This window comes from Castor canadensis, chromosome 18 (assembly GCF_047511655.1).
Source record: "Castor canadensis chromosome 18, mCasCan1.hap1v2, whole genome shotgun sequence".
Taxonomy (NCBI): Eukaryota; Metazoa; Chordata; class Mammalia; order Rodentia; family Castoridae; genus Castor; species Castor canadensis.
In genome coordinates, this window is record NC_133403.1 from 27,256,790 (window position 1) to 27,358,546 (window position 101,757).

The 101,757-nt window shown below is 39.4% G+C and overlaps 2 protein-coding genes across 2 annotated transcripts; one reads left to right on the top strand and one right to left on the bottom strand.

The window, feature by feature from the left end:
* Positions 1-24,702: 24,702 nt before the first annotated feature.
* Positions 24,703-92,216, bottom strand: LOC141418868 (zinc finger protein 717-like). The gene is made up of 3 exons (XM_074061073.1): positions 92,020-92,216; positions 29,541-29,725; positions 24,703-27,079 (listed from the first exon to the last, which is right to left on the bottom strand). Exons 2-3 carry the CDS (start codon positions 29,572-29,574, stop codon positions 26,544-26,546), a joined length of 570 nt encoding a protein of 189 aa, XP_073917174.1. The 5' UTR covers positions 29,575-29,725; positions 92,020-92,216; the 3' UTR covers positions 24,703-26,543.
* Positions 92,217-92,240: 24 nt separating this feature from the next.
* Positions 92,241-100,739, top strand: C18H12orf76 (chromosome 18 C12orf76 homolog). The gene is made up of 2 exons (XM_074061074.1): positions 92,241-92,446; positions 99,501-100,739. Exons 1-2 carry the CDS (start codon positions 92,311-92,313, stop codon positions 99,584-99,586), a joined length of 222 nt encoding a protein of 73 aa, XP_073917175.1. The 5' UTR covers positions 92,241-92,310; the 3' UTR covers positions 99,587-100,739.
* The last annotated feature ends 1,018 nt before the right edge of the window (positions 100,740-101,757 follow it).

Sequence of the window (101,757 nt, forward strand, 5' to 3'; positions counted from 1 at the left end):
TGTTCTTATCCTGCCAAGATACCCTGATACTTGACAGCTGTCTGAATTATCCACCAGCTGATCAGCATTCTGACACCGCCTCCAAGGAAACTCAGCACATCACTATCTGGGTCCTCATTCTATACCTCCAACTCTGTATAATCCCAAACTCATTATCCATCCCTGGTTAGTTCCATCTCAGGCAAAGAAATTTTAAGCAAAAACTAATACCAAGCCACTAATCTAATTCAAATTTGTGTCTGTCTGCATTAGCAGAAAATGACATGTACTTTGTAAGCTGATTATTTATATGTAAATAAACATTTTACGGTTCTTGAAAGTAACTTGTTCTCAGAATTAAGTTAAATAGGCCCTTAAAAGCTCATTTATGCTAATATTTTGTTTAGTAATCTCTTACTTCATAGACAAAGCATGAACTTTCCAAGCCTCCACATGGTGTGCTGTGGATCAACAGTGTCTCATCCAGTTTACATGGCAATGCCAGTCCTCATTCTGTTATGCTGTTGCCTCCAAAGTCATAAAAAGGTATTCCTGTCCCCATATATTGTTGTACAATACAAATTTTAGACATTGTAAATAAAAGAAAAAGGGAACAAACACAAAGAAAGAGCAAATTCACATATATTCCCCATGGGCAAAGATCAAACACAAGCCTGTTGAAAGTCTGGCATATCTAACAAGGCAGTAATTTTAAGTATGTGAAGAAATTTAGGGAGGTATTGTAAGATGTGCTAGGCTCTAGCAAGTAGGGAGCTGAGGCTGGAAATAACACCCAACAGAGAGTTGAACAAGCCATTTGCTTCAGAAGGTATCAGAGTCTTACAGAACAAAAAGAAAAAAAGCATAAAAGAAGTTTTTATTCTCGCAATCACATTTTGAGCAGTGAAAACTTGGTTATTCGATTTTATTCTCTCTTGAACCTCAGATGCATGCTCTTTGTATGCTAAAAATCCTCTGCATTAGAGTAGATATAGCTCTGTTTTTTAGAGCACATTAAATTATACCAGTATTATTAAAATGGACACCGGGAAGAAATGTGATCTATGGTTAAAATTTAAATCATTTAAAAAATATTTATTTGTGTCTTTGAAGTGACTAAGGTGGAAATTTGAGAAGAGGCTCAAAATCAAACAGTGCTTTTATGTGACCCAATTTCCATTTATCTTCTGCTTTAGTGTATCCATAGCATATACATATCCTCTCAGTCCTCCTGACACCTTAGGCATGTACATGGCATGCTCATTTTGTGAATGAAAGGTTTCCTGACATCTACCTGTTAGAGAGGTGCATAAATTTAACCCAGGATCTTTAAAAACTTCAGTGTTCTTGGAAACTTACCTGTGCTGTCCCGGTTTGACACACTATAGATCTTATCTGCAATTTGCATATTCCCAGTTCTAGAATGTAAATTACACAGAGGCAGGGGTTTCTTTCTATATTGATAATTTATGTAGTTAACGAAGATGAAATATCATCTGGAAATCTTAGTTGCACAATAGGTAATTGTTGGGTGAATGGACAAATTGGCAAACACCACCTCTGTCCACAGGAGTGAAAAATCAGAGTGGATCTCCTTCTCCTGCATGCCATTTGCATACAGAATTTTCAATTTTCCAGACCAGGGTGAGAAACTCAGTGGTCTCAGCTTCTTATTTAGCTTATTAGGGTTCTGCTTCTGATGCTTAGCTGCTGGTTTTGCAGGTGACTTGTGGGGCCTGGAGCTTCCAGTTCCATACTTCACGGACATTCTTTCCTAATCATGAAAGGATTCTGTCTGTGAACACAATAGGGACATCTCAAGCAGGAAAAAAGGCATGTGGCTTTTGTCAGGTTTTCTGTCCCCCTTTCAAATACAGCTGTGACTTAGAAGTGGCATAGTATGACCTGTCTCATGGTAGGGAGTGACTGGGATGCAGTCAAGGTACTGATAGAAGATACAGTGTTAATAAATCAAGGCATGTTGTAAGAAAAGTTTTAGGAATTCAGTACCACTGAAAAGTACTCCCTGCAGCCCACAAATAGCCTCCACTAAGAATCCAATGGGTCAAACTTGCAAACAGACAAATGAAACTACAGTAGAGAAGCCCAGGGACAAAAAAATAAGAAAATGATACTAGAAATAATATGGTGTTGCTATCAACTTGACAATCTAGAAAAAAACAGTAGAGCCCAAAGGGATAGCTGCAAACCTGATGTGAATTCCTTGCCTAGGATCTGCAGATAAGTGTGGGTTCAGACATATACCTAGATATCAACACAAATAACATCATTATCACTTGACTAGTGAAAACACAACTTTCTCCCAACTACCTAACTATCCAGATAGGTAACACAGGTGACCACATGACTTACACTGCCAAAGAAACAGAGGAAGGCATGAAACTCCGAAGAAGCACTGCAGAATCATCTGTGTAGCAACATTGCCTGATGACTCAGACTTCCCAGACAGTCCTCTCATATAGAAAGTCAGTGACACCTGGTAGCTACTTGCTTAGACAGGTAACAAACAACAAACAGCTGTGCCCAAACCAAAGCATATCACAAGACATTGAAGGTAAAAGGAACCAGGAAAGCCAGTTAATCTGAAGCTTCTCTTAAAACAGTCCTAGTTAGCTGCTTAAATTAATTCAGTCACTGCTCCATTCCTTTGTTACTTGTTCCTGTAACTGCGGATTTCAACCCCAAACTCACCACTATTTCTATGTAAGGCTGCCCATGAGCTCAGTAGAAGAAATGCCACCACTGCTCTCTGGTCTCCCACTTCCACCTTCATCCCCCAAATCTCCAATTATATCTGGGGCTTAATAAGCTGAATTTGATATTTTTATTGAAAAGCAGATACTATGTGTTTTACTAGAAGGAACTTGATGATACTGAGATGGGACAGATCAGGGAAAATGAGGCAAGGGGAAACAGCAGCCAGGAATTCAGAGATAAATACTGAATTAATGAATGGCTTCATTAAAAGTACACAGGCACTATTTTATTTGCTCACCTACTTACACCCCCTCAATAGCTGGAACATAGTAAAATGAACAAAAGGAAAAAAGAGAGTTCTCTCTCTCTGACTCTGACTACTTGTCCAAATAATTATTGTGTTCTAGGAACTGAGCAAGGATATCTTAAAGAAAGATATTTATCCTGGGGAACACACCTGGGAAAATGACTTATCTGGACACAAACAGTGTCTATAAGGGAAAATATTTATCATAAAGATGGACATCTGTCTTAAAGGGACCATTGGCAGGACACATTCTTTGTTTAATTGACTGTTCAAATGTCTATATCATAGTGACCCAAATTTAGTAGGCAGGCCAACCTTGAAATCTTTGGGCCCAATGGATAAAAACGGTATAACAGCAAGAATGATTAAACACACCAGGCATCAGAACAAAGAGAGCACTTTTCCTAAGATGAATTTAACGCAAACCCCCAGCATACTTTTTCACTGTAAATACCTTTGATGCTAAAACACTCATTACAGCTGTTACCAGATGTGACCACATCCACATCTGGGCTTTGTACTGTAGTTCTGTTTTGCCTTTCCTTTGCTTAACTAATGAACTTTCTTGGTCTCTACCTCAGGGTGCCCTAAAATTATTTTTTTTTTTTGTGACAACACAAATTTGGTACCCAAGGGGCAGCCAGAGGCCTCCTCCCTTTTGGAGACCTCCTCATTAGACAATAGCCACATTCAATAACAATACCATAAACTAAATTTTAGATTCCTAGTTTGTCATCTATTTCTTTCTTAATTTGGATTAATTCTTAATAAATCTATCTACCAAGCTTGCATATTTAGCCCCAATTATTCAGAACTGATATGAAATTGTATATTAAGAACCAATTGGTTGGCAGTTGGAAGTTCACTTGTTAGATAATTTCCTAGTTGTCTGTACAGGAGGGGAAACCTTCACTTCAGATGCTGAAAGTCTGTCCCAGGAAAGCACCTTCTATGGTGCTGTGGTGTACATGAAATTTACCTGCCCCATCTCCCATGATAAATCACCTCAATGACAGTCAGCTGTTATGTGTTGCTCGTCCTTTGACTTGTTGGAGTTGCTCTTTAATAGTTTTATCCCCTTTCTCACCTGCCTTACCCAGCACCTCTCAATCCTCTTGGAGATGGTATTTGTCATCACTCATCTGCTTCACAAGTCACTAGGGTGGCTTTCTGCTTATAAAGGAGACTTTCAGATATTTTTAGCTATTGTTTTTATTTTGTTTTGGGATGTTTTTGAGTTTTCTAACACGTGTGTAACCAAGACCAAGCAGAGTCCCCCTAGGGTATAATGCATCAGGGTTGGGAAGGACTGGAATAAATATTGACAGCATTTTTATCTTTTAACCTCAAATAAAGGCAATATTATGAAATTAAAGACACCAAGTTTTGCATTAGACACAGACATATTTTGCTTCTTTGTTGTTCTCTCACTTCCCCTCTGCTTTCAGTTCTATCATTTGCAAAGCAACCTATTCTCTAGCCATGGAAGGGGAAGGAGGAGGAAAAGAATTGTGCCATGCCTGCAGCTTCAGGCTGAAGCACACAAGAAACAACAGTGTACCTGTGAGTGGGAAACATTTGCTTCTAAAATGTTATGGATGGTTTCACCTGAGATGTGGGTGGAAGATTGGAGCTCTTTGGTTAACTTGGTGAGGTTCTTCATTACATCTTTTACTTTTACCCTGAAAATTAGCAAAAGGAAGGAAATTTTATAATAAATGCTTAGACTTTCATTAACTGTGAAAATAAAATTTGATGTCACCCCCTGACAGAAGTAGTTTCCTTCACAATGTTCAGCTTATAACAGACCCTAAATAGTTATCTCTTACTCCTCTAGAGATAACTGAGCTCATTTATGCCATAAGAAAATCACAACCTCAGGGTGTGTTCTGTTGGCTGGTCACTTATTTGGTCTCTCTCTAAGTCCTGTATATATTAAGATTTACTTTACAAAGAGCCTTTTCTTTTTCTTTTTTTTTTTTGTTTATTGTTTTATTGTTCATATGTGCATACAAGGCTTGTGTCATTTCTCCCCCCTGCCCCCACCCCCACCCTTACCACCCACTCCACCCCCTCCTTTTCCCCCCACCCCCTCAATACCCGGCAGAAACTATTTTGCCCTTATCTCTAATTTTGTTGAAGAGAAGTATAAGCAATAATAGGAAGGAACAAGTGTTCCTGGTTGAGATAAGGATAGCTATACAGGTAGTTGACTCACATTAATTTCCTGTGCATGTGTGTTACCTTCTTGGTTAATTCTTTTTGATCTAACCTTTTCTGTAGTTCCTGGTCCCCTTTTCCTATTGGCCTCTGTTGCTTTTAAGGTATCTGCTTTAGTTTCTCTGTGTTAAGGGCAACAAATGCTAGCTAATTTTTTAGGTGTCTTACCTATCCTCACACCTCCCTTGTGTGCTCTCGCTTTTATCATGTGCTCAAAGTCCAATCCCCTTGTTGTGTTTGCCCTTGATCTAATGTCCACATATGAGGGAGAACATACAATTTTTGGTCTTTTGGGCCAGGCTAATCTCACTCAGAATGATGTTCTCCAATTCCATCCATTTACCAGAGAATGATAACATTTCGTTCTTCTTCATGGCTGCATAAAATTCCATTGTGTATAGATACCACATTTTCTTAATCCATTCATCGGTGGTGGGGCATCTTGGCTGTTTCCATAACTTGGCTATTGTGAATAGTGACACAATAAACATGCATGTGCAGGTGCCTCTGGAGTAACCTGTGTCACAGTCTTTTGGGCATATCCCCAAGAGTGGTATTGCTGGATCAAATGGTAGATCAATGTTTAGCTTTTTAAGTAGCCTCCAGATTTTTTTCCAGAGTGGTTGTACTAGTTTACATTCCCACCAACAGTGTATGAGGGTTCCTTTTTCCCCCACATCCTCACCATCACCTGTTGTTACTGGTGTTGCTAATGATGGCTATTCTAACAGGGGTGAGGTGGAATCTTAGTGTGGTTTTAATTTGCATTTCCTTTATTGCTAGAGATGGTGAGCATTTTTTCATGTGTTTTTTTGCCATTTGAATTTCTTCTTTTGAGAAAGTTCTGTTTAGTTCACTTGCCCATTTCTTTATTGGTTCATTAGTTTTGGGAGAATTTAGTTTTTTAAGTTCCCTATATATTCTGGTTATCAGTCCTTTGTCTGATGTGTAGCTGGCAAATATTTTCTCCCACTCTGTGTTGTGGGTGTTCTCTTCAGTTTAGAGACCATTTCTTTTGTTTTGTTTTGTTCTGTTTTGTTTTCCTTTTTATTATTCATATGTGCATACAAGGCTTGGTTCATTTCTCCCCCCTGCCCCCACCCGCTCCCTTACCACCCACTCCGCCCCCTCCCTCTCCCCCCCTCAATACCCAGCAGAAACTATTTTGCCCTTATTTCTAATTTTGTTGTAGCGAGAGTATAAGCAATAATAGGAAGGAACAAGGGGTTTTGCTTGTTGAGATAAGGATAGCTATACAGGACATTGACTCACATTGATTTCCTGTGCATGGGTGTTACCTTCTAGGTTAATTCTTTTTGATCTAACCTTTTCTCTAGTACCTGTTCCCCTTTTTCTATTGGCCTCAGTTGCTTTTAAGGTATCTGCTTTAGTTTCTCTGCATTAAGGGCAACAAATGCTAGCTAGTTTTTTAGGTGTCTTACCTATCCTCACCCCTTCCTTGTGTGCTCTCGCTTTTATCATGTGCTCATAGTCCAATCCCATTGTTGTGTTTGCCCTTGATCTAATGTCCACATATGAGGGAGAACATATGATTTTTGGTCTTTTGGGCCAGGCTAACCTCACTCAGAATGATGTTCTCCAATTCCATCCATTTACCAGAGAATGATAACATTTCATTCTTCTTCATGGCTGCATAAAATTCCATTGTGTATAGATACCACATTTTCTTAATTCATTCATCGGTGGTGGGGCATCTTGGCTGTTTCCATAACTTGGCTATTGTGAATAGTGCCGCAATAAACATGGTTGTGCAGGTGCCTCTGGAGTAACCTGTGTCACAGCCTTTTGGGTATATCCCCAAGAGTTAGAGACCATTTCTTTTGATGAACACAAGCTTTTTAGTTTTATGAGGTCCCATTTATCTATGCTATCTCTTAGTTGCTGTGCTGCTGGGGTTTCGTTGAGAAAGTTCTTACCTATACCTACTAACTCCAGAGTATTTCCTACTCTTTCCTGTATCAACTTTAGAGTTTGGGGTCTGATATTAAGATCCTTGATCCATTTTGAGTTAATATTGGTATAGGGTGATAAACATGGATCTAGTTTCAGTTTTTTGCAGACTACTAACCAGTTTTCCCAGCAGTTTTTGTTGAAGAGGCTGCTATTTCTCCATCGTATATTTTTAGCTCCTTTGTCAAATTACAAAGAGCCTTTTCTTAGGGAATAAGTGTTATAGGAAACTCACTATTTTCACATGCATCTGCTTATCTTACTTTTTTTAAACAAGAAGAGTGCCATTTAAGGATTAGCCAAAATTCTTCAGACTTGGCATATTGATCTTACAGAAGTTTTATAAATTTTGTAGATGGAGTAGACAAGGAACGAGAGTCATAGGTTGTCGATGGGGACAGAGCCAGAGTAAAACCCAGAGCACAGAATTTCTCTTCCTCTGCTTGATTTCTCTACTCTAGGATTTTAGGACTTTTCTTACAAACCTCCAGTATGCCAGACCAGCCAAGTTCTAAATTGTTATTTATCACATATGGCATAACCTTTACTTTTATGTTTCACTTTGATAATATATTTGAGTAAGAAACTAAGTGTTGTTTTGGTTTGGTTTGGGTGTTTTTGGGTGGGTGGGATGGGATTGGAGTTTGAACTCAGGGCCCTGTGCTTACAAAGCAGGTGCTCTGCCACTTGAACCATTCCTCCATTCCATTTTTTTCTGGTTATTTTTGAAGATGGGGTCTTGCAAACTATTTGCCCAGGATGGCCTTGAACTGTGATCTTCGTGATCTCAGCCTCCTGAGGAGCTCAGATAACTGTCATGAGCCACCAACAGTACCTGTGTCTAAGTTTAAATTTTAATCAAGAAAACTTGGAAAGTCACATACTTACCCTCAGTGACTGTGAAATTGGTAAGAAAAGTCATAATGGGATTGCTTGACAACCAAGTCTCCTTGAAGCTTTTTGTCAACCTAAAATGTAGAAAATTAAAACAAAATTAGGCAAGAAAAAACACTGGAAACCATCAATAATACTGACTGGGTTCCCAGTCGATGATTTGGACAACATCATCGCATTTCCCCAGAATTCCTTTCATAATTAGACACACAATGTCCATCCCCTGACAGCATCTGTATATGAGCATCCATCAATACCAACACGCCAACATTTCCTCCTCAGAGCCAGGTAACATGAATTTGAGGAGTAAGGATGCACAATAACTGGCTTTTCACAAATGTGGAAATAATAGATGGACTAGATCGTGGGCTATCTGAGAAATTCCACATATAGCAAGAGTTAGGTGACCATCATTCTGTGAATAAGTCATCTACAGAACATAAAGTTCCTGCTTTCCTCTTCCTGTGGCTTACACTTCAGATCACTGTGAAAAATTAATAAGCTATGCGGTAAAATATATGCAGTGTGTGAAAATGTATGACTGCTCATGTATTCATAGTTAATGCTACATTGTGATAGCATTATGGCTAATGCTGCTGTTATAATTAAATATTTAAAAACTTAAATCACAGGCTCTGCAACAAATGTTGCTGGGCAAACTGAAACTAGATCCATGTCTTTCACCCTGTACAAGTATTGCACAAAGTAGATTAAGGGCTTTAATATAAGACCTGAATCTTTGAAGCTAGTGCAGGAAAGAGTAGGGAATACACTGGAACTAATAGGTATAGTCAATAACTTCCTAAACAGAACACAAATGGCTCAGCAACTAAGAGAAAGAATTGACAAATGGGACTAAAAACTTCTACACAACAAAAGAAATGGTCACCAGATTGAAGAGGCAGCCCACAGAATGGGAGAAAATTTTTGCCAGCTACACATCTCATAAGGGATTAGTAGCCAGAATCTATGAAACCAGGTAATGTTTTAGCCTTACATGAAATTTTTATGTCCAATGAGAAATTAGCACGCTCTGTTCTCAGGTAGCTATCAAATCATGTAACAAATGTGTCTTCCTCTTGTCATGGCATCAGGAAAGACAAGAGATAGGGCCAGGCATGGTGGCACACACTTATAACCCTATTCACTCTGGAGTCAGAGATAGGAAGATTGTGGGTCAAAGCAAGGAGGATCAAAAAAGTTAGCAAGACCTTATCTCAAAAACCAAGCTGGGTGTGTTGAAGCACACCTATAATCCCAGAAACAAAGGAGGTTTTTGTTGGAGGATTATGGTGCCCTAGGCAAAAACACAAGACCCTGCCTAAAAATAACTAAAGGGAAAAGGGGTGGAGGCATGGCTCAAGTGGTAGAGGACATGACCAATAAGCACAAGGTGTTCAAACCTCAATACTGTACTCCCCACCAAAAAAACTGCAAAGACAAATTGGTACTCAGCACAGATGTTTTTAGCATCTTAAAACCTGCCTATGGCTGGGGAAGTGGCTTGACTGGTACAGTGCCTGTCTAGTAAGTGTGCGGCCCTGAGTTCAAACCCCAGTACTTACCAAAAAAAAAAAAGTGAAGCACCTGCCTATGTCTACATGTCATCTATCTTATTTATGTGCATTACCCCGAAGCTGTTTTACTCATTTCTACAATTCTACTTTTATTTACAGACTTCACAAAATATTATGTAAAACAAAACAAAGAACTCACTGTAAATGGAGTCATTTTTTCTTTCTCTTAGAGGATCCTTCTGGAGGTGTCACTGAGAGAAAAGCAGACTATTGAGTCAACAGGCATTGTTTGGTCCTGATTATCCTGTTCAAAACCCTACAAGTTAGCTGGAAATATAAACCAAAAAGACAACAACAAAAAACCCTCTCTGTAGAATAGTCCCTTATACAAGAAAAGGTAACAAAGACCCTGGTGTAGTAGAGCACCTGCCTAGCAAGCTTAAGGTCCTGAGTTCAAACCCCAGTGCCAGCCAAAAAATAAATAAATACATAAAAATAAAGAAGCCAATGTAGACCTACCCACAAGTCCATTAATTGTAGAAATTAAACATAAAATTTATTATTGGGCCAGGCATCCGTGGCTCATGCCTGTAATCCTTGCTACCCAGAAGGCGGAAAGTCAGGATGATAGGTACAAGTTAGACCTAAGTGGTGGCTGGTAGAACAATAATGTCCCCATTTTGTGAATTGGCCAAAATGGCAGCCCCGCCCTTAAACAAATTCCCTCGCTCTAAGACAGCCCCACCCCTACCAGAGACTACTGCACATGCGCTAACTTCCTTACCTTCCCCCTTCAATAAGAGCCACTGCTCGCCCAGACTCGGGCCTGCGCCATCTTCTTCACCCCCCACCCCCAGACTGGCAGTTTGGGCCTGCCATTAAACTTTGCTCTATGGACGTGAGACTTTCCTTGTGAGCTTTCTTTGTGAGCCCATTTTTCCTAACAGTGGCCATAACAGGAGATATGGAAATTATATTATTTTAATAAATATTTAAAGGGACAGACTCTGACACTGGAACCAGGGGAGCCACAACACTGGCCCTCTCCCATCTCCTTTTAGATGCTAAGTTACAGGAACGGGGAGACAAAGAGGAGCTACCTGCTTCTGCTTTCCTCTTTGAGATGTTAAGGAGCTACAAGAATATTTGGATGGGTAGAGAATAAGGTTTTAATCCAAGGGTAACAACTGATATATATGTATAACCTCTAAAGAACTGTGATGCTGTTGTTGGCTTCTATATATTAAATATATTTGCATTTTCCAGGCCTTCTAAAATACAAAATTTAGATAAACTGTGATCAAGTGTTGATGGTACTGACATACTGTTCTGTTAGTTGCTAAATTGTCTATCAGAATTTTAACCATGGCTCTTTTGAGTTTTTGTCATTACAATTCTGATCCTTCTTGACATTTACAGTGAAGTCCATAAAAAATGGTTCTAACAAGTCTGTCAACCAAGTTAACTTTAGATTTTGTCTTGTATTGTCCTTGTCTATAAGCCCACTGTCTAAAAAGAAACTCCTTCTAAGCCTCTTTGTTGCTTAAATTTGACCAAAAGTGTCTAGTTGGCACTGATTCCTACCAGACCTCCTTATTGCTCCCCACCCCCAAAGTGTGACACTTAAAGAAAAAGTTAATCCTCACATGGAAGGATTAAAATGACCAATAAAAAACTCTTCAGATAAGACTGCTTAGAGACAAATGGTTTGGAGACAAGGGGGAGAAATGTTTAAATGGGATCATTTGTGCCAGACCTCTCAAAAAATTAATCAAAGCTGAGAGGGTTAAGAGATGGTTCTTAGGCATGTGTAGCTATCTAACATTAAAGCCCTTCTAGGCACAAACTTGTATTTTTGACCAGGGCCTTCTCCTTTCATAGGGACAAAGTGACTATTTGTTCTGGCTCCATACATATCCTGTGGTATTTAAACGTGATGTTTTTAGTTTTGGACTTAAACAATGATTGTTTTCTCCTTAAACTCATGGACCACGGCTTTGGATTTTCTTTTGGCTAAACAGGAAAGTGTTTGTACAATTGCCAGTATTTCCTGCTACACATATAAATACTTCAGACATTGTAGAGAAACATACAAACTACATTCTCCAACAGTCTAAGTGGCTCTGGAAACAGTCCCTCGAAACTCAGGTATCCACACAAGTATGGGATCAAATAAAATCCTGGCCCCCCTTTATGACATGGTTCCTACCTTTTCTCGATCCCGTAGTTGCCATTATCCTCTTGTGTTTGACCTTACATTCTAAACTTACTTGTCAAGTTTGTTTCCTCTCAGCTAGAACCCATCAAACTATAGATGCTGATAAAAATAAAAACAACCTATTATCAGGGTCCCTTCAATAACCCCTCTCACGGCCAGCCCTGATGCCTCAGGCTCCTTCCTCACCCACTTTCAGTAGGAAGTAGTCATGGACTAGACCTCATCATCCCTGTTCCTAAGGGCAGTCAGGGCGATCATTGACAGGGTGAACTTGAAGGGTAGACTGTGGAGATCCATGTGTTCCCCAAAGATAGCAATTAGCCAGGGAAAAATACCCCCTCCTCTTGTTCCCAAGAAACACCTGTTCATGCCAAAATCTTCATGCCAAAACATACTCTTCCCACTAGCAATTAAAAAACTATAAAACCCAGTGTCCAACCCAACTCGGGGGAGTAGTACAGGCTTCCAGGTCCTGCTAAATGCCCCTCTCCCCCATGCAGCCTTTCCTTTCTCTTCCCTACAAATAAAACTTCTCTGATTTTTGCTGCTCAAGTTTCTGCCTTTGATATCTATCTATGCACAAAAGGACCCTCACCACCTGAGAATCCCAGCATATCACATTTCCTGCATGAGAGCAGGAAATATTTCTTTCTCTCCACCCCACCTCTTTGTCTTTACTGTACCATGATACTAACATAAATCCTTGCTAAAACTTTCACTTTGTAAGACTACTTGCTATGAGACACCTTGAAATGCTTTTCAATGTTTGTGGATTTCAAGGACCTGAGATTTTGCATGGAAACTGGGAAGCTGTGGGAGCCCATTCATCTGTCCTCCAGTGACATAAATTGGTGAGCCAGAGCCAGGAGTTGAAACCTCACAAGGTATGGAAGGTGTTAGCATTGGAACTTTTCTCTCTAATATGTGTTAGCCATGGTGGAAGTTTTTTTTACATCTCTTGCTCCAGTGCTGCTTCTATCTCCCCTCCTGGACTGGTCACCTGGGAGAGGACAAGAGAAGCAAAGATGGATGAAGAGCAAGGGGAAGGGAGAGAAGTCCTGCTCAAGTCCCACTGTTCATTTTCTCAGCCTCCTGAGTGATTCACGGGTCTTAGGGTTAAAAAACATAAAATTCATAAAAATTATGAATCTAAATGGTACATGGCTGAGGATTGGAACTGCTTCTCTCCTGGATTTGTTCCACCTAAATCTAAGTCCTTTCAGTCCTGGTTTTGAGACAGGATGTTTGTTCAATCACAGACATGTCAAGACCTGTAGATACAACAGGTATCATGTCCAAGTCACTGCAGGTGTCAACCATGTCATTTCATGAAAAGTTTCTATTTGGGTGATGAAAGTTTCACTGGTGCTTCTCTTTGGGGTGTTGAAGAACTGCTCCATGGCTGCAGAACATGCTGGAAACTCTCCTGGTTGAAACCTTTAAATATATTCCCCAGTCCTGTATTTTATTTTATTCCCAAAATACTCTGCCAGAGCTGTCCAGAGTGGATCTTTGTACTTCCTGCCTCCACAAGTTCCTCTAAGCTAGTGCTTTACTTGCTACAGACACAGTTAATTCTCAGATTGATAGAAAATAAATTTCTATCGAGATTTATTTTTCAATAGAAACACAGTATGATTTAGAAGTATATCAGAGTGCAGCCCAAGTTGACTTCCACTATTGTGTGGAATTGACTACTCCTTTGGGTTCACTCTGTATATACTAAGCATGTGATGTAAGGTGCACACAGACTTAGAATTGTCATAGCAAGCTGAGATGTGGACACTTTTACCAATCCTTTTTAGATTTGGGACATATTCTATAAAAACTTTTTGCTTTGAAGCCAACTGTGTCTGGAATAAATTTCAGCATTCTAATTTATTTATTAGTTTTTCTGTCCATAAGATACACCTAAGCATTTATTTCCCCTCTTTGTGTACTCAAGCTGATATTTAAAGTCTGTGTTTATAGTCAGCAATTTGGAGGTATCAGGGAATGTGACCAGAACATGGGATGTCCCCAGTGAACAGTGGTGGAGGTGGCAAAAGCATGACTTTCACATCTGTCCTAGGATGAGAAATGGGGCCTGAGCAGTTGTAGCCAGCACCCCCATTACTGTTTGTAGTCTGTCTCCCACAAATGGCTATGATACCTGGGTGAAGTGATCCAGTCCAAGTGGGTACACACTGAGATCTAAGATCAATGCAAATGCAATCAAAATTCAGAAAAGGATTGTGGATGGGGAAAGAAAGTCAACATAGAAATGGTGGATAAATATCAGTGGTCATAAAGAAAAACATACTCACTCTACAACATACTAAAGAGAAGGTAAACCCACTGCAATTTGAAGACATTAAAAAAAAAAAAAAAGAGGTCAGACACAGGGAAAATTCAAGGCAGGACTCAATTGCAAACAGAAGTGACCCACCTCAGCAGAATGGGATCCAAAGGAAAAAAAACACACACTAGAAAAATAAAATAAAATGGGCTCCTATCAATTACATGGGCCGGACCTCAGGGATTTCCACACTATCTGGACCTTTAAGCCTTCAGGACACCTTGCTCACACTTTTTCTGTACCCTATAAACACAGACTCCCGATAGTATGGGAAGCTCCAGGATCACACACAAAGTCAGTGATTACTAAGATGACAGGGTCAATGGACACTTACTCCCCACTCTGGTCACAAGACTTGCTATGAATACTTCACATGCAGCATTACATTATGGCTGGCACATCAGGGTCGGGTAACATCCCTGTTGTTGCCCTGGTGGCTTGTTACTAAAATACTGTGGGGAAGAAATGTCAGGTAGATGAGCAAATCACCCACCATAAATAATCCCCTAAAACAGGATGGAGAAGGAATTTCAAATCAGGGCAAGTTATGGACAGAATGTATTTATCTTCCCCAAATTTCCATGTGGAAGCCCTAATCCCCAGTGAGACTGCATTGCACACAGGGGATTTAAGGAGATGATTTAGGTTAAATGAGGTCACAGTACAGGGGTCCAGCAGACAGCACAGCTCTTCTTATAAAAGGAAGTGACACTCGAGCTTTCTCTCTCATCAGGAGAATAGTGGAAAGCTACACGAGCAGAAAACAAAAAAAACTGGTGGCTGCCTGCAATCCAGAGAGGCTTTTCTATTTTTCTTTTTTATTTTTATTTTTATTTTATTCATATGTGCATACAATGTTTGGGTCATTTCTCCCCCCTTCCCCCTGCCCCCTCTCTTACCCCCCTCCTCCCCTTACCCCTCCTTACCCCCCCCTTACCCAGCAGAAACTATTTTGCCCTTATTTCTAATTTTGTTGAAGGGAGAGTATAAGCAATAATAGGAAGGACCAATGGTTTTTGCTAGTTGAGATAAGGATAGCTATACAGGGAGTAGACATGCATTGATTTCCTGTACATGTGTGTTACCTTCTAAATTAATTCTTCTTAAACTAACCTTTTCTCTAATTCCTGGTCCCCTTCTCCTATTGGCCTCTGTCACATTAAAGTATTTGCTTTAGTTTCTCTGCGTTGAGGGCAACAAATGCTTTCTAGTTTTTTAGGTGTCTTACCTATCCTCATACCTCCCTTGTGTGCTCTGGCTTTATCATGTGATCAAAGTCTAATCCTCTTGTTGTGTTTACTCTTGATCTAATGTCCACATATGAGGGAGGACATATGAGTTTTGGTCTTTTGGGCCAGGCTAACCTCATTCAGAATAATGTTCTCCAATTCCATCCATTTACCAGCAAATGATAACATTTCATTCTTCTTCATGGCTGCATAAAATTCCATCGTGTATAGATACCACATTTTCTTAATCCATTTGTCAGTAGTGGGCCATCTTGGCTGTTTCCATAACTTGGCTATTGTGAATAGTTCCACAGGAAACATGGGTGTGCAGGTGCCTCTGGAGTAACCTGTGCCACATTTTTTGGGTATATCCCCAAGAGTGGTATTGCTGGATCATATAGTAGATCAATGTTTAGATTTTTATGTATCCTCCAAACTTTTTTCCAGTGTGGTTGTACTAGTTTACATTCCCACCAGCAGTGTAAGAGGGTTCCTTTTTCCCCCCATCCTTGCCAACACCTGTTGTTGGTGGTGTTGCTAATGATGGCTAGTCTAACAGGGGTGAGGTGGAATCTTAGTGTGGTTTTAATTTGCATTTCCTTTATTGCTAGAGATGTTGAGCATTTTTTCATTTTTTTTTTTTGGCCATTTGAATTTGTTCTTTTGAGAAAGTTCTGTTTAGTTCACTTGCCCATTTCTTTATTGGTTCATTAGTTTTGGGAGAATTAAGTTTTTTAAGTTCCCTATATATTCTGGTTATCAGTCCTTTGTCTGATGTGTAGCTGGCAAATATTTTCTCCCACTCTGTGGGTGGTCTCTTCAGTTTAGAGACCATTTTTTTGTTGTTGTTGTTGTTGAGCAGAAGCTTTTTAGTTTTATGAAGTCCCATTTATCTAAGCTATCTCTTAGTTGCTGTGCTGCTGGGGTTCCATTGAGAAAGTTCTTCCCTATACCTATTAATTACAGAGTATTTCCTACTTCAGAAAGGCTTTTCAAGTACCAAATCTGTCAGTCTATGGATCTTGCATTTTCAGCATCTGAACTGTGAGAAAACACACATCTCATTTGGGCTAGGGAGTTGTAGCTCAGTGTTAAAACACTTGCCTGTCATATAGTAGGTCCTGGGCTCCATTTGTACCTACAGTTTAAATAGTCCAGATTGTGTGCAAAAGGGCATTCATTTGTTCATCACATACACATTGCCACAAAATGGATAAAAAATAACGAGGTTTATTTTGGCCCACAGTTGTGTTGGTGCAAGGTGGAGGGGGGGCATGTGGCAGTGGCCTCCTTGTGATCAGCCTGAGGCAGGGCAACTTGTGACAAGAGACACGGAACAGGTATGTGTATGTGTGTCTCCTCTGGTCGTGCTCCTCCCTATAAATCCATTAGGATTCAATCATGGAGGCTCTTCCTTAGCGACTTTATCTAATCCCGAATCACTTTCCAAAGGTCCCATCTCTAAGCACCACAGTTGGGTTAAGTTTCTATTATCTTAATAAGTCACAATGATGATTAAATAACAACACACAAAATCTTAGGGGACTACAGAACTGTGATATTTTGTTATTGCAGTCTGAGCAGAAAATCACAATGGGTGAGGAGTAAGATGTAGTATACGGAAGTAAGATTAGAAGTAAAGCTAGGTACTTACCTTACATCAAATCTTGACAAGTAACTCCAGACAGAAATATCAGTGACCATTTCAATTTCAACAATATCCACGGAAACTGCTTAATACTTGATATCTATGTTCCTAGAAGAATGTGCTCTGAATACAAAATATACCAATATACAAACAAATTCAGGGTTGGAGGCATGGCTTAAGTGGTAGTCACCTGCTTGGCAGGACTGAGGTCCTGAGTTTGAACCACACTATCAATGACAACAAAAAAAGTGTTCATATACAAACACATTTTTTTCAAACAATGGAATAACTAGCCAATGCTTAAAGTGATACTGGATACTTGAACATGTTCTGAAAAGTAGCATTCCTGCCATGGAAATTCAATCTATTTCCAAAGTGAATAAATGTTATAAAATTGACCTGACATGGAGATTTTAAAGACGTAGAAACCCACAACTTCACTGGTTTAAAGACAAAGAACTATTCTCCATAATCTCTAATGCAAACTCTAATGAATCACACCCTCAAATATAAATCCTCTCTTCCAGAGTGTGGAAGGGACCTGATATATGGCTCTCACAAACAATATGAGAAAAGTGCAGAAATGTGACTTGCATGATCAAGTGAAGTTCAAGCTGATCCTAGCACACTGGACTGAAACCCTGCCCATGGGTCATGAGGAAGCAAGCAGTCCATGTGCTCTGCCTACAGAGAAAGAACTGTGGGCAGCTTCCAATCACAACCAGTAAGGAATCAGGTCCTTGGACTATGTCCTACTTGAGGAAATGATTTCTGGAAAAATCTGAATGGGGCTGGAGGTCCTATTCCTAGGTTAATCTCCAGGTGGAATGCAGCCCAGCTGACACCTTGATTGCCCACTTCTGAGATGTGAGGAAACAATTAATTTCTAGACATTGCTGATCACTGAATACAATGAAACCAGTACCGCTGATCACAGCTGTGTAAGCTGATCTGAGTTTAAGCTGTTAACAATAATGTGCCTGACTTGTTTAATTATATGAAACTATGCTTCTTTTAGACCCACTGATTGGTACTATATTAGTTGCAGAATTTAGGGGAAAATTATATTGTTAAAAACTTGGAGCCAGGTGCACTGGTACATGCCTGTAATCCCAGGACTTGGGAGGCTGAGGCAGGAGGAGGTTTGAGGCCAACTTGGGCCTCAACCTATCTCAAAAAGGATTTAAAAAGGTAATAATGCAATATAAATTTATATACACTAGTAGAAAAAAGTATATAAGACAATACTTTCTACTTATATACTAAAAAGCTAGAGTGACATTTAATCAGAAAAATCGTAACTGCCATGGATGGAGTATGCTTCGTCCCCTCAAAGGCTCCAAAGCAGCATGGAATCTAGGTTCTCAGTGTGGTGCTGAACTTTTAAGAGGTGTGGCCTAGTGGAGGAACTTAGGTCATGGAAGAGAGGGCCCCCAAAAGGAATCAATGCTTTCTTGCCGTTCCCATGAGAATGGGTCATAAGAAAGTCATACCATGCATGTGGCATGGGACAGACAAACCAGGAGGCTGAAATGAAGGGACAACCTCATAAGGGAATTTCAGCCTCTAGAACTGTGAGAAAAATCATGATGGCAAATCTTGTCAACTGATTGGATTGAGAAGCAGCCAGTTTAGTAAAGTGCCCTTGTAAGTGTGTCTGCAAAAGTTAGGGTTCTGTCCACCCATGAGCTGCTATTGTCCACCATATGCTCCCTGCCATGATGCTCTGCCTCACCATGGGGCCAGAAGCAACAGAGCCAAGGACTGACACAGTGAGACAAATCATTCCTCCCATAAGTTGTTTTCTCAGTTATTTTGTCATAGAAACTGAAAAGTGGCTAACATGAAAATAAACCTGATTTCATAAAATTGTCTTGACAGAAAATGCAGTGCACAATAACCTAGCCACAATATTATGCTACGGATATGTATTTTGTTCCCTTAGTCATTCTGGGCCCCATTAAGGAAAATTCCTACCATAAAATACTTGTAAGAATAACCTTATATGCTTGAGGGATTGCTCTATGTTCTGTAGCCTGTGTCCCCATCCCTGAACTCTGAGGTCTAGATGCCAGCAGCACCTCCCAAACTCCAGTAGTGACAATAAAAATGTGTCCAAACACAGTCAAATGTACCTTAGCAGTCAGTATTGCAACTCATATATCATTACTGTTATATAATCAAATATTTTATAATTTTGAGACTACATCTAACATTTCTATCTGAAAATCTAGGTCCATTGATACATTTCCCTTCACTACAAACTCTGTGATACATACCAAAAAATTTGGTAATAGTGGCGTTTAAACTCAGGGTCACTGTCCGATTTTCTGTGTGAGGCAAGTGCTCTACCACTTGAGCCACATCTCCAGCCCAAACATGAAGTTTTATAGAAAGCTTCAACTCATTAAAAATACAGGTTTTCTTTACTCTCAGTGTTCAGTAAGTTGGCCCTCCCAGGTAAAGTCATTTTGAAATTTGTTTTGGCATTTCCCATTTTGGGGATGTGTGGTATGGTAGTACTGAGGTTCGAACTCAAGACCTCAAGGCTTGTAGGTTGACCTTTACTACTTGAGCCATGTCCTAAGCCTTTTTTTTTTCCTTTTGATATTTTTCACATAGGGTGTGAGTTTTTGCCCAGGAAGGCCTGGACCACAATCTCCTACCTGTACCAATCACAAAACAAGGGTTACAGTTGGGTGCAGCTATGGCGATACCTGGCTTACTAATTGAGATTGGGTCTTGATAACTCTTTGCCCAGGATGGCATCAAACCACAATCCTCCAACCGCCACCTCCCAAATAGCTGGGATTATAGGCAAGAACCACTACTCCTGGGCCCCCACAGTTTTTTTTTTTTTTTTTGAATTTTTTTTTTCATTTTTCTTTTATTATTCATATGTGCATACAAGGCTTGGTTCATTTCTCCCCCCTGCCCCCACCCCCTCCCTTACCACCCACTCCGCCCCCCTCCCTCTCCCCCCCTCAATACCCAGCAGAAACTATTTTGCCCTTATCTCTAATTTTGTTGTAGAGAGAGTATAAGCAATAATAGGAAGGAACAAGGGTTTTTGCTGGTTGAGATAAGGATAGCTATACAGGGCATTGACTCACATTGAGTTCCTGTGCGTGGGTGTTACCTTCTAGGTTAATTCTTTTTGATCTAACCTTTTCTCTAGTACCTGTTCCCCTTTTTCTATTGGCCTCAGTTGCTTTAAGGTATCTGCTTTAGTTTCTCTGCGTTAAGGGCAACAAATGCTAGCTAGTTTTTTAGGTGTCTTACCTATCCTCACCCCTTCCTTGTGTGCTCTCGCTTTTATCATGTGCTCAAAGTCCAATCCCCTTGTTGTGTTTGCCCTTGATCTAATGTCCACATATGAGGGAGAACATACAATTTTTGGTTTTTTGAGCCAGGCTAACCTCACTCAGAATGATGTTCTCCAATTCCATCCATTTACCAGAGAATGATAACATTTCGTTCTTCTTCATGCTGTTTTTATTGTTATTGCTTTGTAATAGAGTTTGAAGTCAGGTATTGTGGTACCTCCTGCATTGTTCTTTTGACTGAGTATTGCCTTGGCTATTCGTGGCTTCCTGTGTTTCCGTATAAATTTCACAGTAGATTTTTCAATCTGTTTAATGAATGTCATTGGAATTTTGATGGGAATTGCATTAAACATGTAGATTACTTTGGGGAGTATCGACATTTTTACTATGTTGATTCTACCAATCCATAAGCATGGGAGATCTCTCCACTTTCTATAGTCTTCCTCAATCTCTTTCTTCAGAAGTGTATAGTTTTCCTTGCAGAGGTTTTTCACATCTTTTGTTAGGTTTACACCTAGGTATTTGATTTTGTTTGAGGCTATTGTAAATGGAATTGTTTTCATGTATTCTTTTTCCGTTTGCTCATTGTTAGTGTATAGAAATGCTAATGATTTTTCTATGTTGATTTTATATCCTGCTACCTTGCTATAGCTATTGATGATGTCTAGAAGCTTCTGAGTAGAGTTTTTTGGGTCTTTAAGCTATAGGATCATGTCATCTGCAAATAGGGATATTTTGACAGTTTCTTTACCTATTTGTATTCCTTTTATTCCTTCTTCTTGCCTAATTGCTCTGGCTAGGAATTCCAGTACTATGTTGAATAGGAGTGGAGATAGTGGGCATCCTTGTCTGGTTCCTGATTTTAGAGGGAATGGTTTTAATTTTTCTCCGTTAAGTATAATGCTGGCTGTAGGTTTGTCATATATAGCTTTTATAATGTTGAGGAACTTTCCTTCTATTCCTAGTTTTCTTAGAGCTTTTATCATGAAATGATGTTGGATCTTATCAAAGGCTTTTTCTGCATCTATTGAGATGATCAAGTGGTTTTTGTCTTTGCTTCTGTTAATGTGGTTTATTACGTTTATTGATTTTCGTATGTTGAACCACCCCTGCATCCCCGGGATGAAGCCTACTTGGTCGTGGTGAATAATCTTTTTGATGTGTTGCTGAATTCGGTTTGCCATTATTTTGTTGAGGATTTTTGCATCAATGTTCATTAAGGAGATTGGCCTATAGTTCTCCTTTTTGGAGGTTTCTTTGCCTGGTTTTGGGATAAGTGTAATACTGGCTTCATAAAATGTGTTTGGCAGTTTTCCTTCCCTTTCTATTTCGTGGAACAGTTTAAGGAGGGTTGGTATCAGTTCTTCTTTAAAGGTCTGATAGAATTCAGCAGAGAATCCATCAGGTCCTGGACTTTTCTTTTTGGGGCGACTCTTGATTGCTGCTTCAATTTCATTTTGTGTTATAGGTCTATTCAGGTGATTAATTTCCTCTTGGTTCAGTTTTGGATGATCATATGTATCTAGAAATCTGTCCATTTCTTTTAGATTTTCAAATTTATTTGAATATAGGTTCTCAAAGTAGTCTCTGATGATTTCCTGGACTTCCATGGTGTTTGTTGTTATCTCCCCTTTTGCATTCCTAATTCTACTAATTTGGGTTTTTTCTCTCCTCATTTTAGTCAAGTTTCCCAGGGGTCTATCGATCTTGTTTATTTTTTCAAAGAACCAACTTTTGTTTCATTAATTCTTTGTATGGTTTTTTTGGTTTCTATTTCGTTGATTTCAGCTCTTATTTTTATGATTTCTCTCCTTATATTTGTTTTGGGATTTGCTTGTTCTTTTTTTTCTAGGAGTTTGAGATGTATCATTAGGTCATTGATTTGGGATCTTTCAATCTTTTTAATATATGCACTCATAGCTATAAACTTTCCTCTCAAGACTGCCTTAGCTGTGTCCCATAGGTTCCGGTAGGTTGTGTTTTCATTTTCATTGACTTCCAGGAACTTTTTAATTTCCTCTTTTATTGCATCAATGATCCATTCTTCATTAAGTAATGAGTTATTTAGTTTCCAGCTGTTTGCATGTTTTTTGTCTTTACTTTTGTTGTTGAGTTCTACTTTTACTGCATTGTGGTCAGATAGTATGCACGGTATTATTTCTATTTTCTTATATTTGCTGAGGCTTGCTTTGTGCCCTAGGATATGATCTATTTTGGAGAAGGTTCCATGGGCTGCTGAGAAGAATGTATATTGTGTAGAGGTTGGATGAAATGTTCTGTAGACATCTACTAGGTCCACTTGATCTATTGCATATTTTAGATCTTGGATTTCTTTATTGAGTTTTTGTTTGGATGACCTATCTATTGATGATAATGGAGTGTTAAAGTCTCCCACAACCACTGTGTTAGTGTTTATATATGCTTTTAGGTCTTTCAGGGTATGTTTGATGAAATTGGGTGCGTTGACATTGGGTGCATACAGATTGATGATTATTATTTCCTTTTGGTCTATTTCCCCTTTTATTAGTATGGAATGTCCTTCTTTATCTCGTTTGATCAATGTAGGTTTGAAGTCTACTTTGTCAGAGATAAGTATTGCTACTCCTGCTTGTTTTCGGGGGCCATGGCTTGGTAAATCTTCTTCCAGCCTTTCATCCTAAGCATATGCTTATTTCTGTCGGTGAGATGAGTCTCCTGTAAGCAACAAATTGTTGGATCTTCTTTTTTAATCCATTTTGTCAAACGGTGTCTTTTGATGGGTGAATTAAGTCCGTTAACATTAAGCATTAGTACTGATAGGTATGTGGTGATTCCTGCCATTTAGTTGTCTTAGTTGTTTGAAGGTTTGATTGTGTGTACCTAACTTGATGTTACTCTCTACTGTCTTGCTTTTTCTTATCCTGTGGTTTGGTGCTGCCTGCCTTTTCATGGATAAGTTGGGTGTCACTTTCTGTGTGCAGGATCCCTTGCAGAATCTTTTGTAATGGTGGTTTTGTGGTCACATATTGTTTTAGTTTCTGCTTATCATGGAAGACTTTTATTGCTCCATCTATTTTGAATGATAGCTTTGCTGGGTAGAGTATCCTGGGGTTGAAGTTATTTTCATTCAGTGCTCGGAAGATCTCACCCCACGCTCTTCTTGCTTTTAATGTTTCTGTTGAGAAGTCTGCTGTGATTTTGATGGGTTTACCTTTGTATGTTACTTGTTTTTTCTCTCTTACAGCCTTTAATATTCTTTCCTTAGTTTCTGAACTTGTTGTTTTAATGATGATATGTCGTGGAGTAGTTCTATTTTGATCTGGTCTGTTTGGTGTCCTGGAGGCCTCTTGCATCTGTATGGGAATATCTTTCTCTAGGTTTGGGAAATTTTCCGTTATTATTTTGTTGAATATATTACGCATTCCCTTCGCTTGCACCTCTTCTCCTTCTTCAATGCCCATGATTCTCAAGTTTGGTCTTTTGATGGAGTCGGTGAGTTCTTGCATTTTCTTTTCACAGGTCTTGAGTTGTTTAATTAATAGTTCTTCGGTTTTTCCTTTAATTACCATTTCATCTTCAAGTTCTGAGATTCTGTCTTCTGTTTGTTCTATTCTGCTGGATTGGCCTTCCATTTTGTATTGCGGTTCTGTTTCGTTCTTTTTTCTGAGGTTTTCCATATCCTGGCAGTTTTCTTCTTTATTGTTGTCTATTTTTGTCCTGAGTTCATTTATCCATTTATTCATTGTGTTCTCTCTTTCACTTTGGTGTTTATACAGTGCTTCTATGGTTTCCTTTATTTCTTCTTTTGCTTTTTCAAATTCTCTATTTTTATTGTCTTGGAATTTCTTGAGTGTCTCCTGTACATTTTGGTTGACCCTATCCAGTATCATCTCTATAAAATTCTCATTGAGTACTTGTAGTATGTCTTCTTTTAAATTATTCTTGTGGGCTTCATTGGGTCCTTTGGCATAGTTTATCTTCATTTTGTTGGAGTCTGGATCTGAGTTTCTGTTCTCTTCATTCCCCTCTGGTTCCTGTACTAATTTTTTGCTGTGGGGAAACTGGTTTCCCTGTTTTTTCTGTCTTCCCGTCATTGTCCTTGGTGTTATTACTGTCTCTGTACTGCGTGTAATTAAGTATTTTCTAGCTTGTAATAATAACAATAAAAAAAATAAAAAATATGTAAATGAAAGTAATATCTATATATAAAAATGAATTAAAGTAAAATGGAAAATAGAAAATTAAAAAAAAAACCAAAAAACTTCCAAGTTTATATGCAATGCAGTTTCAGTCTTAATAATTTGGATGTCCATCTCAATCTCCAGTCCTGGAGTTGGTGCCTCAGATGTTGTTCTGTAGTTGTCTCATCAAAGGGGATGCATAAAGTAGAACAAAATTACACACTCACTCACACACACACACACACACACACACAAAAAAGCCCCACCAAGTGTCCCCAGTTCAAATGCAGTACAGTTTCAGTAAGTTTTTCGGCTTGCAGGTGTAATTCGGTTGTTCTCTCATCAAAGGTAGGGAGAAAAAGAAAAAAAAGCGTCTGGAGACAGTTCTGAGAGTGGTATCTGCACCTGTGGCTTGCCTGCCTGCTGCTCTCAGCCTGTAGCTGGTGGCGTTATTTATGCAGATCTCTGGGGTGAGCTAGCACTCACCTGGTCCCACAGGCTTTGTTTGCTCAGAGTTCTCCTGTGCGGGAGCCTCTGCTACAGGCTTTCCCCTTTCCAAGCACTGGGAAAGGTGACACTGCCCCCGCGTTGTCAGGCCTGCGTGTTTATTTACAGTTCATGTGGGAGGTGGGTCTTCCCCCCTCTCCTCTGAAGTTTTCCTCCCACTGCCACTTTCACAAGCTTTCCTGCTCCTGCTTACTGGGTGGTGCTGCTGCTCCTGCCGGCTGCCATGTTTGTTTACAGTTCACGTGGGAAGTGGGTCTTCCCTCCTCCACTCTCACAAGCTTCCCTGCTCCTGGTTGCTGGGTGCGCATCCCTGCTCCAGCCAGAGGCTCTCCGCCCACCCGGCTTGTTTATTTACAGTCCCGGGAAGGATTCCCTTCCCCCAATCTTCAGCGCTCAGGGCACCCCACCCTCTTTCCAGCGTGTCTTAACTGTTCTTATTGCTTAGTACTCAGTTTCTCTTTTTTTTTTTCCCGGGTGGAGATCAGTCTGTCCAGGGGGCTATGCTGCTCTGGCCCAGGCTTGTCTGTGGGGGAACCGCGGTACCGTGAAGCTCACCTGGTCTGTGTCTTCCCAAGCCATATGGGCGCTGGCCACTGGTGGCCCTGGGGGGGCCCTCCTCGTTTCTCCGTTTAACGTGAAGTGGAGATTCTCTGCACCGGCTGGAGATGTGGAGGGGTCAAAGTTATGCCTTTTCTCAGTGATTATGCCTGCAAAGTGTGTCTCCAGCGTCTCTCCAAGATTTCACTACAAGAGGGTCACTTTCTGCTTCCTACCTCTAGCCGCCATCTTGGAATTTGAAAGACCCCCCACAGTTTTTTGATTCTCCCAAAACCTGACTTGAAAATGAAAGATGACAACACAGGTTTCTGTATGAATTTTTTGACAAACATAAACAGGGTGAGTCTTTCAGGAACACCAGCCATATTCATAAAGTGAGTAAGCAACAGTGGTTGTGGGGTTGAAATGCACAGAGCACACATTAAATGACTGAACAGAGTAGGTGCTTATTTCTCTTATGTAACAAATGTTGGGTGCTGAGCCAGGAGTGGAACAGCCTCTGTTCTCTTCATTTCTGTCTTAAATTACAGTGGTTGAAGACACCTATGGCTCCCATCCTAAGCGCAGGAGGACTGCAAGGTCATTGTTACAATACAGGCCTCGAAGGAATGTTCATCATTTGTGTCTGTATCTCCACACAGAGCTGTGAACTGTTGGCCACAATAAGTAGAGGCAGAGAAAAGCTTGCCATATCTGACAGAAAATTAAATGACTTTTGGAGGACACACAGATAAACTCTGCACAGAATATTTTTCCCACTGCATGCATTCTCTGATGTTTCCTGAGGTTTGATTTCTGAGAAAGTTCTTCTACCTCCAAAGACTCCTCTCTTGTGAGAGGTCTGTTGCCTGCTGAGGTGTGCTATCCAGCCAATGATTTTTCTACATTGCTCATACTGATAGGGCTTCTCCCCAGTGTGAATTTCCTGGTGCTGGGTGAGGTATGATTTCTGCTCAAAGGTTTTTCCACATGGAATACACTGATAGTGCTTTTTTCCCAATGTAAATTATCTCATGTGTTGTGAGGTTTGACTTCTGGCAAAAGGATTTTACACACTGACTACACTGATAGGGCTTCTCCCCAGTGTGAATCATCTCCTGCTGGATGAGTCTTGACATCCAGAGAAAGGTTTTGCCACAATAACTACACTTATAGGGCTTCTCCCCAGTGTGAGTTTTCTCATGATTGGTAAGGTGTGACTTTTGGACAAAGCATTTTCCATATTGATTATACTGATAGGGTTTCTCACCAGCATATACTCCTTCAGGCATACTAGAGAGGTAAGTGTTCTGATATACATTCAACTCCTTGGGCTTCACTCCTAAAGAGACTGCATTATTTGCAATCAGATTTGATACATGGCTTGAACTCAAACAAAAGGTATGTCCTAATATAACTCTCTCATAAGTTGGTGTGTTATTTGTGGTACTTTCATCTTGCCACAAATGTCTGTCTTGACTTTCTTCACTGACATCCACTTTCTGAATATCTAAAATGAGAAAAAAATAACTTTACACATAAAACAGAACTAAGCATTTATATGGAATGTTCCTGTGTATATAAAAGAAGTTCTTCTTCTACTGTCATAAGATTTCATAAAAATCACAACAGGTATTGGCTGGTAAGTAAATAGTTTTCTTTGTATTGACTTAATATATTAAATGACACTGACAGATTTTATAATGTTGAACTGTTTTTCCTTGCTTCTTTAATGTTATTTCCATGACGAAATAGTCACCTACAACCTAGTCATGGTTTTCCATGGTGCTGCTTCTCCCCTCCCATTTCATTCCCTTATTCTTTTTCTCTATTGTTTTGACAATGCTGGGGTCTCCTGCTACTGCTCTTTTCATTACTCTACTTTGAAGGTTCAAGAATTTTCAGGACCAGCTTATTGCAGAATACGAGTGAGGTCCAACTGACTGCCACCTCTAAACAGGGACATGCCTTTGGACTGCTTTTTGCATCTATGTTTATTTAGTTTTCATTCTTACCTGAGGAATAATTATAGACATCTAGGGAGTTTTTCAAATATAAAACCTCTTCCTTCCCACTATACACATAAATAGCCTCTACAGTCCTAATTTAACCTCAATTAGTCTGCTTCTAAGAAACATAAGCTTTTTCTTCATCCAACCACCCTGGACACTCACCTTTAAAGCCCACCAGCTTTATAAAGCACTTTTCTGGTACTTTCTGAGATCAACCAGCCCCAGCATTCTCTCCCTAATTCCTGGTACAGGCACCCATGCTTGATAATCAACTTCTCCAGAATGATGCTATCTTGCACACTGGACTGTCAGCTTTTTCCTACTTTCATAGAAAATGGAGTCTTCTCAACATTTCTCCTCCTCTTTCTTGTTTATAATTATATCCACTAAGAGAAGATGGATATGCTAACTTCAAACTGTACTGTCAAACAGAAATCTGAGCTCTTGAACATGAAACCTTTGGTTCACTTGGGCTTGGGACCAAGAATGCCTTTGCTCTTCCCCAAATGCAGACCCATATGTTGGATCCTCCATTTTCATGGAGTCTGACACCATGGTTCACAAGACTAACTCTGGATTTTTGTCATCTTCTTATCAACACCCTAGGTGAACTGCTCTATAAGTTTAAATACCAGCTTCAAGCTACCAATTTCCAAATTTGTGCTTCCAAGGGTGATGTAGACTCTCAAATGTAGATCTTTGGATTCACCTACTATGTGTAAAATTTTGAGAGCAGGAACTACAACTCAAGCTATGCCAAGGCAAACACTTAATAACCTCATTACAAATGTAGCACAGTGGAACACTGGAGGGGGAGGTAACTGAGAACACTGAGGAAGAGCAAAGAAAAATATCTAAGAAGAACAGGGTTTAGATTTGGGATAAAGGTAACAATATATGTGTGAGAGCCCTCCTTAGAGACTCTAATGCACAGGTTTGATGTGTGCAAGCTGTCGTTGGTTTGCAATCTGGAAGATAACCTGGTGAAATTAGCACAACATAGCCAACATCTGCTGAGCTCCATGCTCATGACTCCCCACAGAGTATGCACTGATTGACCTGGTGGGCTCTGATTAGGAGTTCATTTCCCATCCATAGCTCTGATCCGTGCTCCAGTTTGAAGATCAGCTCAGGTTTGGTGATGCCTTGTCCTATTCATGAGATCAATGTAGGATTTTGTCAAAAGATTAAGTCAGGATTTTTCCTCCACTAATCCTTTCTGCAACAATCAACATGTTCTGTACCTGTGCTGCCAGCTAGGGAGCTAGTAGTGACAGGGGTTATCAAACACTTGAAATAGGACTAGAATGACTGTGGAGCTACATTTAAATTTTATTTAATTTCTTTGCTTTCTTTTTTGTCTTATTGATGCATTAGCATATTATAGTTGTATAGCACCAGGTGCCAGTTGTATGGTGGGTACATTATAACATTTACAAAGTGCTTACAATAAATCATCCACTCCATCATTCTCCTTTATTCTTAGAATAGTTTTAACAGGTCTCATTGTTCCATTTTCATACATGAATACATTAATACTTCTGCCATATTCCTTCACCCTTTCCTTATGCCATACCAACCCCTGGACTTGTTTTACCTCCTTCTTCACTTTCAAAAAGACATTCTTGTTTGTTTATAATGGTTATATAAGGAGTTTCACTGCGACATTTCCATATACATACATATACACTATGTATATATAATATTAAATATGTATATATTGGTATTATTACAATGTCCTGAATTGGTTCATTTCTACCTTTATAAGTCAGGTTCTTTGAAGCAAGACAAACCCCACCTTTGGAACTGTGCAATAAAGGAGTACATGTGAACTTTCCATGAGAGAAGGTGAACAATTGAGTTTTTATGGGCTGGAACTGTGTACCTAAATAGTTTTCATATATTTACTAAGAAGAAGACAGAACTTGCTCCTGAGGCCTTTAGAGCACTTTCACTCACCCAAGGACACCAGGCTGCTGTAGGTCTCCAGCATCACCTCCCTGTACAGGGTCTTTTGAGCATCATCCAGGTCCTTCCATTCCTCTCAAATAAAGTCCACAACCACATCCTCAAGTGACACCAACTCCAGGAATGCCATATTTCTTCTCAATTCACCAGCCCTTGAAATATGAAAGTTCTGGATTCTATATGTGGGGATGGGAGGATGGGTGATTCTCATATGTATTTGGAAAAACATGCAGCTTGTTTTCTACTTTATATGGTAAAGGAAAGCCACTGATATGTACTGCCATTGTAAAAATTTATTAAGTACTAAAAGCACTGTAGAAGGGAGGAGGGCAAAAAAAAAATGAAATAAGCAAGTTTTTGTTCTAATAACGCAGCAGGGGGAGGGGATGGCATAGCAGGGAGATAAAACTTAAAAAATCTATACATGAAGAAGGTCGTGTAGCATTGAGGGGAAGTAGCCAATAGAGTTACATGCAACTGTATATGGGTTAAACCTTGCTTTTTTCTTCTGTAACCTGCTTGCAAAGGTATACAAGTTAAGACCCCTTTGTACTTGGGGCTCAGTCTTTGGATGTTACTCTGCTGAGCCACTGCTGGAATGCTAATAAATATTGTTTCCTGAAAAGCCTTGGTGTCCCATGTCTCAGTTTGAGATTCCCATAACATTTCTGGGAGTTCCTCCAGGACTCAGAGACAGTGTTTTCACCTCTTCAGCAGGACTTGACATCCCCGGCTCATCGGTCCCAGCAGATCTGTTGATCTGATGGAGGGACTTGCCTTGGAAAGCAAGTCTCAGTTGCACAAAGGAACCCAGAGAAGGCTCAGGAACCAATTTGGAGCCCCGCCCATCAGACTGGTAAGAACCCAGGTTTGAATAATAGGCCTGCCTTTAGGAGGCAGAAAGGAAACTGACCACCTCCCAGAGACCCCCTGATAACCCTGTCCGGGGTGAAACTGGGTCTCTCAGGTTTAGGGAGTGGGGCAAAAGTGTGTGAGACACCTCCTGAAATTAGGGAAGTTGAGCACCTACTGGGTTTTTTCACCAGAAAGATAGACCAGGATGGGCAAAAACACAAGTAAAAAGAAAGCACTTTGAGTAAAATGCAAAAAAACTCCAGTACTAGGGGTGGGGGTTGAACTTTTCCTTGGAAATAGCCACAACCAAGGTTAAGGGTGGGTAATAAAAATTCAGTTTCAAAGAGGAAAATTCACAAGAGACCAGATGCATCATCCACCATTCCACCAAATAGCTCTCTGGGTATAATTTAAGGATTTTTTTTTGAGAGTACACTTTAATTTTGTGTGTGTCAACTTGTTTAAAGCATTGGGCAAGATTTAATTTGCTTCTGGAATTCCAGCTAATCTTATGCATGCTCAAGGTGGCATTTTTTTCTGGCATGCTTAATTTATAAAATGTGTGTGTGTGTGTGTGTAACCATCTTCAAAATGGCTTCTAAACTGCTGTTATAAGGTTAATGAGATACTCAAGGTAACAAAAAACCAGGGTGTTTGTTTTCAAGATCTCTGCTATAAAGTGCTTAAGCTTTTTACATATGAATATGTAAACATATTGAGGATGGTTCTTATTATACAGTCAATATAAAAAAATTGTTACTCTGTTCTACTGTCACTTTTAAGAAAACCAGTTTTCAAACTTATTTCAATCAGGTCCCACTAGGATGCAGGTATTCAGGGTTTAACACTCTGGCTCAGACCAGAGAGGAAAAATTTTAAAAAAAGAATGAAAGAAAGAAAAGGGGGCCATAGCCTGCAGGAGGAATCTTAAAATTTGGGTAGTTAAAAATGACCTTAGCCTGTTTCATTCTGTCATAAATAAAATCTGGGATTTAATTCTCTCTTATAATACATGGGTAAATTAACAAATGGTCTTTCTATAAATTGTTTTTATACAATAAATAATTTTGAGGTTGCTTTCTGTTTTTTTTTTTCATGCAAATATAGGGCTCTAAGTTAAAAGGGCTTATGAGTTATTTTCAGCAGGTAACAACTATATATATGGTATTAAGGATATGGTTTTTAAAAATAAAAGGTTAAAAAATACTTTAAATAAATAAAAAAAGGATAAAGACAAGTTCCCTCAGAGGATAGAAAATAAATTGTCATAAAGGTACAGAGTAAGTTCTCATAAAAAGATGGAGCTTTTAAATGCTTATGTAAGCAATTAAGTTGACTATAATCCAGTTACATTAAAGGTTTTATAGGTCAAAATTTAATGTACTGATGTTAAACTAAAACTTCATTCTCTAAACTCATAAGAACAAGACTATCTTAAAATAGTACATTGTTCTTGATAACATTTACAAAAAAAATCTGTCTTAAAATAGTTTGTGTTTTGTCAAGATAACTGTCAGGAAATTTTGGTGCTACAGGTCAATCCACAAATTTATCAAGACAAGAAGAGTTTATAAAACACAGAGAGGCAAGAGGCAGCTGAGCATGGGGAATGCTGCTGCAATGATATGAGGGTTGAGACAGAATTACTTATATAAAGCAAAGTAAAAAAAAAAAAAAGCCAAAGTACATCCTCCAGATAGAATAAAAAAAAAAAAAAACTCAGAAAGGAGCACTGTACTGGAGGTCAGGACCTTTGGTTTTTATTGGAGCCAACAGAGTGGAGATGTTAGTCCTACTCCTTCCACATGTCAGGCAGAGGGAATTTTTGGCCTGGGATGGATTTTAGGGGAGCTCCATTGACTACAGGTTGGTGGGATCCTGCTGTATGTCATGAACCATCTGTTAATGCCAACAATCTGGAATATGGTCCCTTATCAATATCTGAGCCATGATTCCTAACCGTTATGTTTCCCTACTCAACACTTGGTCCCCATAAATATTTATCTGTGTTATCTGGTGATTTTTGTCAGGTTTTTGACTACTAAGGTAACTGAGTCATAACTAAATAAAAGTTAATATAAGAGCTGGCTTATGTAAAATTTTCTAGATGACCTCATGGTTAACAGTTTTCTTGGATGACTCTAATGCAGTTGATACCCTATATGTCTGGGACTGGGATATTTGGGGTCACTGACACTGTTCCCCAACACTGATGAGAAAATCTAAGGTTTTACTTCAAGAGCAACAACTAAACTAATATGTATATATAACCTCTATAGAGCTGTGATGCTATTGTTGGTTCCTGTATACTAAATATATTTATGTTTTTCAAGTATATCAAGCCTTCTAAAATACGAAATTAAGATAAACACAATAACAAAAAGTTAATGGTACTGATATAGTGTTCTGTTATTTGCTAAATTGTCCATCAGAATTTTAACCACAGCTTTTTCAAGTTTTTGTCATTACAGTTCTGATCCTTCTGAGGCATTTATAATCAAGTCCATAAAAATGACTCTAATAAGTACTTATGTGTCAACCAGATTAGCTTTTTAGATGTCTGCTTTTGTTGGATTTTTTTTTTTTGTATCTTACTTGTCTAGAAGCCCACTGCCTAAGAGTCACTACTTCTAAGCCTCTTTGTTGCTTAAATTTGGCAAAATGGGTCTATTTGGCACTGACTCCCACCTGACCTACTCATTACTTCCCACATTACTTCCCAAACAAACAAACAAAATCTAGGAAAGAGCAAATTGTCACAATTAGGAAAGAAAAAGACCAATTGAGAAAGATCTTCAGTCTATAGTCATACCACCCTGACAAGACCCAATCTCATCTGGTCTTGGAAGCTAAGCAGGATCAGGCATGGTTAGTACTTGGATGGGAGAAAGAGCTTCAGAGGAGACTGCTCAGAGACAAGCAGTTTGGAGAAAGGGGGTGAATGCCATCAAAGTTCAAATAGGGTCACTCACGCCATACCTCTAAAAAATAACCAAGGCCAAAAGGATTGAAAAAATGGTACTTATATATGTGTGGCCATCTGGCATTAAAGCCCTTCCAAACACAAACTCATATATTTTAGACATGGTCTTCTCCTTAAATAAGAGACAAAAAGACAATTTTTACTGGCTCTAAACATGTCCTTTGTTACTTAAAGATGGTGGCTTTAATTTTTTAAACAATGCATTTTCTCTGACATATAAACTAATAATATATTGTTGCCATGATAGTTCTACTCAGTATTTAAAAAAAAAAAAAAAAGGAGGGATCCAAGATGGTGACTAGGGTGCAGAACCATGAATCAAAAACCTTGCTGAGATGCTGGAGCCACACACTTGGCAGAAATAAAGCACCAAAGAGAATCAAAACTTCAACACCCTTGAACCCCTAGCCTGTAGAAAGCTTCTCCACACCAAGCTACACTGAGAAAACAGGTGGGCTGCCACTGCTGCCAGTCGCCAGCTCCAAACCTGCTTGGGAGACATTTAGCAGACCAAACATGTGAGTGCCAAGCATCACATGGTATTCCCCGTGCCACACATGGGATAAACCAGCATAGCCCACTCAGCAGACTGAACCCCAACACACAAAAAAAAACTGAATAAACAATGAACTGAAAACTAGCACACAGCAGAGGGGACAGGAAGCTGAAAGCACACCAGAGAAGGGGGGAGGGGCAATGAGCTAATCTCCATGAGAACTTTCAGTAAACAAAGGCTGGAAAGGCAGAAGGGCCAACAGCGAGTGGGTGATAAGCTGCTGCCTGAAATAGGGCAGGTAGCTCATCTGTCCACAAAGCTCAAATCCTGAGCCAGTGATCAACATCCGAAGTCAAACAGAGCTGCAAAATTGAAAACAAACATCAAACCATGACAGCAGGTCATGGATGGATCACGGAACTTGCCTCCAGAGAAAAGGGGTGAGGCAAAAAAACAAGCCCCCAGTAAACAAGCACAGTGAAAACCCAGCTCCATAACAGGACAGCTGGTGGACTACAAAGCTGATTCTGGAATCTGAGGACAATATACAAACTTAAACTGCCACACCTCACTGAGGGAAGAGCTAACCAAGCAGCTGCCTCTGAAGGACAGAAGAAAAAAGAAAAACACTACCCAACCACCTGACAAGACTAGGACAGAGCTTTGGCTTAAATATCAACACCACAACTGGATGCTGGCGGAGTAACACCAGAACTTAAACTAAGACTGAAATTCTATTGTTCCTGAAACTGGAATTTTTGTTTGTTTGTCTGTTTGTTTGTTTTGTTTCTTGCTTGTTTTTTGTTTGTTTGTTCATCACTCCCCATTGACTTCTTTGTGGGTTCTTTTGTTTGTTTGTTTCCTGTTTTTTTGTTAGTTTTGCTATTGTGAATTAGCTAATACTAAATTACACCCAAACGAGGGACAGAAATAGCACACACACAGTTAGCTAAAAGCCCTACATAGGACAAAACAAAATTAAACCAAGGGAAAGAAAACAGGTGACTGAAACCACCAACTAGCCTTTCAAGAACATAGTTGCACAGTACCAAGTGGAGTGATGGGAAGATGAAAAAGAGATGGAAACCATTCTCTCCCCCAAAATAATTTAATACAGGATTCAGGGGGAAATGAAGAAAATGGATAGCCAGTTCCAGACTCCAACAAACAAAATAAAATAAATGACACCAAGGAACCCAACAATGCCCATAAGAACAACCTCAAAGAAGAAATCCTGCAAGTAATCACTGAGAATTTCATGGAGATGTTACCAGACCTGGTTAACCAAAATGTACAAGAGGCACTCAAGAAATTTCTAGATACCAAAAATAAGGAATATGAAAAGACACAGAAACAAATAAATGAACTCATATGACCCCTAAATAAATAACAAAGTGAAACAGAGAACACTATAAATAGAGAGATAAATGAATTAAAGACAAAAATAGAAAATACTAAAGAGGAAGTGACCCATGATATGGAAAACCTAAGAAAAAAGAATGAAACAGAAATACAAAACACAATGGAAGGCCACTCCAGCAGACTAGAATAAGTGGAAGACGGACTCTCAGAACTTGAAGACAAAATGGAAATTAAAGGAAAAACTGAAGAGCTATTAGTCAAACAACTCAAGACCTGTGAAAGGAATATGCAAGAACTCATCAACTCCATCAAAAGACCAAACCTGAGAATCAAGGGCATTGAAGAAGAAGAAGTGCAAGCAAAAGGGATTTGTAATATATTCAACAAAATAATAACAGAAAATTTCTGAAATCTAGAGAAAGCTATGCTCACTCAGGTACAGGAAGCCTCCAGGACATCAAACAGACTTGACCAAAATAGAACTATTTCACAACATATTATCAGTAAAACAACAAGCACAGAGAATAGAGAAAGAATACTGAAAGCTGTAAGAGAGAAAAAACAAATAACATACAAAGGTAAACCCATCAAAATCACAGCAGATTTCTCAACAGAAACCTTAAAAGCAAGAGGACATGGAATGAGGTATTCTGGGCACTGAATGAAAACAACTTCAACCCTAGGATACTCTACCCAGCAAAACTATCATTCAAAATAGATGAAGCAATGAAAGTCTTCCACGATAAGCAGAAACTAAAACAATAAATGACCACCAAGCCACCACTACAAAAGATTCTTCAGGGAATTCTGCACACAGAAAATGAAAGCAAACAAAATCATGACATGACAGGCAGCACCAAACCACAGAAGGAAAAAACAAGGAATCAGAGAGTAACATTCATACAGCTGCACACAATCTAACCCTTAAACAACAAAAACAACTAAATGACAGGAATCACCACATACCTATCAATATTAACACTGAATGTTAATGGACTTAACTCCCCCCATCAAAAGACACCATTTGGCAAACTGGATTAAAAAGGAAGATCCAATAATCTGTTGTTTATAGGAGACCCATCTCATTGACAGAAACAAGCACTGGCTTAGGGTAAAAGGCTAAAAGAAGATTTACTAAGCCAATGGCCCCCCCAAAACAGGCAGGAGTAGCAATACTTATCTCAGACAAAGTAGAATTCAAACTTACATTGATTAAAGAAGGACACTCCACACTAATAAAAGGAGAAATACACTAAAACGAAGTAACAATTATCAACCTATATGCACCCAATGTCCGTGCACTCATTTTCATCAAACACACTCTAAAGGACTTAAAGCATATATAGACTCCAACACAGTGGTAGTGGGACAATTTAATACCTCCTACCACCAATAGATAAGTCATCCAAACAAAAAATCAATAAAGAAATTATAGAACTAAATCACACCATAGATCAAATGGACCTAGCTGATGTCTACAGAATATTTCATCCAAATTCTGCACAATATACATTCTTCTCAGAAGCCCATGGAACTTTCTCTAAAATTGATCATATCTTAGGGCACAAAGCAAGCCTCAGCAAATATAAGAATAATCCCTTGCATTCTATCTGATCACAATGCATTAAAACTAGAACTCAACAACAAAAACAACAGTAGAAAACATGCAAACAATTGGAAGCTGAACAACCCATTGCTCAATGATCAGTGGGTCATTGATGAAATAAAAGAGGAAATTAAAAGGTTCCTGGAAGTTAATGAAAATAAAAACATGACCTACCAGACCTATGGGGCACAGCAAAGGCAGTCCTAAGAGGAAAGTTTATAGCCATGAGTGCATATATTAAAAGGACAGAAAGATCTCAAATCAATGACCTAATGCTATATCTCAAACTCCAAGAAAAACAAGAACGAGCAGAAGGAGAGAAATAATGAAAATAAGGGCCTAAATTAATGAAATAGAAACAAAAAAACTGTACAAAGAATCAACAAAACAAAAAGTTGGTTCTTTGAAAGAAATAAACAAGATTGACAGACCCCTGGCAAACTGACTAAAATGAGGAGAGAAAAAAACCCAAATCAGTAAAATCAGAAAGGCAAAAGGGGAGATAACAACAAACACCATGGAAATTGTAGGGAATCATCAGAGACTACTTTGAGAGACTATATTCCAATAAATTTTAAAATCTTGAAGAAATGGACAAATTTCTAGATTCTTATGACCATCCAAAATTGAACCGAGGATATTAATCACACAAAATGAAATTGAAGCAGAAATAAAGTCTCCTAAAAAAAAGAAAAGTCCAGGACCTGATGGATTCTCTGCTGAATTCTATCAGACCTTTAAAGAAAAACTAATACAAATTCTCCTTAAACTTTTACATGAAATAGAAAGGGAACACTGTCTAACTCATTTTATGAAGCCAGTATTACACTCATCCTAAAACCAGACAAAAACCTCCAGGAAGGAGAACTATAGGCCAATCTCCTTAATGAACATTGATGCAAAAATCCTCAATATAATAATGGCAAACTGAATCCAATAACATATCAGAAAGATCATTCACCACGACCAAGTTGGTTTCATCCCAGGGATGCAGGGGTGGTTCAACATATGATTATCTGTAAAAAATCTGTATTCCATTTCTATCTACTGAGCCTGATGTGACTAATGGTGTATTAATAATTGCTAAAATTCTACACTTGTGAAACACATCTTTTTCTGAAGGAGCAAAAGGGCCTCACAGAACTGTTCAGAACCGGAAACATTTTTCTCTTTAATAAATGGATGTGAGTTTTGCCGGAGTCCTAGGCCAGGGTCTCAAAAGGTCAGGTCTGACACTTGCCCCAAAAGGAAGCTAAATGGCAAAGGGAATGGTGTAGAAGAAAATGACTTTGATATTCAGTGCTAAGAATCTTTAATTCTGGGAAGACTGATTCTTGGGGACTGATGTTCTCAGCCATGTGTTTGGTGGCTACTAATATGAGTTGCAGGTTTAAATAGGGAAAGAATTGGGCAAGGGGCAAGAGATATGCAGCATTAAACAGTCTTGGTCAGATTGTGGTAAGTCATTAGAACATGTTTGGTTCTGTGGGGTCCTAGAGAACTTTGTATTGTTTGAGGACACAGTTCTTTCACCATATGAGAAGACTCTTCCTGTTTGGGAGTGCAGCCTCATCATGGAGTGATTGCCTGCAAGTCTCTGCTTTTCCTGGAACCAGGAGAGAATGACTCAGAGAAAAGGACAAGTCAGAAAGGCAAGACAGAGTTACTTCCATCAGGATTGGGGCAATAATGAGTCACGTCATATAGGTTCCATTCCGGTGGTCTGGAACTAGCCTAATATAAATATTTTGAAAACTTAGGAGTATTAAAAATTTCTCTGTAGTGCTGTAAACCACTATTTCAAAGCTTCTCACTGAATTGTAAGCTCCACAAATCAAAATTTTTTATCTATTTTCTTTACTGTTACATATAAAATATTAATGACAGATACTCAAAAATGTTTTTGAGTGAATTTATTGCTTATTAAAAATACTGACCACAGAGCCTCATATCAGGATTTCTAAATAAGAACCTGTGTGCATAGGATTGGAAAATCTGAAATTTTAACAAGTTTAAAAACTTGAAAGTGACTCTCTTGCTGGGGTTCATTCAAGAAATTTTATCTAAGGAAAACAATGAATTTAACAGTAAAGTAATTAGGCTTTTTGCATTCAGCAGATCACCCATAGCTATACCACCATCAATACAATATTTTACTAAAAAGGGAATTATTTTGATACAAATTAAGTGTGTGGAAGTTCCCAGCTAGTGAAAACTCCAAATGTCATTGTCCTAGGCTTGAAGAAAGAAAATCATGGAGCAAAGAAGTGACTTTGTTTCTTCCTCAGAGCTGAAGGCATTCTTTTTTCTCCTCATTTATTCTCTTCAAGAATAAATGTGCTCACCTGGCACAGACTGTGTCAATGAAAACAGATTCTAGTATTAGCAGCAGGAGTTATAGGAAGAAATGAGATAATAAATAGAAAATACTGCAGTGTATAACCAAACAAATTAAAATTGGAAATGTGAACTCCCAGGGAAATTTTCTCATGAAGAGGACAGCAAGATAGAACATTTTCTATTAACAGAAAGTTCAAATAAAGGAAAGTAAAATTGAGTTTTAAGTATATTTTGAAGATGGAGAAAGAAAATACCTGAAGAAGGAGAGATACATGACACCATTTAGTAAAGTAAATAAGCTAGAAAGGGCAAGTGAAGGCACCAGTTTTGAGTGGAATTTAAAGAGGAAATAATAATATTATCTACTGTAGTTTGAATCACTGGAAACTTTATTTTAAAATCCAAATGGAAAACAAGCTTTCAGTTTTCCAAAATTGTTAAGCATTTGGTCTAACACAATTTTTGAATATTGTATTTATCTCCATTTACTTGAAATTCCAGTTTGTATTGTATATGAATGTTATATAAGAAAGTTGCTCTATTGATAGATTCTGCAATAATTTATTTTGAAAATGACATTACAATTTAAACTTTGAGGTCAAACAAATTATACTTGCTAACTGTAGGGGAGAAAAGCAGTGCCTTTCTCTAAACATTACAAGAGTCATGGCTCATAGCCCATAAAAAAATACAATTAGCAAGAGAAAACACAATAAAGTTATTGCATAATATGGGGACAGTTCTGGAATGAAGAGCCAAAGGCTCAGGGAAATCTCTGTGATAAAAGAAGGGGACAGTTGTGGAGAAACATGACTCCACAGAAGGTATTTACTGATAATAATAAACTGGGGGAACTTAGTCATATTTGTTCATATTCTTTTCTGTGTCTCTAGAAATTCCATCCCCTACCTTCAGGTTACATGAAGTCCTTTAGAGGGAAGAGAGGAGATCAGAGAGTGACCTTCCCACCTTTTCTGCCTTGCTTTGTGAGTGGGGGGGGGTTGGGAAAAAAGGAGGAGGGATTCAAAAAGATCTTGTTTCTGATGCCCTTCAAATTTTCTTTAGTTCAAACTATTCAGCAGACCAAGGCACCATACTTTGAGGTATTGTGTTCTGAGCCCCAACTTAAATGATTTTCTTGATCTCGCTTTTCATGATTATTTTCCTTTTAACTTTTACAGATAAATTTAAATTATTTTCAAATATCTTTTTTTAGACATAAATCCTTTAATGATAATTAACCTTACAAAAGTATGAATACATTGTTTACATATTTATATAAATGCATACTATATTTGAGAGAAAATAATGGAACATTTATTCATGAGGTTATTTTATTATTATTATTCATTTATTCACATGTGCATACATTTTTTGGGTCATTTCTCCCCCCTGTCCCCCTCCGCCATCCTCTCCTCCCCTGTTCTGCCCTGATCTCTAATTTTGTTGAAGAGAAGACATAAGCGTAATAAAAAAGACAAAGCGTTTTTGCTAGTTAAGGATAGCTATTCAGAGAGATTCCTTACATTGCTTTCATGTACCCATGTGTTACAACCCATGTTGATTCATCTCTAACTGATCTTTACACTGATTCCTGATCCCCTTCTCATGTTGACCTCTGTTGCTTTAAGGTTTCCTTATTAGTTCCTCTGGAGTGGGGACATCAAACACTTTCATATTTTGGGTTTTCTACCTATTCCCATATCTCCGTATGTGCTCTCCCCTTGTCATGTGACCCAAGTCCAACAACATTGCTGCATTTGTCCTAGATCTAAAGTTCACATATGAGGGAGAACATATGATTTTTGGTCTTCTGAGCTTGGCTAACCTCGCTCAGAATGATGTTCTCCAGTTCCATCCATTTACTTGCAAATGATAAGATTTCATTCTTCTTCATGGCTGAGTAAAATTCCATTGTGTATAAATACCACATTTTCTTGATCCATTCATCAGTAGTGGGGCATCTTGGTTGTTTCCATGATTTGGCTATTGTGAATAGCGCTGCAATAAACATGGGTGTGCAGATGCCTTTGGTGTGTTGCATTCCTTTGGGTATATCCCCAGGAGTGGGATTACTGGCTCATATGGCAGATCTGTATTTAGATTTTTAAGAAGCCTCCAAATTTTTTTCCAGAGTGGTTGCACCAGCTTGCATTCCCTTCAAATATCTTTATGACACTAATTGGGTAACTCGAACTTATTTATTGAACATACATTCATTGAATAAACTTACTTTTTTAGGGGAGGAAAAAATTATTTTTCCTCTATTGGTCTCAGATTCATTGGCTGGAACCTTGCAAAGTAGACTGACACAAGCAGATTACAAGTTAAAAACCCCATAAATTTATTAATATGTCTTGTGTATATATGACACTTTTATGAGTAACACAAAGGAGCAATTGGAAACTAAGGTGATAAAGCATTTTAATAAAAGAACAAGAAGTTTTGTAAACAAGTGCGGAGCCAAAGGCAAAGGAGTTTCACTTTCTAGGGGAGACAAATTGTGGGGAGTTATGTAAATATATGGAGGAAAATAAGGGAAGGAGTGGTTAGTGAGGTTCATTACGTAGATCACTCTGCTTTCTTCTCTGGGTTGATAAGTATCTAGAGTTGAGGAGTGACTAGCATGTGTCCTTCCAGGTAGAGAGGGAAGGGAACACCAGTACAAATTTACATCCTGATTTTAGTCAAATACAGTGATGGTAGAGAGCCTGAGATTTATCTGCTTCTTCTCAATTATCTTCAGCTCAAAGTAATCATTATGCTGGAGTGGCATATTTTGCTACCCCTAACTCCTTAATTACTTGTGAATGCCATACAAAGTGTATTACTCTATCATATAATTTTTTTCATCTAACAATAAGAAAACTGCATTTCTTCAGGTATTTTAAATTCCATCCCTGGGGAATAATGTTCATGGATGGATCATTAATATCTTTGGTATATCTATTACTGATATTGTATATTTTATTGCTATTCAGAATCTATTCCAATTTTGTTTTTCTGAGCAGTGTGTGAAAATGTGTTGGCTTGGAAATTAATTTATATGTCACTTCATAGCTGAGAATTTGTCTTTTGTTCACCATTATGTCTTTGAGACTCACCCCATGACATTACAAGTAGTTGTGGCATATTAACTTTCTTTGCAGTGTGGAAATTCATTAAAAGGCTTTAACAATGTATTGATGAATTCTACAGGTGGCAAGCTTTTCTTGCTTTCTGTGTTTGGGCTTTTATAAATAATGCTTCTACAAGCATTCTTATGCAAGTATCTCAATACACAAGTGTCTTTCAGAGGGTATAATACCTAGGGTATATATTTGCTGGATAGTAAGGAATTGCAATTTTTCAGTTAAGTAAATAAAGCCAAATAGTCTTATAATTAAATTTACATTTCAATCAGCAGTATGTCTGAATTTCCCGTGATGCACATTCTTACCAATCTTTTAAATTTCTGCTATTTGGTGCCTGAAAACCCGTCAGGATATTCTACTTAAACAACTACTTCATCTTCAGATAATGGCAGTTTTTTATGCTTTTCTTATTTTTATGTTACTTATAAATTATCTTATATTTCTGTTACAAATATTCAATAGTGGCTTCCTTTTTTTATTTCTAACACCAAAACATTTTCTTACATTTACATTATATTTATCAAATTTTTATTAATATGTTCTTGAATGTATAGTTTAATTGACAATAATCTTTTATACTTATTTTTGTCTTTGTGAATACAAACTTTTAATGTGAATTTAACACAATGTCCTTTTCTCTTTTTTAAAGTTTAAGCGAGCTAGTTAACTATCTCTTTTATTGATATTCTCTAGGAACCAGTTCTTAGATTTTTCTGATTTAGAAAAATTGAATTGCTTTAGTTTTCATATTTTTATAGTTCATGAGCTTTTCACTTTAATATGTTCCTTCTGCTTTCTGTGATTTGGTTTTGTTATTTGATAGCTTGGGATAAGAGATATGCTATTTTATACAATTGTGTAGACTATGCTTAATTTAGTTAACTTCATTTATTTTAGTATACTAATTAAATTATAAAGATTCATCTTATTTCAGTAATCCCTATACCTCATTAGTTATTATATGAAATATGCTCGTGGGTTTATGCCCTAAATATTATGAAAATATCAACCTCACTGTTCTTTATCCAAGAATGACCCTTGTTGTCATGTAAGTTCTTTTGACAGTGAAGTTATAAAATGTGTCAACAGTATTTTTTCTAATTTTTAAAATTTGTGGTGGGCCTATATTAACTCATTTTATTTAGTTATTCTATTTAACTTAAAAATTAAAATTTGCATTGAGATATAAAATTCATATTGTACTGTGCACAAATCTTGAATGTATATCTTCTGAAAATTTTAATTACATCTGCAACCATTCACCCATTTGCCATTTCCGTCACTACTACCTCTCCTGCACAGAAGCAGGCCTACTGTGATTCTACCAATATGGATTAATTTAGCCTACTTTTCAGCCTTTTGTGATCTGAGTGTACACTGCATATTCTACAGTATATATTATCTGTTCTTTTTTATAGTTTAATATATACCATATACATATATATTAAACTTTCTTCTTTTGGCCAACATTTACACATATTGTTTCCAGGAATACCATGGTACTTTGTTGTGTTTTATAAATATGCAGATTCCTATTATTTGAAACTGCTACAACTTGTCCATTCAGTAGTTATGAGTTGCTATTATGAATAGAGCTGCAGGGAATGATCCTATGCATCTTTTGGGGGGGCTATGTATAATCACATCTCTTAGTTCTATACCTACAGTAGAACTTCTGTTGCAGGATGGAAGTGTGTTTAGCTTTATAGATATTGTCAAACTGTTTCCCAAATTGGTTATACCAGTGTATGCTCTCAGCAGAAGTATAACAGATTTTCAGTTATTGCACATTATTGACAAAACTTGGGATTATCCATCTTTACTTTTTTCCTTTGACATCAAATACTTATGTGCCACCATATAATAAGTACAAATATACTTCTATAAAATAATTCATCCATTTCATTCAGCCCCGAAAACAGTCCAATAGGACTAGGGTAATTGCTATTATTCATCTATACTTACTTTTCATTGTTCTTGTCTTTTGTAATCACTGGAGTATAACTTAATAAAGTTACATTAAATACTGTTTGTTTATATCAATATAGAAAATACATGTCCTCACCTGGGAAGGTTTTCTTATGTCATGCCCCCAACCAGGCAGTACCCAGTAAACCCGGCAAGCATGAGGACAATTCTCATGTTATCACTAAAGAATTTTGCCTAGTTTTCAGTTTTCTGTAATTTAATTATGTAGTGTCTACTCTTTATTGCTTTCATTTCTGGTGCATCTCACTAAACTTTGTCTTTGAAATTCAACTGTGTTGCTAAGCTCATTCATTTGTAGCACTGGCACAATATTCATTCATTTTTATTGCTGTGTTACATTGCACTATGTGAATATTATTTGTTATTTGCCTGTTGTATATTGGACAAGACATTGGTTTATTTCATTTGGAGGACACTACAAGCAAAGTTTCTCAGAAAATTATTGACTTTTCTTTTAGTCGACATAATCACATTGGAGAGAATATTCTTGAGAGGGAAACTGCTGAGTAGAGGGGTTATGTAGATTGAGTTGTACAATACCAAAAAGTTTTCAAAATTAGTTGAAACAATTTGCATTGAGAACGACTTCAATTGCTTCAGCTCTGCTGACATTCAATAATTATCAGTCTACTTAAGTGTAGTTATTCTGATAGGTATGCTGTGGTGTCTCATTGTGGCTTAATTTCTGGTTATTGTGACTAATGTTGAGCATCTACATAGTGAGTGGTTATGGTTTCTCATGAAATGTCTGGTCAACTTTTTTGGCAAATTTTAATTGAGTTGGTTTGTCTTGTGAATTTTATTGCTTATATTTTACTATCTTAATTTTTATAAACTGTAGTTCACCAGTTTTTCTATTTATGGTTAGTGCTTTTCATATCCTATTTCTGAAAACTTGGACAGCACCAAAGATCTGTCCCTGTTTTCTTCTAGAAGCTTTAATATTTTGTCATCTGTATTTAATTCCATTATACCTCAAAGGAATTTTTGTGTACACTATGAAAGGAATTCAAGGGTTAGTTCTCCATGGGATTATCCAACTGTCCTTGCATTATTTATTATAAACTAACCTTCCCTCACTGAATTATAGTGGCCTCTTCTTCTAAGTCAGGAAAATGTATGTGTATATAGCATCAGCATTTTTCTCTTTTATTAGTTTGAAATAATAATGCTACACCAACACCACACTGGCTTAATTACTGCAGATTTGAATTTTGGTATTTGGTGGCATGATTTTGCAAGTTGCTTTTCAAGATTTGCTGAACTATTTTTGACATTTCCTTAAATTTTTACTGGCATTGCAATTTCCAAAATAATTAATTAATTTAAAAACTAAATAAGATAGTAAAATGAAATCAAACTTGTATTCTGAGTGGAATTTATTAGGTGCATAGGTCAACTTGGGGAGAACTGAAACTACAACATGATTGAATCTTCTATGTACATAATCTATTTCTCAATTTATTAGTCTTTTAAAATTATTTTCTCATGTTCAGAGTGTGGATCAGTAGTACAGCAATTGCCTAGCATGTGAGAGTCTCTGGGTTCAATCTCCATTACCCATCCCCATCAATTATCTGTTCAATATTTTTTAGCTATAAAAGTAATACACCTGTGTTAAATTTATTCTTAGCTATATGACTTTTTATACTATCACAAATCTTTATAATTTTCAGTATAATCATCAAAAGTCAAACATTAATTATAAATGTTTGTATTTTATTTTCCTTTTCTGGTACATTTTTTCTCTGTGATCTTGATATAGTTATGAATCCTGATGGCATGTCTAAAGATTCATTTTGATTTTTTAAATGCAAGATCATGTCATCTTCCTTTTCAGTGTTCACAATTACCTCCTCCTTCTCCACTTTTTCTTCCTTATATTATTGCACTGTTTAGAACTTCTAATACAATATTAAATAATGTGGTGATGGTGGACAGCTTTGGTAAATGTACTGCATGTACCTGCAAAGGTACATGTTCTGTAGTCATCGGTATAAATTATGTTAAATTGGAATCTTTATATTTTTACTGATTTTTATGTGTACTTACTTGTATCTGAGCGAGCTAAAATAAAGACTCCGCCTGTAAGTAAGAATTTGTCTGTCTCTTTATTTCTGTCAACATTTTCTCCATCAGTTGAAAAGTAAATATATAATAATACCTATGTCAGGCTGAGATGAAGCCCTTTCCCCTCTTCTCTGTAGCTTTAGTGGCCTATTGACTGAACATAGAAACAGGGGCATGAGATACAAAACTCTTCATTTGGCAGTGTGCTCAGAGAGCAGCCTGTTGAAGATCAGCGCAATGCCTCAAAACTAGGGAATTTTAGCACCATTTTTGGAATATTTCCAAAATAAATACAGTAAGAATACTGAAGGTCAAAATATATTGACTATAGAAAAAACTATATAATCATGAAGTATTAAAGTTAAATCTTAGAGAGTGACTGCCAGTAGGCAAGTCAAAAACTGATAGTGACTCAGTCTATGATGGTGGCCTTGGAGAAAGAAATAGGAAAGTCTTACTTATATATTGGAGATGTCATGGGAGGCATTTGATTGAGAAGTAGAGGACAGGTGGAAGAGGAATTTGGAAATAATGAATCCAAATTTGGGCTTGAGCTTTAAGAATTTAGGTTCATTTGTTTCCTTCTTTTATTTTTTCTTGGTGGCATTAGGGTTTGAACTCAAGGCCTTACACTTGCTAGGCAGGTGCTCTACCACTTGAGCTACTCTACCAGCCCTAAGAATTTAGGTTCATTTGAAGTTCAGTCTGCTATTCTCTTATGAGCCCCACTGAAAGAACTGTAAAAGATTACAAGGACACCTACAGTGACAATTCAAAGTTAATTCAAAATTTCAACTTAATTATATCCCAGATTCTTTAATGTCTATTTGTATAAGGGCTATGTGTACATCATCATTTTTGACAGTATAAGCCACTAAAATTTGTTTTTAGTACAGTAGTAAGTGAAAGCTCAGTTATTTATCCATAGGACATCATAACAGATATCAGTAACTGCTGTTAAATGCTGGCTGTGGTTAAATACAAAGGCTGAAATGGTTGCTTTTACTACTTCTCTAAATATCAGTTTTTAAAGTCTTTTTATCAATGACAAACAGTTTTCAAATTCTTTTTATCAATGACAAACATTCTTAACTTATGCTATTTTTATCTGGATCCAGGATATATCACTCCAATAAATAGCTTGAAATGCCAAATGCAAATGACTGCCTGACAAATCACAATAAGCCCTTTCCCATACATGTTCTGATAAATGATCTTAATAGTAGGAGCATCATATATTTTAAAAATACTCCCTGTTCAAAATGTACAATCTTGCCAACTTTAGTGATGAGTAACTTCTGTTTTATATAGAATATTTTGATTTGAGATAGTTTTAAAATAAGTTATTTTTTAATGATCTATTCAAAGCTTCTAGTTAACATAACACACTCTACCTTGACATATATTTACACAAGGAAACATCATGCTAGTTATTTCACAACCACTTGTTGAAGGCCTACCATGTGGGACCTGAGGAACAGTCATGGCCATGACTCTTAAGCAACTCTGGTCAAGTAGAGAATGAGAATAAAAGAACTATACACATAAAAGTCATGAAAAATGAAATGTGTACGAATAAAGATAACTGTGAAATGTCAAGAAAGCCCAGAAGAAGTTTTCAGGCTTGGTAGGCAAAAACCTAGAACAGAAGGCATTTTAAGTCTGTCTTAAAGGAAAAGAATGCATTTCACAAGCTGAAAGATTAAAAAAGGGCATTCAGAAGATTAATTCCTTAATAATAAATATAGTTTGAATGCTCCATCTGCCACATTGGATAAAAGTGCTCTTTTATCCCTCATGAAAATCCTATAATTCCCTTATTCCTCCACTACAGGTTAAAGACTGAGGTCTCAGAAATATGCTGTAGTTAATAAGGAATACCATTGGGATTCAAACTCAGCTTGGCTCCATGCTGTTAACTTCTGTACTATGGAGAAGGCACAGGATGCAGAGGGTATAAGGATGAAATGATCTGGCATGCTTGGCAAAGAAGCTTTAACCCTCCCAAAGCCAACTTTAATCCCCAGAGAGATCAATTCCAATTAAGCCTTATTACAAGCCTTTTTGTGTAAGCATATTTTTAAGTAACCAAGTAGTTCAGGACTTTGCCTAAGAATTTGTTTAACTCATTAAAAAAAAAACTGTAGCACCTAGACAAAAATTGATAGCTATGAAAATTTTTCAGTTATCTTCTTCCTTTTTATAATGCTACAATTGCTGTGCAAATAGTTATAAATAGGCATAAATGTGCCTCTGCTGGTTTTTTTTACTTAAAACATGTGAAACTTTTTTTTTCTCTGTTTGGAATTCTTATCTCCTCTTCCCCAACTTTACTATCATATATTTAACTTGTGGTTGATTATAAGCAATCCTACTTTTCTTCTTTTTGTCCCTTAAGTGAGTCTTTGGAAGTAAGTCCTGAACAACCAACAATGGTCCTGAGGCAGGACAATGAGCACAATATAATGTTTCATCTGGTTTGATTTTTGTTTGTTTTAAAGGAATATTCTGATTCAGAAATGCCCCTATGTAATCCTTAATTTGAACATATATTTAGGGATATCATTGGTTTTGTAATATAATAATTGACTACAAGCTTTACTCACAAAGAGGTGTTATTATACCAAACATGAAAAGTGGCAAGGGGTGGAGGTAAAACTAAATTCAAAGCAGAAGTACAAGGGCAACTGGTGACATTCACCTAATTAAAACTGCTTTCTACCTTCTTGCTCATAAGAAAAGATAGTAAGTGTAGTGGTGACACAGAAAGCAAAATTGGAATTAAGCCTCATAGCAAACATGATGGTTACTGGACATCCTATACATGTTTTCTATGTAATGCCATGTGATGAAAATTTGTTGCATTTGTCCTGTGTTCAAAATTTGTCCTCAATTGTAAAGCCCATTCAGACGCTCATATAAGTTGTTTATCCCAGATTCTATGTATTATTACTCATTACATCATGCTCTGTTTTCTTATTTCTTTTCACTACTTACAGTACCTAAATTATTACAGATGTTTTGTTGGTGTCTGAGGTGGGCAGCCTCTGAGATGGCCCTAATGAACTCTTTTCATGGTCTTCATGCCTTCATCCTGTTCTATCCCTCTGAGTTTGAGCAGGACTTCCTCACTCTTTTCCAGTGAAGAGATTACAGTGGGAGGACTTCAATATTGCTGCTGAGATGAAGCTAAAAAAAGACTGTGACTTTCATTTGGGACTCTCTTGCTCTCTCATTGTGAGGGAAGCCAGCTGCCATTTTGTGAGTTGTTTTATGTTGTTTTTTAGCACTACCATAACAAAGTACCACTGACTGTGTGACTTAAGCTACAGAAATTTATTTCTCACAAATAACTGATCAAAGTGCAAGCAGGTTTGTTGTCCCCTGAGTCCACTCTCTTTGGCTTGCAGATAAGGCACCTCACCTCTCCTCACAGTGTCTTCCTCGGTGGATGAATATCATTTGGTGTCTCTTTTTGTGTCTAAATTCCTTCTTCTTAAAAGGACACACATCAGATTAGATTGGGACTCCCCCAAAGAATCTTATTTTAACATGATCACATCTTCAAAGGCACTATTTCCAAATGCAGTTATGTTTTGAGGTACTGGGTAAGACATCAACATATGAATTTGGAAGAGACATACTCAAGCCCATAACAAGGCCCATGTGGTAAGGAACCAAGAGGCTTAAGTCAGCAAGGAATTGAAGTCATTAGTCCAATAGTCTGTAAGGAACCAAATCCAGTGAACAGCCATGTGAATGAGACTGGAAGTGATGCTCCCCAGGAGAGCAAAACCTTGCCCAACAGCTTGGCTATAATCTCATGAGTGAACTTGAGCTAGAGGCACCAGTCTAAGTCACAGCTAGTAGGATGAATGACATATTGTGTGTGTGAACTGATGAATTTTTATGCTAAGTTTTGGGCAATTTGTTATACAGCAAGCAGTAGTTAAGACGGTGTCTTTAAACTAAGTTTCTGCTTGTGTGGTGGGTCTGTATTTTTTGAAGTATGGGAAGGGAGTTTTAAAGAAGTTTTAATGAGTATTTTGGGTACTGTGTTGCAGATTCCCCATATCAGGCCTTATGTGCTCATACTCTGCTACAGAGTGTTGTGCTAACAGCAGAAGACTACATAGATGACAAGGTTATCTAAATCCTATTTGTCTTCATATTGGGGAGTTAAACCGTAGTAAGAAATGATGTAACTTCATAGAAATTCTGGCTTTTCAGAGTTTCCAAAATAGTCCTCCATAAATTGGACCTAACCTAAGGGAAATCTTGTCATAAATTGCATCACTCTTTCTTTTGTTGCTCTACATTCCCTCAGGAACCAGTCCTTATCTTTCAGCAAGATGTATGAGACTTGCAGATGAAAAGGCAGGAGCATTGCCTCCTGGACAGATGCATTTTATTGTTTGCTCCTTTCAGGGTAAAAGACCTGGCCTTTGCTATTTACAATAAACTGTAGAATTACTCTGCTGGGACTGCTCAGCATGTTACACCTGTCTCACTGAGGCTCATAGGCAGCAGGAAGGTGACAGCACTGCCTTTCTTGATTATTATTTGCAACTTGATTTCCCAAAACATTATTCACAGCTGGTAAAAGTGATTGAAAGTGGATCCTCACAACATAACCATCAATTTCAATGATGACCTCCCTAATTTTCATTCTCCCTCCTTACATTCAAATGGCAAAACAGAATGAAGATATTTTTTGAAGATGAGTTGATTCCCTTTCTTTGAACTGGACAAAAAGAAACCTTTTCAAAGTGCCATAAAAAATTGAGAGCTGAAGTCATGTTATCTGTGCTGTGAGAAAAGCTGAATCCTCTGAAATTCACAATCAACTTTATTCATCAGCTCTATGTTCAATGACTGTCAGTACTCTACGATATCCCTTTTGGAAATGTCAAAATAAAGTGTTCCCACATTATGGCTGACCTGTAAACACTTTGCTAACTTTGTGACAATTTAACTGGGAAAACTGATTTTTAAATGATTACCAAAGACTGTACTTGTTGGTATAATCTGAGAAAATCACTATTTAGTGCTAAAATAATCTGTGCTGTATCAGGGAAGCTGTTGGTATGTGCAAAAAAGCACCCAAAACAGTTCTGGACATCAGATAAGAGACAGGTATATTTTTAAGTGTGCTTAGCACAATAAAAACTGTTAGGACCCGGAATCCTATTCCCCCGAGAGACAGAGAGCCAGGCGTGAATGCAATCTACAAAGCAGAGTTTATTGGGCTGGCTAGCCAGGGTCGAGCTCCCACACGGACACGCAGGACCGGTTAGGAAAAACACGACCCTGAGCCTCTTTAGGGGAAATCTTATATAGACCGTGGTGGCGTGCATATTTTCGTTATCAACATTGGGCAAGCAGGCAGAGCACATCTTGCGCGTACCTCACATCTTGCACGTACCTCACATCTTGCATGTACCTCCCGCTCACATTCCCCACATTCTATATGCCCTAACCGAGCCCTGCCGCATTGCTTATCTTATCTACACGGGGTGTTTGGTACTGGTTTCTCCAACAAGGGGGTTGGGGCCCGCTGAGACCTCCTATTCCTTTCATTCCCCCCTTTTCTTATGGCCTAAATTGAGGAATCATTCTCAAGGGGATGAAGAGCCTGATATTGTTGGCGGAGGACCAGAAGTTGGATAGTATTAATTCGACTTTTGACAAAAGTCATAAGTTGGTTTAGAATCCAGGGTCCTATGGTAACAAGTAATAGGATGATTATTATTGGCCCTGTCAGTGCAGATAAAAGGGTAGCCAACCATGGGGACTGGATAAACCAAGACTCGAACCAGCTTTCCCCGGCCTCTTTTTCTCGTTTTTTTTGTTTCAGGCTCTTTTGAAGTTTAGACATGGAGTCACGAACAACTCCGGTATGGTCAGCGTAAAAACAACATTCTTTCCCTAGAGAAAGAATAGTCCCCCCTTTTGGAGGAACAACAAGTCCAGACCTCGTCGGTTTTGAAGTACTACCTCAGACAGAGAAGTGAGGGATTTTTCTAGGTGGCTAATGGAGGTTTGTATTCTCTCTATATCTTTGTCTATGGCTGCGCGCAGCGAAGACATCCCTTTCTGCTGGGTGGCCAAAGAAGCTATGCCGGTTCCTGCTCCCGCTAACCCTAGGCTGAGTAGGGTAGTAATAGTTACTGCGGATATAGGTTTTCTCTTTTTTTTTTTTTTAACCATTTTTGTATTCCAGTATGAACATAGACTCTCTTCTGAATGATAGAGGATGCGGGGCAGCACAGTCACTATAACACAGAATTCTTTAGAGCTGTTAAACACCTTAGTTGATAGGCATGGGGTGAGTCCAGACCGTGAGCATAGCCACCACCCATTGTCCTTTGGAATTACCCATTTAATAGCATTTTCCCAGGTAGAACTGGCGTTAATAACAGTACATAAGTCCCGTCTGTTTTTTGGCACTTTTCCTAAGCAGGTTTCTTGGCCGCTTACCTGCTTTATGGTCAGACCTCTCTTATGGTCTCCCCAGGAACATTGAGTAGGGTTTTCCTCAGATGAGGTATCGTGAGTGGTGTTTAGCCCTATTGCCTCATAGAATGGGGGCCTCACATCATAACATAACCAACAGGAGTTAGTCATGTTAGGGTTGGTGTGGTTTAACGTCAGGAAGGCAGCACCCACTAGTTCCCAGAGGGGGTCTTTAGATCCGGTCATGAGACTGGGCCTCACCAGGGGAGGGCTGGTTTCTGATGGTCTTGGAGTTGTAACATTAGCCCGGGCTATGGTTGAGGGAAGGTGATGAGCTGTGGAAGGTCGAGGAGGTGGCATTACATAGGGTGGCCTAAGTACCTTATTAGGGCCTATTGTTAGAGACTGGTTGTCGCACACGCCGCAAGGTAAAAAGGGCTCCTGGATGATTTGTTTTGTAGAGTCTGACTCCCCAGGATTTACCCAATTCCCAATTTGTTGCCTTTTTTCCTAAATCAGTGAAATTTATCATAATGGGATTACAATTGGGGGGAGTTGGGCATCCCTTATTTATAGGTCTAGGTTGGTGGTATGTAATGCCAGATTGAGAGACTCTACTTAATTGAATAAGGTCCCCCTGTTTGGGGGGTGTCCACCATATATCCCCTGAGCTCTCACAACCCCATGACTTACAATAATAGTCTGCGATTCCTCCACATTTTTTTTCTGTGGTTGGGTTGGGGAGCGGGACAGACATAGAAGTAACTTTGGCGCAAATCCCATTGTCCCCTGCCAGTGAATAAGGCCCTTAAGTCAAAGTATAATTCTGGGAACCAGGTGCTGGGAGGGGTCACCTTGGAGGTCTGGTTAAGAATGTCTCCTGTGGATACATCTACAATCATCCAGGTCAGGTTAAAATGTTGATGTGGATTTGTATGCCCCCAGCAAGTGGTGGACAGGGTTAGAAAAAGGAATAAAGTTACCGAGGTCCAGTATGAAGTTGAGTTTGAAAGAATTTTCCTTGTGGTGGGACACCCTTCTTGTTGGCAGGAAGCCTTTCTTTATAGCTACCGGATCTGCCGGTCTGATGTGGGTGTAGTGGACCCAGGTGATAATCCCATTCTAGGAGGGCTGCGGAGCATCTGGAGTGTTCTCGTTTTTTGGAGCATCCCGTATCAGCCGGAGCTTGAGTGGGTTTGTTGGATGCTTTCGTGTAGACCAATTTTCCTGTTTTTTTTCCAGAGGGTGAGCCCGTCTTACATGGGAATGGTGTACCCATGCTGCAATCCCGTCGACCTTGAGGGCGGTAGGGGTAGTAAACAGTACAACATAAGGTCCTTTCCATCTAGGCTCTAGGGTTTTGGACTGATGTCTTTTAACCCATACCATATCCCCTGGGACTATGCCATGCTCCGTGTTCGGGGTCCTCTGGGCAGTATGGTACGCTTGAATTAGGGGCCATATTTGTTGTTGTACTTTAGCTAAAGCCTGTAGAGTAACACTATAATTTGGGGCCAGATCACCTAGTCCCAGGCTTAAGGTCCTCTGAATGATGGGGGGTGGAGCCCCATACAGGATCTCAAAGGGAGTTAGCCCGTGGACATATGGAGAGTTCCGGACCCGGAAGATGGCCAAGGGAAGGAGCATCACCCAATCACCGCCAGTCTCCAGGGCCAATTTGGCTAAGGTCTCCTTTAGTGTCCTATTTATCCTTTTTACTTGCCCTGAGCTCTGGGGGTTATATTCACAATGTAGCTTCCAATTGGCCCCCATAGTCTGGGCTAGTCCCTGCAGGACTTTACTAACAAAAGCCGGACCGTTATCTGACCCAATTGCCTCGGGCACCCCATATCTGGGTATGATTTCCTCTAGCAAAGCCTTTGCCACTACCTGACTCGTCTCCTTTTTTGTAGGAAAAGCCTCCACCCAACCCGAAAAGGTATCTATGAATACCAGCAAATATTTGTACCCAAACTTTTTCAGTTTTACCTCAGTAAAATCCACTTCTCAACTTTTTTCCGGAGCCCTCCCCCATTTTCGAGTACCTGTATGATGCCCCTCCCTTCGTCCTGGTTTTATGACTGTGCAGCTGGCACAATCTTCTACAATTTGGCGGACTGCTATGGTCTGGTTCGGAAATCGGAGCTGTGCAGATGTCAACAAGTCTAGTAATTTTCTCCGCCCCAAATGGGTGGACTTATGTAAGTTAGCCAACAGGAATCGTCCGAGTTTTTTAGGCAGAATTAACTTGCCTTCCAAGTCGCTTTTCCATCCGTCTTTCCCTTTTCTAAAGGGGGAGTGGGCTCTCATCCAAGTGAAATCCTCTGTGGAGTATTCTGGTCGGGGGGGTAGCGGAGGGAGCTCTGGGACCGGCACGTCTATCGCCGCAACCGTGGAAGGTTGCCCTGTCTCCATGGGAGAACTCACCATTGCTACTCTCTTTGCTTTTTGATCTGCTCTGTTGTTACCGACAGCTTCCGGCGTCTTGGCAGACTGGTGGCCTGGGACATACATCACTGCCACTGCCTTCGGTTTTTCTACTGCCATTAATAGACGCTGGACTTCGGCTAGGTTCTTTAGATGTTTTCCTTCTGCTGTGCGGAATCCTCTTTCACGATAGATGGCCCCGTGGACATGGATGGTACCGAAAGCATAGCTGCTATCGGTGTAGATATTGACTCGCTTTTCTTTTGCCCTCTCCAGGGCCTCTGCCAAGGCAATTAATTCCGCTTTTTGGGCTGATGTTCCGGGTGGGAGGGCGCTGTTCCATACCGTATTTTTTTCTTGGTCGACTACAGCTGCCCCTGCCCTTCGGGCTCCATCTTGGAAAAAACTGCTTCCATCCGTGTACCAGTTTAATTTGCAGCCGGACAGGGGGGTATCCTTTAGGTCAGCTCGTACCTGTGTAACTTCGGAGAGGAATTCTTTGCAGTTATGGACAGGTGTCTGCAGTTCCGGGTTAGGCAACAAGGTGCCAGGGTTTAGGATTACGGGATCTGTGAATGTGATCCGAGGGGAATCCAACAAGAGCCCCTGGTAGTGGGTGAGCCTGGCATTCGTCATCCATTTCCCAGGGGGTTGTTTAAGGATTCCCTCCACCGGGTGAGGGGCCGTTACCCAGAGGGCCTGTCCAAAGGTTAGTTTATCAGCTTCTCTCACCAGCACGGCAATGGCCGTTATGATGCGGAGGCAGGGGGGCCATCCTGCCGCTACTGCGTCTAATTTCTTGGAAAAGTATGCCACTGGTCTCTTCCAGGGACCTAGCTATTGGTTCAAGACTCCTTTGGTTACCCTCTTTTTCTCATCTATAAACAGAGTGAATGGTCTTGTAGGATCTGGCAAGGCTAAGGCAGGGGCCTGCAAAAGAGCGTCTTTTAGCTGATCAAAGGCCTGTTGTTCTCTCTCTCCCCAACTCCAATCTGGAGCTTCTTTGGTGGCCTCATATAGGGGTCTGGCTATTTCCGCAAATCCTGGAATCCAGAGTCTACAGAACCCCGCGGAGCCCAGGAATTCTCTCACCCCCCTAGTGGATGTCGGGGATGGGATAGTCAGAATAGTCTGTTTCATGGCATCAGTCAGCCATCTTGCCCCATCTGCAATCTGATAACCCAAATATGTCACTGACCTTTTACAGATGTGAGTTTTCTTGGCACTTGCCCAATACCCCAGCTCACCTAATTCCGTTAGCAGGTGTTCAGTAGCCTTGATGCACTCCTCTCGGGTTTCTGCCGCTAACAGTAAGTCATCAACATACTGTAATAGAGTGACTCGTGGGTGGCTCTGGCGAAAAGGTTCCAGGTCCTGGCTCAGGGCCTCATTAAACAGGGTGGGAGAGTTTTTAAGTCCTTGCGGCAGTCTGGTCCAAGTGAGCTGTCCGGATTGGCCCCCATCTTTTTGCCATTCGAAAGCAAATAGCGGATGACTAATTTCTGACAATGGAATGCTGAAGAAAGCATCTTTCAAATCAAGGGTTGTATACCATACTTGCGAGGGGGGTAGGTGGCTGAGCAAAGTATAGGGATTCGGAATGGTGGGATGAATGTCCTCCGTCCGCTCGTTTACCTTTCATAGGTCTTGCACAGGCCTATAGTCCCCGCTTCCCGGCTTTCGGACGGGGAGCAGAGGAGTATTCCAGGCAGACTGACAAGGCCGCAGTACTCCTTCCTTTATTAGCCTGTGGATATGAGGGGCTATGCCTCTTTGGGCCTCCTCAGGCATAGGATACTGTTTCACCCGAATGGGGAGAGCAGAAGCCTTCAATTGTATAACTACGGGCGGGAGGTGTTTGGCGAGGCCGGTTCCCGCAGTCTCCGCCCAGGCCGTGGGAAATCTTTTTACCCAATGAGTCATGTCCCCTCCTGGTTCCTGTTGACTCTCAAACAGACGATGCTCGTCTGCCAATGATAGGGACAAGACATGAATCGGGCTCCCTTCTCGATCAGTCACAATTATTCCATCTGGTTCAAAATGGATATGGGCCCCTATTTTGGTGAGTAGGTCCCGTCCGAGCAGGGGAGCGGGGCTCTCAGGGACGACCAAGAAGGAGTGTGTGACCTGGTGTTTTCCTAAGTTTACCTTTCTTTTGGTAGTCCATGTACATAACTGCGTACCGGTGGCCCCCTGAACAACACTTGTTCATGTCTTGTTCAAAGATCCATGTGCCTTGTTTAAAACCGAATACTGGGTGCCGGTATCCACCATGAACCCCATCGGCTTCCCCTCCACATGTATTGTTACCCAGGACTCGGGGAGGGGGTCCGAGCCCCGTCTCCTTCAGTCCTCTTCTCCGGCTAGGAGGACTCTGGCCTGCTCTACTGCTCGTTCCCTTTCCCTGTTTTCCCCCGGTCTCTTTTTAAACCCTCTTCTTCCCTTTAACTTAGGACATTCTCTCTTCCAATGCCCAGTTTCCTTACAGTAAAAACAGTGTTCCTTATCCAGGGTCCTGGCGTGGCCCCCTCCCCTGGGTTGGTCCCGGACACCCGCTAGGAAAATACGGGCCATTTCTCTCTGTTGCTTTCGGTTTTCCTTAGCCTGGAACTCCCGGTCCTCCTTTCTCAATTTTTCCTGGGCCTCTCTGTCTTTCTTTTTCCGTCTTTCCTCCCTTTCTTTTGGAGTTTCCCTAGCGGTAAAGACCTTTTCCGCTACCTGTAGTATTTCCCTTATAGTCATCTCCCCTAAGTTTTCCTGTTTATTGAGTTTTCTCCTAATATCTGGAGCTGCCTGATTAATGAATGAGAGTACCACAGCAGACCGGTGGAGGTCCGCCTCAGGGTCAATAGGGGTGTACTGACGGTATGCCTCATAGAGGCGCTCTAAGAAACCGGCCGGGCTTTCATTTTCCCTTTGAACGACTGCTTTCACTTTTGCAAAATTGGTGGGCCTTCTAGTGGCCGCTCGGAGACCGGCCATAAGAGTCTGGCGGTAGATCCGAAGACGCTCCCTACCTTCTGCAGTCCTGAAATCCCAATCAGGGCGGCGTAGGGGAAAAGCCTCGTCTATGGCCGGTTGGAGAGTTGTGGGTCTCCCATTATCCCCCAAGACATTCTTCCCCGCTTTGTTGAGGATGCGCTCTCGTTCCTCCGTCATAAAAAAAGTATTGAGCAGCTGATGACAGTCATCCCAAGTGGGACGGTGTGTATGCATGATGGACTCCAAGAGATCTATGAGACACTTGGGGTCTTCAGAAAAGGGCGGGTTCTGCGTCCTCCAGTTATATAGATCACTGGAGGAGAAGGGCCAGTACTGAAACTGTTGCCCTCCTCCCGGTCCCCCTTGGCCCACCAACCAGACTGGAAGTGTAGGGACAGTTTCCTCCCCCTGTGTTGATGAGGAGAGCCCGTCTTCCCCTTCCCTTTCCCGGATCCCTCGGGGGCGAAGTCTTCAACTCATTCCTCCTCCAGCTGCCAGTCCTATTGAGGTGGATGAGGAAATTTCCTCCTCCGGGGCACTGGCTTGGCTAGGGGGAGTCATATATGGAGGCGGCCGATCTTCCTCTGCCCCTGCGAGGGATGGGTAAAGGGGGGAACTCTCTGGTAAGACCAGAGATGGTGAAGGACATGCCCTAATTTGAGGACCGGTCAGGGTGGGAAGAGGAAGTTTTTCCTCCTCCTTTATGACCAAGGCGGGCGTGACTGGGGTTTTAGCCCTGGGGGCCGAACTGGAGGGGTGGGTCAGAAAAATTGTTAACCAAGGGGGAGGGTTCCTCACCAGATCCTCCCAAACCAAAATGTAAGGAACTTGGTCTGGATGGCCTCGATTGTCTGGCTGAAAAATGACTGCTTTAACCTTAGTGATCATGTCTAGGGAGAGGGAACCTTGAATGGGCCACCCGACTCCAAAGGTGGGCCACTCTGTAGAACAAAAGGTGTCAAACTTACCTTTCTTGATGACCAGACCCGCATTTAAGGCCCTTTCTTTAACTTCTGAAAAGTGAGAAAGGATCAAAGACTTTGGGGTTGTCTGCCCCTGTCCCATTGTGGAAGGAGAATCAAACACCAGGAGAGAGAGAACAAAAAGGGTGAAGACAACAATAATTCCACACACACAAAACACTCTCCAGCACTCGCTCGGACCGGTCCTTCTCTCACACTGGTGCGCACCCCATTCAACCTCCTCACCGTCCAACTGGGATATCAGGCCGAAAGGCGTCCACTTGACGGGTGGTCGGTCGACTAGTTCAATTAGTTCTTCACCTGGCGCCAGGGTTCCTAAAATGCTCCAGCCCAAATGAGAGGAAAGCCTCTCCCAATAGGACCCTGTGGTCCTCTTTGCGAGATTCCCAAAATGAATCTCCCTGGGGATTGGCCGAATCCCCGCCGCGGCCCAAATGGAACACTCAAGTTCCTCCAAATGAGGGTCTGGGATCCCCTCCCAACGCCTAGGACTTGGGATCGCCCCTGCTTTCTCGCAGGCAGGTTCTGTCTCTCGAGAAAATGAAATCTCGGTGGAACCTCCAAATGTTAGGACCTGGAATCCTATTCCCCCGAGAGACAGAGAGCCAGGCGTGAATGCAATCTACAAAGCAGAGTTTATTGGGCTGGCTAGCCAGGGTCGAGCTCCCACACGGACACGCAGGACCGGTTAGGAAAAACACGACCCTGAGCCTCTTTAGGGGAAATCTTACATAGACCGTGGTGGCATGCATATTTTCGTTATCAACATTGGGCAAGCAGGCAGAGCGCATCTTGCGCGTACCTCACATCTTGCACGTACCTCACATCTTGCATGTACCTCCCGCTCACATTCCCCACATTCTATATGCCCTAACCGAGCCCTGCCGCATTGCTTATCTTATCTACACAGGGTGTTTGGTACTGGTTTCTCCAACAAGGGGGTTGGGGCCCGCTGAGACCTCCTATTCCTTTCAAAACAAAGTGAAATGCAATTCTGAAATTCTCATCTTTTACTCCTATTTTAGATGTTTGTGACTGAAATTTATTTTACCAATCTACAAATCTGTCTTAAATGCCTTGTTGGAACTAACACTCAGTACAATTTTTGTTAATCAAGTATAAATCCTAAGCAATCAGAAAGCCTTCTCTATTCCATACTAGGAAGTTGTTTACTGGGTTCTCAGGTAATTCAGGCCAAACTTAGCTGAATATATTGTTTAGGTTAAGCCTGAAGCAATGTGTGTGTGTGTGTGAGTGTTGTATTGTTTGGTTGATTTGGCAGCAAGGACAAAATTATTTTTTATTGTAAAAAATCAGTGAGTTCAAACTCTAAAGTTGACACAGGAAAGAGTAGGAAATACTCTGGAGTTAGTAGGTATAGGTAAGAACTTTCTCAATGAAACCCCAGCAGCACAGCAACTAAGAGATAGCATAGATAAATGGGACCTCATAAAACTAAAAAGCTTGTGTTCATCAAAAGAAATGGTTTCTAAACTGAAGAGAACACCCACAGAGTGGGAGAAAATGTTTGCCAGCTACACATCAGACAAAGGACTGATAACCAGAATATATAGGGAGCTTAAAAAACTAAATTCTCCCAAAACTAATGAACCAATAAAGAAATGGGCAAGTGAACTAAACAGAACTTTCTCAAAAGAAGAAATTCAAATGGCCAAAAAACACATGAAAAAAATGCTCACCATCTCTAGCAATAAAGGAAATGCAAATTAAAACCACACTAAGATTCCACCTCACCCCTGTTAGAATAGCCATCATCAGCAACACCACCAATAACAGGTGTTGGTGAGGATGCGGGGGAAAAGGAACCCTCTTACACTGTTGGTGGGAATGTAGACTAGTACAACCACTCTGGAAAAAAATTTGGAGGCTACTTAAAAAGCTAAACATTGACCTACCATTTGATCCAGCAATACCACTCTTGGGGATATACCCAAAAGACTGTGACACAGGTTACTCCAGAGGCACCTGCACACCCATGTTTATTGTGGCACTATTCACAATAGCCAAGTTATGGAAACAGCCAAGATGCCCACCACTGACTAATGGATTAAGAAAATGTGGTATCTATACACAATGGAATTTTATGCAGCCATGAAGAAGAATGAAATGTTATCATTCGCTGGTAAATGGATGGAACTGGAGAACATCATTCTGAGTGAGGTTAGCCTGGCCCAAAAGACCAAAAATTGTATGTTCTCCCTCATATGTGGACATTAGATGAAGGGCAAACACAACAATGGGATTGGACTTTGAGCACATGATAAAAGCGAGAGCACACAAGGGAGGTTTGAGGATAGGTAAGACACCTAAAAAACTAGATAGCATTTGTTGCCCTTAATGCAGAGAAACTAAAGCAGATACCTTAAAAGCAACAGAGGCCAATAGGAAAAGGGGACCAGGAACTACAGAAAAGGTTAGATCAAAAAGAATTAACCTAGAAGGTAACACACACACACAGGAAATTAATATGAGTCAACTCCCTGTATAGCTATCCTTATCTCAACCAGCAAAAACCCTTGTTGCTTATACTCTCTCTTCAACAAAACTAGAGATAAGGGAGGAGAATTCCAAGATGGCGGCTAGAGGTAGGAAGCAGAAAGCGACCCTCCTATAGTGAAATCTTGGAGAGACGCTGGAGACACACTTTGCAGGCATAGTCACTGAGAAAAGGCATAACTTTGACTCCTCCACATCTCCAGCCGGTGCAGAGAATCTCCACTTCACGTTAAACGGAGAACCGAGGAGGGCCCCCGGGGCCGCCAGTGGCCGGCGCCCATACGGCTTGGGAAGACGCGGACCAGGTGAGCTTTGCGGTACCGCGGTAGCCCCACAGACAAGCCTGGGCCAGAGCAGCATAGCCCCCTGGACAGACTGACCTTCACCCGGGTTAAAAAGAGAAACTGAGTAATAAGCAGTAAGAACAGTTAAGACACGCTGGAAAGAGGGTGGGGCGCCCTGAGCGCTGAAGACTGGGGGAAGGGAATCCTTCCCGGGACTGCAAATAAACAAGCCGGGCGGGCCGGAGAGGCTCTGGCGGGAGCGGGGCGCGCCCAGCAACCAGGAGCGGGGACGCTTGTGAGAGGAGGGAAGACCCACTTCCCACGTGAACTGTAAATAAACACGCAGGCCTGACAACGCGGGGCAGTGTCACCTTTCCCAGTGCTTGGAAAGGGGAAAGCCTGTAGCAGAGGCCCCCGCACAGGAGAACTCTGAGCAAACAAAGCCTGTGGGACCAGGTGAGTGCTAGCTCACCCCAGAGATCTGCATAAATAACGCCGCCAGCTACAGCAGGCTGAGAGCAGCAGGCAGGCAAGCCACAGTTGCAGATACCACTCTCAGAACTGCCTCCAGACGCTTTTTTTTCTTTTTCTCCCTACCTTTGATGAGAGAACAACCGAATTACACCTGCAAGCTGAAAAACCTACTGAAACTGTATTGCATTTGAACTGGGGACACTTGGTGGGGCTTTTTTTTTTTTTCTTCTGTGTGTGTGTGAGTGTAGTTTTGTTCTACTTTATGCATCCCCTTTGATGAGACAACTACAGAACAACATCTGAGGCACCAACTCCAGGACTGGAGATTGAGATGGACATCCAAATTATTAAGACTGAAACTGCATTGCATATAAACTTGGAAGTTTTTTGGTTTTTTTTTTTTAATTTTTCTATTCTCCATTTTATTTTAATTCATTTTTATATATAGATATTACTTTCATATACTTATTTTTTATTTTTTTTATCTTTGATTTTCAATCCTCTCTCTGTCTCTCTATTGTCTGTTCAGCTTACTGTCGATTAGTACACTAACACTCCCTGTTTATACCTTTGAAACTCTCTTGTCTGATACCTTGTTCTGCTTTCTCCCTCTTGTCTGTATATTTGTTTTCCCCTTTTCTTTAACTTCTTGCTTTCCATCTCAGCTCACTCTTCCATTCTCAATATTACCATTGTTATTATTACAAGCTAGAAAATACTTAATTACACGCAGTACAGGGACAGTAACAACACCAAGGACAATGACGGGAAGACAGAAAAAACAGGGAAACCAGTTTCCCCACAGCAAAAAATTAGTACAGGAACCAGAGGGGAATGAAGAGAACAGAAACTCAGATCCAGACTCCAACAAAATGAAGATAAACTATGCCAAAGGACCCAATGAAGCCCACAAGAATAATTTAAAAGAAGACATACTACAAGTACTCAATGAGAATTTTATAGAGATGATACTGGATAGGGTCAACCAAAATGTACAGGAGACACTCAAGAAATTCCAAGACAATAAAAATAGAGAATTTGAAAAAGCAAAAGAAGAAATAAAGGAAACCATAGAAGCACTGTATAAACACCAAAGTGAAAGAGAGAACACAATGAATAAATGGATAAATGAACTCAGGACAAAAAAAATAGAGATAAGGGAAAAATAGTTTCTGCTGGGTATTGAGGGGGTGGGCGGGAGAGGGAAGGGGCAGAGTGGGTGGTAAGGGAGGGGGTGGGGGAAGTGGGGAGAAATGACCCAAGCCTTGTATGCACATATGAATAATAAAATAATTTTAAAAAATCAGTGAGTTAAAGGGTAATGTACCTCTGATTGTCATTATCTAGCTATTACCCTCTTTGTATCTTAGATTGTTCCTCTTCCACTTTCTCCTCTTCCTATTATTCCTATTCCTTGCCCTCTGCCTTGTAAATTAACAATTGGAAAGTTTTTTGTTATATGTGTTTTAATCTTCTATATTTTTTTATTTTCGGTTAAATAAGGATAAATTCACTAAATTTCTATACATTTAACTGGAGTATGGGCTTATGTAGACAAAGCTTAGGTAAATTGATAAATTTTAAAAATCTCATAGTTCTTAAATACATTTCACTGTACATGCTAGGAAAACAGATTTTAAAATTGAATCTTCTGATGGCTCAATTTGTGTTTCAAAAAATGAGGCTATGTGACACAATGTATTGGGAAAGTTTCCCTTAGCTGTTTAATTGTAATGTTCTCAAGTGATGCCTGAGCTTCCATAATCTCTTAACATAAGGATAATAAATATATCCAAGAATTATCCTAGAAGATAGCAGACATCTATTGGATTTTTTTGGCTCTTGTAACTATGCAAACCCTTGTAGAGAGGGAAGGACTGAGGCACATTTTCACCTAGGTAAGAATATAGATTTCATTTTTGCATAGAAATTGGAAAAAAGCTTCTGGTGCACAGGAAAGGGCAGAAAGGGAATCAGGTTGAAAGTAGGGAAATTATTTGCTGCATTAAATGAGTGCTAAAGGCAGACTCTGAAGTTATACTCTCCTCCCTCCCCTGAAACAATGCATGCCCAATGAGTGAGACAGCCTGGCAGCTACAGTGATGTTAAGTCTGGCATAAGGAGCCTCTGAAACAAAGTTTTTAGGCAAAAGCTTGTAGCCCAAAGTAATACACTAAAAACTCAGAGAAAAAAGTAATAGACAATACAGCTCTCATCTGATTCTGTGAGAAAAATAAACTTCTTAAAACATTAAAGTTGATTCATCTTAAAATATTTAGTGCACTTTTAGATATTCAATTTATTTCAAGAAAATTTTGAGCAATGTAACTGTCCTGTTCAAGATACTACACTGCAGGAAACAAAGAAGAATGAAATGTCATTCTCGTGATTTACTTACAATTATGTGAATAAGAACCACAAGGGAAAGCATGGTCTCAAAGCTCTACCCAAGGCAAAACCCATAAACCTCACATAATCGATATTATTTCAGTTCTGGGAAAAACATTTACAACTTTTACTTGAAAACATGGAATGAAGTAACATTCACTCTGACCTCTTGGCTATTGAGAAATTGCTGAGCTGAGGAAAAAAAGCATGGGTTCCAGCCCAGAGGTGCTAGCATAGTATCCAGTTTTCAGAGATTAAGTGGGTAGATTTGAGCTGAAACCTTCACTGCAAGAACTGCATGAAGAAGGTCAGTGCCCCAAACCAACAAACATGCCTAGTGGGCAACCTGCTGAGGAAAGCTGTTGGGACCTGGTATACACAAGTTGAACCACACTGCAATGTGAGCCCCTAAACAAAAACTCTCTCTGAAGCCTGCCAAGATCTTCCCTGGAGCCTGTGCAACCCCCACTGGAGTCTATATGTTCACCAGCAGTGTCACCAAAGGCCAGGGAGGAAAACTACCTGCCAGGGAAAATTTACTGGGACCCAGCGGCAGCCCACAGAGGTCACAGAGAACACAGTCAGTGTTGTGGAGCTACCAACAACAAGCACCTGCAATCACACCAGAGACCTTACCAGTGAGGACACCTGGACAAAACTCTGCACTTGTGCATAACTAAAGACTGTAAGTTCTGGGGACACTGAGAGAGGGGAACATTACAAGTGTGGATGGGGTGATGCTGGCAAGCTGTCAGTACAAACTCCAGAGTTCCTACTTAGATCTACAAACACCATCCACTCTCTAGCATCAGGCACTAATCCAGAGGCCAGTATCCCATTTAGCCTGCCATCTAGTGGACTGAAAGAATCAGACACAGAAGGGCGGGGGGAAATTGACTGCTCACAAGAGCAATAGAAAATTCACAATTTTTACATAAAATTTATGTTTGTTGGTGCTAAATTTGTGACATAGATCTTTTGCTCACTTATTTGCAGTTCTTTTTCTGTACATTCCAATAGCAGTTTTGCATTCTTGCTCCTCAATTCTTTAGCCCTAATTTCCACCCTTTCCTCTCACTATAGTTATCATACACCTTTAAGTTTGCAACCCTAAACTAATTTTTCTCCTCCCTTTTTTGTATCACCCTCTCCAATTTACACTTTCCAATTGTCAACCACTAGAATGACCTACCTCTCAATGTCCTTTCTCTCTGTCTACCCACCCACTATCCTTCTTCATTACCCATAGTTTCAACAGATAAAGGGATTTCCAGATTTTCTTTTTCAGTTCTGTTTGTCTGTTCAATTTCCTCCATTGTTCTCTCCCCTTTTCCCCCTATATTATTACCTATCTAATCTTTTCTACCTATCCCAGTCTGCCTTTTAATTAAACCCCTTGTAATAGCTCAGCCACCACCCCTTTCTGCTCCATGAACATTTCACTTCATATTACCACTAAAGCATTCCCCTGTCTTCCTCCCATTGCAACCCTTACAACCTTTAGCCTTCCATGACCATGAAGATTCATCTTTGCTTCAATAGATAATCAAAGATACTGGAACACTAGCAGTAACTGATCTTCATTAGAGATCACTGTAATTTCAAAGCTACAGTTTAATAACTGTGACAGCTTTAGTAGCTAAGTCTCCTTGCCCTATGTGGAACAGGAGGTAAAATTCAGCAATTTGAGAATAAGAAGCTGAAGGGATTACTATTGAGCTACTAACCCTTCTACTAGAGGCAAAAAAAAACACACCAGAGCTCAATGAGCACCCAGCCCTCCATAATCTTCCACAAAACCCCAACTAAAGGAGCACAGGGGATTGGAATCACAAACCAAAAACCTTAGATGTGTAAATCTCAATGCAGAAACATGAAGCAGCAAGGCAACAGCTCTCCCCTGAAAGCCAACTCCACCACTGAGGATATAAATAGCAAAGAGGAGAAAATACCAAATACTGAATTCCAAAAAATAATAGTAAGAATGATTAATGAGCACAAAGAAGAAATACATAAGCTAGTGTCTGAACTCAAAAAGGATATGAATAAACAACAAAAAGAGCTCAAAGAGAATTTAAACAAACATGAATTACATTAAGAAGACCATGCAGGATATGAAAGAGGAAATCAATAAAGATACAGAAATCCTGAAAAATAACCAATTTGAAATGAACACCTCAATATCCCAAATAAAAACTGAAAGCTTGGCAAAGAGAGTGGAGTAAGTTGAAAGTAGAGTATCAGGAACAGAAGACAAAATAGAGGAATGAGATCAAACAGTCAAAGACCATGAAAAATGCTAAGAAAATATGAATGCAAGATGTTCAGGACACCATTAAAAGACCAAATCTATGAATCATGGGTATAGAAGAAGGAGAAGAGCTACAAACTAAAGGCATAGATAACTTATTCAATAACATAGTATCTGAAAACTTCCCCAATGTTGAGAAAGAGAGGGACATCCAGGTACAGGAGGTTTACAGAATGCCAAACCAACAGAATAGGCAAAAAACAACAACAAAAAAAACACCCCCAGAGATACTCATAATCAAAACACTCAATATGCAGAACAAAGAAAGAATACTGAAAGCTGAAAAAGAGAAAAGACAGGTCACACATAAAGGTAAACCCATTAAAATTACAGATTTCTCAACACAAATCCTAAATGCAAGAAAGTAATAGAAAGATATATTTCAGGCCCTGAAATAAAACAACTGTCAATCTAGATTAATCTGTTCAGCAAAACTACCCTTCCTAATTGAAGTAGCAATAAAAAACTTCCACAACAAACAAAAACTAAAGGAATTCATGACCACCAAAACAAACACTGCAGAAAATACTTAAAGGACTCTTAAACTCAGAAGAACAAATTAGAGTCAGCCAGGAAAATGCAAGAAAGAATAAACCCTTTTTGGCCAAGCAGACTAGTAAATGAGGAATAGGGGAAAAGTAAACATCAGGGCAATAAAAATGACTGGAAACACCACACACATCTCAATACTATTAGTGAATGTTAATAGCCTCAGTGCCCAAATCAAAATACACAGAATAGCAAATTTGATTAAAAAACAAGACTCAACCATATGTTGCTTACAAGAAACGTATCTCACAGAGAAAAACAAACACTGGCTTAGAGTAAAAGAGTGGAAAAAGTTTTTCCAAGCAAATGGACCCTATAAACAGGCAGGAGTAGCTACTTCTGACAAAGTAGGCTTCAGACTAAAATCAGAAGAGTAATGAAGGTGACTACATATTAATCAAAGGAACAATTCATCAATAAGAAATAACATGGGTGTGCATGTGCCTTTGTTGTAAGCCAACTCACATTCCTTTGGGTATATCCCTAGAAGTGGTATTGCTGGATCACATGGCAGATCTATTTTTAGTTTTTTAAGGAGTCTCCAAGGGGATAGGAGGGTGAAGATGGTGCAAAAAATGTGTACACATGTATGTAAATGAAAAAATGATACCTGTTGAAACTACTCCAGGAATAGGGGTAGGGGGAGATAGAGGAAAGCAGTGGAGATGGTGAATATAAGTATGATATGTTTGATACATTGTAAGAACCTTTGTAAATGCCACAATGTACCCCCATCCATCATAACAATAAAGGGAAAAAAGGTAGAAATAACAATTTTAGCATATATGCACCAAACATCAGGGCACCCAACTACATTAAAAAACAGTAATGGACTTTAAAGCACAGATAGACCCCAACACAGTGATAGTGGGAGGCCTAAATATCCCACTGTCACCAACAGACAGATCATCCAGGCAAAAAAATCAGCCAAGAGACCTCAGAACTAATAGGTATATTAAACCAAATGGACATAATAGTCATTTACAGATTGCTTCATCCAACCATCATGCAATTCACATTCTTTTCAGCAACTCATGAAACTTTCTCCAAAATAGATCATATTTTGGGACACAAAAAAAGTCTTAACACATCTAATAAAATAGAAATTACCCCCTGTATTATATCAAACTACAACATAATAAAATTAGAAATCAACAACAAAAGAAAGAACAGAAAGTATTCAAACACATTGAGACTAAACAACATCTTTAAAGAAATAAGGGAAGAAATTAAAAAGTTCCTAGAAACTAATAAAAATGAAAATACAACCTACCAGAAGCTGTGGGACACAGCAAAGCCTGTGCTAACAGGAAAGTTTAAAGCTACAAATGCTACATTTAAAAAACAGATATCTCAAATAAACAAGCTAATGATGCACCTTATGCTTCAATAATAACAAGGAAAAAAACCCAAAACTAGCAGACAAAGAGAAATAATAAAGATGAGGACCGAAATCAGTGAGATCAAGACCAAAATAAACTATACAAAGAATCAACAAAATAAAGTCAGTTCTTCAAAAAGATTAATAAGATTGATAAGCCCTTAACCAATGTGAGAAGACGGAGAAGAGAAAGGACCCAAATTAATAAAATCAAAGATGAAAAGGGAAACATAGCCACAAAGACTAGTGAAATCCAGAGATCATTAGCAAATACTTTAAAAACTTATATTCAAGTAAACTGGAAAATCTAGAAAAAATGGATAATATATGCATTTAACCATCCAAAACTGGACCAAGAAAATATTAACTGCCTAAACAGATCTATAACTAGCAATGAGACTAAAGCAGTAATAAAGAGTCTCCCTACAAAGAAGAGCCCAGAACCTGATGATTCATGGCAGAATTATACCAGAATGTAAAAGAAGAACTAATACCAGTATTCCTCAGATTTTTCCAGGAAATAGAAAGGGAAGGAACATTAATGAACTCATTCTATAAAGCCAGTATTTCACTCATTACAAAACCCAATAAAGATGCAGCCAAAAAAAAGAGAATTACACCCCAATATCTTTATGAATATAGACACAAAAATTCTCAACAAAATCCTGGCAAACTGAATTCAATAACACATCAAAAAGATCATACACTATGACAAAGTCATTTTCATTCCAGGAATGCTAGGATGCAAATCTACAATTGTAATACTACATATAAACAGAAGCATGAACAAAAATCACATGACCCTCTCAGTAGATGCAGAAAAAGCCTTTAACAAAATTTAGCACCTTATCATACTAAAAGCACTGAAAAAATTAGAAACAGAAGGAATATTCCTCAACATAATAAAGGCTATATTTGACAAACCTATAGCCAACATTAGACTAAATAGAGAACAACTGAAACCATTCCTACTAAAGTCAGGAACAAGTCAAGGATAGTCACTTTCCCTATTCTTATTCAAAATAGTTTTGGAATTCCTAGCCAGAACAATAATACAAGAGCAAGAAATAAAGGGATTCAAATAGGGAAAGAAGAAGTCAAACTATCCCTATTGGTAGATGATATGATTCTGTGCCTAAAAGACCCTAACAACTCCACCACAAAACTCTTAGAAATCATAAACACTTTTGGCAAAGTAGTAGGATACAAAATTAATATACAGAAATCAATAGACTTTTTATATACCAACAATAAGCAGACTAAGAAAGAAATCAGGAAAGAATCCCATTTACAATGGCCTCAAAAAATATCTAGAAATAAATTTAACAAAGGAAACTAAAGACCTTTTCAATGAAAACTATAAATCACTGAAGAGAGAAATCAAAGAAGACATCAGAAGATGGGAAATCTCCCATGCTCATGGATTAGCAGAATCAACATTGTGAAAGTGGCCATACTACCAAAAGAATCTACATGTTCAATGCAATCCCTATCAAAATTCCAATGCCATTCTTCACAGAGATAGAAAAATCAATCCTAAAATTCATATGGAAACACAAAAGACCTTGAATAGCCAGAGCTATTCTGAACAAAAAGTCCAATGTTGGAGTTATCACAATTCCTGACTCCAAACTATACTACAGAGTCATAACAATAAATACAGCATGGTACTAACACAAAAATAGACATGAAAACCAATGGAATATAATAGAAGACCCAGACATAAACCCACACAACTACAGTCAACTGATTCTCCACAAAAAAAAAGTCCAGAGCACACAATGGAGAAAGGACAGCCTCTTCAACAAATGTTGCTGGGAAGGATATCTATATGTAGAAGACTGAAACTAGATCCCTGTCTCTCACCCTGTACCAATATCAACTCAAAGTGGACCAAAGATCTTACTATAAGGGCTGAAACTTTGAAACAACTACAGGATAGTAAGAAATACACTGGCACATACAGGCATAAGGAAATGACTTCCTAAATAGGATTCCAATGGCTCAGCATCTAAGAGAAAGAATGAAGAAATGGGACTGCATCAACATTAATTCATCTATTGGTAAATAGATTAACTCAGTTTGTATTATAGGAGGTCATGTTGGTTTTTGCAATTTAGGAGTTGGTGTGGTTGAGCTTGAACGCTTTCTTAATTGGTGGCTGCTTTTAGGCCAACTATGGCTGTGCGGGTTATTTTACTCTCTATATAAGGTTGTATCTGTATCTAAAGGGCTGTCCCTCTTTAGACTAACATTAAAATTTACATGTTGGAGTATTGTTTCTTGTGGTAAATTTTAAGTGGAACTGAAATTTGGTTCTGAGTAACCAGCTATCATCAGGCTCGGTAGGCTTTTCACCTCTACCTAGAGATCTTCTCACTATTTTGCCACATAGATGAGTGTGTTCATAAATAACTGTCTTTAGGTAGCTCGTCTGATTTCGGGGTGCTTAGCAAAGTTCTCTGTGTTAAGCTTTTTCTAGTTAAATCATTATGCAAAAGGTACAAGGTGTAATCTTTGCTTTTTAGTGCTTTGAATTAATCTTTCATCTTTCCCTTGCGGTACTGGCTCTATAGCTCCTGGTATGTATTTCTATCACCTATACTTTACGAACTGGTGAATGTTTTATTTTACGGGTCTTATGTAGTTGTGGTTGTTGGTTTTTGGGCTAGAATTAGCTCAAAATGTTCATTGTGTGAAGTCTTCTGTGTGTAGGCCAGATGCTTTGTGGTTAAGCTACATTTTGATGTTCCAAGCACACCTTCCAGTATGCTTACCTTGTTACGACTTATCTCCTTTTAATTTTTGTGGTAGCAGTTTATGTAAGCTTTGTAATAAAAATGTTGAGGAGGGTGATGGGCGGTGTGTGCGTGCTTCATTGCTCGGTTCAATTGAGCTTTCTAAATTCAATTTACTGCTAAATCCTCCTTGTCCTCTTCAGTTTCTTAAGAGTTTCCGTTAATTTTCTTAGGGTAAGAAAATGTAGCCCATTTCTTCCCATCTCATTGGCTACACCTTGACCTAACGTTTTTATGTTGTATGTTTTGGCTTACTTAGAGTGCCTTAATTAGGGTTTGCTGAAGATGGCGGTATATAGGCTGATTTAGCAAGAGATGGTGAGGTGAATCGGGATTTATCGATTATAGAACAGGCTCCTCTAGATGGATATAAAGCACCGCCAAGTCCTTTGAGTTTTAAGCAGTTGCTAGTAGTTCTCTGGCGAATATGTTTGTTAGGTTTACATATCTAGGTTTACGGCTAAGCATAGTGGGGTATCTAATCCCAGTTTGGGCCTTAGCTGTCGTGTTATCAGATTTTTTTAAGACTACTTTTGTGAGTTATTTTTTCTTTAGCTATAGCTTTTTACAGCCTAGATAAAGTTTATTCTTATTGAAGGTGGAGATTCTTAAACACGCTTTACGCCGGGGTTTATTAGTTTGGGTCTATCGTATGACCGCAGTGGCTGGCACGATATTTACCAACCCTTATAGTCAGTGTAACTAAGTCAAACTTTCGTTTATTGCTTAATTTTTATCACTGCCGTGTCCCGTGGGGGTGTGGCAAGGCAAAGCATCTTTAGCTACAAGTTTTGTGTGCTTGATGCTTGCTCCTTTTGTATAGAAACAGCAAAAGCAGTAGTCACTAGATTTAAGAGACTGCCCACAGAATGGGAGAAAATCTTTGCCAGTTATTCATCTGATAAAGGACTAATGTCCAGAATCTACAGGAAACTCAACAAATTCAACCCCCAAACAATCAACATCCCAATGAGAAATGGGCATATGAACTGAAAAGGGGATTTTCCAAAGGGAGGTACAATGGCCAATAAATATATGAAGAAGTGCTCAATTTCCTTGGCTATGAAATAAATGCAAATCAAAACTACCCTTAAATTTCATCTCACCCCAGAAAGAATGGCAATCTTCAAGAGCAAAAACAACAAATGCTGGCAAGGATGTGGTGAAACAGGAACCCTTATATACTGGTGGTGGAAATGAAAATTAGTGCAGCCATTATGGAAAGCAGTATGGAAATTCCTTAAAAAGCTAAAAATCAAGGGAAAAAAATGGCAGCTAGGGTGGGAATCATATCTCCTAAGCTCCATGACTTCAGAAACCTCTTTGAGACCCTGGAGCCATACTTGGGTACTTCTGATTGCTTCTAGCCAAAATAAAAACTACCACCACATTAGACGCAGAAAAACTTCAAAGACTAACCCGTAAATCAGCCTTTAATTGCCCCTAACAGCCACGAAACTCCTGCCCTGAACAGTCAGAAAGGCCCCCAACCACTTCTCTTCTCTTTGTTTTTCTTTTCTTTGCATTCTTCTCCCAACAAGCAGAAGGCGGAGCTTCAATCAGAATCAAACCCTGTGACACCCTTGACCCCCTAGCCTGTGAAAAGCCTCCTTACGTCATGCTGAAGGATGCCATTTCTCCCCAGCAGCTGGCTCCAAACCTGCCTGTGCAAAACTGCAGAAGTTACAGGTGAGCATCATGCACCATGCACAGCTCCACAACCCACAACCCACCCCCTACTCTGGAAAAATAATCCAGTGTATTCCCTGGGCAGACTGAACCACTCCCCTCCCCCAGCAAAACTGAAAGCCATAAACAGCAAACTGCAATCTAACACTAACATTGCGGGGGGGGGGGGGTTGGAATGTTGAACCTGCCCTGGAGAATGGGGGAGGAGCAAAGAGCCATCTCTCACGCTGAACTGAACTATAAGGGGTGTGGCAAGAAGCTAAGCTCCAGTGCTGAACTCTCAGTGACACGCCATAAAGCATTAAAGGCTTAGAGCAGAGGCAGGCTGACAAGCTGACCACCTAGAGGAGATGCCATCACCCAGTGGAGATTGGGAGATTCATAAAGGCTAAGAGAGGGAAACTAACCTCCCAAAGCAGGGCAGGTGGTGGATCCCAGAGCCAATATCCAGGACAGAGGGCAACTCAAAACTGAATTGCCCCACCTTGGGAGGAGCTGACAAATCAGACCTGCAGTTGAAGAATACTGCAGCTACCACCTGCTGCAAACAGCTCTAACTACTCTGCATGAGGTGGAAATCTTACCTCAACTCACAACTCCAACTAATCTTGTGGACTGAAGGTCCAAATACCACTCACAAGCCAGTCACCTGGTGAGACCACGTCAAAGCTTTCACTTGAATACCAATACCAGAATGGACATTTAAGGAATAACTCCAGAACTTTTATTAATAGACTGAACTGAACCAGGTTCCTAAACCTGTTTTTTTATTATTATTGTATATCTTTTTTCTTTCTTTCTTTCTGTTTCTTTTTTTATTTCTGTATTATTAACTGCATCATCACTATTCTCTTATCCCCATTCTCATCCTCTTCACACTCCCTCCTTCCCCAGTACTACAATACTTTGTTCTCCCTCCCAACTGCTCTTACTGCCCCTTCTCATCCACTCTTTCCCCAGTCTTCACCTTCCCCTCCCAATCTCCCCAAACCTGTTCACCATACTACCCTTCCCTCCTACACACACTCACCACCTGCTGACTAGCCTACTCTACCAAATGCACTCAAGCCTAGCCCCCTGCAATTCCTGACACAAACACCCTCCACTACAACAACAGAAATATACCCAAACACACACAAGGGCCACAAAACCCAGCAACCCCTGTAACTCCCACCCTCTACCTTTTTCATTTTTTAACTGCCACCCTTACCAATTCCCCATAATCTACAACTAGCCTAAAAACCATTACCCTCCCAATTCAGACTGTTGTATAGATACTATCATCAAGGCGTTTTCTATAGAATATGTTAACAACTGGTCTGGCATTGAACGTGTGAACTTGTTAATGCTAAATTACATCCACAGACCAGGGTCAGATAGAGCACATCAACCTAGCTAACAACCAATTTGGCCACAACACAAACATTAAATCAGGGAAAGAAATCATGCAATCAAATCTACCAACTAGTATACCAAAAATATAGTGGCACAGCTCCAAGTGGAGTGATGGGAAGAAGGAGGGATGAAAACCACTCTCCTCAAAAAAAAAAATTCAATACAGAATTCAGGGAGAAATGAAGAAAATGGATACCCAGACCCTGACCTCAACAAAACAACAATAAATGTAACTAAGGAATTCAGTGATGCACACACACAAAAAAAAAAACCTTCAAAGAAGAAATCTCAGAAATACCTGGAGAAGATATTAGACATGGTCAACCAAAATGTACAATATGCACTCAAGAAATTTCAAGAAACCAAAAACAAATAACATAAGATGACACAGAAACAAATAAGGGACCTTAGAGAGAACCTCAACAAACACAAAAGTGAAATAAAAGACACTATAAAAAGAGAGATACATGAATTGAAGAGGAACACACAAATTATAAGAGAAGTGTTGATTACAGACTTGGAAAACCTCAGAAGAAAGAATCAAACAGAAATCCTGGAAATTAAAAGTCCCTATAGTCAAACAAAAACACATGGAGGGCCATTTCAGCAGACTAGAGCAAGTGGAAAACAGAATCTCAGAGCTTGAAGATAAAAATAGAAATTAAAGAAAAAAAAAACAGAGGAAATCTTAGTCAAACAAATCAAGAGCTGTGAAAGGAACATGCAAGAACTCAGGACTCCATCAAAAGACCAAACCTGAGAATCAAGGGCATTGAAGAAGGAGAAGAGGTGCAAACCAAAGGGATACATAACATATTCAATAAAATAATAACAGAAAATTTCCCAAATCACGAGAAAGTTTTGCCCATTCAGGTACAGGAAGCCTCCAGGACACCAAACAGACTTGACCAAAATAGAACCTCCCCACAGCATATTATCATCAAAACAACAAGCATAGAGAATGGAGAAAGAATACTGAAGGCTGTAAGAGAGAAAAAACAAATAATATACAAAGGTACACCCATCAAAATCACAGCAGATTTCTCAATGGAAACTTTAAAAGGAAGAAGGACATGGAGTGAGGTATTCCAGGCACTGAACGAAAATAACTTCAACCCTAGGATACTCTAACCAGCAAAACTATCATTCAAAATTGATGGAGCAATAAAAACCTCTCACCATAAACAGAAACTAAAACAGTATATGACCACCCAGCCACCACTACAAAAGATTCTACAAGGAATTCTACACACAACAGATGACAGCAAACAAAACCACAAGAGGACAGGAAGCATCAAACCACAGGAGAAAAGACAAGCAGGGGGCTGGAGGTATGGCTCAATGGTTTGAGTGCCTGCCTAGCAAGCAAAAGATCCTGAGTTCAAACCCCAGTACCTTTAAAAAAAAAAAAAAAGAAGAAGAAGAGACAAGCAATCAGACAGTAGTACTGATTTGACTGCACACAATCAAATCCTTAAACAACAAAAAACAACTAAATGGCAGGAATGACCACATACCTATCAATATCAACTCAATATACTTGTTAATATTGCTAATGGACTCAACTCCCCCATCAAAAGACATCATTTGGCAAACTGGATTAAAAGGGAAGATCCAATAATCTGTTGGATAAGAGACCCATCTTATTGACAGATATAAATACTGGCTTAGGATGAAAGGCTGGAAGAAGATTAACCAAACCAATGGCCCCAAAACAGGCAGGAGTAGACTTCAAACTTACATTGATCAAATGAGATAAAGGACACTTCCCATTGGTAAAAGGGGCAATACACCAAAAAGAAATAACAATTATCAACCTATATGCACCCAATGTCAGTGCACCCAATTTCATCAAACATATACTAAAGGACTCCAGCACAGTGGTAGTGGGACAATTTAATACCCATCTATCACCAATAGATAGGTCATCCAAACAAAAAAATCAACAAAGAAATCCTAGAACTAAATGACACTATAAATCAAATGGACCTAATTGATGTCTACAGAATATTTCATCCAAAAACAGCACAATGTACATTCTTCTCAGCAGCATATGGAACTTTCTCCAAAACAGATAATATTTTAGGACAATGAGCAAGCCTCAGCAAATATAAGAAAATAGTAATATCTGATCACAATGCATTAAAACTAGAACTCAAAACAAAAACAACAGCAGAAAATACATAAATAATTGGAGGCTGAATAGCACATTGCTCAATGATCAGTGGGTCATAGTAGAAATAAGAGAGGAAATAAAAATGTTTCTGGATGCTAATGAAAATCAAAACACAACCTACCAGAACCTATGGGACAGAGCAAAGGCAGTCCTAAGAAGAAAGTTAATAGCTATGAGTGCATATATTAACAGAACAGAAAGATCTCAAATAAACTATCTAATGCTACATCTCAAATGCCTAGAAAAACAAGAGCAAGCAAAACCCAAAACAAGAAGAAGGAAAAAAATAAATAAAAATAGGGCCAAAATGAATGAAATGGAGACCAAAAAAAAAAAAAAAAGAAAGAAACCATACAAATACAAAGACAGTCATGAAGAAGAATGAAATTTTATCAATCACAAGCAATTGGATGGAACTGGAGAACATCATCTTAAGCGAAGTTAGACAGGCTCAGAAAGCCAAAAATTGTATGTTCTCCCTCATACACGAACTTTAGATCTAAAACAACTGCAGTAATATTATTGGACATGGGTAACCCGCTAAGTGGAGGACATATACAGGAGGAACAGGGAAAGATAGGAAACACAAAACTTGAAAGTGTTTGATGTGCCCACTGTAGAGGAGCTAATATAGTAATCTTAAAATGACAGAGGTCACTATAGGAAGGTGACTGGCAAGTAGTGAGGAGATCTGGTAGAGATGAATCATTTCAGGTTGTAATACACATGTGCATGGAAGCAATTCCAGGAATTGCTCTGCATAGCTATCCTTATCTCAAACTAGCAAAAACGCTATATCTTTCTTATTATTCTGTATGTCTTCTCTTCAACAAAATTGGAGAAGAGGGCAGAAGAGATTCTGCCTGGAAGCAAGGGGAGTGGGAAAGAGAGATGGGGCGGGGGGTTGGGGGTTGGGGGAAGAAATGGCCCAAACAATGTATGCACATATGAATAAATGAATAAAGAAAAAAAGAATCAATGAAACAATAACCTGGTTCTTTGAAAAAATAAACAAGAGTGTCAAGCCCCTGGCAAATCTGACTAAAATGTGGAGGGAAATGACCCAAATTAGGACAGTCAGAAACGAAAAAGGGGAGATAACAACAAACACCATGGAATTCCAGTGAATCATCAGAGACTACTTTGAGAACATATATCCCAGTAAATTGGAAAACCCTGAAGAAATGGAATTTCTAGATACTTAAGACCATCCAAAACTGAGCCAAGAAGATATTAACCACCTAACCAGATCTGTAACATGTAATGAAATCGAAGCAGCAATAAGATTCTCCCAAAAAAGAAAGTCCAGGACCTGATGGATTCTCAACTGAATTCTACCAGTGTTAGAATACTAACACTCCTTAAACTTTTCCATGATAAAGAAAGGGAAGACTCCTATTCAACATAGTACTGGAATTCCTAGCCAGAGCAATCAGGCAAGAAGAAGGAATAAAAGGAATACAAATATGTAAAGAAACTATCAAAATATCCCTATTTACAGATGACATGATCCTATACCTTGAAGACCAAAAAAACTCTACTCAGAAGCTTCTAGACATCATAAATAGCTACAGCAAGGCAGCAGGATATAAAATCAACATAGAAAAATCATTAGCATTTCTCTACACTAACAATGACCAAATTGAAAAAGAATGTGAAAAAAAATTCCCTTTACAATAGCCTCAAAAAAATCAAATACCTAGGTGTAAACCTAACAAAAGATGTGAATGACCTCTACAAGGAAAACTATAAACTTCTGAAGAAAAAGATTGAGGAAGACTATAGAAAGTGGAGAAATCTCCCATGCTCATGGATTGGTAGAATCAACATAGTAAAAATGTCTATACTCCCAAAAGTAATCTACATGTTTAATGCAATTCCCATCAAAATTCAAATGACATTCATTAAAGAGATTGAAAAATCTACCGTAATATTTATATGGAAACACAATAGGCCACGAATAGCCAAGGCAATACCCAGTCAAAAGAACAATGCTGGAGGTATCACGATACATGACTTCAAACTATATTACAAAGCAATAACGATAAAAACAGCATGGTACTGGCACAAAAACAGACATGAAGACCAGTGGAACAGAATAGAGGACCCAGATATGAAGCCACACAACTATAACAAACTTGTCTTTGACAAAGGAGCTAAAAATACATGATGGAGAAATAGCAGCCTCTTCAACAAAAACTGCTGGGAAAACTGGTTAGCAGTCTGCAAAAAACTGAAACTAGATCCATGTATATCACCCTATACCGATATTAACTCAAAATGGATCAAGGATTTTAATATCAGACCACAAACTCTAAAGTTGATACAGGAAAGAGTAGGAAATACTCTGGAGTTAGTAGGTATAGGTAAGAACTTTCTCAATGAAACGCCAGCAGCACAGCAACTAAGAGATAGCATAGATAAATGGGACCTCATAAAACTAAAAAGCTTTTGTTCATCAAAAGAAATGGTCTCTAAACTGAAGAGAACACCCACAGAGTGGGAGAAAATATTTGCCAGCTACACATTAGACAAAGGACTGATAACCAGAATATATAGGGAACTTAAAAAACTAAATTCTCCCAAAACTAATGAACCAATAAAGAAATGGGCAAGTGAACTAAACAGAACTTTCTCAAAAGAAGAAATTCAAATGGCAAAAAAACACATGAAAAAATGCTCACCATCTCTAGCAATAAAGGAAATGCAAATTAAAACCACACTAAGATTCCACCTCACCCCTGTTAGAATAGCCATCATTAGCAACACCAGTAACAACAGGTGATGGTGAGGATGTGGGGGAAAAAGGAACCCTCATACACTGTTGGTGGGAATGTAAACTAGTACAACCACTCTGGAAAAAAATTTGGAGGCTACTTAAAAAGCTAAACATTGATCTACCGTATGATCCAGCAATACCACTCTTGGGGATATACCCAAAAGACTGTGACACAGGTTACTCCAGAGGCACCTGCACACCCATGTTTATTGTGGCACTATTCACAATAGCCAAGTTATGGAAACAGCCAAGATGCCCCACCACCGACGAATGGATTAAGAAAATGTGGTATTTATACACAGTGGAATTTTATACAGCCATGAAGAAGAATGAAATGTTATCATTCACAGGTAAATGGATGGAATTGGAGAACATCATTCTGAGTGAGGTTAGCCTGGCTCAAAAGACCAAAATTCGTATGTTATCACTCATATGTGGACATTAGATCAAGGGCAAACACAACAAGGGGACTGGACTTTGAGCACATGATAAAAGCAAGAGCACACAAGGGAGGTTTGAGGATAGGTAAGACACCTAAAAAACTAGATAGCATTTGTTGCCCTTAACACAGAGAAACTAAAGCAGATACCTTAAAAGCTACTGAGGCCAACAGGAAAAGGGGACCAGGAATTAGAGAAAAGGTTAGATCAAAAAGAATTAACCTAGAAGGTAACACACATGCACAGGAAATTAATGTGAGTCAACTCCCTGTATAGCTATCCTTATCTCAACCAGCAAAAACACTTGTTCCTTCCTATTATTCCTTATACTCTCTTCAACAAAATTAGAGATAAGGGCAAAATAGTTTCTGCTGGGTATTGGGGGGGGAGAGGGAGGGGGCGGAGTGGGTGGTAAGGGAGGGGGTGGGGGCAGGGGGGAGAAATGACACAAGCCTTGTATGCACATATGAATAGTAAAACAATTAAAAAAAGGGAAAAAAAAGGGAAGGAACACTGTCCAACTCATTTTATGAAGCCAGTATTACAGTCCTCCCAAAACTGGACAAGGACACATCCAAAAAGGAAAACTATAGGCCAATGTCCTTAATGAACATTGATGCAAAAATCCTCAATAAATAACGTAAAACTGAATCCAACAACATATCAGAAAGATCATTCACCACGACCAAATCAGCTTCATCCCAGGGATGCAGGGATGGTTCAACATACACAAATCAATAAATGTAATACATCGTATTAATAGAAGCAAAGACAAAAAACACATGATCATCTAAATACATGCAGAAAAAGCCTTTGATAAGATTCAACACCACTTCAGGATTAAAGCTCTAAGAAAACTAGGAACAGAAGGAAAGTACCTCAACATTATAAAAGCTATATATGACAAACCTAAAGCCAACATCTAATGGGGAAAAATGGAAACCATTCCCCTAAACTCAGGAACGAGACAAGGAGGCCCACTCACCCCACTCCTATTCAACATAGTCCTGGAATTCCTAGCCAGAGTAATAAGGCAAGAAGAAGAAATAAAAGGAATACAAATAGGTAAAGAAAGAGTCAAAATATCCCTATTTGCAGATGACAGGATACTATATCTTAAAGACCAAAAAAAAACTCCACCCATAAACTTCTAGACACCATAAACAGCTTCAGCAATGTAGCAGGATACAAAATCAACTTACAAAAATCAGTAGCCATTCTATACACCAACAACGAACATATTGAGAAAAAATACAGGAAAACAATTATATTTACAATAGCTTCAAAAATTAAATACTAGGAGTAAAGTCAATGAAGGACATAAATGACCTCTTCTTTTTTTTAATTTTTTTTTTAATTCATATGTGCATACAATGTTTGGGTCATTTCTCCCCCCTTCCCTCCACCCCATCCCTACTCATCCCACCCCCTGCTACCTCCCTTACGCCCCCCTTACCCCTCACTACCTGGCAGAAACTATTTTGCACTTATCTCTAATTTTGTTGAAGAGAGAGTATAAGCAATAATAGGAACGACCAACAGTTTTTGCTAGTTGAGATAAGGATAGCTATACAGGGAGTTGACTCACATTGATTTCCTGTGCATGTGTGTTACTGTCTAAGTTAATTCTTCTTGAACTAACCTTTTCTCTAGTTCCTGGTCCCCTTCTCCTATTGGCCTCAGGTGCTTTAAAGTATCTGCTGTAGTTTCTCTGCATTGAGGGCAACAAATGCTATCTAGTTTTTTAGGTGTCTTACCTATCCTCAAACCTCCCTTGTGTGCTCTCGCTTTATCATGTGATCAAAGTCCAATCCCCTTGTTGTGTTTGCCCTTGATCTAATGTCCACATATGAAGGAGAACATATGAGTTTTGCTCTTTTGGGCCAGGCTAACCTCACTCGGAATGATATTCTCCAATTCCATCCATTTACCTGTGAATGATAACATTTCATTCTTCTTCATGGCTGTATAAAATTCCACTGTGTATAAATACCACATTTTCTTAATCCATTCGTCGGTGGTGGGGCATCTTGGCTGTTTCCATAACTTGGCTATTGTGAATAGTGCCACAATAAACATGGGTGTGCAGGTGCCTCTGGAGTAACCTGTGTCACAGTCTTTTGGGTATATCCCCAAGAGTGGTATTGCTGGATCATACGGTAGATCAATGTTTAGCTTTTTAAGTAGCCTCCAAATTTTTTTCCAGAGTGGTTGTACTAGTTTACATTCCCACCATTTCCCCCACATCCTCACCATCACCTGTTGTTACTGGTGTTGCTAATGATGGCTATTCTAACAGGGGTGAGGTGGAATCTTAGTGTGGTTTTAATTTGCATTTCCTTTATTGCTAGAGATGGTGAGCATTTTTTCATGTTTTTTTTGCCATTTGAATTTCTTCTTTTGAGAAAGTTCTGTTTAGTTCACTTGCCCATTTCTTTATTGGTTCATTAGTTTTGGGAGAATTTAGTTTTTTAAGTTCCCTATATATTCTGGTTATCAGTCCTTTGTCTAATGTGTAGCTGGCAAATATTTTCTCCCACTCTGTGGGTGTTCTCTTCAGTTTAGAGACCATTTCTTTGGTCTTTTGGGCCAGGCTAACCTCACTCGGAATGAGTTCTTTTGACTGAGTATTGCCTTGGCTATTTGTGGCCTCTTGTGTTTCCATATAAATTTAACGGTAGATTTTTCAATGTCTTTAATAAATGTCATTGGGATTTTGATGGGAATTGCATTAAACATGTAGATTACTTTTGGGAGTATAGACACTTTCACTATGTTGATTCTACCAATCCATGAGCATGGGAGATCTCTCCACTTTCTGTACTCTTCCTCAATCTCCTTCTTCAGAAGTTTGTAGTTTTTCTTGCAGAGGTCATTCACATCCTTTGTTAAGTTTACACCTACGTATTTGATTTTTTTTGAGGCTATTGTAAATGGCATTGTTTTTGTATATACTTTCTCAGTTTGTTCATTATTAGTGTATAGAAATGCTAATGATTTTTCTATGTTGATTTTATATCCTGCTACCTTGCTATAGCTATTGATGGTGTCTAGGAGCTTTTGAGTAGAGTTTTTTGGGTCTTTAAGGTATAGGATCATATTGTCTGCAAATAGGGATATTTTGACAGTTTCTTTACCTATTTGTGTAAGTCTTATTCCTTCTTCTTCCTAATTGCTCTGTCTAGGAATTCCAGCACTATGTTGAATAGAAGTGGAGATAGTAGGCATCCTTGTTAGTTCCTGATTTTAGAGGGAATGGTTTCAGTTTTTCTCCCTTCAGTATAATGCTGGCTGTAGTTTGTCATATACAGCTTTTATAATGTTGAGGTACTTTCCTTCTATTCCTAGTTTTCTTAGAGATTTTATCATGAAATGGTGTTGGATCTTATCAAAGGCTTTTTCTGCATCTATTGAGATAATCAAGTGGTTTTTGTCTTTGCTTCTGTTAATGTGGTTTATTATGTTTATTGATTTTTGTTTGTTGAATCACCCCTGCATTCCTGGGATGAAGCCTACTTGGTAGTGGTGAATGACCTTTTTGATGTGTTGTTGAACTCAGTTTGCCATTATTTTATTGAGGATTTTTGCGTCAATGTTCATTAAGGAGATTCACCTATAGTTCTCCTTTTTGGAGATGTCTTTGCCTGGTTTTGGGATAAGTGTAATACTGGCTTCATAAAATGTGTTAGGCAGTTTTCCTTCCCTTTCTATTTCATGGAACAGTTTAAGGAGGGTTGGTATCAGTTCTTCTTTAAAAGTCTGATAGAATTCAGCAGAGAATCCCTCAGGTCCTGGGCTTTTCTTTTTGGGGAGATTGTTGATTGCTACTTCAATTTCATTTTGTGTTATAGATCTATTCAGGAGATTAATATCCTCTTGGTTCAGTTTTGGATGATCACATGTATCTACAAATCTATCCATTTCTTTAAGATTTTCGAAGTAGTCTCTGATGATTTCCTGGACTTCCATGGTGTTTGTTGTTATCTCCCATTTTGCATTTTTGATTCTACTAATTTGGGTTTTTTTTCTCTCCTCATTTCAGTCAGGTTTGCCAGGGTTCTGTTGATCTTGTTTATTTTTTCAAAGAACCAACTTTTTGTTTCATTAATTTTTTGTATGGTTTTTTTTGGTTTCTATCTCATTGATTTCAGCTCTTATTTTTATTATTTCTCTCCTATTTGTTTTGGGATTTGCTTGTTCTTGTTTTTCTAGGAGTTTTAGATGTATCATTAGGTCATTGATTTGGGATCTTTCAGTCTTTTTAACATATGCACTCATGGCTATAAACTTTCCTCTCAGGACTGCCTTTGCTGTATCCCATAGGTTCCAGTAGGTTGTGTTTTCATTTTCATTGACTTCCAGGAACTTTTTAATTTCCTCTTTTATTTCAATTACCCCTTGTTCATTAAGCAATGAGTTATTCAGTTTCCAGCTGTTTGCATGTTTTTTGTCTTTACTTTTGTTGTTGAGTTCTAGTTTTATTGCATTGTGATCAGATAGAATGCATGGTATAATTTCTATTTTCTTATATTTGCTGAGGCTTGCTTTGTGCCCTAGGATATGACCTATTTTGGAGAAGATTCCATGGGCTGCTGAAAAGAATGTACATTGTGTAGAAGTTGGATGAAATGTTCTGTAGATATCAACTAGGTCCATTTGATCTATGGTATATTTTAGATCTAGGATTTCTTTATTGATTTTTTTGTTTGGATGACCTATCTATTGATAATAATGGGATGTTAATGTCTCCCACAACCACTGTGTTGGAGTTAATATATGCTTTTAGGTCCTTCAGGGTATGTTTGATGAAATTTGGTGTGTTGACATTGGGTGCATATACGTTGATACTTGTTATTTCCTTTTGGTTTATTTCCCCTTTTATTAGCATGGAATGTCCCTCTTAATCTTGTTTGATCAATGTAGGTTTGAAATCTCCTTTGTCAGAGATAAGTATTGCTACTCCTGCCTGTTTTGGGGGTCCATTGGCTTGGTACATCTTCTTCCAGCCTTTCATCCTAAGCCTATGCTTATTTCTGTCAGTGAGATGGGTCTCCTGTAAGCAACAAATTGTTGGATCTTCCTTTTTAATCCAGTTCATCAAGCAGTGCCTTTTGATGGGGGAACTAAGTCCATTAACATTAAGTATTAGTACTGATAGGTATGTGGTGATTCCTGTCATTTAGTTGTCTTAGTTGTTTGAAGGTTGATTGTGTGTACCTAAATCGAGGTTATGCTCTACTTTCTTGCTTTTTCTTTTCCTGTAGTTTGGTGCTGCCTGCCCTTTCATGGTTATGTTGGGTTTCACTTTCTGTGTGCAGAATCCTTGAAGAATCTTTTGTAGTGGTGGCTTTGTGGTCACATATTGTGTTAGTTTCTGCTTATCATGGGAGACTTTTATTGCTCCATCTATTTTGAATGATAGTGTTGCTGGGTAGTGTATCCTAGGGTTAAAGTTATTTTCATTCAGTGCCTGGAAGATCTCACTCCAAGCTCTTCTTGCTTTTAATGTTTCTGTTGAGAAGTCTGCTGTGATTTTGATGGGTTTACCTTTGTATGTTATTTGTTTTTTCTCTCTTACAGCCTTCAATATTCTTTCTCGGGTCTCTGTACTTGTTGTTTCAATGATAATATGCCGTGGGGTAGTTCTATTTTGGTCTGGTCTGTTTGATGTTCTGGAGGCCTCTTGCATCTGTATGGGAATAGATTTGTCTAGATGTGGGAAATTTTCTGTTATTATTTTGTTGAACATATTATGCATTCCCTTTGCTTGCACCTCTTCTCCTTCTTCAAGGCCCATGATTCTCAGGTTTGGTCTTTTGATGGAGTCAGTGAGTTCTTGCATTTTCTTTTCACAGGTCTTGAGTTGTTTAACTAATAGTTCTTCAGTTTTTCCTTTAATTACCATTTCATCTTGGAGTTCTGAGATTCTGTCTTCTGTTTGTTCTGTTCTGCTGGATTGGCCTTCCATTTTGTTTTGCAATTCTGTTTCATTCTTTCTTCTGAGGTTTTCCATATCCTGAGTCACTTCCTCTTTAATGTTGTCTATTTTTGTCCTGAGTTCATTTATCTCTTTATTAATCATGTGCTTTGTTTCACTTTGGTGTTTATACAGTTCTTCTACAGTTTCTTTTATTTCTTCTTGTGCTTTCTCAAATTCTCTGTTTTTGTTCTCTTGGAATTTCTTGAGTGTCTCCTGTACATTTTGGTTGACCATATCCAGTATCATCACTATAAAATTCTCATTGATTATTTGTAGGATTTTTTCTTTTAGATTATTCTTGTGGGCTTCACTGGGTTCTTTGGCATAGTTTATCTTCATTTTGTTGGAGTCTGGATCTGAGTATCTGCTTTCTTCATTTCCCTCTGGTTTCTGTACTAATTTTTTGCTGTGGGGAAACTGGTTTCCCTGTTTTTTCTGTCTTCCCATCATTGCCCTTGGTATTGTTATTGTCCCTGTACTGTGTGCAACTGAGTATTTTCTAGCTTGCAATAATAACAATGGTGATATTTAGAATGGAAGGGTGAGAGGAGAGGGAAAGCAAAGAAGGTAAATAAAAAGGGAAAAACAAATAAACAAACGTAAAAAACAAACAAACAAAAAAGTTTCAAAGATATAAACAGGAAGAGACAGTGTGCTAATCAACAGTAAGCTAAACAGGCATTAGAGAAACAGAGAGAGGGTTGAAAAAATAAATAAATTTAAAAAATTAAATTAAATTAAATTTTAAAATCTCCAAGTTCAAATGCAATAAAGTTTTAGTCTTAATAATTTTTGTGTTAGTCCCTCATCCTCTAATCCTCGAGATGGTGTCTCAGACGTAGTTCTGTTGTTGTCTCATCAAAGGGGAAAAAAAACAAAAAGAAAAAAATCAAAGGGGAAACAAACAAACAAACAAAAACACCACAAAGTGTCCCAAGTTCAAATGCAATACAGTTTCAGTACATTTTTCAGCATGCAGGTGTAGTTCGGTTGTTGTCTCATCAGAGAAAAAAAAAAAAGTGTCTGGAGACAGTTCTGTGAATGTCTATCTGAGGCTGCGGCTCACCTGCCCGCTGCTGTCAGCCTGCTGCTGCTGCAGGCTTTATTTATGCAGATCTCAGGAGTGAGCTTAACACTCACCTAGCCCCACAGGCTTTGTTTACTCAGAGTTCTCCTGGGCGTGACCCACCAGTGTTACAAGCTTTCCCCTTTCCAAGCACACTGGGGGAGGTGATGCTATACCCGCCTTCTTATTTACAGTTCACATGGGAAGTGGACCTTCCCCCCTCTCCTGTGGAGTTTTCCTCCCACCACTGCTTTTACAAGCTTTCCCGCTCCTGGTTGCTGGGCAGAGGCCGCCACTCCTGCCTTCTCTGGCCAGCTTGTTTATTTACAGTTCCGTGAGGGGTTGCCCCTCCCCCCCATCTTTGGCACTCACAGTGCCCCACTCTCTTTGCTATATGTCTTTTTTGTTGTTGTTTTTGTTTATTCAGGTTTTTTTTCTCTTTTTTTTCCCCTGGGTGGAGGTCGGTCTGTCCAGGGGGCTATGCCAATCTGGTCCAGCGTTATCTGTGGGAGTACCCCATGCCGTTTAGCTCACCTTGTGGTCTGCGTCTTCCCAAGCGGTCTGGGAGCTGGCATCTGGTGGTGCAGGAGCCCTCCTGTTTCTCCATTTAACGTGGAGTGGGGATGCTATGTGTGAGCTGGGGGTGTGGAGGAATCAAAGTTTTGCCTCTTCTTGGTGGTTTTTCTTGTAAGTTGTATCTCCAGCATCTTTCCAAGATTTTACTTTAGGAAACATGCTTTCTGCTTTCTTCCTCTAGTCACCATCTTGGAATCTCTATAAATGACCTCTTCAAGGAGAACTATGGACCACTGAAGAAAGAGATAGAGGAAGACTACAGAAGATGGAAAAATCTCCCAAGCTCATGGATTGGTAGAATCAACATAGTAAAAATGGCTACACTACCAAAAGCAATGTACATGTTTAATGTAATACACATCAAAATCCAAATGACATTCATCACAGAGATTGAAAAATCTACTCTAAAGTTCATTTGGAAACACAAAAGACTGAGAATAGTGAAGGCAATATTGACCAAAAATAGCAATGCTGGAGGTATGACAATACCCAACTTCAAACTATACTACAGAGCTATAGCAATAAAAACAGCATGGTACTGGCACAAAAACAGATATGAAGACCAGTGGAACAGAATAGAAGATCCAGGTATGAATCTACACAGCTATACCCACCTTATTTTTGACAAAGACACCAAAAACATATGATGGAGAAAAGACAGCCTCTTCAACAAATGATGCTGGGAAAATGGCTATCTGCCTGCAGAAAACTGAAACTATATCCATGCCTGTCACCCTGTACTAGTATCAACTCAATGTGGATAAAGGACTTTAATATCAGACCTGAACTCTGTAGTTAGTACTTAAAAGAGCAGGGAATACCCTAGAAACAATAGGAATAGTCAAGGACTTCCTCAGTAGAACTCCATCAGCCCAGCAACTAAGAGAAAGGATGGACAAATAGGACTACATGAAATTAAAAAGCTTCTGCACAACAAAACAAATGGTCTCTAAATTGAAGGTACCACCCACAGAGTGGGAGAAAATATTTGCTAGCTATACATCAGACAAAAGACTGATAACCAGAATATACAGGGTGGTCAAAAAACAAATTCAAATTCCCCAAAAATCAATGAACCAATAAAGAAGTGGGCAACTGAACTAAACAGTGCTTTTTTTAAGGAAGAAATCTAAATGACCAAAAGAACACATGAAAAAATGCTCAGCATCCCTGGCCATAAAGGAAATGCAAATCAAAACCACACTAAGATTCCACCTCACTCCTTTTAGAATAGCTATCATCAATAGCACCACCAACAACAAATGCTGTAGAGGATGAGGGGAAAAAGGAACCCTCATACACTGCTGGTGGGAATGTAAGCTAGTACAACCACTGTGGAAAACATTTTGGAGGCTCCTTAAAAACCTAAACATTAATACCACTCCTAGGGATAAACCCGAAGTAATGTGACTCAGGATACTACAAAGGCACCTGCACACCCATGTTTACTGAAGCACTATTTACAACAGCCAAGCTATGGAAACAGCCAAGATGCCCCACAACTGACGAATGGATTATAAAACTGTGGTATTTATACACAAAAAATCAGACACAAAGAAGAATGAAATTTTGTCATTTGCAAGTAAATAGATGGAACTAGAGAACATCATCTTAAGTGAAGTTGGCTAAGAAGGCCAAAAATCACATGTTTTCCCTCATGTGTGGATTATAGACCTAAAACAAATGCAGTGATATTATTGGACATGGGTCACACACTTACGGGAGACTGTGTACAGGAGGAATGGGGAAAGGGACGAAACCTAAGACTTGAATGTGGTTGATGTTCTCCCTGTTGAGGAGCAAATAAAGTAATCTTAAATTGGCAGAGGCCACTCTGGAAAGGTGACCAAGAAGTAGTGAAAAGGTCTGGTAGAAATGAATTAACGTGGGTTGCAATACACAAGTGCATGGAAGCAACACTAGGAATCTCTCTATATACCTATCTTTATCCCAAACTAGCAAAAACGCTATGTCTTTCTTATTCTCTCTTAAGTTTTCTCTTCCGTAAAATCAGAGAAGAGGGCAGAACAGGTTCTGCCTGGAATCGGGGGTGGGGGGGGGTGAGGTGGCACAAACAATGTATACACATGTAAGTAAATGTAAAAAGGAGAAAAATACATAATTAATCCAGTAAACATAATATATTTGTATTAATAAAAAAAGCTGAAAATAGAACTGTCATATGATCCAGTGATACTGCTCTGGGCATATACCCAGAAATGTGAGTCAGGATCCAACAGAAACACCTGACACCAATGTTTACTGCAGCCCTCTTCACAATAGCCAAACTGTGGAAACAACCAGGTGCCCTACAACTGATAAATGGGGTAAGAAAATATGACATACATATTTATACATACATATGTATAAGTGGAGTTTTATTCAGCCATAGAATGAAACCATATGGTCTGAAATGGGTGCAATTGGAGGACAGCAAGTTAAATGAAGTGAGGGTATATGGTTGATGGGCTTCATGTACATAGAAGAAATAGAACAAGAAAACCTCTTACAACTACTTCAGGCAGGGTGGGGAAGGGGTGTGGCGGAGAGATGGTGGGGACAACCTAAACACTGTACAATGTAAGCCTCTTGGGAATTGTCACAATGAATCCCCTTGTACAACGAATATATCCTTAAAAAATAACCCCGTACAAATATGGCGCAAATACTGTGTACACATGTATATACATGGAAAAACAATATTTGTTGAAAGTATTCTAGGAATGAGGGGTGGGGGTATGAAGAATAGTGGAGGGAGTGCATCTAAGTATATGATATTTGATATATTGTAAGAACTTTTGTAAATGCCACAATGTACCCCCCACCCAGCACAATTAAAAAATGACAAAATAAATTAACTGCACAAAGAATCAACAACCCACTGACCAAATGGCTAGTGAACTAAACAGACAATTCTTAGCAGAAGAAGTACAAATGGCCAATAGGCACATGAAGAAATGCTCAACATCCTTGCCCATAAAGGAAATACAAATCAAAACAACTTCAATCAGAATGGCTATCATCAATAACACAAATAACAAGTGCTAGTGAGGATGTAAGGGGAAGGAACATGTTACACTGTTGCTGGGAATGTAGATCAGTGCAATCCTATGGAAAGCAGTAGGGAAGTCCCTCAAAAAACTAAAACTAGAACTACCATGTGATCCAGCAATACCACCCCTGGGTAAATGCCCAAAGGAATGTGCCCCAGATACAAGAGAGGCACTTGCACACCCATGTTTATTGCAGCACTATTCACAATAGCCAACTTTGGAACTACCCCAGATGCCCCACAGCTGAAGAGTGTATTCAGTTATAAAGAAGAATGAAATTAGGTTGCTTGCAGGTAAATGGATGGAACTGGAGAACATGTTAAGGGAAGTTCAAAATATCAAATGTCGCATGTTTTCCGTCGTGTGGAAACTAGAGGGAGAGGGAGAGAGAGAGAGAGAGAGAGAGAGAGAGAGAGAGAGAGAGAGAGAGAGAGACCACAAGACTGTAATAAGTAGGTCTTTCCGGGGGGGACTAGGAAGGCAGAAGAGAGAAAGAGAATCTTGGTGAAAAATACTGAAACAATCCGTCTTTCTATGAAGATAATATTAGGTGCTGAATAAAAGGGAAGCGGGGTAATAAAGAGTAAGTAATAGAGGGGGTTAATCTGATTAAAGCTCTATATACACGTTTAAAATGCCAAGGCGAAATCCACTTGGACTATCAATACGTACTTTAAAGAATGAAGGACAGAAGGCTAAAACAGGTCCTATCCAGGGAAGCGTACCAAAGAGAGCTGGGAGGGCATAAGGAAAAGGTGAAAGAGGGTGAATACGAAGGATGCATTTTTTTTTTAAATCATGTAGGAAAACAGAATAATGAAACCTGTTGAAATTTTTCTAAAGTTCTTAGAACGATGAAGGGTGTGGATCTAATTACGATATAAGCATAAATGTAAACAAATAAACCTTTCGTAGGTCCAAAGGTACCTACAAGACGTCCAGCGAACTTAGTCCTCTTGAAGCTCAAAGTATAAGGAAGCTGGACTTGGCGTATCACTGGGGGCAGCGGAACGTTGCCCGAGACCGGACGCTGATGGAAGCGGAAAGTTGGCCGGCGGAATATTAAGCTGGGGGCCCTCGGCAAGGGCGGAACTTTGGCGCGAGCATTTAGTTACCCTGGCAACGATCTGCGTGGGGTGGAGCAGAGGAAAGCGGTGCGCGATGGGAACAGGGGCGGAGCTTACGGCGGAAGTGGCTTGTTCGGCACTCCGGTGGTGTGAAAATGCTGCGTCCTGTGTGGCTGTGGCTGTTATGGGTTGGTCTGGGCAGCCTGCTAGTGGAACCGGTGGTGGCCCCAAACCCGGAGGAGCCGCCCGAGCGGAGCCGGCCGTATGCGGTGCTGCGCGGGCAGAACCTAGGTGAGCGGCTTCAGGTTGGCGGGCCGCAGGGTGGGCCGCGTTTCTGCCGCTTCCAAGGCAGAGGCCTGGCGCGCGCCGGAAACAGCGTTGGGTAGGGGAGAGATGGGAGAGAGCCCGAGTGCATGTGGGGCCTCTCTGGGAGCCCCGAGACCCCTGTTCCGCAGAAGGGCTGGTAACCAGTATACTCTCCATATGCGCTGGTTGCACCTGCATGAACTGGAATCAGGAGACCTGGGTCTCAGACGGGATCCCTTCCTGTCAGGCTGTGTAGGCTCACTCCCTCTTCCTTTCTGAAAGGTCAGTAATAGTAATAACGGTAATTGGCAGTTCTTGAGCATTTTCTATATGCCATGTGTTGTGCTAAGCATTCTGTACACATGAATTCGTTGGACTCTCACAGTAACGAGAAAAGTACGGTTTTTCAGCCCTTTTTATAGAAAAGTAACGTGAAGCTCAGAGGTGAAGTTTATTACCCACGTTAGGAAGTACTAGAAACTGAATTTTGTGGGGCTTGAAACAACGGTGGGGAGGGTCTCTTCCACACACGCGCATACGTATGCGTATTCGTGGCTGTGAAAGGAACCCTGGAACTTCACAATGAATCATTCTCTTGTCCTGCTAAAATCCTCCTTTCTTCTGTACCTCATTAGTACATCTGTAATCTGCATAAGTGGCCACATAGTATTGCTTCTGGATTGTCTTGACTCCATCAGCTCAACCTGGTTACTACTGGCAGGGTGGATCAAATAATTTTTTTTCTGATGGAGAGGCAACTATCTTTAGCACTGTAAAATATTTAGCAGCACCTAGACTTTATCGTCTAGATGCCAATACCACCAACCCCAGTCAGGATAATCAAAATGTCTCCAGACATTGCCGATGTCCTCTGAGTCAGAGTCCCCATGGTTGAAGACCATTGCTGTAGACCAGCTCTGCTGAGAGGGTAGTCTGCGATTATATGCTATCTGCAAGGAGATGAATACAGAAATAGAGAATGTTTCAAAACTTAACAGTGTAATATTGTTGCAACATCCAAGCAAGTGAAGACCAAAGTTAGGTGTTTCTGAACTGAAATGCTTTGTAGGTAAAGAAAGCTGCTTAGTACTCATGCATAGTAGGGCTATGTAGTGGTCTGGGACAAAGTACAAATTGTCCTTTACCACAGGTGGTTGGGGAAACATGGCCCTAGGCAGTCCTCTGCAGTGGGTACTTTTACCTCCATTTTTATTGGTAAGGAAACTGACCCAGAAAGTCACAGTGACTTGTGTAAGGTAACAAGCCTATAAAATGTACATAAAAACCCACGTGGTCTGACCCCAAAACCTAAACTCTAATGACTGTGTTGTGCTACCTGTCTTGCCCATAATAAGTGTGACCTTTATGATTTATGATGTGCTCGTTGTATGTTGAGCCCTTTTTGAAGGTAATATATTTAGGTCTCAAGATCCTTTTTAAGTTGGTTTCATTTGTCCCTTTTTTTTTTTTTTTTTTTTTGGCAGTACTGGATATTGAACTCAGAGCCTTGCAAATTTGCTAGGCAGGCGCTCTACCACATGAGCCACTCTGCCAGATGCCATTTGTACCATTTTTTGAATGCAGAACACAAAGCTGGGTGATGAGAAGTGCCAGTTAGTATGGACTGAAATAGTCATTTACAGTTCTTTCAGGGACTGCCAGTCAGTCAGCAAATACTTCATTCAAAGTGCCAGAAGAGGTAGTTAGATAAAGTGTGGGAGAACTTATCAAACCCCAAATGGGACACCTAACAACACATGGTTTTAAGCTTTTCTTTTCTTTTTTTTTTTTTTTTTTTAAATTCAGATTTCTAGTCCATCCTCAGAATTTGTTTTGGAAGTTTTCATTTTTTCAGAGCTTTTACAAATGATTTAAATGGAGTAAATCCAATTGTAGTCTGAACTTTGGAAACTTGGAATTCAAGACTTGAAAATGAGGGCAAGTATTAGATATCAGGAGCTATTTTGAAATCATATAAGGCATTGATTTTATTTAGGAAAATTGCTTCTGGACTTTTGGAGTTGTGACATTTTGTGTCACCTTTTCTACTCTTCCTTCCCCTCACCAAAAAAAGGTGATCTTTCAAAACAAAGTCATTTTGTTTTGTGTAGTTCCTGGATTATATGCTACTCTGTACTTGGTCTTCCTTCTGTGTGACTTTGGAATTTGGAGTCATTCCCCACTTACTTTTCCAATTTTAAGAAATTTCACATGGAAGAAGCATGTGTGGATTTGTGTGTGTGTGTGTGTGTGTGTGTGTGTGTGTGTGTGTGTGTGAAGAGAATCCATGAAAACAGGAATGTTTACAATGTTGCTGTGTCTCGAACAAGATCTTGGTGAGCCAATCCTTCCAAAAAGTAATATCCCATTTGCCACTTGCTTATTAGTGTAGCGATGCATGAAGTTGATTTTTTTTTGGGGGGAGGGGGTTGTCTGGAGTGATTAAATTTGTGGTTTGAGAGTGAAGTCTGTTATTGCATACAGCGTAGCCAGCAGTTATTTAAATTAAGGATAAATTATGATAGGTTCACATTTTCAGTTTCCAGGATGCCTACTTACCCTGTGATTGGCAGCTCAACATTGCTTCTTCCCCCTTACAAGGTGTCACCAGAAGCACAAATCTATTATGGACTCTCTCCACTTACCACCTACTCAATACTTAGGGTTTCCAAATGACCCCAAACAGTGGTAGTTGTTTACAGTGCTCAGAGTTTTGACTTGCATTAAGTCCCAATCTGAGTTTTCTCTTTGGCTGACCTTTCAAGAATGGCAGGGGAGACCAGTGCAGGCATCAAGTGCCCAGCAAAGTAACCTCCTAGGACAGTAGTTGTTCCTATCCCCGATACCACTGTGACCAGTTCAGCAATGTACCTTTTCCAGGGATAAAATGAATAGTGTGGCAATGTAGAATCACAGAGTGATGATCTGAGAATCAGTGAGAGATGCTGACCTTAGACGAGATCGGGTGCATTCAGGGTGGTATGGCCGTAGACAGATGCTGACCTTAGAGAGGTTTATGGCATCCAGAACATATGAGGCATTTTATAAAGGCATTTTTTAACATCATAAGCCTTGGAGAGTGCAAGCCATCACTACTGCATAGTAGGGAGTAAAAGATAGTGCCTTTTTAGCTGCAGAGCATATGGTCAGAAGTGATATAAAATACTAGAAATGTGACAGTTTTATAAAAATGTTATTCTTGCTCATTGTGATAATTTTCATTTGCAGCTTTTTACCTTTGAATATCTTAAATAGCATTAAGCCTTTCTCACTCCATTCTTGTCTTATAATATTAGAACTGTGGTTTTAGGCTAAGAAATTAGCACAAATGGTATAGGCACATTTATAACAAACAGATAATAATGTGTGTGATGCTTGTTGTTTGAAGAATTAGATGTTCTGAATAAATTTGCTTGTCTTCCACTTAATAAAAACAATAGAACCTGGAGTGAAAAACAAAAAGATAATCTTTCCATATAGTAACTTGGTTAAGCCAGATGCTGTGGCTCACACTTGTAAGCCCAGCTACTTGGGAAGCGGAGATCAGGAGGATCAAGGTTCTAAGCCAGCCCAGGAAAAAAAAGTCATGAGACTCCATTGCAGCCAATAAAAGCTTGGGTGTGGTAGCACGTGCCTGTCATCCCAGCTACACAGGAAGCATAAATAGGAGGATCATGATCCAGGCCAGCATAAATATGAGACCCTATTTGAAAAGTAAAGCAAAAGGAGCTAGGGGTGTGGCTCAAGTGGTAGAGCACCTGACCAGCAACTGCAAGGCTCTTGTACTTGGAAGACTCTTGTCGGACCCCAGTACTACAAAAAAAAAAAAAAGAAGAAGAAGATTAAGTATAGATGATGGGGTCAGCGGGGTAAGTAAAGGGGTAGGTTACAAATACTCTGAAATTACTGCCTTAAAGAAAACTATGGTCAAATCTTGGTTTTTCGAAGGAACAGTGACCAGATTGGAGTAACTATCCCAGCTGGTTAGGTCCCAGCTGGAATCCAGAATGCCCCACATACTGAAAAGCACATATAAATGTACATTTGCTTCCTAAAGTTAACAGCATTTTCAGTCACTTCCTATGGTCTCTGAGATAGTCACAGAAACAATACCTCACTGCTGCTGTTGAATAAGCTTGGTAGACAGCTGGTTAAGTTAATAGTTTAAAGCCCAGGTCCTTATTGTCCCATACCATGAGACTCAACCTTGAGATCCCATTTCTCACCTGAGAACTTTGAGATTTTTACATGTGCACTTTACTCAGAAACATAATAGGTTTGGGTAGTTAATTGTTGCTTTGGACAGAAGGCCCTTGTCAGGACTCCTCTAGAGACTTTGTTCTTTATTGAATCTCTAGGTTTTTCAAACATAGTTGGGCTCCTTGCTTCTGTTCTTATCTCCCTATAATCAGATGCTTCTCCATACTGCAGCCAGAGCGATCATTTTACCCAAATAAATCAGAGCATGTCAGCCTTTGCTTACAACTCTCCAATGGCTTCTCTTTAAATTTAGGGGGAAAAATGATCAAGGCTCTGCAGAAACTGGCTCCAGCTTTCCTGTCCTGCCTCATCTTCTGCTTCTCTCCCTTCTTTCCTTCTTCCCTCCCTTTTTTTCCTTCCTTCCTCCCTCCACCTTTTCCTCCTTCCCTATTTTCTTTCCATGCTTGCCTCCTTTCTGATCATTGGACATGCTGGGCTTGCTCTGGCCTTAGGGCCTTTGCTCTTCTGATCCTCACAACTGCAGTGCTCTCCCTGCAGAGCTGTGCATGGCCATACTTTTCTTTTATTAGGCACTCAGCTTGTGTGTCTCCTCATGCTTCCTCAACCACCCTAGCTGCTGTTGCCCACCCCTCTCCCATCAGCATCACATTACCATTTTCTTCATGGCATAGCAAGCTATTTGAAAGGCTCTTTTTTTGTTTTTGTTTTTTTTTAAATTTTATTCATATGTGCATACAATGTTTGGGTCATTTCTCCCCCCTTCCCCCCATCCCCTCCCTGTCTGCCCCCCACCCCCTCCCTCTCCCCCCCCACCCCCTCACTACCAGGCAGAAACTATTCTGCCCTTATCTCTAATTTTGTTGAAGGGAGAGTATAAGCAATAATAGGAAGGACCAACGGTTTTTGCTAGTTGAGATAAGGATAGCTATACAGGGAGTAGACATGCATTGATTTCCTGTACATGCGTGTTACCTTCTAAATTAATTCTTCTTGAACTAACCTTTTCTCTAGTTCCTGGTCCCCTTCTCCTATTGGCCTCTGTCGCTTTAAAGTATCTGCTTTAGTTTCTCTGCATTGAGGGCAACAAATGCTATCTAGTTTTTTAGGTGTCTTACCTATCCTCATACCTCCCTTGTGTGCTCTCGCTTTATCATGTGATCAAAGTCCAATCCCCTTGTTGTGTTTGCCCTTGATCTAATGTCCGCGTATGAGGGAGAACATACGATTTTTGGTCTTTTGGACCAGGCTAACCTCACTCAGAATGATGTTCTCCAGTTCCATCCATTTACCTGTAAATGATAACATTTCGTTCTTCTTCATGGCTGCATAAAATTCCATTGTGTATAAATACCGCATTTTCTTAATCAATTCATCAGTAGTGGGGCATTTGGCTGTTTCCATAACTTGGCTATTGTTAACAGTGCTGCAATAAACATGGGTGTGCAAGTGCCTGTGAAATAACCTGTGTCGAATTCTTTTGGGTATATCCCCAAGAGTGGTATTGCTGGATCATAAGGTAGATCAATGTTTAGATTTTTAAGAAGCCTCCAAATTTTTTTCCAGAGTAGTTGTACTAGTTTGCATTCCCACCAGCAGTGTAAGAGTTCCTTTTTCCTCAAATCCTCGCCAACACCTGTTGTTAGTGGTGGTGGTAATGATGGCTATTCTAACAGGGGTGAGGTGGAATCTTAGTGTGGTTTTAATTTGCATGTCCTTTATTGCTAGAGATGGGGAGCATTTTTTCATGTGTTTTTTTGGCCATTTGAATTTCTTCTTTTGAGAAAGTTCTGTTTAGTTCACTTGCCCATTTCTTTATTGGTTCATTAATTTTGGGAGAATTTAAGTTTTTGAGTTCCCTATATATTCTGGTTATCAGTCCTTTGTCTGATGTGTAGCTGGCAAATATTTTCTCCCACTCTGTGGGTGGTCTCTTCAGTTTAGCAGAAGCTTTTTAGTTTTATGAGGTCCCATTTATCTATGCTACTTCTTAGTTGCTGAGCTGCTGGGGTTCCATTGAGAAAGTCCTTGCCTATACCTATTAGTTCCAAAGTATTTCCTACTCTTTCCTGTATCAACTTTACAGTTTGGGGTCTGATATTAAGATCCTTGATCCATTTTGAGTTAATATTGGTATAGGGTAATAAACATGGATCTAGTTTCAGTTTTTTGCAGACTGCTAAACCAGTTTTACCAGTTTTTGTTGAAGAGGCTGTCTTTTCTCCATCGTATATTTTTAGCGCCTTTGTCAAAGACAAGTTGGTTATAGTTGTGTGGCTTTATATCTGGGTCCTCTATTCTGTTCCACTGGTCTTCATGTCTTTTTGTGCCAGTACCATGCTGTTCTTATTGCTATTGCTTTGTAATATAGTTTGAAGTCAGGTATTGTGATACCTCCAGCGTTGTTCTAATTTTCACTGAGTATTGCCTTGGCTATTTGTGGCCTCTTGTGTTTCCATATAAATTTAATGGTAGATTTTTCAATCTCTTTAATGAATGTCATTGGGATTTTGATGGGAATTGCATTAAATGTAGACTGCTTTTGGGAGTATAGACATTTTTACTATGTTCATTCTACCAATCCATGAACATGGGAGATCTCTCCACTTTCTATAGTCTTCCTCAATCTCTTTCTTGAAAGGCTCTTACTTGTTTACATTTCGTTCTCCTGTATACATGGGGATGACCCAAATAAGGGTCTGTTCATGGCTGTTTCCCCCACACCTGGCACAGTACCTTGGCAGCAGATGGCATTTGGTAAATCATTGTTTACAAATGGATGGGTAACACAACCTAGAGATAACCTGTTTTCCCTTTGCAGTGTTGATGGGATCCATCTTCAGCATCCTGCTGGTGACTGTCATCCTTATGGCATTTTGTGTCTACAAGCCTATTCGTCGTCGGTAACAGCCAAGCAAGTTCTGCTGCAAATTTTTTGGGAACAGGATAAGTTGTGTTGCACACAGGTCAATGGAGAAGTTGGAATGCAAACTTTTTTACTTGGAAATGACCTTTGGTCTGGACAATTGGTAAATGCTAAATAATTTAGAAAAAACATTAACTAACAATGTGTTCCTAACATTAATTATTGGCTGCTGAGTCTGCTTCTCACAGTGTTTCTTTTTATGCCTGGCTATACTTGTTAAAAGTAAGACCTAAAGCTCCAAATGTAAAGGTGTGAAGGTACAGTGTTCATGAGAAAGAAAACATGGGGACCCTGTGAGCGTCCATAAGAACCACACTGGAAAGGACAAGTAATTAATGTTTGAAATAGTAAGAGGAAAACTTAGCATGTAGACATTCCCTGCTTAACATCTGTTCCATCAGAATAGGTTAAGAATCACATTTTTTATATGCAAAATTGACCTGGAGTGCCCTGGTTCCAAGCAGTATCCACTTTGAGGAACTCAGGGTATCACTCCTCACCTACATTCACTCCACACTTGGATGCCTCCACTGAAGTCAGGATCACATCAGGTGTGCCTCTTAACGTGGACATCGGCCTAGAAGGCTGAATTGGACTAGAAATGCTACTAGTTAGCTCATCAGAAAAAGAACTCCATCCTACTCCCCTAAAGGGGAGGCTTGTAGCCCATGGTCTAAAATTTGTGGTAGCCTTTCAGATTGGGAATCTAAGAGTCTCAACAGGCGTCCTTGGATTGCTCAACCAAGAAGTGCATGACCGCTGTGCAGTATGTGCCATGTGTTTACAAAATTTAACCTCAACTTTGAAAATGCTGCTGCTGTTTGCACTGCTAGCGCACTGGATTCTTCCCCTAATGAAATGATACTTTCATACCTATAAAGTGGTTTTATTATTTATTTAATGGTGCTAGATTTAATTTTCTAGTGAAAAAATTGAAATGCTTTTCTTGTGCTCCACTCAAGCACAGCACTGACTTTTTTTTTTTTTAAACTGCATTTAATGTGAAATAACTGAAGGATACTGTAACTATTTGGTGTAAGGATTTTGTTTGTAACCTTAAATATTGAGCCATTAAAATATTCACTGTTCTATACTTTTGAGCAAAATGTCGATTAAAACTAAAGCAAAACCCTATATGCTGTTTTACTCCTAGTATTTGTTTCCCAAGTGTTTAAAATACGGCATGTGTGTGTTTGAATCTAACTTTTTAAGCAAGCACTGTGAAATAGGATTTTAAAATTCATATGTAAATACTTTGTCACTAGACAGAGTATCAATTATATCAAAAAACTCTCAATCTGGACCTAGATCAGAAGGCCTAGATCTTGTTCCATCTTTAAGTATGTATTAGGCTTACCTTCTCTAGAGCCTCAGTTTTCTCATCTGTATAATTGTGATACTCAAATTGTAAAAAATCAAATTCTAAGATCCAGTGATGTGAAAAAATACAAATGGAGAAGGAATCACCAAGTCAGATTGTCTCAAAGAAATTTCCGGTTATTGACTGGAGGATGCTGAGAGACTGGCATTAAGACAGACAAGTCCCAGGGAAACACATCCATCCTCTCTCATCTGGAACAGTGTGTTTAATATGCTGCCATGATATTCATCACCATTTTTAGGATTTTAAAAGAGAACAGTAAAAACTCTCCAAGCTCTTAAACCTTGTGGCTTACTGTATCACAGAGTCTCTTGAACTTTCCATAGTTCAGTTCATCCTCCTTGATGTCAACTGTGGTCAGTAGGAGGCTGGTAGCTATGGAAATTTCCCCTTCCTGTCATTATTTAAGAGAGACTTTTCAACTTTCTCGACACTTCACATTATGTATGTTGTGACAAGCTTGTTTTGGAACAGATTTTCTGAGGGCGTTTGTTATACACTTGGTTCCTATAGTATCTTTTGAGCAGAAGTTGCTCAGTTAAGTTTTGGCTAATATTGGGCCACTTGAGGTTTAAGGAACCTAATGGAAAACTGTTTGTTGGTTAAATAATCCATTGACTTTGTACTTATTGACCTAAAAAGAGAAAGTTTTCTTCATACTGCTCTGTGGTTCAAAGTAATGATGTTTACTTTGCCCCCAAAGCAAAGCAGCTCTTCATATCTTCCCAGAAATATCAAAGTCTCATTTCTGGAACCCATATATTAGTGTTT

Bases quoted from the DNA above. Each gene is read 5' to 3' on its own strand.
- C18H12orf76 (XM_074061074.1), top strand. From the start codon at position 92,311: ATGCTGCGTCCTGTGTGGCTGTGGCTGTTATGGGTTGGTCTGGGCAGC. The intron at 92,447-99,500 runs GTGAGCGGCTTC...TTCCCTTTGCAG, and splicing joins GCTGCGCGGGCAGAACCTAG to TGTTGATGGGATCCATCTTC.
- LOC141418868 (XM_074061073.1), bottom strand. From the start codon at position 29,574: ATGCTGGAGACCTACAGCAGCCTGGTGTCCTTGG. The intron at 27,080-29,540 runs GTGAGTGAAAGT...TTCTCATTTTAG, and splicing joins CAGCAGCCTGGTGTCCTTGG to ATATTCAGAAAGTGGATGTC.